At 39.4% G+C, this 144,179-nt stretch overlaps 6 protein-coding genes across 13 annotated transcripts in view; 4 read left to right on the top strand and 2 right to left on the bottom strand.

Moving 5' to 3' along the window:
* Positions 1-55,244: 55,244 nt before the first annotated feature.
* Positions 55,245-89,691, top strand: notch3 (notch receptor 3). Its single transcript, XM_083524243.1, has 33 exons — positions 55,245-55,649; positions 57,812-57,878; positions 69,244-69,386; positions 69,773-70,108; positions 71,192-71,314; positions 71,393-71,626; positions 71,712-71,867; positions 72,270-72,455; positions 73,452-73,565; positions 75,027-75,140; positions 77,799-78,032; positions 78,298-78,408; positions 78,521-78,713; positions 78,826-78,971; positions 79,286-79,513; positions 79,591-79,743; positions 79,859-80,087; positions 80,563-80,764; positions 80,874-81,030; positions 81,116-81,300; positions 81,383-81,515; positions 81,601-81,855; positions 81,933-82,045; positions 82,120-82,649; positions 83,127-83,444; positions 83,529-83,680; positions 83,780-84,002; positions 84,086-84,176; positions 84,772-84,940; positions 85,074-85,378; positions 85,575-85,722; positions 85,888-85,985; positions 86,091-89,691. The coding sequence occupies exons 1-33, from the start codon at positions 55,568-55,570 to the stop codon at positions 87,522-87,524; spliced, it is 7,362 nt and encodes a 2,453-aa protein (XP_083380369.1). The 5' UTR covers positions 55,245-55,567; the 3' UTR covers positions 87,525-89,691.
* Positions 89,692-91,731: 2,040 nt separating this feature from the next.
* Positions 91,732-98,902, bottom strand: LOC310716934 (retinol dehydrogenase 8). Its single transcript, XM_083524583.1, has 8 exons — positions 98,704-98,902; positions 96,261-96,422; positions 95,996-96,157; positions 95,678-95,857; positions 94,658-94,751; positions 93,509-93,692; positions 93,116-93,327; positions 91,732-91,849 (listed from the first exon to the last, which is right to left on the bottom strand). Exons 2-8 carry the CDS (start codon positions 96,355-96,357, stop codon positions 91,783-91,785), a joined length of 996 nt encoding a protein of 331 aa, XP_083380709.1. The 5' UTR covers positions 96,358-96,422; positions 98,704-98,902; the 3' UTR covers positions 91,732-91,782.
* Positions 98,903-100,826: 1,924 nt separating this feature from the next.
* On the top strand, positions 100,827-112,819 carry shfl (shiftless antiviral inhibitor of ribosomal frameshifting). The gene is made up of 10 exons (XM_083524593.1): positions 100,827-100,987; positions 102,514-102,649; positions 102,806-102,855; positions 102,959-102,997; positions 103,097-103,153; positions 107,109-107,150; positions 107,326-107,481; positions 109,964-110,067; positions 110,858-111,015; positions 111,592-112,819. The coding sequence occupies exons 1-10, from the start codon at positions 100,961-100,963 to the stop codon at positions 111,816-111,818; spliced, it is 996 nt and encodes a 331-aa protein (XP_083380719.1). The 5' UTR covers positions 100,827-100,960; the 3' UTR covers positions 111,819-112,819.
* A 1,871-nt stretch (positions 112,820-114,690) lies between these two features.
* On the top strand, positions 114,691-118,007 carry soul5 (heme-binding protein soul5). Its single transcript, XM_083523224.1, has 8 exons — positions 114,691-114,827; positions 115,006-115,065; positions 115,399-115,483; positions 115,884-116,004; positions 116,109-116,248; positions 116,355-116,518; positions 117,219-117,326; positions 117,409-118,007. The coding sequence occupies exons 1-7, from the start codon at positions 114,808-114,810 to the stop codon at positions 117,307-117,309; spliced, it is 681 nt and encodes a 226-aa protein (XP_083379350.1). The 5' UTR covers positions 114,691-114,807; the 3' UTR covers positions 117,310-117,326; positions 117,409-118,007.
* Positions 118,008-119,093: 1,086 nt separating this feature from the next.
* nr5a5 (nuclear receptor subfamily 5, group A, member 5) lies at positions 119,094-130,445 on the top strand. The gene is made up of 7 exons (XM_083523205.1): positions 119,094-119,278; positions 121,907-122,022; positions 122,284-122,425; positions 126,029-126,759; positions 128,178-128,297; positions 129,399-129,546; positions 129,993-130,445. The coding sequence occupies exons 1-7, from the start codon at positions 119,179-119,181 to the stop codon at positions 130,238-130,240; spliced, it is 1,605 nt and encodes a 534-aa protein (XP_083379331.1). The 5' UTR covers positions 119,094-119,178; the 3' UTR covers positions 130,241-130,445.
* Positions 130,446-135,088: 4,643 nt separating this feature from the next.
* camsap3 (calmodulin regulated spectrin-associated protein family, member 3) overlaps positions 135,089-144,179 on the bottom strand; it is a 45,374-nt gene continuing 36,283 nt past the window's right edge. For 2 of the 8 annotated variants that reach the window (XM_083524324.1, XM_083524327.1), the window contains 13 exons: positions 142,875-143,013; positions 142,507-142,646; positions 141,809-141,902; positions 141,506-141,551; positions 141,350-141,408; positions 141,102-141,174; positions 139,059-141,012; positions 138,855-138,979; positions 138,037-138,341; positions 137,859-137,952; positions 137,623-137,741; positions 137,411-137,529; positions 135,089-137,326 (listed from right to left, as the gene is read on the bottom strand). In XM_083524324.1, the coding sequence (XP_083380450.1) occupies positions 137,024-137,326; positions 137,411-137,529; positions 137,623-137,741; positions 137,859-137,952; positions 138,037-138,341; positions 138,855-138,979; positions 139,059-141,012; positions 141,102-141,174; positions 141,350-141,408; positions 141,506-141,551; positions 141,809-141,902; positions 142,507-142,646; positions 142,875-143,013 (3,570 nt within the window). In that variant the 3' untranslated portion in view covers positions 135,089-137,023. Of the gene's footprint in view, positions 137,327-137,410; positions 137,530-137,622; positions 137,742-137,858; positions 137,953-138,036; positions 138,345-138,854; positions 138,980-139,058; positions 141,013-141,101; positions 141,175-141,349; positions 141,409-141,505; positions 141,552-141,808; positions 141,903-142,506; positions 142,647-142,874; positions 143,014-144,179 lie in introns of all 8 variants that reach the window. The other 6 variants (XM_083524325.1, XM_083524328.1, XM_083524326.1 and 3 more) reach the window with 4 other exon arrangements.

Below are 144,179 nucleotides of genomic sequence, written 5' to 3'. Positions count from 1 at the left end.
TGGGCCGTACCCTCGGCCCAGGAGGGTCAGCATCGCCTCGGGCAGCGTGCATGACCCCTCTCATGTGAACACCCACTTTTCTGGGCCTGAGCCAGGAAAGAATAGAGTTGTGTGTTTGGGATTCGGTGGGAAAAGTGTGTCACGGAATGTAACTTTTTGCAAAAAAGCTTGGGGAGGGGTGTCCTGGCATGACTGTTCTTGTCTCTGTCTAAGCAGAAACATTCAGCTCCTCAGGCTTCAGGACAAGAGCAGTGGGATCATGGGGTCAAGACCCACCATAGCCGTGCTCTCTGGTTCACAACACAAAATGAATGATTTGAATTACACTGTACAACACCTTCATCTCCCAGATACACAACCTTCTCAAAATGCCACCACACTGACATTTCAGCAGCATTTTTCTGCTGAGAAACTGACCCTTCACCCCGTTTACAAGATCCTGATGTACGGCCCTCTCAAAATTTCTCATATTCAACCACAAGTTGTAAATGGCACTCATGAAAGTTGCATAACTTCGATCAAGCTAAGCATAATTACATTGTATGTCAGCCATACTGCTTAGCAATATAAAGGAAATTGGTTCCATGTATTCACTTTCCTGTGCCATTCTGTCAAAAGACAATGTGGCCATGACATAGTTTGTAGTAAAAGTCATCATAGCTGGCTAAATAGCTAGTCTACGTTAATAGCTAGGTTTCTGGAATACCTGCTTGTAGATACATTTTCAGCTGCTACAGGCAAGCAACTTATTGAACTTTATGAATATAGTGGCTTTAGGTGTTTTTCCACTAGAGGAACCAGATTTGATTTGGTTCCTGTAATAAAATTACTGAAATATCATTGGCTGGGGTTTCTACCACTATATTTTCAACATCAAAAACTTTTTAGGAATTCAGGGTATTGATATTCCTAAAGATTTATTCCCTCTTCTGTGCCATTCTGTCAAAAACAATGTTGACATTGTTTGTAGTAAAAGTGAAAATAGCTGGCTAAATAATTAGTCTGTAGTAAATAGTTACTAGCTAGGTTTCTGGCAGACCTGCTTAGTGAGAGGTTTTCATTGTTTGAACAAAAATAAATTTTTATAAAACATTTTTATAAGTTTCATTAATGATCCAATAAGTCAGGAATAAAACACAAAAGGGCATGAGGTTAAAGGAAAATAATTAACAATTAGCTAGTGAGATACTCAATGTTTTATAGCAGTTTTATTCCCCTTATAATACTGTACGTTTTAGCCATTAATGGACCATCCACAATTGTGATTACATTAGATTAATGGTTTCATTAAGAGCTTCTGTTTTCAACACCTCTGTAGGTCTTGGAGACGCCTGTGGAAAAAGTAAAAAAAATTTCAATTGGGATTGTGGTGTGTTGGGTATTTACACAGTTATAGCATGTGGTTTTTTCTTTCTTTTATGACTATTGCATAATGAAAGTAAAAATAACACAACCTGCACAATGGATAACATTTTTTCCAAGAGCTGCAAAATGATTTGTTGGTTATATTTTGCTTCCTGATACTTGATGGTAACACTAATGTAGATTATAACTGCTGTATATAAATGCAGGAACTTCCTGCTTTTCCAGCAGAGTTACGCTCAACAATAGCAAGCTTTTGTAATCAAATACTTGTTTTACTCATTACTCATTATTCACAGCGGGCATCCGTCAACAATATATATATATATATTTATTTATGGCCTGGCACATTATTATATGTCAGGAATCAGATACTAATTTGCATTACATCCAGGGTGTGTGCCATTGTTATTGTGTTTTGGCAAGGTTGGAGGAGGATTGCTCATTTGGTGATGGATGAAGCATCTGCAGTCAAGCAACTTGTGACTTTATACATTCAGTACCTTTAGGTGTTTTTCCATTGGAGGAACCAGATCTGATTTAGTTCCTGAAATCAAATTCCAGAAATATAATTGGCTGAGTTTTCTATTTTTTTCTATTTTAATATTAACATCAAAAAAACTTTTTAAGAAGGAAGAATTTAACAAACTGAAGAACTTGAAGTTTGTTTCTTAGCCAGTTCGGATTTAGTTTCTGGTCCCATTGGTTGATGTTTACTATTCTGCCATTTTTCTAGAGAGGGGTGTTCACAACAAGAAGGACTTTTGAAACCTTTTGTGTTTCCACTAGAGGATCTAGATCTGATTTGGGTTTATCAATCTCATTTGTTGACAGAAGAGAACTAAACTAAAAGCTAAATAGGTTCTCAGAGGTAAAGTTACATTGGTTCCAAGCATAGTTCTTAAAAACATAGCTTTTAAACATAGACATTTAATAAATTGGGTGAGTTATATGCTGAACCTTTGCTTTGAACAGACTCTGCCAAAGACTAAGGCAAACCTTCCTGGTCCACCAGAAATCCAAAAACTAACCTCCTCCCCGGCATCCTTCTTGCCAAAAAAAATTAAGTTGTAGTCAAAAGAGTGATAAGAAAATGAAATCACTGTGTAGTAATCTTAAGATGTAAAAGATAAAACAGAGCGACACCAACAATGACACCAACACACACCCAGGATGTGACGTAAAATAGTCTCTGATTTCTGGCATATAATCATATATCATGGCACCTCGGGCAATTTTTCTGTTGTTATTCAAGCAGAACTGTCCTCCGAGAGAGCATGGCTTCTTCAAATATGATGCTTTGCCTAAAGGACAGTGACAGGTGTCCATTGTGAGTAACATTAGTATTAAATTTCCTCTCCAGGCCACAGGAATGCTCTCAAGTGAGCTGTTTGCCAAAGATAACACCAAAAGGGCATGTAAAGTGGGCTAGAAAATCTGGAAAAAAACAATATGGCTTTGCTGAAGGAAAAACCATCACCCTTAATTTTTTTTTCCCTCAGGATTACGTTAGGAAATGTTCAGGATCGAATCTCGAATTCTCGTTCCACCCTTCTGTCTTGATCATTTCTTTTTACCTCATAAAGTTTCAAGTCCTCACAGGAAAATAATAAACAGATGAGTGGAACGGGAACAGATCTCCATGCGTCAGCAGCGTAGCAGAGACACGCTGATTCCCATGCTTTCAGAAGACAAGCCGACGCATGATGGCTCGGAGAACCAGAAAAACTGGTCAGGGCTTTACCGTTAGCTGTCACTCTCACGTAAACACACGCCGTACCCCACAGGCAAGCGCATGACACCTACAAGTCCCTGCAGACTCTTCAGCGCCTGGCACAATCATCACTCATCAGGATTTAAGGTTTAAAAAAAGCCTTGAAACATGGGAGTCTGGATGTTCACACACAGAATACAGGCCCCACATACACACACACACACACACACAAATACACACACACATGCACACAATGTGAGCCATGGTTGTGAAATACCATAGTCTTGTTGCACAAACGTAATTGAGGACTCCACTCTGGTCCATGGGCCTCTTACTGTGTTGCTTTGACATGCTCCAGTACTCTTATGCAATATTTATAGCCAAGAAAGACTGCAAACAGAGCAAAACATTTCAATTCAGATCAGATCTGATCCATATATATTTTAGACCGGGTTCACACTTTTATAGTGCTTTGCGATTGTTGCTTGTCAGACTGTACAAACATGATCTTCATGTCACACTGTAAAATCTCAGTTGTCATAACATCAGACAGTCAAAAAACGATGCACACAAGAAAAAGACTTCTCAGAAGTTTTACGTCATCAATCTGTGACACGTTCAGACCCGCGATCTTTTGCTAACGTTACCAAGCAGCAAACAAAAACAATGTGTTAATTTTGTCCAAGACATCCCTTAATAATGAAAACGTCATACAAACACCCCTTTCCTTCTATAACTCAATAAGTTTCTCTTCCTTCTGTACTGTCCACCTGACTCATTCCAACATTTTCCCCCGAGGTGGTTTAAAGTTTTCACGCTAATTGCGTCATCAGGTTTGGCGCTAGTATTGGTTCTTGGTTTGGCAGTCATTGTAGGAGAAATCACACTGCAGGATAGAGTCTTAAATCTTCTGACACTGGCAGAATTTAATTGGAGTTCAAAAATGATTAGCCATTAATCAGCTGTCAGTGAAAATTATCATATCAGCGATCAAAGGGTACACATTTTAGACTAAAAATTTTATAGGAAGATAATAAGATTTTCTAAAATCCTCACAGACGACCAAATCGTGGTCAAAATCGCACAGATTGCACTTGGCTACAGGGTCAGCAAAGCAGACAGGAACCAAGAAACAAAAATTACATCAAACAAAAAACAAAAATTCGTTCAGCAGTTTGACTTTTCTAAACATATTTCCACCCAGCTTTGTTGTGCTTAAGAACATGTATTTATGAAAATGATTTAGCTCTTCGGATCAGAGACTAGCTACAATGCTACAGACCTTATGCTTGTAAATTTTGTTTCGTGTAGCTTTCCTTTCAGCAAAACAGCAATTAAGTATGTTTACACATCAGTCTGAAAGAATTCAACTGCAGATTCGGAATGTACTGTTTGTATCAAAACATCTTCATCTTTGTGCTTTACAATTATTCTGTACGTGGAGAGACGTACAGATGTGAGTAAAGTACTTTTGAACCTGGTTGAGAAGAATGTCCAATGTGATCGTTTATATATTCTATTTTACAGATTGTTTTCAGAATGCACCTTTCAGTCAAAATGTATTGGTCGGTTTTCCAATCTGATTTTAATCCAATCGAGCCACAAATCAGATTATATGGTTCCATTTTCACATTTTTTGAGTTTATTCTCTCTGTGACCAAACTGGATTCTAGATAGTTAAATATGTTATGAAGTGTCACTATGAAGCAAAACCACTTAGTTTTCTCATTAATAGCTCCAATTTAATGCATAATGGCAAAAATAAAATGTTGTAAGTGTTCCTGCTGTTCATTCAAGTTAGCTGCTTTGTAAATAAAGAATTTATGTAACTGGACCTTCCCAAATTTTCCTTGAATCCCGCCTGATCTATCTCTCTATGCTCTCGCCTCAGGCACAATCCCTTCAAACCCAAAACCTACACAAAGAGTGACCTGACACTTTAATACAAAAGCCCATACCACCCCGTAGTCCTGCCCGTTCCTCTTTCACAAATTAAACCCAGATCTTCTATAGTTCTGCAGACTGACAGCTCTTTCCATGTGCCAGCTCCCTGTTTTCCAAACTGTCTCTCAGGCCAGGAACATGGGATTAGTTCAACTGGCGAGTAAGCTCAACAGTCAAACAAGCTCCTCGCTTGGCAGTGTCCTGCAGCAGTTCTGACACCACAAGGCTCTGACTTGGCAGTGGCGAGCAAACAGGGCAATTAAGTCGACTCTTTAACGGTCTTTTGAGTCCATGACGCAAGGCCCTGGCCTGAATGAATCACAGAGAACGATTCAGAGATCTCACACCGAGGTGGAAAAATGAGCCAACAGAAAAACAGAGGACGCGCTTTTTACTCCCGAGTGCTGATGTCTTATGGCTTTCATTCACAGTAAGAACTCGGAGCCTTTATTTGAAAAGGAGTAACTTTGGACTGTTGAAATAAAAGACTAATAAGCATAAATCCTTCAAATCTTTCTGAAAGCAATGCAGAAGGATTTATCTACTGCTTACTCTGAAACTGTGAGCATGAGCATGAGACTCAAAGACCTACCGAAATTTTATTTGTTTTACGTTTTTTTTCACCTCTTTGTACAAATCATGTCACAGGGAAGGTGAAGGATTTATGTAAGGCTCATGTTTTAAACTTTGGAGGTGATGTCATAGTGTATTGTAATGTCATGATCCTTTTCCTTTATATTTAAACCTGCTTTTATTCACATTGTACACGGTGTACATTACTGCTTCCTTGTACCACAGTGCTGATTATTACTTCATTTCAACTGGTTGGTACATACTATGGTGTAATTCCAGGCAGGTTTTTCTCCATTACCATTATCGCATTACCAATACTGTACCATATCACCTCACGGAGCTAATCTACTATCCACAACAAAACAAAATATTTGACAAATATCTCAGAATTTTTTTTTTATATTTATCAAGGATAAAAAAAAATGTTATACAGATAGCTTTCTTTTTTTCTGTTTCATGCTGATAATATAAAAATAAATAAATAAATAAATAAATAAATAAATAAATAAATAAATAAATAAATAAATATAAAGCTCAATAATAAAATAAATATCATTTGGCGTAACATATATATATTTTATATATGCATTTATATAAAATAGAAAGGTTGAATTGTGACTCGTCGGAAAGAATTTTAAGAACAAAATAATGTAGACAAAAGTCTTTAATTGTCCTGAAAATCTCTGAACAATATCTTGAGGTGTGCTGACTGTAGTTTATGTGGGATAATTATAATAATAATTGAGATACGAATATCAGTTCTCAAATCATTAGACTTTAGTCAATATAATTGTTTTGTATTGCAGATAGAAATAATTAAAGAACTATTCTGATCACTTGACAAGTTACTGATGAGGCAATACGTATTTAAGTGTCAAACTGGCTCTCCTGCACATTTATTTTAATATATGGCATTATTTACATTAACATTTATGGCACCTGGCAGATGCTCTTATCCAGAGTGACTTACAACTGAGCAGTTGAGTTTAAAGGGCTTTGTTTATGGGTCAATCAGTGGAACCCTGGCAGTGCTGGGATTTGAACTTGTGACCTTTCAATAGCCACTGCGTTATTTATTTGCCCCTGATCCACCTCGACTTTATAAAAGGTTGATGTGCTGCTTATAAAGTTTGTATGAAAAACTAGTATTTACATAAAGCAATGAGAAACAGGATTATCAAACCTATTGTAACACAGCATGAAAGCTCAAGGAGGATTTGGTTCCTTTATAGGTACATTGGTGTGATCAGGTCAGGGAGAAAAGGCTGAAGCGGGCTGCATCAGGTTTGGTGAGTTTCTTTATCGAGTGTAATGTACAAGGTCAAGCTTGATTACAAAAGTAAACAGCTCAAACGGGTTTGAAATTACTCTGATTTATGAGCCGCAGGTCTAGACCTGTAAGGGGACACTCTACACTGCTATCATTACTGTCTGTGATAAGAATAAACTAAAAAAAACACCAAAAAAACAGTAAAAATGATTGGGTAATGTGTACAAATGTGGTTCTTTTAATTCATTCTCTTATATATATATATATATATATATATATATATATATATATATATATATATATATATATATATATATATATATATATATATATAAGAGAATGAATTAAAAGAATCACATTAAAAGAATAAAAAATATATATATATATATATATATATATATATATATATATATATATATATATATATATATATATATATATATATATATATATAAACATTAATATATGAGGTTATATAACTGCTACCAAATTAGCAGTTCAAACAGATCCACATTTCTGGCAACAACATCCATGGCACTAATTTACATCTGTGATTCAGAGACAGAAAAACCAAAAGACAAATACAGGGGAAACTACTTGTTGATTAAATGTCTTTCAGGTCACGTGCTATGTCTGTTTTTGTATGGTGGGTTCCATTCTTGGTTTTGCTTTGCTATCTTTCAATCTCTGTAAAACTATTTGTAGAATTATTTCTGGTTTATGCCTTATTTCAGCAGTGTTTGTCCAATTCTAAGTAACCTTTAACTTGTTAATGGTGCTCACTTTGACACCATACTATGTATTAATGTATATTACATTTACATTTACAGCTCTTAGCGGATGTGCTTATCCAGAGCAGCATACAAACGTGCTTTAAATCTATATCAATGAATTAATCAACACTGGTTCAATAGGTTGCAGACTTATGATACCATCAGCCTAAAACTCTGTTAAGAGGAAAAACATAAAGCAAACAGAAAAACCAATAATATGTTGAATGTATTGTGATACGACTGAATAGAATGGAAACAATTGTTAATATGTCTACATCAATAACAAACCTTTATTTAAACTGTGCAAATAAAGTCATTATAACACAAAAGTTTATTTCATTCTTTCTCTTTACTTGTGAATACAGCGTTGTATAAAGTTTTGTCATTTTAAAGAAGAGTTCAATCCAATGTACCACATCATATATTTATTTAAATCATTTATTTAATTTAGTAATTTGAAATCACACCACTTCACACCAATTTCTTTTCTGCACGACTTGCATTTATAAAATTCCACACATTGAGGAAATTCTGATACAATAATTATTGATTGTTGTTTGATTATTTTAACCGGTTTAAAATGGATTATACAATAATAAATGAATTTACCTTTGTCTTTGTAAAAATGTAATTCGAACAGCATTACAAGACTAGATTTTTTTTTGCTTTTTTTAAATATATGGAGTTATTCATGTTTAGTTGTATTTCATTTCATTATATGCAGACATTAATATTTCAAAGATGAATTTGCACAAATAACTGTTTTATCTACTGTTTAAAAAAGACCTTAATGATCAACCATCTCCCTAAAAAGTGCATCAGTGGACACAAATCACTGAAACGATCATTTTCTTAGTAATGAGTAATGTAGCCATTTTTCTTCGAATTTCTCAGGAATCATGGGGGTATAAACTCTTTTACAAGCGTCTGTGGATGTCTATATGTAGTGTTGAGTATTGCTGTTGCAGAAGAGCCAACTGGGACTAGCTCTTGATCGTGTGCAGGGCGTGGTGTGGGTGTGGGCGGGGCCAGGAATTGGGGGCGGGTGGTTTATTGTGATGGATGGGAGTGATCACGTTGTAGCGCCATTTATGGTGAAATAATGCAGATCTACTCTGAAACCCAAGCTTCTCAAGCTTTTATGAAAAAGCTATTCTAGGCACCCTGCACTCTCCCACGCACAGACTAACAATTTTTGAGGTTAGTTCATTTGTTTATCCACAGCATTTTTTTGTCTAATGAAACCCCTGAGAGGGACCCGTGGAGTTGTTCTTGGCCAGACAGCCAATGGCAAGGACGTGACTGTGGCGAGGGAAATCACGGCATCCATCACTTGGAAAACAGAAAAAGATACAAAGAAGGAAATTAAGATTAAAAAAAAAAAATCTATATGCATTCTTTATAAGGTTTTTAAAGATTGTGGAGCAACTGCAATCAGCAGGTATGGCATGTCCCTGCTTGCTGGACATAGAGCAATTTATATTTCCAGTCATGTGAGAGGAGGCTGAAGAGATTGAGTTAGATTACACAAAAGACCAATCTGAGAGCGAGTGCGACCGAGACCGAGAAGGATAAAAAGGGTTTATTATGCCATACAACAATTACATCTAATCAAAATCTCTATCTTCATCTTCAACTGATTCTGTGGTCCATTAGTAATTTCAAATGAATGTACACTAGAATACTCTTGGAAACAGTCAGACCAGTTTTAAGAGCCACCAGTCCTCACATGTGCAAGGAAACATGTCAGACAGCAAGTCTCTAAAGACTGTTATCTTTTTACAGACAAACATCATTTCAACGAAAATTGTGTCTTCCAGTTAACCAGCATGGCATGTTAGATTTTTGTGAATCAGAAAAAAAGCAAGTCATTTCAGAAACCACAACCAGAGAGAAAACAGGAAGAGTATTAACTGTAGAAATACTATATATATATATATATATATATATATATATATATATATATATATATATATATATATATATATATATATATATATATATAATACAGTCATTTTTATGGAGTTTTATTTTGAAATAATGATATTTATTAATAAAAGTATCATTTTTATCACGTAAACATGATGGTAAATGGGGAATACTGTACATTTAATAATATATAATATACCTTTTGTTTGGGGAGATTTATCTCATTTTGACATATGTGTAGATGAGGGTTGAAGTGTGATCTCTGTGACTACAACTGTGGCAAGGATGTTGGTACCAGATGGACTGGTTTGTATATTTCAGAAACTAGCTGGTATTCTCACACACAGCAGTCTCTAGGATTTCGAGTGGGTTTCAATGAAACAATAAAAGAGATCAGAGGTAAATAGCCAGACTGCTTTAAGATAACAAGAAGGCTACAGTAAGTCAAATAAACACTATTTTCAACCATGGTGATCAGAAACACTTTTCAGAACACACAGTGCAGCAAACCTTGATGTTGATGGCTTACAACAGCAGAAGACTGCATCTGGTTTCATTCCCTGTCAGACAGGAACAGGAATCTAATGCTATAGGGTGCACAGTTTCACCCAAACAGGACAATAAAAAAATTTGAAGAAAATTCCAGGCGATATTTTCAGGATATTTTTAGGACAAGGGAAGGCTTTCTTTATTACAGACAATGTAATGAGTAGCAAAATAAGCAATGGTTTCTTGCTTGGATGGTGGGCATCATAGGCTTCTCTAAGATATTTTATTGTTTAGAGAATGAAATAATTAATAATAATAATAACGTTAATGTAATAAAAAGAAAATCCCCGACTGTCTCTTTAATGGCAGGGACCATAACAGTTATGTGAAACAGTCAGTATACAAAATTCTAGTAGTATATATATATATTCTTCTTCTTACTGTATATATTTACTACCTTCCATGAAGTTAATTTCTGTCCACTTTAAATGAAAGCAAAGATATCTAAGATCTTCCTGATGGTCGGCATGTAGTACATTTTCCCCTCTACTGGATGTCAGTCATTTGGTGCCATGGCCAAAGTTATGGCACATTTCATATGTGCAAAACAATCTTCTCTTTTCAGGCTAGAACAGTGACATGGACACAGAGATTTAAAGCTAAATAGCTGCTTTAAATAAGCAAAAAAAGAAACATTGTTCATGCTCTACCACTTTTACAGCAATAAATAAAAGACATTTTTTTAGTTGCACATCAAAACACTCTTGATTACAATCCACAGAGCTAATATCCCACATCCCGTCTTGTTTTGTTTATATTAAACATGACTGGCTTTTGCAAGTGGAGCCATATAACAGCATGATGTAGTGTGTGTTATTGTAAAAATTGTGCTAGTCAGGCTGAATATAATGTATAGGTCACCATGGGCCTATATATATATATATATATATATATATATATATATATATATATATATATATATATATATATATATATATATATATATATATATGTGTGTGTGTGTGTGTGTGTGTGTGTGTGTGTGTGTGTGTGTGTGTGTGTGTGTGTGTGTGTGTGTGTAATTGATACTGGAATTCTTATTTAACTGGCATGGATAATATTTAGTTTTTTTTTATTTGTAATTCCTCTCACTTGCGGTTGATTATTATCCCAGAAATCTGCTGGTCTTTGGCCTTGGATGAACAACAACAACACATTGCACTAAAAAAGTATCCAAGACGAGCTGCCTGCATCCCGACGCACACTCTGATGTGGGTTCTGTAGCATAGTTCTCAAAGAGATAACAGTTGTTACTTCAGTCTCTCCTCTATCTATCTTAAGAGCCTCCATAAAGAAAGATAGCAGATGGTAGGTGACTGCACTTTCCCCTGAGCTGGCTGGATTTGAGGGTGAGGGACAGGCTGCTCGGAGTGTCTCACAGAGCTCAGGTTCCACAGCAAGAGGAGATGCCGCTGTGATATGAAGGAGGTGTTTAAAAAAAAAAGACATGATAGGACACATTTTGTCTGTCATTGGTTAACTTCTGGATCACAGCATGACTCGCGTTGTACGTGATGTCTTTCAGCGATTACGCGTCAGTCAGTCTCACTCGAGTGCTCCTGTATACACAGTGAAGGAAGAAAAACACGTTTCTGGCTGTGCTTTAATTCTCTTATGAATTGCAACAGTATGGGGATGAAAACCAGTAGCATCTCCTGCACTTGAGAGTACAAATCTCCTGCTTGAATATGACTCCAGCAACAGTATATTTTACATTTCTACTATACAAAGGTTACAGTACACTAAATATGAAAAGTACAAGTAGTGATGTATGAGAACTCAATGTGAATAATAGATGCAGTTCAGCGTTCCATCATCCTGCATATGAAATCTGTATAAATGTTTTATAGTTGCACACACTCAGCAAGAGAACTCTTACTCCTCACACACTCTTATCACAACTTCTTATTAAATTTTATTGACTTCAAAGTAGTGAGTAAAAAGCAAGATATTACACATTCAAGTGTAGTGAATTAGAAGTTTCTCGAAATGTAAACACCCTAATTAGGTACATGGTTATGGTTAAAGAACTGTACTTAATTACAGAAACAAAAAATAAAATACTCAATTTTTTTTGCATGTAGTACATTTTATACCTTTGAAGTAACATTTTAATGATGTGGAACGTTCATGAAACCCAACAGCAGTTCCCTCACTAGTCTCTTTTTTACTCTTTTTCATTTAATTAAACTTAAAACAAATTACTTTTCATGCTACATAGAAACCAAAAGGCCGGCTTTAGTCCTGAAGACTCATGGTGGAAAAACCATATGAACTGGCCTCTGCTGACCATTACTACAAAAAAGATTATATATTAAGGGCAGTGTATTTAATAAAATATGTAACCCTGATGTGCTGAAAATGAACCAACATCATCTGACCAATCAATATAAAGAATTCCACAGCACTGTGTTCTATATAAATGCAAATACGGATCATATCAAATCGCATCCATATGTCACATGAGGAAGAATAATACATCCAAAGATCTATTTCAAACTGTCTTTAGATGCAATAAGTACATTTAATCATACCCCTGGTGGTCTAGTGGTTAGGATGCGGCGCTCTCACCGCTGCGGTCAGGGTTCGATCCCCGGTCAGAGAACCAACCCCAGCCACTCTTAGTGCCGGTCCCAAGCCCGGATAAATAGGGAGGGTTGCGTTAGGAAGGGCATCCAGCGTAAAAACATGTGCCAAATCAAACATGCGCTGTGATCCGCTGTGGCGACCCCTGATGAGAGAAGCCGAAAGAATTTATAAGTAAATTTAATCATAATTCTGCGCTTTAGTTTGAGCTTAAAGAATGAAAACGCATGCACTCTGGTATAGTGATCACACTTATGCTTTAAAATGAAGGTTAGAACAAGAATAGCATGAAAGGCTTACTTTACATATACTTGACCCCTCACAGCTCCATACAGGATCTTTGGTTAGCTTCTAAGTTTAATTTCCTGTTTTTGTGAAGTCTGATTGCCTCACATCTTACAAAAACACACCAGTAGATGTAATGACTATACTCAATTACTCCTAGCGGTGAATCATTGTGTGTGTTGTGTCTTGTGATAGACTGGTTTCAAATTTCAGGGTGTATTCCTGCCTTGTAGTTCTGATGAGAACAAAGTGATTACTGCATAGAAAATTCAACTGGACTCCACTCTGTGCAGCTCGGGATGCTTCCACATCACCAGCCTAAAGAGCCATGAATTTACTAAACAACACAAGAATTTCGAGGCAGAATTTGGACAGTAATTGTTTCAACAGTCTGCTACAACGGCTCAGGACCACAGGATGCATGAACAATTCTGCATTTAAGCACGAACTCCTCAACAATGATGGAACACCCAGATGAGTACGGGTTCCCTTTTTTAGTCTCTCAAGGTTTCTTCTTCCTCATACCATCTCAGGGAGTCCACTGGCTCACTTTTTAGGGATAAACTTATGATTATAAGAAACAAACATAGGAAATAAACATATACATTCTCTTATACAACTTTATAAGCGCCTTGTCTCTGTAAAGCTGCTAGATAATGTTCATACAAATAAACCGAATTGAATAAAAAGTACAAGACAGCAATAGAATCTGTAATAGAGTATTCTTGCAGTAATACATTGTGTTATATTTCATTTAACATCATTCACTCCAATCGAGATGGCAATGATTAGCTGAGTGAATTCATCGACTGCTTGGTGAAGTCAATTTTCTCAAGCCCCTTAAAGGGTTATGCTATTTTTATAGATCGATAAAAATGTTTCTGCAAGGAGAACATGTGGTTTTAATAAGTACCCAGTCTTCTCATGGATATGTCATAGACCACCAGCAGACATCAGAGTTTGGGAACTTTGACATTAGTTTGTTTCTCGCTTTGCTGTTGCGCATGGCCCATGGCGTTCTCACCAATAGGAGCTTCCACAGGAAGTGATTTCACTAATCCCTCAGTGCAATCCTGTGGGAGAACAAGTCTGACCCCTCAGACAGACCCCTATAACTCGATCATGGTGGGGGTGGGGGGCTCTGATTTAAATTTTTCATTATTTGTTTTTTTGTTTATATTGTCTTAACTCTTAAAACCAAGTACTCCGATTTCTCATTGATGCTCGCCTGTTATTAGAGGTAACAATAGGTGAAATCTGAAGTGAGTGGGAATTGTTTAGGCATAGAAGGGGAGCTCAAGGAGGGCGGGGAGGTCCTGAATCTGCACTGGTTCCCACTGTTTAGGGTCCCATTAGGTTCATAAGTGAGAAAAATGGGGGTTGAGGAACTTCTGGTTGCAATTTGCAGATGCTTTTTTTAGTTATTCTTTAATGTGGGAAGTCAAAGTAAATGAGCTGGGGGGTGAGGGGATGTCTGTGGGAAGGAGCAAAGGAAGAGTTTGGTGCAGGAAAAGTGTTCCAGCTGTATATTTCCCACTTTAGTGGGGGGGGGGGGTTACTGAGGAGAGTGGATTAGTAGAAAAGTCATGAGAGCTTATTTATGTTACAGTAGATTGATTCAGTCCATCGGTGTAGAGAAGCAAGCAAAGATGTTGTGATAATATCTGAGAAATTGGAAGAGGCAGCCCAGGCCAGTGCATCTGTAATGTGGGAAATCAGGAACCGCACATTGGAACAGGATCACAGCCTCATAGATAATTCCATAAGCTAAAAATACTGAGAATTATAAAAAAGTAAAAGATCAAACAGAGTACTGTAAATGAACTGTGCTAACATTGCTGATCTGTTTTGTTAGCGCCTACTTTAGGTGATTGGAATGTTATCTAAATGATATCATTCTAGAAAATTCTGACAAGTTTTCTTAGTGTTTTGAATGTTTTATTTTTCCTACCACGAACAGGCAGATGGCAAGATCAATATCTAGCAACATCTCAACAATAAAACCATCTAGCTATATCACACAATTTCACTAAAGGTGTAGATTAAAGAAAGTTTGGGCATGTTCCTGTTAAAGCATTTCCAAATACTTGCTTTGAGCTGCTCTGTGACAATGAATATTCTTAAAAGTTGTATAGTCAGGATTATGGCACTGGACTATGGTTCATATCAGCCACTGCACCCTCATTTGCATTACATATCACGTGACCTCTACAGTTGAATCACGGTGTATATACGTTTCACCTTTCACAGCACTCTGTTCTCCTGTGATTGTTGTCAGTTCATGCTGTTATGCTTAACGGTCAGTTTAAGTTTTTTCATAAATGTTTTGTGTTATTTAGTGTTTTGTTTTATTGTCTTGTTGATTTATTTTGTATTTTATTAAACTTATGAGAACTTGCATTCACTCTCCTTATTATTATTATAACATGTACAAACTTGATATAAAAATTAAATAAACAAAATATTGAGTAAAAAATGCTAAAAAAAAAAAAAAAAAAAAGGAATAAATAAAATCATTTAAATAATATTAAAAACTCAATTGGATAAATAGTTGTGAAAGGCATAAGCATATCATTCAAACCCGATTAATTTAATAGTGTTTCAAAATAGAAAGTGTTTTAACTGTTCTGTCACTCATCTCATTGTGCAATGTGTCCTTTTGTTGGAAATTGTGTGTTTAGTCTGTCTTTCTCTAGTTTCCCCTCCAAAAGCCATATTCAAGAAAAATGTTTTGACAGAATGAATAATACACCTTCTTGACATTCATTACCCCTGTGACTGCGTTCCACATGCACTATTAGTTTTCGTTTTTGGCTTCCACATTCACTTTGTAATAAAAAGAATTCAGCCCCAGCCTTGTTTCTTGCTACTTTTTTTATCCACAGTGTATTACTGATTCACTGTTGGTGTTGTGGTGTTTGGGTTCATAAAAAAATGAAAAGAACAGAAGGTCAAGGTTTAAGGCCCTAGTATTTCAAAGCTGTCACTCTTGTGGACCGTGTGCGAGGCCCTTAACACACTGCACTCCAGGGGTGCTGTATCATGGCTGACACTGTGTTCTGATCCCAGCTTCCGAGCATCTCTAGAATATGCAAATAAAGAATTTCGCTCTGCTGTAATGCAGTGGTCCCCAACCCCCCGGGCCGCAGAGCGACACCGGTCTGTTGATCAATTGGTACCGGGCCGTACAAAAAGAGTATATAACTTACATTATTTCTGTTTTATTTATTATCTGATTTTGAACGATGTTTTATGTTGGAAAATTAGCAGATTCTCTCCGCCACATCTGTCTATGACTCACTCTTGATGCATGTCATGATGCCTCGGTCACATGTCTTACCTCCATCCACTACCTTCTTAAAGGGGCTCTAGCTGCTAACACATAATAAATTACCGCTAAATTAAAACCCCCAAGTGAGCAAAATGAACAAAAAAACAACACAGTGGGTTCACGTTTATTATTATATTTAGAAAATACCAGTTTTTATGGTCGTATCATTTTATTTTGTTGTATTTATCCACCACACATTAAAGGCCGGCCCGTGAAAATATTGTCTGACATTAAACCGGTCCGTGGCGCAAAAAAGTTTGGGGACCACTGCTGTAAAGTACATGTGACAAGTAAAAATCACTTTCCAATTATTATGTTTTATGGGTATTTTGTTTCTATTTTAGGGTAAACATATTTTCTTCTAAGACATATTTACATTTATGGCATTTGACAGACTCTCTTTATATAACATTTATCTCATTCATACAACTGAGCAGCTTAAGGGTTAAGGGCCTTGCTCAGGGGCCCAGGAGTAGCAGCTTGGTGTGTGGCTGGGATTTGATCTTCACGACCTTTGGATCCAAAGTCCAATGCCTTAACCACTAAGCTACCACCACCACAAACCCACAGGGATTGAAAGCACTATCTACTCTCTTCTGCATACATGAGCTCAGAGACGTCCACTATTTGTTCATGTGGTTGTGATTGACAGGGGAGAGAGCAACAACAGCCCTTCTAGAAAGAGAGGATGGTCAAGTTGGACTGAACATGGAAGCGTGTGAAATCATTAGCATTCAAACGCCTGATCTTCTGAGGAAAGGAACAATGCACTGTTTTACATGGCACTTGGGAGCATAGAAACCTTAACACTAACATTTTTCATTTTATTGTGTTCTCAATTATGAAGCAAACAAAGTTTTTAAAAGATTTCAGAAATGTTTAAATAAAATACATTTTGGATTATTATTTTTTTTCTAATGATGATCCAACATTTATTGAACCGGTTAAATACGCCCTACTAAAATAAACTTTGGCTGCTTTACCTCAGTGTTTTCTTGTTCAGTAGGGTTTGTTCTAGTACATCAGTGTGTTATGACTCACTCTGTCTGAACTTCCCAGAGCCCTGGCTGACTGAATGTAGGCACTTCATGGCTTTGAGGCGGCACAGCAGCTGCTGCCCAAATCTAATTAGATAAGGCATACCAGACCATTGTTTTACATTATTTTACCAAACACGGATAGCAGAGAGTGCACAGCTTTGCGCCCTGGAATGCTTATAATTGGTCTTCACCAGGACCAGGACTTTGTGTGTCCTCAGTGAGAAAAAATGAGCGGGAAAGTGAAGAGATTAAGAGCTACAACAGGTGTAGAAAAAGTTGGCAGAGGAGGAATTTCCATTTGCACAAATCTGCAAAATTAAGAAAGTTGTGCATAAAATGTCCAGATGTCCAGATGTTGTAACAGATCCTCCATGAGACATGAAGTATGAAATAGAAGCTTCCATCCACACATGGCACCGTTTTCCTCCTCCAACTCTCTCTTCCGTAGCATCTTGCCTGATCATTCCGCTATCAGATCTGCGTGTTAATTCGCAGTAAATCCTCTTCAAAGAAGCCAGCCGCTCGACTCCGCAGCACAGAGGGGGGGGTCAGGACCTCTGCGGTTGCAGCGGCAGCCACTTAAAAGGGTCGAACGCATGGCAAAGACAAACTCACAATCTCTAGTGGACACGTGATAGGCGTGAAATTTAGACGGAAAGACAGAGGACGTTCGAGAGGACAGTCCGTGGAAAATAAAGTGAAGGAGGGATTTCAGGGAGATTTTCGGATGGCAGTGAGGACATTAGCTCAGAGCCAAAGTCCCTGATCATGCATACTGGTCTGTAACAGGTGGTTGTGATGGGTTGAAATTTTGCTATAAACCTAATGCCCTGTATTTTCATGTAATATTCGGATCAGAACCTCCAGGAAAATTCTAATTGCATTTACAGTATGTTTATGTTCAGTCATTTGACTGAAGCTTGTTTTTGCTGTAATATAAAAACTTTCTTAAAAAAAATTCTCAATAACTGGAAATACTTTCTTATTATACTCTACATTATTATATCTACATATTCCTCTAGATTTTGTTTTACATATTTTACATGTCTACATGTTACATTTGTACATTTACACATTATACAGCAACTTACAATTATCTCATTATACAACTGACCAGTTCGGGGTTAAGGGCCTTGCAGGGGGTCCAGCAGTGGCAGCTTGGTGGGCATGGGATTTGAACTTACGACCTTCTGATCTTCCGATCCCACGATAAACAATGAGTACCCTTTAAAATAGTACAGTTCTATTGTAAGGAAGCATTCATTTTTACATTTTCCAGGGTCAGAGCTTTTGTATCAGTCAGACGTAAATCTAAGGTAAAATGTGCAAGTTTTCTATCTTGTAGGAATTTTTCCGTTTCTCTGTAATGAGTATGATTTTGTTTGTCTTCATTTCAAGAGAATGTGAAGGAATGAATGTTTATACCTTTATTACGACATTTGATAACAGGATTTGTGGATGTTTATCAACATTAAAGTGACAAATCATTTCATTATTTAGTATAATTGTTATTGGCATTTAGTTCTTTACAAATAATCCTTTAGTGATTTGATTTGATTTGATTTTTTTCAATTTAGTTTAATGTAAAATTTAGTTTTAAGTATAACAAATTAAAAACTGAATCTACTTGTGTTTCAGTGTTTACTTATTTATTTAATATTATATTATATTATATTATAATATATTATATTATATTATTTTGAAATCTTTGTCTATTACTATATAGAAATACTGTATAGTATATTAACTTTTTAACTGACTGGTTAGTGGATTAAATGTGTTACAATTCACACTGATGTCTTTTATGTAGCAGGGGTTTATAGCAGGGGTTGATTCCTAATTTACAAATAATCTAAAAAAGTGTAAATGGAATCTATTCTAAGTTCAGCGGGGTTTTTTATTAGTATATTGGGTTTGTCAAATTTACCCAGAGAGATCCTTACTACTATAGTTATTTTCTAAATAAGTGTAATTATAGAGGCATGCACACACACACACAGACACACACACACACACACACACACACACACACACACACACACACACCAAATGCAAACAGAATAAAAAAAATGGACACATAAACTTTGTGTGGGACAATATGGGACATAAAAGTCCTTCCATTTTGAAGTCTAAATAAATAAATAAATAAATAAATAAATAAATAAATAAATAAATAAATAAATAAATAAATAGCAATTCCTGCTTGGCCCATACACTATATGGACATAAGTTTGAGGACACCTGATCATAAACTTTTTTAACATCCCATTCCACATTATTCTCTATTTGCTATAATAACCTCCACTCTTCTGGGAAGATGTTCCAGTCAATTTTATTTTCTTTAAATTCCTAGTTTTCTTGTGACTAGTGGGCCCAGTTTGTGTGTACGCTTTCTAAGGACATGCTTCAATTCATCCATAAATATAAAATGGAAATGGAAATGGAAAGTCAGATTTAACCATGGACCCCCAGGTCTATTTATTGGTGATGTGATTGTGGTTTTCTCATTATTACAATTTATAACTTAGTAAAACATTACCATAAAACCTTATATATTATCATAAAACCTCATATCATCATAAAAGTTTTACTGAAAAAGTTAATTTCTAATTAAATTGTGGGGCATCATCTCAGGTTGCAGGATAGTGTGCATTACTGCAAAAAGTGAGACATCTGTTCACCTTAATTTACACACACAAACACACAAAGAGTATAGAGAATATCGTTCAGCCCCAGGCTCCAGCGCTGGGTATGGTGATCATGCTGTATGCTAGCACGAGGAACAGACGCACCAGCCTCCACTACCACTGTGGGAAAGTGTTGCTCCAGCTCCCTCTGCTTATTTAGACCACTCGTTTTTTTTCCCTTAAGTGGTCTTTCAGCCACCCGTAGCTCAGCAGACCAATCAGTCGCTTTTTGCGTCCCTATCTCAAGAGACCAGAGCGCAGAGGGGAGAGGTGCTGAGGGCCACACATTTTTTCCATTCATAACATGAGAAAAAAATGCTGGCTCGCCTCGACTTGGCTTTTAACCCCACATGTTTACAGGAGCAGCTATGCTTCGAAGCTTTCTAAAAATCCACCCGGGAGCATGATTGTATAGACACAAAAAAGTGTGTGTTTTCTTTTTTTTTTTTTTTTATCATCCAGAGAGCTGTTTATGCTGTCAGATTGTTGTTGATAGTCACAATAGACCCCTTTTTTTTCCTCTGCATTTATTTTAATGATGTTGTCTAAAAGGAAATGCCTCCAGCCATGTGAAGGTCAGAACATGATACGTCACTGTAGCTATAACTCAGTCAAAGTGCTCTTCGAATTGTTAACCATTAGGTCATGGATATGTTCTGGATTCTACAATGACTGACGGATTGCTCTCTGGGAAACTCCGAGGCTTGGTTCCGTGTTATCTCCGATGTTTGGCTGGTCCTGATCATCCAGGCCACTTTCCACAGCTGCATGCGCTCCACTTTACAGCTCAGTGTGAGATACAAGTCTCAACAGGTGCTGGATAAAAAAACTTGTCGTCCCAAGTTTGGTTCCGCTGCCAAAGCCAAAGTCCACACATAAGTGCTTGTGTAAGGCCTTGTGTAAAATCCGATGCCAGGACCCTAAACTCCCACCTTCAGCTCACAAGACTTCAGATCAAACCAGCATTAAGTGGAAACAGATGGAAATTCTGAACAATAGGGTGAAGCAAAGCCAGAAGATTAATTCATGATTTCAGTTTTTATTCATGTGCAGTTGGTGCCAGTTCATCTCGATAATCGTGTCTCACTGGATTTGCTCGTTTTATATCAATTTGATTTTCTTTAACTTGGCCTGTTTAATCAACTGGAATCATTTTACGCTTGATAATAATAATACCCTTAATAATTGTGTTCTTACTTAATCTGTATTGTCTTGTATTGTCTGTATTGTCTTGTATTATCTAAGATAAATGTGTTATTTATGTCTGCACACCAACAGCTGGAACCAAATTCCTTGTGTGTGTCAACACACTTGGCCAATAAACCTGATTCGGGTTTCGATTCTGATTCTGATTCTGATTTTAATAGCCAGTAAACCTCTAGGAAATATATTTCCATCCTGAATAGGCTGCCTGCTTGACATTTTGTTAATTAAGACTAGTTTACAATTAATCTGTATTATTTATCACAGAATTTAGTCTTTTTGAACAGAAGAATGCTAGCTGTTTTTGAAAAATAACCAGCATTCAGATGGTGTGATGGTGGTCCATTGCTAAGGGGAGTTACTGTTATTACACTAACATTGATAAATACTGTTATTACATCAACAATGAAAACGCCACATGCTAATAGTCTTAATGCGTTCGTTACTCAAGGTTCACACACGTATAACATGTCATACTTTTTATGCATTTAGAGCTACATTTAATGTTGTAAAACACCTGCGAAATAAGTAAGTTCCTGTTAACGCTTACATTATAGCGGCTATGAACAGGCACCGATTCACAAATTAACGGATTTGTCTTATCGACATGACGTCGAAATGTTAAAAATTGGTTTCTGGGGACCTTATTGACACCATGTGATGTTATATACCTTCACATGTTCGGTACTCACTTATATTTGCTAAATAATACAGTGACATCACAGGACATCCTGTGACTGACTATTAACCCTTTAGAAAATAACAGGTAAAATAGACATGTGACATGTCAAACCACTTGTCTGTCCGAAAAGAACTGCATCAAACACTTTTCATTGAAAAATAAATGCCTGGTGATGAACAATGCTCACATTTTCAGGAAATGTACATTCTAGTCTATACAGTGCGTGTCAAAATTTTCAAAACACCTAATTTTTTATCATTTATGAGATATGTACATGTGCACACTATGTAATGTAATATTATTGCCATTAGGACAGGTTCTCTAAATATTCAGCTCAAATACTTTGCCATGTCTCTTGTAAAAAATTTTTTAAAAAGTTGTTCTTCACTATTTGGATATTTCTTTCTGATCTTGTGATCCAGTTCATCCCAGAGCAGTTCAATAGGATTTAGGTGCAGTGACTGGGAGGTGATTCCTGATAGAATACACTTCAGACGACTCTCTAAATAACGCTTTACACAGCTCAGACGTACGCTTCGTGTCATTGTCTTGTTGTATGGTGAAGTGGGTTCTGCAATCCAGATGAAATTGCATGGTGTCAAAGTACGGAATGGTAGCCATGTTAGTTCAGCTTTCCTTTAACCAGGAAAAAAATATGTTTCCACTTCCATGTTTGACTGTAGACGTGAGAAAGTCTTCTAAAAGCTTCTCTCCTATTAAGTTCTTCTTTTCTTTGACAAAAATATAAAATTTGGACCTATCACTGTTATTTTTGTGTTTCATTCACTGTCCAGTTCTTTTGTGTTTTTGCCTTTTATTTATTTATTTTTTACTTTTTTACAATACATTCAATGTTGTAGAACACGTGATACAATTTGAAGCACTTGCAGCACTTATAAAAAGGCTTTTCTTGAATAGATTTAATGGCTCTATACATAAAAAAAATATAATTATATCGCCAACTATATTTTTAATCAATAAACTTGGGATTATTTAAAATTGATTGAAGAAGCTGCTTTGATAAGAATATTTAATTGAAATCTAAGCAATTAGATTGAAAAAGCACTGTGCTGGTTGTACCGTTTGAGTAAACTGATAACCGTGTACATGTGATGTCAAACATCCCACTGTGTATTAAAAAAGAAACCTCTGGTAATGTGTATATAACCGTTCATGTTTTGTCACGGACTTGCAATACCTTTAGACTAGGACTAACGTTCACCTTTGTGTTTTTTTTCTTCTAACTGGCAAGTCGAGTTTCTCTCCCCCCTCGTATTAAACCTATAGTGAGCCGTTCCAATTTGTGGAAACAAAGGGATTCATAATATGAATGGAAGCCACAATAGACTCTGTTCTTTGTTTTTGGATCGTGTCCCTCAGACATACCAGCAGCTGTCATGAACTTCGTGTCTTTTGGCTCTGACAGGAGAAGCCTTGCTCTATTAATGACTGATTAGTGTCAAATATCTGGCCTTAGCCAGCCGCTCCCAACTGTGGGAAACAGACGTCCAGGGTGCACCTGATCTCCAGCTCAGTTTCGAGTTTCATCAAAGAAATTTGGGACAGAACAGAGCAAAACCAAAAGAATTGAGAAAAACAGCAAATGCAATTTGACTGTAATCATCACAACACCTCTGAGGATGGGATGCTGGCAGGCCTTTTTCTAACAAAAAAGCATTGCAGAGCAAAGGCCTTCGTGTTTAAATACTATTCTCAGCTTGGATACAATGAGATGTTATAGTAAAAAAAAGTACAATCCATAGGTGGGAGTGTCTACAGTGTTTGAGAGGAAATTAATGACAAAGTAAATTCGTTTTTGTTATAAAACAGAACACTAGATGCATCTTTGGGAAACTCGTTTCTTGCTGAAAGAAAAGGATCCAGAGGTATTTCCACCAGAGCCAGTTGGCCTGAAACAATCGAAGGTTGGGCCAAACCCCATAGCTCATATGTGGCAATGCAGCAAGTAAAGAACTGGACAGGAGGGGAAAAAATCCTTACAATATTCCTTGCTCTCAGGAGCAGACTTGGATCTCGATTTATTAGACAAAACATCCTGTAATGCTAAAAATGAATTATATTCTCACAAGGAAAGCTGAAGTTTTTAAATGTTTGGTTTGGCACTTTGATTTTCCCTTATCACCTTATATTTACTGCCATTTGATATTTACTACCATTTCCAATCGCTTTCGAACATTACTTGGCTGCTTCTGGTTGCCTCTATGGTCTTCAACTGAGACAACAAAGCCAACAATTGATGAGTACCATGTGCTTCTTTTGGACGCATCTGAAATCAAGATCGATTACCTGCCAACTGATACCTGCCAAATAAACGGAATTATTTTAGATTTATGTTGTTTCTGGAAAAGAGGATAAAACCAAGGCAGACTTTTGGAGGATGTGTTTCAGTATCATCACATGTTTCATGCAAAATCTTTTACTCTCTTAGCCTTTTCTTTTTTCTCCCCCCAATCACCCCCTCCGCCCTTCGTTTTTTTCTTCCTGGTCTGTTTTACAGGCTGTGACCTGAAGGGCTCATGAAAGCAGCCACACAGCAGAGGAAAGAGTGACAAGGCCCAAAAAGAGACTCAAGGCAGCCTGTGCTGTCTGCTCTGAGACAAAAGGAGGATTTGGCAGAGCCACCCTGCCGCATCAAAGACGCCAATTTACTGGAGCGGTCTTCCTCTCCATCTCCTTTGCCAGAGAGTTAGAGCGAGCACAAAATCTCACAGAAGGTGTGTGTGTGTGTGTGTGTGTGTGTGTGTGTGTGTGTGTGTGTGTGTGTGTGTGTGTGTGTGTGTGTGTGTGTGTGTGTGTGAGAGAGTGTGTGTAAGGCTTGGGAGTTCCACCTCCTACCGCACCGGGGAGAAAAAAATGCACAGAGACCACACAAGCTGCCACAAACCAATAGGACACTCCAGCTTAATGCTGTACCCACACCGCTGTTTACACTTCCAAACCACGTACGTTCCTTTCTCCTCTGTAATCAAGCTTTGACTCTCTGCCTCCACTTTCCCAGTTTTTGGCGTTCTAAGTGAAGGGCATTGCCGCACAAGCTATGCAGAGTAAACACACCGATTCCGAATCAGCCTTCTCATCGCTAGGCTTGACTGTAACCTACGACGAATGTGACATCTAACATCTTACATCCAAACTGCACCATTTCCGATGTATGCTGCTCTCCTCAACATGGTCATTAATGTGAAAAAGTAAAATGTGTCACTGGGTTGAGCTAGACATGCTGAAAAGCACTGGTAGCGCTGTTTAACTTAATTTTATTTCTAAGTGAATGCTTTCATATATATTTGGGATTGGGGAGGTGGGAGCTTAGTGGTTAAGGCATTGGCCTTTAGTTCCAAAAGTCATCAGTTCAAACCCAGCCACCTCAAGCTGCTACTCCTGGGCCCCTGAGCAAGGCTCTTACCCTTATAGCTCCTCAGCTGTTTGAATGAGTAATGTAAATGTAAGTCAGTCTGGATAAGGGTGTCTGCCAATTACCATAAATGTTTCTTAGTCCCACTTGTTTTTAGCTTGTGACCCTGTAGCTACAGTTAATGCTACTGTACCTAGATATTGTTAATTTCTTGAAAAGCTAAGAGAACACCTAGGTTCAGACCTTTTAATTAACAGGGTAATTAATAGGCTTAATTAATACATTTTTCAGTAAACACAAGGACTTTATAGGAGGGTTGCTGCATATCCGATCTAGTTTTATTATACCCAGTATAAAACTATGAGTTTTTTTTTTAAATGACTACTACAGTAAATGTATTATTAATTATTGCACATGTGCTAACATATGTGATAGTTATTTTTATAATCTCATAAAAGCAAGTAGAAATTACTAAGATAATAGTTTTTGTTTCATTATAGCAAAGACTACAATATAATTTGATATAAACTCAATAATTAGTAATAACTAGATGAATAAATAAATTACAAAAAAAACTTTACATTTTTTAAATTAAAAAATGATTGTAGATTTTAAAAACCATTGTTAAGTGTAAGAGCCTATTATCGGGGTATCTGACATTTAGAAAACAATATGTCCAAATCATTTTTATATTTTGGGCAAAGGAAATAGGTACTGAAGACATTCACCAACAGATCATTAACAACTTCACAAGCTATCACACAATTATTATTTTTATTCTGATAAATGAATATGTGGTACTAAATACACACCATTCACCTTAACTCTTAAAATTCTGTTAAGCTGCTTTGAGACAATGTCTGTTGTGAAAAGCGCTAAAGAAATAAACTTGACTTGACTTCCAGTGTCAAATTTAAAATACTACACCACTACTAAAAATTTGGTCAGCACCCACAAACCTCAAAGCATTTATCACACTGCATTGCACCATGTTGTTTTCATCCTCAACCACTGCTCAACTCGTCCCACCAATTTCCACTTGATGCTGGAATAGGTAGTGATTACTAGCAGGCTTCAATCCAGGTCTGAAGACCTACCTTTGCCAGCAGTACTTATTTTAGCCTTTCTATAAATAAATATAATAAAAATAAAAATGATAATAAATTGCTTTTTTTTTAAATGTATATTCCCTTTAAACAAAATGCATTTAAAAAATAGAAACTTTAAAGCTCTGGGTGAGATACGCCAAAAGCTATAAATGTACAGTGCATGTCAAAAATTAAAAAATCCCTAGGGTTTTTTGTATTTTCAAACAAATGCATAAGCAAAAACACACAAGAATTAGACAGTGAATGACTGGAAGAAAAGTCTGTGGACAGATGAAACCTAACAAAAATGCCTAACAGAAGAACTTATGTAATACAGAGAACAGGAGAGGATTTATTCTGGGTGAAATGAACCAACATTCTATCTATCATGGAATGACCTGCCCAGTCACTGCACCGAAATCCTATTGAACTGTTCTGGGATAAACTGGATCACAGTAATGGATCTCCACTAATGAAGAACACTTTGGGCAAATTTTAGAATAGGCACAGCAAAGTATTTCATCTGAATGTTTGGAGAAATAAACTGTTTTTCTGTGAAGCATAGTTGGCTAAGGGCCTTACTCAAGGGCCCCAAGAGCTTGGATAATGGGACTTGAACTTACAACTTTCCAATCAGTAACCCAGAGCCTTAATCACTGTGCTACCACTTCCCCAGACATGTGGCAAAGAGAAATATATTTCTGGTAAAATCTATAGAATTATTTATTTTGGATTATTGTTGATTATTATCATTTACAAACCATCACACAAACCTAATGGTGTTAAACAAGTGCCTGGTGTGTAAAGTGCAGCTTCACCAGAGTGTAATGTACACTGCAGGGGTAAATTTGGCACGAGTGATTTTGTCATGCACTTCTCTTTGAACAAGAGCTCTGAATTTGTCTTCTTTTGTGTGTGTGTGTGTGTGTGTGTGTGTGTGTGTGTGTGTGTGTGTGTGTGTGTGTGTGTGTGTGTGTGTGTGTGTGTGGTAAGCAGGATGACAATGAGCTGCTTTTACACAATCCACCCCCCCTGCTCTTTTCTTATTCTTTTCCACCTCATTGCTGGGAAAGGAATGTAATCTTGTTAAGGTGATATATGCACAGTCAGGGCTGTGGGAATCCTTCCTCCCTCCGTACATCACAGCAAAACGAGACTATAGAGCGCAAGGCTGGTGAATAGACGAACAACGAACCATATTTCATTTGTACAGATTTCCTGGCATGCAGCTTGTTTATAATCGCCATTCGAGACATTCTGGTAAATCTTACATGAACATGACAGCTGCCAGAGGAAAGAGTATACGTGTGTGTATGTGAGTGTGTATGTGTGTGTGTATGTGTGTGAAAAAGTGAAATCAGAATGAGATGAGCAAGATAAGCTAAAAGACAGGATGTTGACAGGATCAGGTAGAGGCAGGTCTTATCCTGAGAACTCCATTTCTGTTCCCATTAGGTTGTTTGAAAAGATTGCATAAACACTCACGATCAGGATCAGGAGCACAAAGGGGTCTTGATTGGGGGCAGGTTGGGGGAGGGGTAATTAGATTCCAGCGTTTTCATGTACAGATGTATGTAGTAGATGAATATTCTCACCGAATGTGCTTCTCGCACTCCTACTCACTTCCTCGTCGTTCGTATGCTTTGTGTACATCAGTGGCAGAGGACACTCTCATGTCTCCCACATCCTCTCGTTCCCTGCCTTCGGTTCCCACGCTGAAGCGGCAGGCCTGCTGGGAAATTTCCAGATCGGGACCCCAGTTTGGTTTCGGAATACTCGTGGCCTCCGAGTGCAGGGGGGAAAACATAGCGGGAAAACCAAAACAGACGAGTTCTCATGGCAACCTTGGGGAATGTTGAAAACGACGACACGAGCAGGAAGTTCTCACAACAAAACACTTTTTCGTTTATGCCTGACCAAGGCCAGTGTATTTCTCTTATCTCTCCTTAATCGATCCCTTACGCTGGAGAACAGCGTTCCCACACTGAACTCCTAGCACATATAGCACCAATGCAAACAAACCTGAACATGCAGCAAACAAAGCTCCACTTTCTCTCGAAGCCTGCGGCTAATTCATCAAGCACAAGAAAAACACTGGAGACTGATAACGGAAAATACGTTTCATCTAAATCAACTTTTCTGAATAAAAGATTTGATTTTGGTTTTGATTCTGAGCCTAATTGTTTTATTTACCAAGTCAGAATGTACAAGAAATTATCAATTAACCGATTCCATTTTTGGTTTCTCTTTTTTGATAAAATAAGAGAGTCTTTGTATGTTTTTCACCTCTTTTCCACTTTTTTTATTTTTTAGACACATACACTGGAGATACTCCATCTTACAAGACAAGACACTGGAGATTTCCAAGGATGCGTGATTGCCTTCGCATTTCTGACTCACAACAACGTGGAATTTTTGATGATGTCTGGACGGAAGAAGCCGAGTTGAGTTAGTCAGGGCTGTTCACGTACACTCCATGTGTTTCTGTCATCATGGGGATCCGGTTTGTGAGCTTCCCTCCTCCTTCTCCTCCTCCTTCAGTGTGGTTTGTTGAGTGTACCACTTAAAACTCTGAAAACACCAACAGATTCATCAGAGCAGCGAAGAAAGAAAGAACGATTTCAGAATTCAAAACCAGAACAAAGAGTTCAGAGCCGAGTCAAGGGTTTTAAAACGGAAACCAAATTAAATATTTCACGTTTGGTCTTTCCGCATGCTCAATCCGACCTTCAAGAGACCCCATATATGAAGGCAAAGTTTCCTTGCTTTCCTTCACCTGTTGCTAAGGCTTACTCAACACCAAACCACATTACTAGCTTAATAATGATGCACTGAGGCCTTTCGTCCACAGAAAACCAATAAAAAAAACACTCCTTGGCCACTTTTGTGCAAGGCTCCAACATTAATTGACCTGCACTTTTCTTGACAAGCCTCTCCCATAAAAATCATCCAGTGGAAAATACCTCATATGCAGAAATGGCACAGAAACAAGGCTTTCCGCATTGTAATAGCTAAAACCGCAAAACAAAAAAAATTCAAGCATTGCCTTGTTTTTTATTCCCCAGTATAGGACCAATCATATTCATACTGCTCCTTTCTTCTCATTTCATCTGTGTCAAATTCGATAATTAAATCCATCCATTTCTTCATTTATTTATTTCCATAAATGACTTCCATAGTGACTGTACATGCTTGTGGTGAGAGCGGCGGGTCATGTCTTCAAAGTGAACCGCAACCAGCCATGGAGTCACTGATCAGCTTTTCCACATTGCCATGATCCCGCAAACCCCCAGCCACCCTCCACCCACACTCTGTCCCAATCCACCCCTCCTCCCCTCTGCTGTGTTTGAACTGAAAGCAGACATAGAGAAGATGTAGAGCATCTGAGATGGAGATGTGGAGCAGTGATAGTACTTTCACCATTAACATTGGAATGACAGGCTTTACCATGTAGGAGGCGACTCAGGTTTTAGCAAGCCATCGGGTTTCATGCTGGCAACCACAAAGAGATAAAAAAACTATAAAAAAAAAAAACTATATAAATAAATAAACAAATAAATAAATAAACAAACAATAATCATGTCATGTATGTATAAGCCCCAAAATCGCTTTTGAATCCTGCCTCTTCCACTGAGTTTTTTTCTTTCTATTTGATATTCAGGATGTTAGTGTTCAGTGTCTCTTCTGCTGTCTGTTCAAAGATGATACAAAAATAAATTAAGCTTTCAAAACAGCAGTTTGAGAATAAGTGCAAAAAAAAAGACGTTGCATTTGTGTACCTTTAAACATGCATTTATTTATGATGTCAGGACGTTTACAAAAGAAAGAAAACAGTGTGCCGAACCTTTCACGGATATCATATCATCATCATTTTTAAAACAAACACAAAAGAAAAAAATATATAATAATAATAATAATAATAGACAAAAAATTACTTTAGGAAGTTCATAACATTGGTTCCCATCATTTATTTTGTTAGTTAATTAAAGTTAACCCAGCCATTAGGGTTGCAGAAGCCAGTGCACTCTTAGTGCCAGTCCAAAGCCCAGATAAATGGGGAGGGTTGCGTTAGGAAGGGCATCAAGCGTTAAATAAGTGTCAAATTAAATATGCGGAACCCAAAAGAGAATTTCATACCGGATCTGTCGAAGTCCGGGTTACCAACGACCACCATAAGTATTATTAGACGACAGGGTACTGGTGGAAACTGGGCTACTGTTGGCCAAAAGAGGAGAAGAAGAGAAGGAAAACATCTACATAGGCAGCAGGAAAAGGAGAAGGGTAGGAGAGTGGAGGTTTGGGTGGGCACTTTAAATGTTGGTACTATGACTGGTAATAGAAGTGAGGTAGCTGATATGATGGAGAGGAGGATATGTTGTGTGTTCAGGAGACCAAGTGGAAAGGGAGTAAGGCCAGGAACATTGGAGGTGGATTTAAATTCTTCTTTAATGGTGTGGATGGAAAGAGAAATGGTGTAGGGGTGATTCTGAAGGAAGAGTTTAGTAAGAGTGTAGTGGAGGTGAAGAGAGTTTCTGATAGGGTAATGAACGTGAAGCTGGAATTTGAAGGGGTCATGATTAATGTCATCAGTGCTTATGCTCCACAAGTGGATGTAATATGGAGGAAAAGGAAAAATTCTGGAGTGAGTTGGATGAAGTGCTAGAAAGTGTACCTAGGAATGAAAGATTGGTGAGTGGGGCAGGCTTTATTGGCCATGTAGGTGAATGGAACAGAGGTGATGGGAAGGTGATGAGTAAGTATGTCCTTAAGGAGAGGAATGTGGAAGTGCAGATTTTGGTAGATTCTGCTAAAAGTATGGAAATGGCAGTGGTAAAAACTTATTTTAGGTGTTTAGGTACCTGGGGTCAACAGTGCAAAGCAATTAAGAGTGTGTTAGAGAAGTGAAGAAAAGCGTGCAGGCAGGGTGGAGTGGATGGAGAAGAGTGACAGGACTGATTTGTGATAAAAGGGTGTCTGCAAGAGTCAAAGGAAAAGTTTACAAAACTTTGGTGAGACCTGCTATGTTGTATGGTTTAGAGACAGTGGCATTGACTAAAAGACAGGAGGTGGAGCTGGAGGTAGCAGAGCTGAAGATGCTGAGATTTTCATTGGAAGTAATAATCCATAGTAGACAAACAGCTGCTCCCACTTCCTCCACAGTTCTGTTCTGTGGATGTATATGTCCAGTGCGAGCACTGGACACAGTTGGTTAGGCGTCTCCTGATCTGGGGCGTGAAAGGGAGGAGGAGAAAATGCCTTGAGCATAACAGATTGTGGGACGACTGAGTGAACCTAAGGAACATACCCTGATCTAAGTTAAAGGAAGGGGCCACGGAGAGGGCCTGAAGATCCCCTACTCTCTTAAGAGTAACACATTCTTAACTGTGAGGAACCTCAAAGACACCTCACTCATTGGCTCAAAGGAAAGCTCCGACTGGGCCATCAAGACAATGGCCAAGTCCCATGTGGGCACTCTCGTGGTGGAGAGGCCGGTGGCTAGGAGCTGCAATCCCTCAGGGGCCACAGCCACAGCCTCCACAGTTCTAGGCGGGGGTGTATTATTGTACCCCTGCCTGAGAGGAATCTCCCAGGAAAGGTGTTTAAGAAGGGCTACCAGGTCATAAACCATGGCTTGCCTGGCCACCGAATGGCCACCAGGAGGAGATTGACTCCACAACTCCCGGAAGCAGCGTACAGGCGCAGCCTCGGCCGCTCCTGTATCCTGTACCATGGCATCCAGCCCTAGAGGGGCTAGGGGTGTTAGGGAAAACCAGAGGGGGGCAGTGCGGTGTCTCTTGAGTCGCAAACAGGTTCACCTGTGAAATTGTTCCAAGATTTGCTCCACCAAGTAGCCACTCCCCGGGCCTCGGCCCTTTCTTCGAGAGGGTGTGTGCTCCCTCATTTAAGTGGCCTGGGATATACATTGCCTTCAAGGAGAGCAGCTTCCCTTAAGCCCACAGGAGGATCTGACATGCCAGTTCGTACTGGAGTGCTCTCTGGGAGGGGGGTGTTCGCAGTGCCATGTAGCGTGGACAATGCGAAGTGTTTCCAAAGCATTTTTTGATGCAGCTTGAGTTCCTGAAGGGGAACCATAACAATGAACATATCCTAACTAGCTTTGGCTAGCTAATCAGTAAAACTTGACATTTCAATTTGATTCCTTATCCTCAGTAGTTTTATTATAGATTTAGAGTTTTAGAACTCATCTCAAAATGTGACATATATTTTGTTTGGGGGGGTATAGTGGAATATTGGCAATAAAATATTTGAAGATTTTCTATCAGCACTTTGCCCTTCAAAATGTTTTCTTGCTTCCAAAATGCACCCACACTTTTTTTTCGTTAATTGCTCTAAAACACAAGTGCTTTGCAGAAATGCTTATGCCCTTTCTCCAGTACAGAACACACTGATATAAATGTATCTTCTTCTAATGGCAGGTTATGAGACTCAGCCATTCTGTTAAATATTGTCCAGTAGGTCCTGGACTTTTTTTTTGCATGAACTGGAAACGTTTCTGGAACTAATGCTGCTCTGATTCCTCGAGTGAAAACATACAGTCAGACAATCAGTTTAGAACAAAACACAGATAAATCCTTGGGCCACATGCGATCTGTGCTCATTAGCAGAATTATGTTACCCGAATTTATTTTGTTTGTTAAAGGAACTTGGTCCTGCAACTTATTTAATGTAAAACAGACGATTATGTCACGGCTTCCAGGAGAGCTTTGATTACTGCACTGAAACCTGATCAGGGAAAGAAAGCTAAGAAGGTATTCATGTTTAAATGATTGCTTGGTTCCAAAGGACCCAAAATGAAGACTTGGAGGACAATATACTGTGTAATTGAGCAGTACAAAGCCAGATAGCAAACTAATTTATAACAAGCATCTGCAAAGAGAGCATAAAAGGCAACCTCAATTCTGATTGGTCAGACAGTGATAAATAATTTTGTATAATAGCATGTCAGATATTAGTTCCAGTTTCAAATCACAGGTTTAAATTAATGCAATCATTCTAATATAATAACAATTTACACCCATTTTATGTAGGTTATTCATGGAAGGAGTTTCCAGGTCATAAGCTTTGACACTATCGTCATTGTGTCCTCGACTTGCTAACTAACTCCAGCTCATATCATGTAATTTTTGTAAGAATTTTTTTTTTTTACTGGAGCAATAAAAATGGTAAGTAGCTCAGGAAGTTTAGCTTTTCTTTCGTGTGTTTGGATATTGTCTAGAGATTATATGTTTTGAAACATAAATTACCACTATGTGCTAAAAATTTTGACAGTTCACTCTCTGGGAATCAATCAGTTGTCACGCAGTTGCTTGAAACTCTGTGTGATTTTCACTAATTACGACTCCATAACTGAGTCAATAGTGTAATTAAGGCTTTACTTGCAACAGAAAACAGACCACATCTGGAATCCCCCGGGGTACCCACGCCTCGACATGCACAGTCGACTGTGAGAACCTGCACTTTACCCGTGTACACGCGACATGTAACGACTTCACCAGGCTTCTCTTGGGGAGTTTTACTGCACACTGATTTTTAAAGACCTGAACTCTGGTGATGTGAGAACAGAAATTGTAAACCAAGTTTTGAATGGCCATCACTTGTTGTTTTGAATATTTAGCTATGACTGTCACCGGTGCAAGGTCACATGCTGAGCAATTGGAACAACGTTGATGGAAAGTACGTTGTGTTTCCGTTGGCCTGTTCACTTGTTCAGAGATATAGCAGCTGCAGGTGCCATTGCTCAGGGCAAACTAAATCTATGAGCAGACACAGATTTATGCTCACCTTGGGAGCTCTACCACAGGCTTGCCTGCACTACATTTAAGATCTCAGGGGAACAAATGCTTATCTCAAAGCGCTTGGCTCAGAAAGCGTCAGTGTCCTCACTGACCATCTATAAAAAGCAGTCTGGGTTTTTTGTGTTTTTTACGATTCTTTACAGTAGCACCTGAATGCTGCACTTATCCTATAATCTGTTCTACTTCCTGACCTAACACAGGTGCTGCACAGCAATGATGACCTGATGAAGGAGGAAAGTGTGTCAAAGAATGACGAGTTCCCTGTAGGGATCCGAACGCAGCCTATCCCATCCCCCTCTCAGCCTTTCGTCCCCTCTTCTCTGACCCTGCTTTGATGGTTGAGGCATTGCAGAACCCAACAGCTGCTCCCAAATTAGAGACCAGGAGACGACACGGCAGGGCCCTGGAATGCCAGGAACGGCCTCTTAGCCTCCTGCCTTGAAGCCTTGGGAAATCAGACACACTTTTCAGCGGATACTTGCGGCGCTGCCTATTGAATGGCAGGTCTTTTCACATGGATCGAAAAGATCAATCACAAAATGTGAAGACAAGCTGTGAGGTGAAGGCTTTTAATGATCACTCATCAAGCTGACCAGGCAAAGCAGTCAAGAGCAGTTGACCTAGAGAGAGGAAAGCTCTGAGGTTTGCTTTAAATGTTGCTAAAAATCATAGAAAAAAATATGCATGAAATCCTACCAACACAGGTCTGGTCAAATATCTTTTTTAAAAGAAGCTTTACAGAAAGAGAAGCATTACAGTATTGGAAAAATTCAGTTTCCCAAACATATGATACTAGATTTGATAATGTAACTCTGGTACATATAAAACTGTCCTTCTCTTCATGATCATTTTAGATAACCAGATTCTGACCTAAATTGGTCGGATGTTGATCAGATGCTAATTATCAACCTGCATTGTAGCAGATTCAGCATTATTTTTTAATGTTGAATTTGCCTTATCGTCAGTATTGTATGCACCCTTAGAATTTGTGTATATATGCATGTGCACATGTATCCTGAAGACATATATGCGAGCCAATGTTTGTCTGATTCCAAATCTGCATTCATATAATTAAGCCTTTCAATAATGGTCGCAATGTCTGTCCTGCAAGTGTGCCTCTGCCCTCTTCTTTAGCTTTGTTCTTCAGCCTTAAGAGTAATAAGAGGAATAATTTTCTTCTTCTATTTTTAAAGCTCGGAGATTGAACCTGCTTACTCTGGCATGATCGGCCCACTCATTATACAGTCGCCACGGAAACACACTAATCAGGTCATAAGGGTCAAGAAAGCCAGAGGCTCGCTTGCTTAATCACCCTAACAAAGGAAAAGAAGCAGACCAGGATATCAATGAGTAAGCATTATGGTGGGTCGGTGGAATGTGACTAAGTCTTATAGAGCGAGCCACACCCAGAGCAATAACCTTTACCTGAGGGGAAAAAGACTGTTGTATTGAACAGGGGAGCTTAATGGGTTAGGAAATGAAGGGCTGGAAGATTAGGAGGGGGAATTGCAAAGGATGGCCTGTATCACGTGGCTGGAGTGGTCTTGAGTAAGGACTGATAAAGCGCTGAGCCTTCACAAAGACGGGGAGGGGCAGATAAGATGAGCACTAAGGGCAAAGCAAGGTGAGTGTCTGGATATGGAAGAGAGAGTAAACAGATGAAATGGTTTGGTCGAAATGAGCACATTAGGACGAGAATGAGTGAAATGGATGGGGTATGCACAAGACAAAGAGAGGGAGTGAACCACAGAGGCTATAAGGCTATAACTTTCCTCCAGCAAGTGGGATCTGTCAAGCAGATTTCCTCGTCCTCAGCAACTGCGCGCCTCCTTGGTTATCTGCGATAGATTTTAATAAAAATGGCATTACAGTGCCCTCACCCCCACACTAGCACCACCACCACCCTGGCCTAAGGTCAGTGTAGAAGTGGAATGTCTGCCTCCATCTCCCCCGTTTTCCTCGCTGGACTCTAATCATGCCTTACGCCCCCAGCAATCAACAATAGAAAGAAACATAACTTTTTCATTTATCATTATGAACTCTACAAATCTCTCAATCTTATTTTGTGGGGGTCAAAATTTGAAATGCTCAACAGGCCCTGAAGAAACAGCGATCATTTTGCAATCAGGCAGTTCAAGACTGATAGGAAACCCTAAGACCAGTTCTCTCAGGAATTGTGTATTCGCATTACCCGCTCACAGGGCCTCAACAATATTGCTTTGTTGAAACGAGGCAGCTTCAAGACGTGAAGTATTCAAACTATCCCACCCCTGCTATTTCTCTCCTCCTGTTACACCCTATTTCATTGCTTTTAGCCCTCACACTGGCAGCACAGCATGTTGCCCCTCTCAGCAAGCTCAATATGATTTAAAGCAATACACCCCATGGAATCTGTGAATAGTTCACCCCTTCCCCCACTTGCATTTCCTGCTCAATTTTATGTGATTTATTTACTTATCTGGTCAATTTGGACAAGACAGTCATAGACCTCTATTGTGATGAAGCTAAGCAGCTGCCACAGTGGAAAGCACACAGCACTGAGTCAATTGCCCGGAAAATTTATTCAACTTATTATTGCAATTGACGTGGTTAAAAATGTGTAATCTGCAATGAGATCTGTGCTACATTTTTGGTATTTTATATAGTAATTGTATATACTCATACTAACATGCTACATATTACAGATTAAGCTTTGTAATAAAAGCACATAAAGATTAACTTTAACTTTAATAACAACAAATATTAACGTTCATTTTGCAGCAGATTTTCAGCAGAGAAAGTTTTCTAACCGTGTTTAGATGGATGCTAGGTTGCTTTCATGCTAGATTAGATTTTTTATTTAGCCTGCAGCTTAACTTGCCAAGCTGAAGGTCGTTGCATACTGGTGTATATTGACTTTTTTTTATGCTGCATTTTGAAAAATTTAAAATGCATCATTTTGGTCTCATGTCATAAAAAAGACATTTCCAACAGTGCTCTGTCCTTTATGTTTATTTCTCTTGCTTGCTTACTTGGTTGTGAAACAAAGCAACTCATATAACTCATATCACTATTCTGATTGTTTTTCAAAGTGGCCATGCTCCACCTGCCTTGTAAACATTCCTCATAAGATTACATGTAAAACGTGTGATGGTGCTTGAAACACACCAACTGTGACAGCAGCTTTATCCTGTGCTCAAATCCCATGACCAAAAAAAACCCCAACAATCACTGTTTAGCAAGTCCTCTAAGCTTTTATCACTTTCATTTGAAGCTAAAATCCTCAAGATTAATGACACCCATTAACACACTCATTATTTACATACAGTACATATAAAATATCTCTCTTCAGAGAACTAGCGAGCTATACACTATGCTAAAGTGCCCTTTAAATTTTTTAATCATTAACCATTAGCAGTGGTCTGTGAATCATACATTGGACTCTGTAAGGTCCAAAAGAGTTTAATTAACCCTGCTTTTTGTGTAGATATTATCTATTCCTCATTGATCAGAGTGATGCTAGCATAAAAAAAGTATCTAGCACTGCAAGACAAGAGCAGTTAGCAGCTGGTTAGCACTGTGGTGTAAAGGAGAAAAAACTCCCTAGAAAACCGGCAACAGCACAACTTAATGAAATATATTATTATATAAAAAAATGTTGCTTAAACAAGCTCCACTAAAATAACCCACGTTATTCATTCTAACAGCCATTTTGTATTAGGCCTCTTTTCATGACCACACAGTGCATTCTAATTTAATATACTCTGATTCCTCGCCTTCAAACACGCCTGAAAGTAACGGTATTCGGATTGAGCGTTTCCAAATGGGTCTGATTACTTTTTTCTTTTTTTTATCGTAAACACATTACATAATGCAAATCAGATTACATCTAGTCTGCTACTCCAATGTTGTGAAACGCATCTTATGAAGCCTGGCTGCTGATCAGAATGGAAGATGGAAGAGTGTGGTAATAACAGGGGGGTAATGTGACACTGATGCCGTGGTGCCGGACAACAGCGTGGGGGTTCTGGTGAGGTATTTAGCGATCGCAGAGACGTTTTGGCCAACAGAACAAACAGCTCTGGTTGATTTTGGCTGGGTTTGGGAGACAGTCTGGGTGGTGCCAGGCCTGGCAGGAGTAAGTGACCAGCAGCAGGCCAAAGCTTGCTGCAAGGAAAATATGTTAACGGCTTGAGCCTTAAATGTAAAAACCAATTAAAGTGTGCAGTTGTTAATATGTTGTATGTATGTTGTTGTAGTATGTTAATAATATTACAATATAACACTCTTTAATCCCTGTAGAAACTTCTATCCTATTCAGGAATTCTTAGATAACAGTTTTTTACTTTTTTTACCAGGTTTATTTGCTGACAGGCTATAATTTGGTTTTGAATGAGTAACATTTAAGAATCTTTTTTTTTAAATTAAATTATCAAAGACACAAAATGCTAGTAACTAACATTAGTGATGGACAGAATTGGATTTTTACTTGTACATGTTCATTTCCAATTTAGGACATTTTCACTTACATTTTACAGGTGTAATATTTTACTTTTTAATTACTACACCTTATGGTTCCAGCTATGAGAAGCTGTGTCCTGAACTCATAAATCCACGGTTTGGTGAGAGTCTGTGTGGAGTAAAGATTCTCTGATTGTCTGTCTCTCATTATAAAGGTGCAGGAGAATGGAACCATGAACTGCATCCATTAAATAAAGTTCTCATACACCACTACATTTACTTTCAAAGTCTGTTGAAAAACGAGAGCTTTTGTACTTTTACTCAAGTTCAAATGCAAAAGAAGAACTTTTACTTTTACCAGAGTCAAATGTAAGCATAATAATACTCTTACTCAAGGACATTATCAATTGACTTGTGCCAATGTACTACTACCATTCATGTAAATGACACAAAGGCTTTAAATGTATAAATTTTTTTGACTATAATAATAATATAATTAGAAATATAGTTATTTTTGCTTACTTTCACTATCTGTGTTCTCTCAAAGGGACTTTATCACACATTAGATTATTTAAAAGAAAGAAAAAAGAACGTGAGATCTCTTTCGAAACACTATAAATAAATTTTTTTTTTCAAACGATGCAGCTTCATTTTAAGTGCATGAACTCATTTTGTCATGATTATTATATTAATCTCACAAGTGGCAGAAAATGACATTTCATACATCATGTTTAAGTGGATACACTTAATATTTTCCAAAAATATCAATACGAACATAGAGGCATTGTATCAGTGTTTGCGTAAACCTTTGCTTTTACGTACATTTGTGTACACCGAGACAGCCAATCACATCTGTGTGAAGGAGATCTCTGTGTGAAAACTATATTTATGATCGAGACAATCATTTTCCATCCAGCTATTGTTCTAATTATACCCCTCATAACGGTGCGCATGCCGTTGTAAATCTCTGGCTGATGTTTAGACTGGACCCCTGCCAGGTTTGTGCTTTTTTTATTACTCCATGTCTCTTCATTTTCAGGCAGTAAGCAGCAGCAAATCCTGGGCTTAGCGGCCGGTGGTGGGCCGTGTCGGGACAGGCAGGTACAGGTGCGGCCAAGGGTGTAGATTCGCTCCCCTCTGTGTGAAGGTGTGGGAACCGTCACACTGCAACTGGTGCATGAGTAACAAGAGCCAGAGGGAGTTTGGTGTAATCTCGGCTAATGCTTTTCTTTTCACTTTGCCTCACACACACACACACACACACACACACTCATAACAAACAAGGCATACGTGCATGCACATACACACATGTACATGTACACACACACACACACACACACACACACGCCTGTGTACACACACCACTCAATCATCTTTAAATAGGAGGCAATTAAACTGTTTGTGCTCTCTCCAGCACTTTGTCTGCACTTTTCTTTCCTGGTTTTCATTCTGTTTCTTTTTTTTCTGTAAGGCTCATTCACACTTGTTAGAGATACAACATACATGCCTTGTTTTCTGAATGGAGGTTAACACCTAAACTTGGGCACATTGTTTTTTTTTTGTGCTAGATGGCCACAAGGGAAACGTATGTCTTGATGCATGGATAAAACTTTTTGAGCTACATGGTTTGACAAGTCTGTTTGGGTTAAAAAGTAGGAATGAGATTTTTTGTCTATGTAACTGAACTCAATGGCAAATAAGGAGCCTATAAATCATGTTAACTTGGAACTAATACATTCTGTGGAAAGTCACAATCCATAAATCAAATGAATAATAGAAATACATTTCAATAACGAGTCTCACATTTGGACAGTTAGATGATGTTCATAAAATAAATCTAAGCTGTGGAGTTCATTTCTTGGCTACAGGGTTCAATGGGTTTGAGAACGGTTTTGCTAAAAGACGTAGAATGCCTAAATCTTAAACTCTAAATCTTTATATTTCATTGTAAATGATCTTATATCGTAATTTGAGATTCGGACTTACAATGCATTACATCTGAGAAACAAATAAAAATCACTCATTTGAACCCATAATCCAAAACCCAAATGAACAGTATATTTATCCAAATTAATTGCAAATTAATACTTAAAAAATATATATTTATACCATAAGAAAGACATGAGTAGTTGAGATTAGTAGGTGTTCAGAGCCACTCCTGTTTCTGTTGGATGATATTGCCAGTCATGCTAAAATTAAACTGTGTTCTTTCATTTTCCAATTAAAGACACAGTCAAGTGCACTGAATCATAAAAGATCAATTATTCATCTACCCCCAAAAGCTAATCTAAATAGTTGTTATATGTATTCCTGTGTTATTATACATGCATAGCAGTTTACAATACCTTGGTTTGCTAGTTATCATCCAGCTCACTAGTAAGCATACAGGTTGCCAGCTGTAACTCAGTGGTGGCCCGTGCATTTGGTACCTGGGCCTTCAGTGAGGACTTACCCGACTTAATCCACCTCTTATTACCACCACAATCACATTGCAATTGTAGAAACCATCAAATCTATAAAAAAAAAACGCAATATGACAATACATGGAATTACAGAGAGAGAGAGGCATTTCACATATGGAGAGTGAATACTATTTAACTAGAAGCAAGGAACCCAGTTATGATTCCAAACATCTACACTATCACCCAACTGTGCCAAATACATCATCTGGAGCAGTTCAGAATCAATATTTGTCCAGTAACATGACAGAAACATGAAGATTTTAATAAAATACAACCTACTCACCAGAGATGCAGAATCATAATTTGCATCGATCCTCAGAGGCTGTAAGCCAGTGGTACTGTTCGTATTCCCTAGTGGAAGTGGAGAACAAACCCTTTTCCGGGCTGAGACAAGCTAGCTAGCTTCCTTCGTAGGCATAAAAAAGTCTAACAGATGTATTATTGTGTACAGAGCGCTACAGACGTGTTTTGCCAGTCGAACTTGTCTGTAACAGTTTCCCTCTGACCAACCAATCAGAGGATGGAAAAATGCTATTCTGTGAGGCGAATTTGAAATCTTATTGGTTGAAGAAATAGATTTATTTCTTATAGAGACTAAGGTAAAGAGGCCCACAGTACTGATTGTGAAGGCCCTGGGCAGATTAGATTGGCATGGCACCACATAGAGGCTAAAATCTGATTGGACAAAAAATCTAACCTCTACATACACATACTGGAAGCAGTGCAGCCAAGAGAAACGCTACGAAATGAAGATAATAAATTGTTGGGAATAAATTAATAGAATTTTATGGAACAAATATTAGAATTTAGGTTGTTAATGTAGTTCAGTGCTTCTGATAGTGTTGGGCCAGCAGAAAAGGCTTTGCTGGCCCCGACCACCCGTCACTGCTGTAACTGTTAAAAAATGCACAATTTGTAATGGTTTTGAGGGTTATAATGGGAATTGTATTAAATTGTAACTTCTAATATTAAGGACCACTAGAACACCTTTGGCAACTTTTAGATCAGCAAACTAGCTTGCTAACAATCATCAAACACACATCATGTGTCAAAATGTTTTATTTTTTTCAAAGATTTTTTGAAAATTTGCATGATAAGCTTCCTGTTGACTGTGTTTAATGTTTCAGTTATTTCAAAGAGCTAAATGGGTCAGGTATTAGAGAATGGGTCTGAGTGAGCAAATGGCTATAATATACAAATGGCTATAATATACATCAAATATATCATGAAAGAAAGAAAAAATGGAAAGGATTCACATCATAATGCAAAAATGAAAATTTGAATGATTATATTTTTAAGAAAAGTGTATGTTTCGTGGTCTGAGTGCAAAGTGCTTTAGAGGACTACTAACAAAGAATGAGTGTTGCTTTTTATGGTTTCTTTACATTTTCCTGTTGTCCTTTGTCTTTATGTGTTTTTCAGTTAAACACATCTGTTCATTACATTTCACTTCACTGAGTCCTATTCATGCTTAATTACTACAAAGTGCGTAGTCAGGTGACATCAGCAGGGTCAGCCTACTAGATGACGAAATTGTAGGATCATTCTTGTTTGTAACATATGATGTCTTTTAGAGCAATACTCTGTAAGAGTATAAACATTACGTTTGATGATTCATCAAAGAAATGTGGATTATCTGAGACAAAATCCCAGGACACACAGACATCCGAGCGAAGCTTAAGTCGGTACATACATCAGATTTTTTTTAAGTACATCCGCTTTGACTTTGCAAAAGATAAAAAAGTCACAACAATAGATGAAAGATGGAATACATATCCTGGGATAAGGGTGGAGGGGGGTTGTGGGAGGGGGGTTGTGGGAGGTTGTGGGGTGGCAGCTGTCTCTGCTGTACAGAGGCCCTCGGGTCTCGGCTGAGCTTGGAGCAGCTGTCGGAGTTGCGTGTGTAGGGTTGTAAGACCCAGGAGAAGGTGGGGGAGGGCATGAGAACCACCACCCTGCTATCGTTGGGGGCGTGTCCCCAGCCTGTCTCCCCTCCTCTGAAAGGCAGTGATTGATGGCGCAGGGTTGACACCAAGCTTGGGTAACAATCGTCTTGTGAGGGACAGAGAACTAGCAGAGGCCTCGGGTCCCCTCGTCCCCTTTTTCTGGTCCTTTTTTTCAGAGGCAAATGCGAGATCAATTGAAGTTGTAATTTAGTCGTTTTTCTCAATACGTCTCATTCTGATGTGTTCGCTTCAACATATGCCTCTACTAACACCCTTCAAAGACCTTTTAACCACCGCTGATGGGGGAACTTGACATTCCACATCTTATTTGTTTTGTGATTATTTATCAGATTAGTCGAAGCTGTTGACCAACCCGATACATTCCATCAGTTAGAGTTCACATGTTTGTGGATTCCGGTGCTGTGTTCACATTTACTCTAGTTTATTTACTATGCTCCAGAATTTGGGCTGCCTCAGGTTATTAGTCCAGTATTAGTGTCACATGTTTTGCTCGTCCTCTGACCCTGTGGAGCCTCTCGGAAATCTTTTCAGCAAGTCGGCAGTGGCTGCCATGCTCCAAGGTTGATTTACAGCCTGGAGAAGGCGGCGGAAAGCAGAGGGGGCACCTTGCTGTCCGGCAGCTGTTCACAGTGGTCTTAAGTAGTCATTTCACACGGAAATGCAGCCATGGCACTCTGAGTTTCTCCAGCTGGCTCGTGTCCAGGCTGGGTGCTGATGGAACCCTGAGCTCTCCATGGATAAGAACTTTTCGATTTTATTTTTTTTTTTATAAGCTCTAAACGCTCTGAGGCTAGTGATTTTTCCCAAAGGCTGTGGATTAAAGCCCACCAACTGGGCACGACCACTTGCATACAGAGCCAGCATGGGCAAGAGACACCACCGAAGGAGGCCAAAAGACTCTGAGAGAGTGGGAAGTGATCCAGAAAAATAAATGGCCCCTTGATCCCTATGCATAAACATTCCCTCGCTCCCACACATTAGCTGTCCCAGTTTTACACAGAACCATTTAAAACAGAGTTTAATAAGTGCTTAGGGCGCTGGTGTGAAAATCAAACACCTTGTCCAACAGTGCAACTAAAGGTCCATCACTCACCTTTATTTGCTTAGCGTAACAACCACGAGAGACGACACAGAGAAAGAGGGACAGGCGATATACCAAGGTCATATTGTAATACAGTTAACTATATTTCACTTTCTTTATCTTGATTAATGCAATAACCAACAGGTTACATAATTAGATATTTCCAAAAAATGATGCATGCGCTGGTGGACGAGTTCACGGAAAACACAGTACGCATGTAACTCCTTACAAAGACTGTGGCGAGAGGGGTGAAGCTGAGGGAAAGGAAAGAAAAGGTCATATTTTTTGTATTATTTTATTGGAAAAGGCAGAGGTGTAGCCACACTGGAAAACAACCCCAACTTTCCTTGCCTAACTGAATCATGACAGCAGAGATCTCAGTGATATAGGGTTATATTTTAGAAAGGAAGATAGAGGTGTGAGAGAAAAACCGAGCACACAATTTCATTTTTAAGCTATTTATACATATAAGAAATGAAAGCATATGTTCTCATGCATGTATATTCTCATATTGTTTCAAATGTGAAAACAATAAGGTGAAAGTGAACCATCTTTTTCACCAAAACGTGGATGCACGAGTTTGAGAAAACTTCCAGACAATCATTTTATTTGCTCTTGCAACTTAAAGTTCTTTGATAATCGCATAAGATGTACAAATTGTATAATGTATAATTCATAGATTTTTTTATGTATTCTAATTACTTTGGCATGTCCAAATATTTCGTGCATCTCTTTATCTGCCAAAGATAACATCTATGTATGCACACACACACACACAAACACACACACACACACACATGACTGTCTGAAACCAGCTCCACACACATTTTCTTAGGATCTTTACTGATAAACATCAAAAACAACATCTCCTGCATCTGTGGTTTCTCTGGTTTGTGAACGGTGTTGCAAAACAGCACCAGTGATACAGATCCACAAAACCTTTCACCAGAAAGAGACCATTTAATGTTCATGTTAAGGAAGTGGACGTAGACGGCAATGGCTTCTGATTGGCTACTTGTTAGCGGCGCGTCCTGCACCGCTGATTGGCCGTGAAACAGTTTGTGGTGGGGGATGCAATCCTCTCCACACTCTCCACAGGCGCTCAACGCTTGTTTTCCCACATAAATCATAGCACGCCAGGGTGGTAAAGTCATCACTGGACATTCAGTCTACACACACACACACACACACACACACACACACACTTACAATGTAGGTTCATTCAGTCCACACATACTTACACACTGACTCATAATTACAGCACTGTGTTATGATAATGTATTTAGACATATTATAGAAAAACGTTTATATTTTAGTAAATGTTACAAATTAACATTTTAATTGCTTTTTATAAATACGTTTTCCTCATTTAATTATTTATATTAGTTTGTTTGCTTGTTTGTTTAATTAAATGCATGGATATTTGTTTGTAGATTATTAACAAGTTATTTACATAGAGTAATTAAAAAAATATATATTTTTTATATTTTATTTGTTTGTTTGTTAATTGTTTTATTAAGAAAAATGTTTTTTTTTTTATTTATAACTAAACCGAGCAGATTTTGTGTTGCACAGCAAATTTCCAGAGTACAATATTTGTATGTATATATGCTGTATGCATGTGTGTGTGTGTGTGTGTGTGTGTGTGTGTGTGTGTGTGTGTGTGTGTGTGTGTGTGTGTGTGTGTGTGTTTAATTTATTTTTACCTGCTTATCATTTAGTATGCAATTGATCAGTCAGTATGTAAAACCACCAACACATTGCCTGCTGTGGTTTCTGCTTTCCTGTCTTACTTTGGGCAGGAGCAAGTTCAGGATGATTATCTCGACGTGTTTAAGCTTAAGATATGCCGTAGCTGGGTGAGAGATAACTACAAAAAGAAATGAATCGATGCCTTTCATCCCTCCTGAAAATATCTTATCTGGTTCCTCAGTGCGAGACCTAGCTCTTACAATTCTCCAATCTTGTTAGCTTAATTATCTGTACAGTCCTGAGTGTCCCCTGTGGGGTATTAGCCGTGTCCCCGGGGTCTGGCAGTAGCGTCCGGGGGTGGGGCAAGGTTAAGAGGCCGCTGGGGGAGATAGTGAGGATGTAAGTGCTTGGTTCTCTGCAGGGTGGTCCTCATTCACAAAGTCTCTCTACCCTCTTGCTTTCACTGTCAACAAACATACAGTACCATTCAGCTGCCACAGTGAGCGCAAGAACCCAAACAGAATGGGCTATAAATCAGTAGTGCAATAACAATAGCATCAATACATATGTTGACAATCTTTGATGCACGTCAGTAGTAGAAGTGCGTCCAGCTGAGTAAATGCTTCATATTATTCTTCAAAGAGACCTCGGCACTGTATGAAGTGGTTTATACTGTATGTATGTATTTACACACTCTCTCTCTCTCTCTCTCTCTCTCTCTCTCTCTATAATATACACACACACACACACACACACACACACACACACACACACACAGTATATGCATGTATATATATATATTATACTGTATAGAAAAATAGATAGATAGATAGATAGATAGATAGATAGATAGATAGATAGATAGATAGATAGATAGATAGATAGATAGATAGATAGATAGATAGATAGATAGATAGATAGATAGATAGATAGATAGGTTATACACATAAAGCTATGTGTCAACCTGACATGGATGTCCGTTTCAGGTTTTTTTTAATGTGAGCTCCAGGTTCTAACAGCACACAGGTGCAGAGGTTAAACATGACATCCCTGCAGAAGTGTGTGTAAATCAGACCCGCCGACACCTCCTGGTCTCTCTGATGTTCTTGGAGCCCCTCTGAGTTTGGTGAGAAACCTGTCACTGGTCTTTCCCTTACATACACTCTCACTACAAACACATTTAGAGGTTTTTATTTTACTCTACATTGAACTTGGATCTACAGGCAAAAGTAAATCTCTTTTTTTTTTTTTAGCAAAATGTGTTATTGGATTTTTCATGTTTTTGTGTTTACAATGAAATTAATCTGTTTAGTGAAATTATAATTACAATTTGAAGGAAAGAAAGAATTCAGAGTGGAGCAAAGCAAATAGGGAAAAAGAGAAAATAAAAGATGTGAGTGAGGAACAAAAAGGCAAAGGAGGGAAGGAAGGAAGGAAGGAAGGAAGGAAAGAAAGAAAGAAAGAAAGAAAGAAAGAAAGAAAGAAAGAAAGAAAGAAAGAAAGAAAGAAAGAAAGAAAGAAAGAAAGAAAGAAAGAAAGAAATGAAAAACTTTAAATATAACGATAGGAAGGAAGGAAGGAAGGAAGGAAGGAAGGAAGGAAGGAAGGAAGGAAGGAAGGAAGGAAGGAAGGAAGAACTTTTTAATTACAATTAAATGATACAATTAAATGAGTCTCTGTGCTGTAATAAGGAAATAATCGGCGGTGGTGTTGATGGTAAATAAAAAAAATGGTGTGTGTGTGTGTGTGTGTGTGTGTGTGTGTGTGTGTGTGTGTGTGTGTGTGTGTGTGTGTGTGTGTGTGTGTATTATTTGCATATTGCATCTTTTTAAGCCCATTATATTGTCTTGCTGTACCCCAATACTTATATCATTTTAGATCACATTTTCTCAACGACTAAAATTTTTCATTTATTAATAAACAACCTTTTTTTGTATAATGTGCCTGCAAAACACATTTCCTGTGACCACAGCTGTGAACAGTCTTTCCCACGAAAACCTTTCCCTTTCTAGTTAATAAGACAAGCGAGAAGCAGCTTGTCACATTACAGAGAAACTTGTCTGAGTAAACGTCCCTTTCCTGAAGACTTTCCCGTGTTGTAAAAACTCAAAACTCTCTCCCTGTCACCCCTCTGATCTCTCTCTCTTTCTCTCCCTCCCTCTGTCAAGTTAATCATGCTCATAAGGTACCAATGATCAGTGTTCCTGTCCTTTTCTCCTCTTTGGAGCTGCCTGATTTATCTCAATGCCCTACCTTTGGATGGAGTTCTCTTCAATTGGAGTCCACTCTGTGCAGCTGTGGATGGTTCCTCCTCAACAGCCTAAAGATCCATGAAGTTACTGAGCAGCTCAAGAACTTTAGGGAAGGATTTGGACTGTAATTATTATAATCAGTCTGCTACAGTGGCTCAGGACCACAGACTGCATGAACAGTTCTGCATTTAAGCATCACTGACCACCTCAACAATGATAAACTATAAGGAATGGATATTTGGAGTTGAGGATGAGGATGGGTTCCCTTTTGAGTCTGGTTTCTCTCAAGGTTTCTTCCTCATGCCATCTCAGGGAGTTTACCACTGACTGGTAAAAGTGCTGACACTCTATACTCCATATTAACAAGTATACATATTAAAAATGGCAAGTTCCTGTCTACTCTTACTATAGAACGATAGCGTACACAATGAATGTTTCCGAAGAAACCTGTGATTTGCTGCTAAATGATTGTCAAAAAATTTATCCTGCATCATTTTCTGACCAAACAAATGCACAAATGTAAAGAAAAAAATTTGAAAGAAAAGAGAGCTTTCATGTTTGAGGACTAAACAAACGCCACTTGCATTATTTTTGTGTTCTCTTTGTGTCCTGAAAGACCATGACAGCAAAGACAAGTCTCTGAACCTGACCCAGACGATCTGCTGAGCGTAACAGCAACGAGGTTAAACAAACATCACGCTCTAAACTTTATAACAGTGAGAGTGGGCGTTCAGCAGAAAATAACCTCCGTAAGCACACACAATAGCACCAACAACAACGACCGAACAAGAGGCTTCTAAACCTGGAGCATGGGCTAAAATTAAACCTGTTACATCAGGCTGAAACGTATGTGTGAAATAATCCAAGACTCAGGAATGTAGGAACCAAGGAAGGAAAAAAGAGATAGGATGAAAAGTAAAAAAGGTAAAGAGAAAAGAGGGAGAGAGAGAGAGAGAGAGAGAGAGAGAGAGAGAGAGAGAGAGAGAGAGAGAGAGAGAGAGAGAGAGAGAGAGAGAGATCTGCTGAGTCACTGATGTAGACTCGGCTGATTTATTCAAACGGTTCGTTATTTAATTTAACACTTTTTATACAGAGAGAAAGAGAGAGAGAGAGAGAGAGAGAGAGAGAGAGAGAGAGAGAGAGAGAGAGGGGGAGAGAGAGAGAGAGAGAGAGAGAGAGAGAGAGAGAGAGAGAGAGAGAGAGAGAGATGCAGTGGGAAGATTGATAAAGAAAATATGGGAGGAGAAAGGAAAGGAAAAAAGTAATAACAGTGGGATGAAGGAAAAGCAAGAAAAGAAAGAAAGAAAGAAAGAAAGAAAGAAAGAAAGAAAGAAAGAAAGAAAGAAAGAAAGAAAGAAAGAAAGAAAGAAAGAAAGAAAGAAAGAAAGAAAGAAATCATTACAAGGAATGGTTGAAGCCAAAAAGGAAAGGACGGAATGAACAAGGAAGACAGGTCAAAAAGGGGTAAAGAAGTGATGGATGGATGGATGGATGGATGGATGGATGGATGGATGGATGGATGGATGGATGGATGGATGGATGGATGGAAAAAGACAGGACAAATCTGAATGAAAGACAGTATTAACACTGGAGAAAAGAAGGAAGGAAGAAAGGAAGGACGGAGGAAAGGAACAGAATAGAAAAGATTGAAGAAATTAAAATAAAACAAAGAAAGTGAAGGAAGGAGAAGAACAGAATTGTTTAATGGAGGAAAGTAAAAATGTGATGGACAGAATAAAAGAATAAAGGATATACGTTGATTCAGTGGATTGTTAAGTTTAGTTTCCTGTGTTTAGAGCAGTTAGTAAATTGCAGTGTTTGTGTGCTACTGGGGTTTGAGCTGAAACACTAAGTTCATGTTTAAACAGACAACATTATTATTGTCAACGTCAGATTATATTCTACATGAAAACCACAAAACCATAATGAGCTCGATCACTGCTTTACAATTCAACAAAATGTCAAAACAACCGGAGCTTTCTGGCATCCAAAATCACAACAATTTAGATATCTGTTGTATTTTACATGATCGCTCATAACCCATACATCACTTCTTCTTTTCTATTGCACTTCCTGTGTAAATATTTTAGTGTAATACAACAGTGTTGTGTAACTGTGGTCTTTCCTAGAAATGTAGGAACAAAAAGCTAGAGAGAGAGAGAGAGAGAGAGAGAGAGAGAGAGAGAGAGAGAGAGAGAGAGAGAGAGAGAGAGAGAGAGAGAGAGATGAAACAAGAAAAGAAAGGAATGAAACAAGGAAAGATGTCGGATCTATAGGGAGAAAGAAGTTACTTGAAGGAAGGAATAAAGGAAGGAAGGAAGGAAGGAAGGAAGGAAGGAAGGAAGGAAGGAAGGAAAGAAAGAAAGAAAGAAAGAAAGAAAGAAAGAAAGAAAGAAAGAAAGAAAGAAAGAAAGAAAGAAAGAAAGAAAGAAAGAAAGAAAGAAAGAAAGAAAGAAGGAGGAGGAGATATGGTGAGATGAAGAAAATGATCATACAGAAAGAACAGGAAGAAAGTGTGAGAGAGAAATAAAGGGAAGGAAGGAAGGAAGGAAGGAAGGAAGGAAGGAAGGAAGGAAGGAAGGAAGGAAGGAAGGAAGGAAGGAAGGAAGGAAGGAAGGAAGAAGAAAAGAGGAGAAAATAGAAGTAAAATGAGGAAGGGAAGGAAGAAAATGAAAGTGGAAAATAAAAGGGCAAAGAAAATGGAAGTAAAATGGAAGAAAGGAAGAAAGGAAAAGACAGAAAGAAAAGAAGGAAAGCAGGTTTGTTTGTTTAAACAGGAAAATCACTAGAATGGTTTTATTGTGTACCAGAATACAACTGAATCTTTTTTACTGGAATGCATTCAGACGAATCTCAAATTGTAACTGTGCAATTTTACAATCACAAGTGTGAGAATTTCTCTGCATGAATGCGTTAAATTACGGCATTTCTATCTGACGCACTTGACGATTCAATGCCACAAAGCCATAAAGAAACAAACCCGGTCTAATGAGGATTTCCATTTCTCCACTAAATGCAAAAGATAAGAATAAAAGCGAGTATGTTATAAAAAAAATAATAAAAAAAACAAGCCTGCCATGAAGGATGCTAGCTGTCATAAATACGGCAGTGGCTTTATAAAGTGTGTGAAAACTAAAGACGCGTAGAAACCTTGTGTAGCAACAATACCACACTCAAGAGCCAAAATGTTCCAGGTGCCTGGTGAGTGAGTGCAAGCTTTCTTTTCAGCCGAGCCCCAAAACACTCTCCATAACGAAGTTCACTTCACTTAAACCACACTTGCTCGCCATTAATTTATTCAAGGACGGCTCGGGACGGCGGTGAGTAGGGGGTCAGGGCAAAGCTCTGAATGTTTCTGCGCTCCCCCTTTTCTCCTCCTGCACCTCCTGCAGAGAGAAACTGTGTCATAATGCAGCAGGCCTTTTCTTATTCAAATGCTTGGCATTGTCTCTGGAAGCAAGCGGCTCTGCTCGGTGCCACGGAACAACCGAGGCTCTATACGTGGCGGTGAAAGAGTACAGCGGGGCAGGATGTACAGAGGCCCTGCTGCTTGCCGAACCGCCGTCTGCGCTCACTTCCGACCCACGGGCATTGCCGTTCATTTGCTGATACACAACATGGACCACAACACGAGCACAATAGAATATTACACAATAACAGAGTAATTTGATTTGTTTGTATGTTTCATGTTGACTTTTGCTACCTGGCAAACATGTACATGATGGTGGCTCATTAGTTAAGGTTCTGGGTTACAGATCAGAAGGTTGGGGACTCAAGCTTGGGGCCCTAGAGCAAGATCCTTAAGCCTCTGTGCTCCTGGGGTGCTGTATCATGTCTGACCCCAGCATCCAACATTGCTGGGATATATGAAGAAAGAATTTGTGGTGTAATGTATAAGTGACAAGTATAAAGCACCTTACATGACCTGTGGTTTGTATCTTACCCAGTCTACAGTACATCAGGTACAGCAGGTTTTTTCCTGTAGTTATAAAAAAAAAGCATAATTTTTAATAGCGCCACCTGCAGCCCTGGAGCAATTATATGCAGTATATGTAGTTTATGTCTGAGAAATGTGCTGAGTTTTAAAACCCACAATGTTTTGTCTTTGTGTTAACAGTGTTTATCGCTTCATATTTGTTTTAAGGGTTGTGTTAGGGTTTGTGAAGCACAACACAGGGGTCTGTAGGTTGGGTAATGTCCCTAATTCCAAAATGTTTCACTAGTAAGTAAGTATCACGCATCCTTGACGATGAAATGTCAAAGGATTTGTATTATTATTGGTAATTTCAGTAGTCTATTAATGGCATGTTTCCAAAGAAATGAAAAAAAAAAGGTGATTAATGTGTCAAAGTGAACAATGAAAAAGGCAGTGAAAATTAATAAAAAAAAGTATCCAAATGAAGCTTAAGATGGAAAGAAAATGGTAAAGGAGGGAAGGAAGGAAAGGAAGGAAAGAGTCTGAAAAGGAAACACCAGAAGAAAAAAGGTGCAAAGAGCATATAAGGTTTTTGTTCTAAAGATCAATTTAAAGTTAATATAATTATTATTGATTTCTTATCATTATTCATCTATTTGTCTGGTCACTTGAATTAAATGGATTTAATCCAAACCTTGATTATCAAAAGCAGCTCAGTTCATAAATATGTGAAGTTTAGAAATATGTCGAACATGCTAATATGTATGCAAATAATGTTCTCCATGTGTTATAGAGAGTTTGGGGGCTTCCTTCAGGCTTCCTGCAATGGGCTGGCACCCTGTCCACTGTAGGCCTCCTGTGTTGTGGTACGCTCCAGGCTCTGCAATGACCTGTGACTGTGTAGGACAACACTTAAATTAGCACTTTCGAAGTTTGCTTTGTAGAATTCAAGAGTTATATTTATATTACGTTTGTAATCTGGCGTACCAGTGTAGATTTATTCATTACTAGAGACTCAAAGCACTTTTGTACATCGCTCTGGATAAGGGCGTCTGCTAAATGCAGCAAATGTAAATGTAAATGTAAATGACAAGCATTATAAATAATAGTGGATGGATGGATGGATGGATGGATGGATGGATGGATGGATGGATGGATGGATGGATGGATGGATGGATGGATGGATGGCTCGATGGATTGATGGATGTATGTGTGAATATGTGGATATTTACTATATAATAAAAAAAAATAATCTAGAACAGCCACTGGTCCCTGACTCACGTCAGTTGAGTAAAATAAATTATACGTTTGATGATAGGCATTTTTTATTTTTTTTTGTATCGCTTAGCAATCTAGTAATGGCCTGTTTCCAAAAGAAATGAAAAGATAATGAACTTGTCTTGAAAGTACAAATACAGGGTGTACTTCTTGGCACAGCTGGTCTTCTTGGAGCTCAGAGGTCAAATCAAAACAACGCAGGCTCTCAGTTTAAGAGTTACTAAGCGGTGTTTGCTGAATTACTATGCATTAACAACTTTTACAACCAGAAAAGTTTTGGACTTGCACTTAAATGAAGGGACATCTGGTTTGGTTTGTCAGGATGTTGTCTTTTGCCCTGAACTTACAGAAAACAAGTTATTTAAATAATAATACTGTCAGAAAGGCTCAGAAAGGTTTTATATTTCCTGGATTGAGGAACCTGAACACATAACTTCTCTCATAAAACTGGGATGTTTCATGTGGTAATGCTTTGCTCAATCCCTTTGCCATGAAGCATTTCCAAATAAAAAAATGTGTGGAAAAAGAACTAAAAATGTTAAATGAAAAGTCAAAGTGATAGTAGCGTGTCCAAATCTCAGCTGTGAGAGCTTTCAACTGAGGGAAAGTTTAAACTAATTAAAATACACACAAGAACATACAAGCAAAAAAAATAATAATAATTTATAACAACTTTTTCTTTTTTTCAGTTGCATAATTGTTTATTTATATAACAGATTTAAAGAAGGATAAAAAATAATGAGAACAATTTAAACAAAATGATGGGATGAAGGAAATTAACAGAAAAAAAGGATAAAAATGAATGACATTTTTAAAGAAAATAAAAAAAACATAGGAAAGAGGAACTGAAAACGGAAGTGTGAAATTTTAACGAGATAATTTGAAAAATAAAAAAGTCAAAAAAGGAAGGAAGGAAGGAAGGAAGGAAGGAAGGAGGGAGACAAAAGGGGAAAGAAAAATTAAGTAGAAAAAAAAGAAAAGATGGAAGGAAGTGGGGAAAAGAAAAGGAAAGGAAGGAAGGAAGGAAGGAAGGAAGGAAGGAAGGAAGGAAGGAAGGAAGGAAGGAAGGAAGGAAGGAAGGAAGGAGACAAATGGGAAAGGAAGGAAGGAAGGAAGGAAGGAAGGAAGGAAGGAAGGAAGGAAGGAAGGAAGGAGACAAATGGGAAAGGAAGGAAGGAAGGAAGGAAGGAAGGAAGGAAGGAAGGAAGGAAGGAAGGAAGGAAGGAGAAAAGAAAAAGGAAAAGAAAAATATGATGGAAGAAATTGGGGAAAGGAAAAAAACGGATAAACAAAAGGGTGGAATGAAGGAAGGCAGGCAGAAAAGGAGGAAGAAAGGAAGGAGAAAAATATAGGAACAATGGAAGGCAAAAAGGAAAGTAAAAGGAAGGAAGGAAGGAAGGAAGGAAGGAAGGAAGGAAGGAAGGAAGGAAGGAAGGAAGGAAGGGAAAGGAAGGAAAAATCAGTAAATAAAAAGCAAAAATAATTGCAGAACAGAACATTGCTTTTAGAATGTAATATGTTCAAGGGGCGGCGCTTATATTTGTGGGCGTGGTTCATATTTAAAATTTTTTAGATGTAATTGATTAAAAGCTAACAAACTTTTTTATTATTAGTTTGTTGCAGGGTTAAAGAAATGAACCGGAAGCTGAATACAAGTTAAATGTGTGATGATTTTTAATGGTTTCTAGGAAATAAGAATTCAAATTTGGCCTATAGAGGGAAAACAAAGCTTATGCTTTAATAATGTTTACATAATAAACAAAAACGAAATTGTATATTTGATTAATTTAATTTATACAAGTTATACTTAGTAGTAAGTAACTTTAAAGGTTGTAAAAAAAAAGAAAAAAGAAGAAGAAGAAGAAATGAAGCGCTGTTCACTTCTGTGCAGTGGGCGGAGGGATCTGCTTTCTCTCACTGCGGTCTTCATTTCACTGATTCTGGAGAAGGGGCGGAGTGATCTCTCAGTGCGGGAGGGAAGGACTTGGAGAAACTTTCCCCAAAAGTGAGTGGAGGTGATCAGAGCCACAGAGGCGCCGCGGTGTTGCTGAGCTGCTCTGAGGAAATACACCAGTGGACTAACGCCGAGAGACGCTTTTTTTTTCACCATTATTTATTCTTTTTTTTTTTTTTTAAAAGAAAGAAATTATATTGAAAAGAAAAAACCAACCCACTCTATGAGGCTGCTTTTTCTCAAAGTGAACCCTGGGAACTTCAGTCTTTTTCTCGTTTTTTTAAAGGATGTATTATTGCTGACGTTTTGAACGCAGGAGATGGATAAGATGTCCACAGATATGAGGGATTACAGATTTTGGTTAGTGCTGTCAGTTTTGGGACTTGTGCAGATCGGTGAAGGTGAGTTTCCTCTGCTGTTCTGTTCATTTTCTCTATTTATTATCATACTATTGAAAGAAAGAAAGAAAGAAAGAAAGAAAGAAAGAAAGAAAGAAAGAAAGAAAGAAAGGAAGGTGCTGCATTAAAAAAAGATGCGAGTGAAGAAGAGGCAAGGGAAAGAAAGAAAGAAAGAAAGAAAGAAAGAAAGAAAGAAAGAAAGAAAGAAAGAAAGAAAGAAAGAAAGAAAGAAATGTCGGCACGAAGAAAAGAAATATGCATAGGATCAGATGATGAGAACGTGGGGGAAAGAACTGGAAAGCAGAGAGAAACATAGTAACAATGTTATAAATAAAATGTACAGAATTGTACAAAAAGGAAAGAAAGAGATACTAAAAGAAAGAAAGTTGCGGACAACCTGCGCGTGCTGTGCAAATGATGGAAGACGAGACGCGCTCGCGCTTCCTTTTTGTTCAAACAAACTTTTAGTACTGTATGGTTTTTGTTTGTTTGTTTGTTTTGTTTTGTTTTAAGATTTTTTTTAACGAGGACTATATTCTGAATGCATTTTTAAGTCAGTTTTACGAACCCTGTCCGTGTGCTTCAGGTCCATCAGTTTGCATGCGTGCTATTCAGTATCAAGAGATGCATGTCGTAAACGTGATCTCGACTTTTGCAATTGAGTAATAACTATATTTAGTGGTCTGTGCGTGGTTTAGTGGTCTATTCTAGTGGTTTTTTGTTTGGTAAGAGCATCCTAGGGCACGCGCACGCGTTCGATTGGAGGAGATTTGAGCGACTGGAGGTGCGATAAGTCAAAAGCGCTCGCGCTTGCATTTTGCTAATTATTCCAATAACATCCTACAAAATGCAACACGTACTTTGCATTCGTATTATGATGTTGCACGCGTTTATATATTGTAAAACGGTGCATACTGTATATAGAATAATTATGTATGTTGTATAAAGGGCATATAATAGGAATTTGTTTGTTTGCAAGTTTTAATGCTGATGTGCACGAACATCTGCTTAAATTGCCCGGTTTTAAATGAGTGAGTGATTGCCAGGAAGACCGTGAGAAACCATTGCACCATCCTGAATTAAAGCGCCTGGAGGTGAAATCGGCATGTCCTACACTTGGGTTGCCAGATTGCACGCGTTTTTAGAGCTTTTTAAATATCACCAGTTGACAAATAAATAAAGAAAAAGTGTTACACGTGTAATCGGTTTGCTGTGAGGATTTATGATGTAGGTCTGAACGTTTCTTGCATGCAAAAAACGCACGATTGGGTTTGTAAGCCTGGTGATCTGGCAACACACCGGTCACGGCCCGTGACTCACCTCCGCGATAAGTTTCCACACGTGGGATTTTCAATGTGGCTTTGAAGCAAGCGTGTGACCTGAATTGGATAGTTTGCGCTAAAATATAAGTGTGTATAGATGGCTGTGCGGTTCGGATTATAATCTTGGTGGCAGATCTGTAATTTTGCCCCCCTGTGTGTTTTATGAACAAAGAGCCATTAAGAACTGAACTTTGTATTGCGGTGCAATGGGGGATGGGGAGGGGAAATTTAGTGCAATTTAATGAAAATGCTTTAAAAAGCCACAAGCTTTAAATATCCAACCAGGAAACAGTAGCACAAGGTCATGATAACTGCTACACAATGATATTTTGTGTATTTGGGGCAGAATGAAAGCTGATCTCACTGCTCTATGAAAGTGTCCAATCCCATAAAAGTGTCCAATCCCATAACTAGGAACTATGACTAATATTTGTCTTAAAGTGACATTGTTAAATTCAATTTTAAACCAGATCTTAAAAAAAAAAAAAAAAAAAAAAAAAAAAAAAGGCAAATCTACATTTACAACTTCAGAGACTTGAGTCAATTATGCATCATTTCATGTGATGACAAACAGCTCGAAAACCCTTGTGTCAAATCCTGAACTCTGTCTGTCTTGAAGCATTAAAGTTTTTAATCACATTTTAAGTCTTTGAAAAAGAATCCAAATGGTTATCTTGTTTGGCTGTGCCCATTTACACACAAGAAACAACTGTGGGAGAGAGAGCATAGGTGCCAAATCAAAGAAGAAAAGAGTGAACAAGAACAACACAAAGTAGTACTATTGTCATGAGCGTGTATTGTAGGTGTGTAAATACGGCTTGTGTGTTTTCTTTCTTTTCACAGGACTGCGCTGCGTGGACACACACAGACCATGTGAAAATGGAGGAATGTGCATTGACTCGAGATGCATGTAAGTTATTTGTGTTCCATTGAGATATATATATATATATATATATATATATATATATACACACACACACACATACATACATACATACATACATACATACATACATTAGTGATGTAGAGGAGGAAGCAGAAAATACACAACTTAGTCATCGCACCTGTTAATGAGCTATCTCTTGATAACTCCAGAGAAATGGCTGACTACTGCATGTTTATTTGCATATACACCAAACTTTATGCTTCATACAGATAAAATTTTTCTAGTCAAAAGCATTAACAGACCAAAGACCCCGAACTGTGTTGATTTTCTAAGTCGGCCATATTATTTACTTAAATTAGTCTCAGCCTCCTAAAATGTAATCCTACACTTGTTCACTGTCCACTTTTCACTTTTGGCAAAAAAAATTAATAAATAAATAATAAATACATTTGTACTGGAAGTTTTACTGCCTGAAATCTCTTCTCATAAACACTAAATGTAAATAATCTGTGTAGCAAATCTGTTTTCTTTGGTTTATTATTTTGTTTTTTAATGGTTTTTACAGTACATTTAACCATTTATGACAACATGGTTAAAGAAACTTTAAAAAGATATTTAGGCAAAATGTGGCAAATACTTTTTTATTTTTTTATAATAGCAGTATGAAATTCCAGCTTTAGAGTTAATTTATCACTTAGCTTGCCAAATAGGTTCAGGTTAGAACATTGTGAGGGTTATTTGGTTGTTGATAAATCCTTATAATTGGTTGTTTTTTCATAACAGGGTATAAGAAGAAGTGTTTTAGGCTGCTAGCATTGCACCAGACAAAAAACCATTTGGCTTGGTGCTTCAAATAACTGAATGATCATTCCAGACCATAAAGGTTTAAGTGTACTTTTCTGCACCAACCAAAAGTATTGAGTATCCACTAAATGGTTCTTTAGGGAAACAAAAGTTTTTTTTTGTATGGCAGCGATGTGAAGAATATTTTGGAATAAATTTTTACATTAAGGTTATGGCAAGTCAGCATTTCTTTGGAACATCAGTTGGCAAAATGTAATTCTTATATCACCAGCAGCACGTAGATTCAGCTTGGCACTTTTCTCTATATTTTTTTAGTTTGTCTGGTGGTAATGTAAAAATCTTAACCACCTCTGAGAAAAATGTTCAAGGTTGAAAGTAAACTTTCAAAACTCACAGAAGTATGAAACCAAGAAGTGTTTCTTGGCTAAAGCAAATGGATGACATTTTATGAAGCTGCAAGGTTTCAAGGTTTTCAAACATAAAACCTTTCTTCAGTTGTTCAGTTACAGGAGAATGAGCACAAAGCCTATATCACAGTTAACAGTTAGCTTCACAGGCGCTAACCCCTTCACCTTGACTAACTGGGTGTTTTGAAAAGAAAAGGAGTAGGTGCTAACGACATCAGCCGTTTCATGGGTACAGGTTAACTGTGGAGAATGAATGTTGCTGTTGTGATTTAGCTTTGGTCGTAAATGTCAGATAGTGTATGAGGCTGTTGGATACACTCGCAGCTGGGTTGGATAGAGGGTTGGAATGTTGCCAATCTCAAGTCAACGGTTATCATCTTTCTTTTTTGTCGCGTTTCGGATTTTTTTGTTTTGTTTTTGGCACAGGCCTTCGTTCTCTGTTGTTTTTTAGCGAACATGCTGTGTGGCTTTGAGGTGTTAGGTCTGAGAAGCTGAATGGGTTGCCAGGCACAAAGAACAACAATGTTGTTTGAGTTTTCTCATGTCTGCTTAATGACACATGGGCCACTTGCACCTGTCCACAAGATTTCGGTTCTTTCAAGTGGCTGGATTTAGCAAAAGAAAGCTAAAACCCAGTGCGCTGCTGCGTTGCAATGTTTCAGACTTTTCGGGGTCATCCATTTCCACTGCTTCCCACAGCTTTTGTCTTCACTCTGTATGCTAATGCAAAGTGATTGTTATCACATGAATGCCTGGGGCAGTTGTTTTAGCTTTCGTGCCTGATTTGAAGCGATGTGTGCAAACCCTAGTTTTCATTCATGATTCCAGTTTTTCCCTCCAACACTCATGAAAATGTTATGTGTGGTTGGGTATAACACCAGGCAATAGCAGCTAAATAGCTGTTCAAACCAAAGCCTCTAAATTGACTTTCAGCGCACTGTATGAAGAATCCGCAAGCTGTGGAAACAAATGAAATGGGATAATGTGGATATTTGGCATAATAGCATTCGTCCTCACAGCTTTCTTTAATATCTGCTTTCAAAACTTTTTTGCCTACTACTCGATTTGAAACAAAATATGTGGTGCTAGAACAATTTCCTTTACTCTTTAAAAAACATGCATGCTTTGGTTCAATAAGCATTTTGTAATCGCAAATCATCCGTCATCATATAATAATAGTCGGTTTACTTAAAAACGCCATTATTCAAGAGCCCTACATTTTTAAAGCATTCTAGTCTAATGTTTAAACTGACAGACTTTTAGAGTATACTTTATCCGTAACCCATTCGCTTTTGTCTTTGTTTTCTGTCCCTCAAGGCGTTTTTTTTTTTTCTTTTTCCTTTTCCTTCTAAGTTCAGTCTTTTGTTCCTGGTGAATGTTGTATCCTCAGGCGCACTATTATTACCTGGTTACTGACCAGCTCATGAAGAATGAGCTCTCAGTTCAGGTCAAACCCTGTAATGTTATGCAGACACACTCAAGGGTCAGGTGAATGAGCATTTCTATCATTACATTTAATCATCTTGACCAGGTGTTTTTTTTTATCCAGGTGATTTGGAATTTAAAAACAAGCACAAAGCTGGTTTTTTTTTGTTCTTTGTCCTGTTACTGCGGTTTCTATTTCACTAGTGCAGAACCTTATCTGAAGAGGAAACCACATGGTGTATTGCTATTATGTCGTATTATTTGAATTCTTACCAATGGGGCATCTAAGAGGAAGTCAGGTAGATAAAAGGGTGAGCGGCATTCTTTCGTGTTTTCGGCTCTCCAGTAAAGTAAAACATTTAGCCGTGAATGGTGTGGCCCCTTTAAGACACTCTTGTCTTTAAATCATTACGTATCCCACATCAGGTTGAGTGTTATTAAAACGTGTAGGTGAATATTTAACAGGGTTTATGAACCTCCTTTGACCCGTTTCATGCATACTTGAACACAGAGACACACTTGGTGTGTCATAACCGGGTATGTAGGTAATCAAACTCCAAATTGAAAGCGCTTGTTCTGTGATGTATTTTTGTACCCTTAGAAAGGTGCATGTAAAAGCTTCCAATAGAAAAGGGAGCAGTAAATGTCATACTACACAGATTTGTAACACAACTACACAGAGAGGCTTGAATCAGGAGAGTGGTCTGACTGGCTCAGAGACCATCAAACTCATTCCACCACACCTCCTGCTCCTTTCTCCAGGGAACACAGAGTAACCAGAGATCCAAAACAGCAGAAAAGGACCATTTATTCATTTAGATACCTACCTGTAACCCGGCACCGCAGGTGGGGGAATGCAGGAAAACAAAAGGGCGAATGAGAATGCTGGAAAAAAACAGGGAAAAATGATTTAAGTTCAGGGATCTAGTAGAGCAAATCGAATCGTAATTAACCCAAATTCTTATTGCTAAGGCAAATTGCTAAGTGTGATCTTTATCAAGTTGTTTAGTTGTAGTTTATGTTTACCTTCTTTTATTCTATACCGTCTCAGATGACTAATATTTATGTAAGTCCTGTCCATGTACAGCTATTGTGGCTGCCCTAGTTATCGTGGTACTTGGCGGCTTTATTGGTATATCACCGGAGACTAAACTGTCCTGACTGCAGTCTCAAGGTTATGAAATTCCACTCTTCTTTCAATTATTGGTCCCCTTTTTCACTTCATGGTGCTCTGCCCCTCAAGTTTTAGAGTCCAGTGTAGCCCTTGACAGATTACAGAAGTAATCCCTGGGTAACTCGCTCCCACAAGTGCCTGCTCACAATGGTCCACAGTCATATGGGTGGAGGGTTACTCTTGGAGTTAACATTCTTCGTGGGCAAACACCACATCAAACGATTCCTCCTTGTTTAGTCCAATCTGACGCCACAATTAAATGATGGACTCGGCTGGCGTTTCGGCCTAAGAGTTTAAACTCGGTCTATGCTCCTTCTTTTGCCAGGATCGGAATTATAAAGAGTGACCTAGCACTTGTTGGGGCTGAGTCTAGGAATGTGAGTCTAGGTGAAGAGTCAGGAAGTTCCATTGGAGTGGTTGTTGCAGTAGCCCCCTGATCTCATCCCACCCCTGTGTGGAGTGCTTGCAAGCAAGCGGTGCTCAACTGTGGGATAAAGTCCCAGCTGAAGCAGCGAGATAATTAGGCAGATTGTGAGGGTGTCATTCAGAGAGGCTCCAGCTGGAGGAATAGGGGGTGTCTAGGGGGCTGAGCCGGGATGCAGGGGACAGCTGGTGGATGTTGTGATGGTAATCCACTGAAGTCAGTCCTTTACAAAAGAAGAGTGGAGGGCCAGGTGCTGCCTTTGAGTGGCCTGCTGCCCCATGCCGAGACAGACAGGCTCATGAAGGACCGGAGGTGGAGGGCCTCTACGCACACACACAAACAGACACAGTGAAGAGATGTGGAAGCTCGTCTTACCAGACGGATGACGGCTTGGACACTCGCTTGCTAAGTCTCTAAGAACCGTGGGTTGTAGATAAAAGAATGTCGGCAGCAAACACACAAGGCGGAGACAAGCGGTTTCTCGTGTCTCTATGTTCCTCAGTTTGAGAGTGAATACTATGTGTTGTTCATGGCGGTACCCTGACCTTCGTAGTAAAGTGAGTCTATAAATTGGGGATTGGTTTGATGATCCGTGGAATTTCTGTGTCTTAAGAACAGATGGATGTGGCCAGAGGCATTCAATAGACACTGCTTGTTGCCTCAAAACATCTTCTGTGTTTGCTTTGAACCCATAATAGCTTCTAATGTGTTCTTTTCTTTTATTGAATTTCGAGATTAAACTACATGTAAATTGGAACATCAATACAGTATTCATTGTCCATCGCTCATTAAGATACTGTTCGTGATGCAGCTTTTTCCTGCTTTGTTTTTGAGGGATTAGAGAGGAATTTTTAATAAGATTCCTTCTTTCCTACTGTCCAGTAAAATGCTTTGAGCAATCTTTTCTAGTATGATTTGACATAGCCATGTAGGCTTGTACAAATATTAGATTTCATGCATCTAATGAAAAGATTGAATCAACTGATCCGATGTAAGTTGAAGAAACTAGTAAATTGGAAGTACTTCAAGATCATATGGGTGAACAAGTCATAGATAAGCTGTAAGAAGGCTGTCTTAGTTTTTTAGTCTCAAGAACAGGAAGTAGCCCATCTATTTCACTTACTCCCTGTCTTGTTTAATTAAGGTTTTATACAGTCCCGATATGATATCGTACTGGCACAAATGAAAAGCATGTGCTTTTCTCAGTAACCAAGTGCTACTTATTCAGTGATAAAACCAGTATAATAATGACTTCTAGACAAATCAGTTGCTTTTAGTGTGAGAGTTGGCAAAACAGGTGGATTGTGGTCAGGTTTTACAATGTGGCTGTTTGTTTTGGTGTTTATTTGATTGTGAATAAGATGAAAGAAGGACTGCCTCTGCTTTTTTTAAATGAGACTTGATAATTCTATGTTTTAACATCACCGTATTTGTAATAAGTGCCTGTTCTGAATCGGTGAAACTGGTACTTGTGGGTTATTTGAAATTTTTCTGATTTGGAAAAAATACTCTGTAGGATGTGAGGAAAGAAATACCAGCAGTGTGAGACTGAAAGGTTTTAGTTTTATTGAACATGTCTGCTCAAAAAGGGGTATTTGCCCAAAACCCAGACTATATATACAGTATATATATATATATATATATATATATATATATATATATATATATATATATATATATATATATATATATATATATATAATGTATAGTATAAGTACTTTTGCGCTCTCTCTCTCTCTCTCTCTCTCTCTCTCTCTCTCTCTCTCTCTCTCTCTCTCTCTCTCTCTCTCTCTCTCATTATTTTGTGTTTCACATGAATAATGGATTTTAAAATGCAAAGATGATGCAAGTTGTTTGCAAGGCATCAATTTGTAGGATTTTCCTGTCATTATTAAAATTACTTGGGGTACTGATATAAAGGAGTTTTTTACTTTCTTGCGCAAAGTTCCCTCCATCATTTTCATTGCAAAACATTTCATTTGACTTTTTCCAGCGTTGTTTGTGTAATCGTGTGAATGCTGGGAAACAGGAAAGAATAGGTAATGCTGAATAAATCTTCTAAATAATCTTGTTGAGTAACACAAAAATGAAATTTTGTGGCTGAGAAATAAATGATTCATCGAATGGTTTTACAGAGTTCCCATTTTAAAAGAGATCTTTCCCCTGGTTTGTGGGATTATTTGTCAGGCCAGACCATCTCAGAAAGTTCCCAAGGATCTAGTCCATTTTGAGTGGTGGGGTGGGGTTTTGTGGCAAAACACATCGAAGACTGTTTTGGAAGACCTCGACTCCATGGTGCATGCAATGTGGTTACCGTTGCCTTGTTAGCATTGGGAGAAATTCCAAGCTACTTTTAGCCTCGCAAACAAAATGTGATTACAAACACAATAGCATATGATTGAACCGAGGTCTGCACACTATTCTGTTTTCTGTTTATACTCTCAGTGCTTGTATTTTTGTCACTTCTGCTATCACGAATCATTATCACGTGAAATAACAAAACCACTCCCTTCCAGTCTAAACCTAATCTTGGAAGCAGAGATAATTGAGTGGGAGTATAGCTTAAAGCAACAAGAAGAGAAGCACAGATTTGAGACCGGACTAGATTTGAGTGCAAGCAGAATGCGTAGCTGGTTCTGGGGAAGAGGTAATGTTATTTTAACAGTTTGTTGTTGGAAATATCAGCCAATAGACATTAATCCCACTGTTAGACCCAAACATTTCTTTGAGGAAACTCATATTCAGCTTCAGTTCAGTGATTTTGACTGTGCCATTTATTTCAACTCTGCATACCGAGGGAGAAAATTTGGTCCTGAAACTGTCCTTATGGAACCCTGTCTCCCAAACCCCCCCACCCCCTCTCTCCTCTCCTCTGTCTCTCCCCAGCCATGGGTTACTGTTGCCAGGCTACAGCTGAGGTCTGTTGGTCCGTATAAGAACGGGCCTGAAAGCCTGGCTGTTTGGGTCACTGCCCCCCTCCCTCCTTCCTCACACAATGGGATTCTGACTACTTTAGCTCTTTTATTTGGGCCACAAAATGCTCCCCTACCCCCACTTTGGTTTCTCTATGAGAAAAGGGGGAGTTGGATGGGTGGGTGGGTATGTGTGGGTGTGAGTGGAGGGGGTTCTTGTTGGCAGTGTGGTGTCAGTATGGGCTCTTTACAAAGGAATTGTACTGCTTCCCACTTGTAGAGTTTGGGATGGGGGTTGTGTTATGTGCCAGACATTGTAACAGACCAAGTTTTGTAAAGATTTTCTCATTAGTTTGGGTTTTCATTAGGGTGAATCATTCCAACTCATAATTTAATAGTTATTACCCTCATAATACATACACCTACATATAAAACATGTTACACAATGAGAACCTCCCCTTTTGCATGTATTCTTAATATCTTTACCTCAGTGTGGGATGCTTGGGAGTGCTGGAATCTTTCCAACAGGCATTCCCCCATGCTCAGTGACTGGCAGACCATGACCAAATTGAGCTCCATTTTTGGGATGAGCCGTCGTGTTTGCAAGTCTCATCTACCGGTGGCATGACCTTAAGATTGTATGGACGAATGCTGGGGAGAGTGGTGTTCAATTACCTGCCCTGGTGACCTTCAGAGCAGGAAAAAACGCATAGAGTTCCCATAAGGAGTTGAGTCGATTAGATTCACACACATAAATCATTTGGTCAGCATCCTTATAAAAACTTCTGAAGACGTTAACAAATGAACTCTCATTCAAGTACAGTATATTATTATTTTGTGGAATGGGAAGATTTATTCTTGCACTATATGTCGTAAGAAATATTGTTTACATTTCACTGCACAATAAGTATTATGTTCAAGGCAGCTTTTTTTTTTTTTAGTCTTCCCACCAGCAAACCCAGAGGAGCACACCAGGTTTGTAAGTCCCACATTTGGCACGCGTTTATCAAATTTCTCTGATTAAGAGTGCTTATCTAGTATCAACTCCTTCAGTAAATTTGATCGAAAAGAAAAAAAACATTGTGAGAAAGCAAAAAAAAAGATCCTACACTCTGCACTCTTGCTCTCAGAAGCTTGATAAACATTAGCCGGCATTCATTTCAGTGTGTGTATTGAGCAATAGTCTGCGCATGGGAGTTACTGTGGTTGTGTTTGCTTTTTTTTTTCTTTCTTTTTTTTCCTTTGAATCAGTGTCTGAAGTGGTTTGTGTTCTACTCACTCTGAGATAGCCGCTAACTATCAGATGTCAACCTACTTTTATTGACAGACCAAATATTATCACAGGTAGCGTGCTGGGTGTGTACCCGCGCATTCGTATGCATGGGACAATCAGACGAGCGCATGAAAGTGTGTGTAAAGTTTATTACAAAGGCATAAGAGTGTTATTGTTTAGCTCGTAAGCCATAGTTTACTCCAGCTGGAGCTGTGCTGACAGATGTGAACAGATGCTGAGAGCTGGAAAGCACTCTGCTGCAGCTGGCGCGAGCCTTCAGGAGTGTTGTGACATGCCGGAACTATCGTATCTGCCCAGTCTGTAGTCAAGTTCCACACACGTTTCTTCAGGGCTCAGAGGTCAAGATTTTGAATCTGCCATGCTGCCCAATGGTGCAGAACACCCCACACCTGCTGGAAAACTGCAGATACATATGTGCTTTTAGAAGTAAATAAACAAAGCTTCCAGGGCTTGCTGCGGATAGAAATGCTTAGAACAGCATCAGTTTCTAGATTAAGCTAGAGTATGCTAACAAGATTTTTAACTCCTGGCCCCATGTTGTAGGAATAAAATGATAGGCATGGCCAAGGTCGAGACAGAAGAATGTGTGTTTTGGCTGCCATAATACGTGTGAGGACAAATAACCTATCCTTTCCTGTCGTCTTTTTTTTTTCTGGTTGCCTGACCAATATCTGCACATGCAGCTCATATCCACAGGCATTCTTCAAGGACCGCAATCCAGACACTAATAATAATATGCCCATATGGATTTATTGATGCATCCTGACACCTAGACTCTGGAGAATTTTCAACAAATACAGGACATGCTTTTCAATACCCAATCTAATCCTGCCAAAGTGCATTTCCCGCTGGGTTCATTTAATTTCACAATGTTGTAGGAAAAAGCGCTTAAAATTTGCTCATAAACATTCCCCATCTGGAAAAATTTGAAAACGAAATTCCTTCACATACTGCACACTAAATAGATTTCCAAATGATTTGTGGAAAAAATTGTTAATTAAATAAGGACGGCACAGCTTTTCCAGTCTTTTCTATATGGCCATTGGTCAGATTAAAAAGATTTGGATTGTCAGACTGCATGCTTGTGAAGAAACCCTGGTGTGAGTACCCTTCCCCATCCCTCCAACCCTTTCCTTTGTGCCGAGGCCTCTGGTTTCATTTTCCAGTGACACCAGAAATTCCAGACATAGTTAATTTGCCTCTAAATAAACCCCGCCAAGCCATGACAAATATCTGAGGGGACCGAGGGTAGGGGCTGATTAGTGGTAGGTCAGACTTGCTCGTGCGTCTGTGAGGTTGCTGGGGTAACAGGGATCTGCGATTCGGCGATAGGGTGACTGTTTTCAGAGCAGGAGACGGCGGATTACAGGAAGTATGACACGACATTCCTTATGTAGCAGACACTAGTCCAATGCCCAACCATCTCCTTAACCCTATTTTGAAGACATTCTTGCCTAAAACAGACACCTCACCCCCTAGCTCCTCGGCCTTGCGAATATTATCATCACAATCAGACTGCTGACCTCTGACATTTGACCTCCCAGCATGTAAAAGGTTTCATAAGGAAGGCAGTGCAATGCTGAAGGGGTTTCTAGAGAAGGTGAAGGAAGAGGAGGATTAGTCCTGTTATTGGAATAAAAACTCCTCAGTTTTGCTGCGTTCCTGGTCTAAAATTAAAATAACTAGTCTTGCTGTTTTTTTTCTTTAAATTTATTGCCTTGCTAAAGGAAAAAAGATTTTGCCACCTTTTAGGGCACTTTTTTATTAGCTAGTTGAGAGCCCCCTGGAGGCCAGATACTGCATTGCTACTGTCCACCCTTTCTGAGTGTCACAGCTACCAATCAGACAAGCACAACGGAGGAGCGGCAAGGCACAAAGGAGGCAATAAAGGATAGAGATAGCTGGGAGTAAAAAAAAGTCGCCTTCCTAAAACAGAGAGCAGAGGAAAAGGGCATTGTTGTCACTACCCAGGAGTTTGCTTTACAGTGAAGAGAGAGAGCCAGGAGACAAACAGCCATAACAGGCCTTGTCATCGGCTTCAAATGACCCATTTGATGTGGGTGCCCATCCTGTAGAGGGGGCTCCCTGGGTGAGTGTAGGGTTACCCTGCGCACACTAGGCGACCTGGCTGAGCCTCCAGAGACGACCTTTAAAACCCAAAAGCCGTTTGTGTGTTATCTTGCCTGCACAGTTTCAGGTCGCGCTATGCCGTCTATCAAGATACCATACAACCACCATGAAAAGCCATGGGACAGAGAAAGGAACGAAACATTGAAAGTTCTTTACAAAGCAGTTTGATCAACATCTAATTTCTATAGCATGATCTCTTTGGTCTTTTGACTGGCTTGTATGTATCGAACAAATAAAGCCTTGTGCTGTATATTGGGCCTTTGTTACATGCTTGTCTTCCGAGTAAATTCGGTAAATCCTGCTGTTAACTGACTGACTTGTCTTTGTCTGAGTACGGAAATCATGTTTGGCTGCAACGTGCAGTAAGAGGAATGATGGAGGAATTGGAGCTGGCATGAATGGAGCAAAATGACACAGCTTGGGAATATTGGGGGAATTTGGAGAGTGGGTTTGTCCATTTCAGAGAAGAACAAATGATATGTTACATCTGTCTCAGTGCATGCAGTTTTGTGTGTTTGTGTGCTGTGTGTGTGTGAGTGTGTGTGTGTGTGTGTGTGTGTGTGTGTGTGTGTGTGTGTGTGTGTGTGTGTGTGTGTGTGTGTGTGAGTGTTTGTCTTGACATGAACCAGTTCAAGCAGTATTAATCTACATCCTGAGTTGTGGTAATGAAAAAAGCAGACAGTTACTGTCAAAACTTGGCAGGACTTTCATTGAGGGTTGGAGCTCCTGTCTGCGTTAAGAAATGCTGCTGGCTCCCATGCCAGTTCTCTCAGTTCCTTATTGATTTTTATTCCATATTCTTCACAATTAATCCTTTAGGTGCCGACCCGGGTACATTGGACCACTGTGCCAACACCTGGACCCATGCCATCTCTCACCATGTCTAAATGGAGCTGCATGCAAAAGTCAAGTGGCGAACAGTATCCCACAATATACCTGTGTTTGCCAGAGAGGCTTTAGAGGTAAACCTAAATTAAAGTGTATGCTTAAGTTCAAGTCATTTATGCTGTCCTGAATTCCACTCTTGATTTACATGCAATATTTAAGCACCTAAGCTCTATCCATTGCATCCGTACTGCAGTCCCTTAGGCTTCCATTTTCTGTTTTGGGTAAAATATCTTCCGAAATCTCTATCTTCAATTTGGATTCGGATTTGCCAAAGTAACTTGTAAAACATGATTTTAATACCCTCTAAGAGTTGCTAAAATATTTCCCCATTACCTCCTTTCTTTTTATATCCACCTCTGTATCTAGCTCTTTAGTTTTTTTGTCTTCTTACTCCAGAATTTGTGAACATCATTCCTTTATCCCTGTGATTAAAGCTCACTGTCTCATTTTGCATGCATAGGACAAGATTGCTCTATGATCGATGCCTGTGCCACAAGCCCGTGTGCTAACGGTGCCCGCTGCACCAATTGGAATAACCACTACAACTGTTCCTGCCCACCCGGCTATCAGGGCAAGAACTGCCGCAATGACATTGATGAGTGCCGCAAGTCAGGAAAGTGCCTGAATGGAGGCAACTGTGTAAACACACATGGCTCGTTTCACTGCGAGTGCCTTCCTGGTTACAGCGGGCGCACGTGTGAGGTGCTCACTCAGCCCTGTGCGCCATCCCAGTGCCTCAATGGGGGAACCTGCCATCAAACTGGTGACCACACTTACGAATGCGCTTGCCTGCCAGGTACATACAAATGAACACATTCACACACACACACACACACACATATATACACACTCCCACGACCACATTCCCACACTTATGGACATCCTTAGCCTCCAGGTTCCTGTGACGACTTTTCCCAAACTTTGCCATCACTATAGAACTCATAGGTTAAAAGTCTCCCTCCTATAAATAGCTTTGAGAAAGGAGAGAGAGAGGAGCGAGTAGGGGGGGTGAGGAGAACCAGGGCTGTTTGACATCAGGGAGGAATTCAGTTTATGACCCTCTTGCAATCCCTCGAGGGAGCAGGCAGGAAATGGCCCTTGCCAGAGAGGAAGTCATTGAAACTGTGAGCGAATCTAAAACAAGCAAACGCAGCAGGGAGGGTGGCCCTCACTCCGGCCAGCATGATGCTACTGTGGGAACTGCCAGGAGAGAGTGTAAACACTCCAACACCCACTAGACCTTTTAACGTCATCGCTAGTCATCGTTCTAGACTCTAGAGTGAATTAGAGTTATAAGGTATGACCTAGCGGAAGGCAAAATGTCACATATATTATACCATGGTACTCGAAGACTGCTTACATTTGTAAGGAGTGATGAGTTACACATGACTGCAAAAGGCAATTTAAGGATTTGGCATATTGTACTATATTAAAGTGACGTGTTTTTAATTTAGTTTTGGAGCAGTTTTATATTGTACAGCCCTTGGTCACAAAGCAACATTACAGAAATCCGGATTTAGAAATAAATCCCTAAAGAGCAAGGCAGAGGCAATGGTAGGAAAGAGACACGAGGAAGAAATCTTGACAGGAACCAGACAAAAAAAAACTTGTTCTCTTCTGAGTGACACCTAATAATAGGATTCAAAATTATTAGCCTTCTACTTTTGTATAATATAAAGTCAAACAGTGCTAAGTGTGTTGAAAGGATCATTTCCCTGGATTGATGTCATTATGTTCGGTGAAGCTATGAAATTTGCGGAAAGGCCAAAATATAAGTCTGGAATGAAAGAAAAATTAAGTACGAAACTGTGTATTAACATTCAGACAGCTACCAGTACCACTGAAGCCTATATTGTAATGTATTAACGTCTTTTTCTAGGATTTGGTGGCCTTAACTGTGAGGTGAATGTGGATGACTGTCCTGGCCACAAGTGCATGAACGGTGGGATTTGTGTAGATGGAGTCAACACCTACAACTGCCAGTGCCCACCTGAGTGGACAGGTATTTGATGCCCTATACACCTCAAAGAACTGGGATTTTTTTTTCTCTTGTCATAACCCTGTGTGTTTGTGTTGTTAGGTCAGTACTGTGCTGAGGATGTAAATGAGTGCTTAATGCAGCCGAACGCCTGCCACAACGGTGGCACATGTTTTAACACCAATGGTGGCCATACATGTGTGTGTGTAAACGGCTGGACTGGCAACGACTGCAGTGAGAACATCGACGACTGCGCCACTGCTGTATGCTTTAACGGAGCCACATGTCACGACCGTGTAGCATCTTTCTTCTGCGAGTGTCCAGTGGGCAAAACTGGTATGGATATCTACATGTGCATATAAACGCTTCATCCATATATACATACACACACATTCTGAACTTTTCTGTTTTCTGACTGCAGGTCTGCTATGCCACCTGGATGATGCCTGTGTCAGTAACCCCTGCAATGAAGGTGCAGTGTGTGACACCAACCCTCTGAATGGCCGTGCCATCTGTACATGCCCAGCTGGCTTCGTTGGTGGAGCTTGTAACCAAGACATGGATGAATGTTCCATCGGTACATTTACTCTTCTACTATTTAATTTGGTTCTTCATTTGCATAAAGATTAATGACATTTTTGTAAATGACAATGGTGCAGTAAGTGACACACACTTCACATTTCAAAATGCTTATGCATGATTTAAAATTTCATGCAGGACCTAAAAGCATTAAATTTAGAACCTGCAGAACTACATAGAACTACTTAAAACATGCAGAACCACCTAGTTAATGATTAGCAATTTAGTGTTACTGTTATTCTAGTTTGGCTACTATGGTTTACTTAGCTAGCTACAATGACAGAATAACGGATGTTTTTACATCCCCTATTACTATATACTGTGCTTTGGATTTGTTAATAAAAAATTTTGCTTAACTTTACACCATATATATATTTATGTACCAATACTATGTTTCCAGGTGCCAACCCATGCGAGCATTTTGGAAAGTGTGTGAATACAGAGGGATCATTCCAGTGCCAGTGTGGCCGTGGCTATACCGGCCCTCGCTGCGAGATCGACATCAACGAGTGCTTGTCTATGCCCTGTCAGAATGATGCCACCTGCCTTGACCGCATCGGCCAGTTCTCCTGTATCTGCATGCCTGGTACAAATAACGACTTCACATCACATGCTTCAGAGCAGGCGTAATGTTGCACTGTCACAACACTGTACAGCCAGCAGCCACTGGAGTCATAAGGGCATAATGAGTAATGCTTAGCATGTATTACATAACCTCTTTCGGGAAACAAGTTGTTGGGGGCTTTTGACCGTATGTTCTAGCCACTAATGTAAAAAGTCATACCAAAAAAGACTAATACTTTTGCGTTCAACACAAACGCACACACAACTGTAGACACAGACATGCTGAAAGTCCCTTGCCCAGTCAATACCTTCATCTAGTGGTCTTTATAGAAATATACAAATGAGGGCTGGGAGTGTGAGGTCTATAGGGCTAGCAGAGAGCAAGCGGGGGAGGAGAGTGTGCTGCATGATAATGAGCAGTGGAGTGGTGGGAATGAACGGCAACAATAGAGCCTCTCTGTGCTTCTCTCTGTGCCCCTCGTGCACACTGAGAGAGAGCAAACTTTTTCCCATCGCTTTTTCCCCCAACCCCCATCACTTACCCCCTCTCCCAAAAAAAAACCCACCTTTCATTTCCACAGACACCTCTTACGCTCTTGCCTCCTCATTGTCAGCTGGTTCTGATTCTGTGTGCTTGCTACTGGGTTCTCCTACGTCCATGTTTGTAAAACCCAGCACGTCTAAGCATCATGTGGATAATTATGTAACATGCTTTCCAAACCTCCTAGGTTTATGATCTGCTTCAGCTTCCAGAGTACATAACTTTTATGGAGGCCGAAGCAGGTCAAAGACGTTGTAAAGTGGTTTGGTTCAATAAAGAAGCCACTAGGTGTACAGCCAATTGCTCATAACTCTTAAAACCACATTTCAAGTGAGTGTAGGAGAAGGCTAACACAGGCATGAAATGAGGTGTTCAAACGGCTCCTGTAGGTCTGGATGTGGATGTAATGTAATTTTAAAATCCTGCAATTATGGCTGTGTGGGTAATGTGGCTTTTCTGGTCTCTGTTTATGGACAGGCTATGCTGGCACACACTGCGAGGTGGACATAGATGAGTGCGAGAGTAATCCGTGTGTAAATGATGGCATTTGCAGAGATCTGGTCAACGGTTTCACCTGCACCTGTCAGCCAGGTAAGAGAACAAGCTTTACGTGTCGAATGTCTTCCAAAGTGCCACTTGTAGAACGTATATTAATCGTTCAATTAATATTAGACTGATGGAGCGTCTTCTGCCGGCCTGATGGTGCTCTGTGTAATTACTCATAAGAGCGAGTCTTTCAGGGGCAACAGGACTGCATGCCGGAACAAAGGCACCATTGTGCCCCCCTCCTCCCTTCTCTGCCCCCACTCATCTATAGGACAGAAGAAGGGGATGACAGTCTCTCCACCTCTCTCGCTCTATGGTTTTTAGGGGGTAAGGGGGGAACAGCAGTCCTGCTAATGAGATTCTTTTCCAGGTCCCCAATTTACATCTGGGGCAGACAACCCCCCGTTGCACCCCCCATCTAGCTATTGAGTTGGTGGAGTTTGTGTGAGTGCTGGGTTAGGGCATGGAGGGGGGGTTCTGGCACATGAAGAAAACAATTCTAGTGTGCCCCCCTTTCTTTTTCTATCCTCTTGCCCTAAGCATCACCACAGATCCTATTACAACACTGTTAATCAACATGGGTGCATTCTGCAGATGCAAAAATGGACATTTCCATGGGGCCCCAGCTTATAGGTTGCACTTACTCACCCCACGCCTGTTTTCCCAGCCTACGAATGCCAGCAAATGATTAAAGCTCAGTGCATATCCACAGCCACACCATTCTTAGGAAAAGCCCAGTGATTGCCGCAGATATGTGAGCACACTGCAAACAGTGTTCGAGCTGCGCTGCCGATTAGTATATGGCGGTGCTTTCAATTTGGTTACTTTTGATGCCTATGTGAGAGCAGGAAGGGAACAAAAGTAGGTGGATTTGGTGTCCTGCCTTGTGCTAACATAGAAAAAAACGGCACTATGTGTCGTCTCCAGGCAATCAAGGTTTGCCTAGGCATTTGGATCAGTACCAAAATCTGTGTAAAGGTTATAGCGCATTCTCAGACCCAAGAAATGTTTTAGTTAATTTTGGGTAAAATTTAATTAAACTTTTGTAACAGGTATGAAGTATAATACTTTTAAAATGTTTGGCAATGTGAAACCAGATGTAGAGATTTTTGTTATGGTTTAGAGAGTTAGGAATGTCTTACATTTAAAACATATTTCCTGTAAATCTGTAAAAAACTGTTTCTGGATATTGAAAAATAAATTAACCTGAGAAAGTTTCCATGTTGTTAGGGAGAGATTTTAAGAATCTGGGGTTATTGTAACGTAAAACTGACCCCCTCCAGATGGGAAAATGCACATTTCAGACAACTACTTGTCCAGACTCTTAACCAAACACAGACTTTGTTAAATTTAAAACATTGCAGTGCAACACCATGTGATTCCTGCATTGTCCAGGCGTTCGAGACCTAGGCCAGGAACCTCTGCCCTCTGTAGCCCAGCGTAGCATGTACACTTGTCCTTCTCTGCCTCACTGTGACCTCTGACCTCTGTGTTTGCCTGTCCCAGGCTTCACTGGCACCATGTGCCAGATCGACATTGATGAGTGTGCCAGTACGCCCTGCCAGAACGGAGCCAAGTGCATCGACAGGCCCAATGGCTACGAGTGCCGCTGTGCTGAAGGTAAGCCGCTGTGTGTGCATATAATTCTGTGTACTGAGTGCGGGCATATTCTCAAGTGTAGCTGGGTTGATATTGGTTCTGTGTCCCTGTGTCACCGGTATCAGAGATATTGAGTCTGAGTCTGATCTCAAGGTCAGACATTATTCGCCCATGATCAGACCGACAGCAGGCTCTTAATCCTGCACATCCCCCAATGCACCCTGGGATCACGGGGTCACTCAGGGCCAGCAGCTGCTAAGGATGGGGGTTACACTCGGCCTTCACCTCGACATCTGTTCATCTGCACCCCACAATAACGTAGCGTCACAGTGCCGTATGGCATTGTACAAAAACTCAGGTCCGTCTGAAGGAATGTGGAGTTTTGTAAAATATTTTCTTAGGTTGTATCCTCTCCTCAATGTGGTCGAATTTGTACAGTAATGCAAACAAAAATCAGTGCTTCTATCATCTATCTATTCAAATTCAATCTATTCAAATATTTTACCATAAGTCCCCAACTGGAAATCTTACCAAACATAGGATTCTTAGAACACAAGTCTTAGTATAAAAAAGGAAAGGTCAGTATATCATAATGTAATGTTTTTATATTTTTATTAACTTTGTTAATTACATTAAAAAATGTGTGGTGGGACAATATATTACATTATCCAATAAGTATACAATATCCACTATTTTGTACCTTATGTAGTGAGCATACTGAAAAGAAAGTCAGAAATAATTAGAATTATGCATTTACAATAATGTCTACAAACTTATACAAGCTTTTTGTTACACAGTTTTAATGAACAAAATAAATGCAGTGTGAAAACAGAATTATTAATTAAGATTCAAAAGACAATGAAGTACTTGTTTCCCATTAACTCCTTTTATTAGTAGCCGACATTGTTTTAGATATTTAACACAGTTTCTATATAAATTTCATTTATAATATAAAATAGACCACATGTATATTGTCTAAGCATAGCAGCTGCTTGGTATTCTGCTGGCTCGTGTTCCTGTTCTGGATCGTCCCGTTAGCAGGGGTGCAAGGTATTGTCGCTGTGCTCTCTGGGACAAAAGCAGTTCTGTGAAGTCTGTGAAAGACTCCCTCTCTCTCTCTCTCAGTCGGTCTCTCGGTCTCTCGCCCTTGGCTCCTTGCTCTTGCTGCTGCCTGACAACCTGTTGGCATGGAAACCACAGGAACCCGGGCGCCGCACTGTAGGACCTTTTACCGGACAGAGTGAGAGAGAAAGAAAAAAGGAAACGGGGGGAAAGTAGAAAAGAACTTTTTTGAGAAAAAAAGGGGGGTAAAAACATACAGAGAATGAGGAAAAGGATTGAGTTCTTGGAGTAAAAAAAAAAAACCGGAGAAGAAGAATCTGGGAAAGAAGTAAAGAGACGGCTGAAAGAAAGGAAGTCTTCACACTGTAGACCAAACTGTGAATAGCAACGGCTGAATTGCTGAGGCAGCGCGTGAAAACACAGTAGTATTGCAAGAAAAGGGAATCTAAGACAGCTCGTCCCATAGAAATGCTTGAGATGAGGTCACGTCTGAGTTGCCTCATCCAATCACAACAAAACTCAGAGGAAACCTACCCTGACGTACAGCCACAAAGCCCAGAAACAGCCAGAAATGGCTGAAATGCAAAAACTTGATATCTTCGCCGTGGATAAAGCATACATTTCATAATTTTTTTTAGGAATCAAGTGAATGCTCTGCAGTGTTAGCATAGTCATATGTTACTTTTTGCAATCTTGACCAAATGTCTTTTAGCTTCCTACGCTAACAAAATAAATCTGTTTAAATTCTCAAGCCATGTCTTGAAATCTAGCATGGTCTATAAAATGACTTTATGTAAGCTAAGATAGGAAAACATATAAACCGTGCAGGATTTAGCTGAATAAATGCTAGTTAGATTGACAAAATGTGTCGCCTGTAACAATAGTATCTAATATAACTTTAACCAAACTAGCAAATGATTACGATAGCTAGTTAAATGCGGAAATGGAAACTAATTATTATAAATATAAATTATGTCTGATGGTTTATATCTCAGCTAGCTAGAAACAATTAACCCAAAATGATTGGAACTAGAACTAAGCCTAATATCAATACAGTGGAACCTCGGAGCTCGCGAGGGTTAGGGACCAAGACTGGTTCGCGAGTTCCGAATTTTCGCGACCTTTTGATACACCCCTTCCAACCCAGTAAAAACCCAAAGAACACTATACGAAATCGATTTAAATGAGTAAATAACACTATTTCACTCCATAACACTTAATTATTAGACAATTTCAATGAGATAAACCTTGATTAGAAATGTTAAAACTAGCGTTTTGAGCAGCTCGTGGTTGCTCACGAGCCGATCTGAATGAGAGTCGCGAGCATGCGAGGCCACGAGCACTGAGGCCACGAGCTCCGTGGTTCCACTGTATAATTGATAGTCAGCTGTGTTTTGGTAAAAAAATAATTTATATATATATATATATATATATATATATATATATATATATATATATATATATATATATATATATATATATATATATAAACATTAATAAGGTTAATAATAAGGTTGCCTTACTGGTATAGTAGCTAAACTTTTGTAACTGCTTTCAGTTTACTAGCATGTTTACTGTCTAGACTGACAGCTGGAAATGTCTATCTTACATTCCCAGGGTTTGAGGGCAGACTCTGCGAAAGCAACATTGATAACTGCCAGCCCGACCCTTGCCATCATGGCACCTGCATCGATGGCATCGCCAGCTATACCTGTAACTGCGTGCCAGGCTACACAGGCTACCGGTGTGAGAACCAGCTTAACGAGTGCCACAGTAACCCCTGTCAGAACAGTGGCAAGTGCGTGGACCTGGTCAACAAATACATTTGCCAGTGCCAGCATGGAACCTCAGGTTGGTGCAAAGTATCTCATATCTGAAGTCACTCATATCTGAAGTTGAAACATTCAGATTTTTTAGACTGGCTTAGAGACAGCGTTGATAATGTACTGGAATTTGCATACCTGTAGACACCCTAAATAAAAAGTTGTTTTAATTTTATTCGGGTTTGAAGGAGCAAAAACACTTCATGTAATTCTTATTAATGAGCATTAATCAGCCGTTTTTACTCAAGCTATCTGTGTTGTAAACAATATTACATAACCATATTTGCATGCAGGCACCAATTGTGAAATCAACTTTGATGACTGCGCCAGCAACCCATGTGACTACGGCATCTGCAAAGACGGCATAAATCGTTACGATTGTACGTGCAAACCTGGTTTCACCGGTATGTTTCCCATGATTTCTAATCTCTTAAACTTCTTCTAATTTCATCTAAATTCTAATATCCTAATATTGCAATATAACAACCGGAACTCTTTCTGTTTCTCACCCGTTAGGTCCAAAGTGTAACATGGAGGTGGACGAGTGCTCGTCAAACCCTTGCCGCAATGGAGGCACCTGCGTGGATGAGGAGAACGGGTTCCGTTGTCTATGTCCTGCTGGTTTCCATGAGCCATTCTGCTACTCTCATGTAGACGTGTGCAGCAACAGTCCGTGTGTGCATGGAACATGTAGAGAAGATCCCAACGGGTACAGACCATCTTATTTATCTTTGTATCCAGCTTATAACATTGTGTATTACAGCTTGTTATGCTAAGGGTTAATGCGACACTGAATGTTACTTTTGCGGTGTATCCTGCAGGTATCGCTGTGATTGTGAGCCCGGGTGGACGGGTAAGAATTGCGATCTGGACCGTAACGATTGCCTGCCCAGCCCGTGTCAGAACGCTGGCACCTGCATTGACCAGCTCAACGGTTTTACCTGTAAATGTCGTCAGGGCTTCAGAGGTGAGTGTGCAGATCTAAAAAAAAATCAAGAAGAAACAGAAGCTTATTTTCCTACTTTTTTCAAATAAGCTTTTTTTCTTGACGTAATAACTTATTAAATAGTTGTCTTCCAAGAAACTCCTGAATCAGACAGCCTGCTTTGTAAATACAAAAGGCCCATAGGAGCCTGTGTGAATCCCATTACTTCTAGGGGATTAAAATGTCTCGTTGTGACAGTCCTGAAAATCTGAGCCATATCGCCTCCTGCTGGACAAATGCATAACATGAACATGGATGTATCCACTAACTCCCTCATCACACTTATTCCTCAACAGGTAATCTGTGTCAGGAAAACATAAATGAGTGTGCATCCAGTCCCTGCCTGAATCACGGCACTTGTGTAGATGGAGTAGCAAGTTTCACCTGTCGGTGCGAACCGCCCTACAGAGGACCCACCTGTGCTGAGGAGCCATGCTCGCCCAACCCGTGTGCAAATAATGCTGCATGCATTCACTCCCGAGACTACCTTGGCTTTAAGTGCACCTGCCCACCTGGATGGCAAGGTAAGCCTGATGAGCAATTATTATGTCACAGTTATTTTTCTGCACGAGCTTTGCTTATTCATGTCTTCTCTCCACAGGCCAGCTGTGCAACATTGACACAAACGAGTGCATCGCTAACCCGTGCAAGAACCGAGGCACCTGTACCAACACGCCTGGCGGATATGTATGCTCATGCCGTAACGGTTACACAGGATCTAACTGTGAAACTGACATCAATGACTGCCTTCCTAGTGAGTAATCGATAACCACAAGATCTCAGAGGAACATTCTTTATGCAGATTAGTAGTTTTTTTGGTTGCAGCAGTAGTTTCAGCAGTAGTAATTTCTTTTTCTGTCCATCCACAGATCCATGTCTAAGCGGAGGTTCCTGTATGGACCGAATTAGCACCTTCTACTGCACCTGCCTGCCTGGCTTCACAGGGCCTCGGTGCGCCATCGAGGTAAATGAGTGCCAGAGCTCCCCCTGCAAGAACGGAGGCACGTGCACTGACTATGTCAACAGTTACACTTGCAGCTGCAAGCCAGGTTTCACCGGCCTCCACTGTGAAACCAACATACCTGAGTGCACAGAGAGGTAGGATGAGCATCTCTAATATTATATTATATTAGTTTAGTCAGGCATAACTTTATGGCCACCAATCCGGCATAAAATTATGACCACCTGCCTAATATTGTGTTGGTCCCCATTTTGCCAAAACAGTTCTGACCTCTGGATCATTAACAGCATCAACTTCTTCAGCAATTTAAGCTACAGGAGCTTGTCTGTTAGATTGGACCCATGACCCTGTTGCCGGTTCACCACTGTCTTTTTCTTGGACCACTTTTGAGAGATAGTTTGCTGCGTAATATATGCCACCCACTAACAGGTGCCATGATGAAGAGAATCAGTGTTATTCACTTCACCAGTCATAATGTTATAAGGCCATAATGTTATGCCCATTCGGTGTATATGAAAGCATGTACCCACTGCAGATTTTAAATCTCATGAACAAGAGTAAACAAGAAGGAAGGCAAGAGTTCTGACTCTCAACTTTATGTATGTCCTGTAGCTCTTGCTTTAATGGTGGAACGTGTGTGGACAAGATCAATGGCTTTTCCTGCACCTGCCGCTCGGGATTCACGGGCGACCACTGCCAGTACGAGGTGAATGAATGCGACTCACAACCTTGCCTTAACGGAGGAGTGTGTCACGATGGTGTGAAGACATTTCACTGCTCTTGCCCCAAAGGATACACTGGCAACCGCTGTCAGGTATACACATGCTACAAACCGACCGCAGAAGAGAAAACTAACTACAACCTAAAACATTCTTGCAAATAACTTCTACTTCTAAAAAGGTGTTTTAATGCTTAATGTACAGATGCCCGTAGACTGGTGTCGGCGCTCAAACCCATGCCAGAACGGTGGCCGGTGCAGACCCAAAGATGGCTCGTTCACCTGCGACTGTGTGGGAAGCTGGTCCGGACGCTACTGTGACATCCCAGGAGTTTCCTGTGAGGTGGCAGCTCGCCAAAGAGGTACATGTTAACGCACATCAAATGTACACATGCCTTCATTACTTCAATGCATAAACTGCAAATTTACCATTTGTTAATTTTTCAGGTCTTCAGACAGATGATCTCTGCGACCACGGAGGTCACTGTGTCAACATAGGGAACACACACTACTGCAAGTGCCCCCTTGATTACACAGGCAGCTACTGTGAGAGTCAGGTAGACCACTGTGAGGACAAACCCTGCCTCAATGGTGCCACCTGCAGGGGCTATGTGGGAGGATACACTTGTGACGTGAGTAGCTTGAATAAATGGCTTCAAATGCCACTCCTGACTAATTTGTATTTTACGCACTCACTCTATTTCCTTATATTAGTGTTTGCCAGGGTATGACGGACAGAACTGCGAGAGGGAGATGAACGAGTGCCATTCTTTCCCGTGTCAGAATGGAGGAACCTGCATTGACCTGGTGGGCCACTACATCTGCTCCTGCCCTCCTGGCACAAGGGGTATGTCTAAAATCATGTGCCAGTTTTGCATCCCACTCAGTTACTACTCTAGTGCCCATACTAAAGTTATATCCTTTGTACCCAGGTGTCTTGTGTGAGATAAACGAGGACGACTGTGCTATGCCAACATGGCCCCGTGGCACATCGAAGTGCCAGAACAATGGCACCTGTGTTGACCGGGTGGGTGGATACCGCTGTAACTGTCCTCCTGGGTTCACCGGAGAGCGATGTGAGGGAGACATTAACGAGTGCCGCTCGAACCCCTGCAACCAGGCTAACAGCCTCGATTGCATACAGCTGCCAAATGATTACCAGTGCATCTGCAAGCCTGGTTTCACAGGTAAGACAGGATATGATCAATGTCATAAATGGGTGTAGTAAAGGTGTGGCCAGATTTCAACAAGTATGCTTTTTTAGGTCAAGGGTGTCAAAACAGGTTCGGCGTGTGCGATTCCCAGCCTTGTAAAAATGGCGGCGTATGCTCAGCGTCCAGCAGCTCTCCTGTAGGATACAGTTGCACCTGTCAGCTTGTAAGTATCAATCCTTTTCCTATTCCACCACATAGTCACAAGAATTGGTCTTTGAACCCTTTTCATCTTTTCAGGGCTACACTGGGTTAAACTGTGAACGCAGCATGTCCTGCCATGAGCTCTCCTGCTATAATGGCGGGAGCTGCACCCAAACACAGCGTGGTGCCCGCTGCTTGTGTCTGCAAGGCTATGCAGGCACACAATGCCAGGAGCGTGCATCTGAGAGTTGCTTGTCCAAGCCATGTCGCAATGGCGGCACATGCAGAGAAGAGGCTTCCTTCCCCTACTTCAGCTGCCAGTGCCTTCCAGGCTGGCGAGGAAAACGCTGTGAACAGGAATCTATAATGCCAGAGCTGCTGAAGCCCATCTGCCCACTGCCTGACTGCTATGGCAAGGCCAAAGACGGTGTATGTGACAAGGAATGCAACTCGTTCGCTTGCCACTGGGACGGTGAAGACTGCTCTTTGGCCGTAGACCCATGGGCACACTGCACTGACCCACAATGTTGGCGTGTCTTCAACAACAGCCAGTGCGATAACACATGCAACACGCCTGAATGCCTTTATGACAATTTCGACTGCAGGGGCAAAGAGAAAGTCTGCAAGTAAGAATCTGTCCTTTGTATTATTTCCTAAAGTAGAGTCCTTGAGCTCACAGTCGGCCATGAAGCATAGACAAAAGGGCTGGGATTTTTAGTTACAGCAGAAGAAATCACAATGTACCATTATCAAAGTTATATTATATCTAGTCATTATTGTTATAGTTATTATTTAAATTATTTAAATGTTAAACTGAATGGAGGTAATCCAAACCTCAAATTTAAAACCATTCGGCCTATGAATGACGCCATGGACCTATTTTGTGTTCCATCATTCAAAATTTGAAAAGAAAAAGTTATAGTTCTATGAAAAAAATAGTGTTGCATGCATTCAAATAAAGTCCTAAATAAGTACTAAATGAGATACTTTCCTTTATACTGTTACAGTGAATGGAAATGAGATTTTATTTCTTTCCAGTCTCAGATGTAGGTTTGAAGCCAAAAAACTCCAGGTTTTTAATCTTTGTTGTGTCTTTACCCCAGTCCCATCTATGAGACGTACTGTATGGACCACTACGCCGACGGCCGTTGTGATCAGGGCTGTAATAACGAAGAGTGTGGCTGGGATGGTTTGGACTGCGCTAAAACAGTGCCAGAACATTTGGCAGAAGGTGTGCTGGTGATCGTGGTCCTCTTGCCACCTGACGAGCTGCTCCGCACGGGCAGAGCTTTCCTGCAGAAGCTCAGCAGCATCCTGCATACATCCCTCCGCTTCCGACTTGACCACAACGGAGAAGCCATGATCAAGCCTTACACCCGGCGAGTCAAGCGTGAGCTGCAGCCCCATAACGAGGTTATTGGGTGAGTGCTTTAACACAAAACTCACATGGTTTCACTGTTTTTTATTTGCCTTGTTTCATTAATGGGGCGTGCTTTTTTGTGCAGATCAATCGTGTACCTGGAAATCGATAATCGGTTGTGCTCCCAGGACTCGGATAACTGTTTCCCCACAGCCGAAAGTGCAGCAGATTACCTGGGAGCTCTTTCTGCTCAGCAAATGCTTGAAAGATTCCCTTATACACTGAAAGAAGTCCGCAGTGAGTACAACCTGTTCATGTTCATTTCAGAAAAAAAATATTATAAAAAAAATATGCTTCTTGTTAGCAAGTTCCTAATTATTTTCGTTTGTCTCTCAGGTGAACGTATACCTGACGAAGTTGTGCCTGAATGGGGCCAGCTGCTTCTAATAGGCGTTGCGGCACTCTTCCTGATGGTAATTGTGGTGGTGGGAATGCTGATTGCCAGACGCAAACGTGAACACAGCACACTCTGGTTCCCCGAAGGCTTCTTCCTTAAGAAGGACACGAGCAGTAACAAGAACCGCAGAGAACCTGTGGGACAGGATGCTCTGGGCATGAAGTGAGTGCTTTATCCACTCTAAACAGTACTGCTTTTTTCAAAGTTACCAGATAGAAGTTAATGAGGTCCGCTTTGTCCATCAGGCACATGCCAAAGACTGTCGAAGAGTCCTTATTAGGAGACCACAGTGACCAATGGATAGACACAGACTGTCCTGAGGCCAAGAGACTGAAGGTGATTTCTTGTTTTCTACCACAGTGAGAGAAAAGACAAACAGCTTTTCCAATACTTACAAATACCTGAAAGTTTAGATTACTTTATAGTGAATACAGTTTGAAATATAATAATATATTTTGATCTTTAGAGCTTATATTTAAAAATGTAATTATTAAAGCCAAGCAACACATTTTTAGTATTCCATGTTCTACTTGTCTTCCTGTTTACGTAACATAAATCATGCAAATCCTGTTTTTGAACTTTTTTGCATTTTGATGTGAGTTTTGAATAAAGGCATGCAATTAATAACATTCTAACCTAATCAAATATTTATTATATACAAATATAAACCATTCAACAGTAAAATAGAAAATATACAAAAAAACATATGCTAGACCAGATGTAGTAAGTGTGTAGTGAATAAGAGGCTCAGTTGAGCAATGCAATTTTCCAACAAGGAACTAGGTGTAGTAACACTGCTTTGAAATATCATTACTAAAATGATAAAACATTTCAAGAAAAGCAAGAGGTACAGATGATTTCTATATGATACTTAGACAGGTCTAACATGAGACTCCATGTGTGTGTGTGTGTGTGCGCGCGCGCACTACAGGTGGAGGAACCGAGTATTCTCTCAGACAGTGAGGACGCTGTGGACAGCAGGCAGTGGACGCAGCATCACCTAGCGGCGGCAGACATCCGCATGCCACCGTCCATGGCCCTCACACCTCCCCAGGGTGAATTTGATGGTGACTGCATGGATGTCAATGTGCGAGGGCCAGGTACAGAAACAGTCTCTGGTTTATAAATAGAAGCTACACACATGGTTTATTGTATAATTTTATTTATTTTTTTCATTTCAATATTTAATAACTATCCTGAAATAGAATATCTAACCCATGCGCGTTTCCGTAGATGGATTTACTCCACTGATGCTGGCTTCATTCTGCGGTGGAGGACTTGAGCAGGAAGTGGCAGAGGAAGATGACTCAGAGGAGTCTTCAGCTAACATCATATCAGACCTTATCTACCAGGGGGCATCACTGGGTGCTCAGACCGACCGGACTGGAGAAACAGCTCTTCACTTGGCTGCCCGCTATGCTCGCGCCGATGCTGCCAAACGCCTGCTGGATGCCGGAGCCGATGCCAACGCACAGGACAACACGGGTCGCACACCACTACATGCTGCTGTGGCTGCTGATGCTCAGGGGGTCTTCCAGGTAGAGCAGTTTGCTAATGATATGTTGCCTTTTTGGATTGGGTTTAGATGTGGTTTAGGGGTGGTTTAGGGGAGCTGACCCTTTGATTTTCAGTATATATTTGCACGAAAAAAGATTTTTTTTTAAGATTACAGAGTTTTCGTCAATGATTACAGAAAAATGCGGTGAATATAATGCAGTCATTTTTCTTTAACAGATTTTGATCAGGACACGGGCGACAGATTTGGATGCGCGCATGTACGACGGCTCCACAGCTCTAATCCTGGCCGCTCGGTTAGCGGTGGAGGGCATGGTGGAGGAGCTGATCACCTGCCACGCTGATGTTAACGCTGTTGACGAGATTGGTAAGTTTTTTTGCAAACACCCACATACACCTATTTTGGAATAATTATTTTTGTAATTATTTTAATATAGTGTAAAAAAAAAAAAAACACTTTTTAGATATTTTTATGAGCATTTGACAGCATCAGGTGTGGAATGTTAATTGTCCTGTTCATATCCTCATCTAGGTAAATCTGCATTGCACTGGGCCGCAGCTGTGAACAATGTTGAAGCAACGATCGCTTTGCTGAAGAATGGTGCCAACAAAGACATGCAAGACCTTAAGGTAAAAAGTTCTGTGATCACTTCAGCCGAAATTACGTGTTTTATTATTCCCATATTTTACATATTTAACAAAACTCCTCAACTATGATCTGCAATTGCTTTTCAGGAGGAGACGCCACTCTTCTTGGCTGCCAGGGAGGGCAGCTGTGAGGCTGTAAAGGTGTTGTTGGCCCACTTCGCCAACCGTGAGATTACAGACCACATGGACCGGTTGCCTCGCGACATCGCTCAGGAGCGTATGCACCATGACATTGTGCAGCTACTGGATGAGTACAACACAGTGCGCAGCCCGCAGAGCCACGGCGGAGCAGGACATCACCTAGGAGGCAGCCATGCTCTCTCACCACTCATGTGTCCACCCGGCAGCTTCCTACCCAGTCTGAAGAACACGCCGCAGGGCAAGAAGAACCGCCGGCCAGGCGCCAAAGGGATAGGCGGACAACACGGTATCAGTCTAAAGGATGCGGCGAAGGCACGGAACAAGAAGTTGACGCTTGATATGCAGAGTGCACTGTTAGACAGTTCAGTGACCCTGTCACCTGTGGATTCGCTGGACTCACCACGTGGTGGTGCCAGTAATGCAGGCTATATCACTAACCCAGCTTCGCCAGCTGCTATGCCCTCTCCAGGGATCTTCCACTCGGTACCCAGTACTCCAATGGTGCACAGTGGTATGATGGATGCTGGTGGTCCTTTTACAGTTTCCTTAGCCGGTTTGAACGAGCTGAGTCAAGCCACCCACACCTATACTCTCAACCCTGGCCAGATGAACTTGGGCATGGGCTTGGTGAGCCCTGTGAGCGTGCCATTTGACTGGCACAGCCGTGCCCCACAAACACCACAGTGCACCCAGCCTATGGTGAGCATGGTGCACCCGGGGACACCCGGTGCTATGCAGCCTGCCGCTGTACTCATGCACCAGCAGCAGGTTTTCCGTAACTCCCAGCAGCCCATGTTACAGCCTACGCCAGTCTCCAGTACACCCACCATCAGCCCTGTCAAGTTGCCTTCAATTGCAGAACAGCAACAACAGCAGCTCCGTGCTCACAGCCTATCCAACCAGCAGGCCCTGACAAGCTTGGGTGCCTCGACGCCTCCAACTCCACAGGCTCCTCAGCCTTTCTACCAGCAAACCCAGCAGAGTCAGGCACAATCCCAGCAGCCTCAGCAGCAGCCACCTCAAACACCTGCAGTCCCACAGAGCCAGGCTGCACCTCCGCAGGTCTCCCAGGCTCCCCCAGTGCAGGTCGGTAGCAGCACTGCCAGTGCAGGATTGGAGGATTACCCCACTCCTCCTTCCCAACGCAGCTACACCTCCACCATTGACGCCACACCCAAGCATTACCTGCACGTGCCCAACGAGCACCCCTACCTGACCCCATCCCCCGAGTCTCCAGAGCCATGGTCCAGCCCCTCCCCTCACTGCGTTTCCGATTGGTCTGACTCCACCCCAAGTCCGACAGTCTCCGCCCCTGCCTCTTCCCACACCCAAATTCCTCACACTTCCGAAGCCAGTGGAAAGATGCAGGTTTTCGCGTGAGCAGAACTTCCAGGAGTGTCTCTTTTTTTTAAATGTCAGCCCGTTTCCAAAATTTTAATTGGATGAGGATTGACTTGGCGTTTGATGATTGGACAGTCTGCCAGGTGTCGTCTGCAGAGAAAACGAGTAAAGGGAAAATTGTGTTGTCTTAAAAAGAAAAGACAATTTAATGAAGTAAGACGTTCTGTCACAGATGGACTTGTGTGCGTTTTTTTATTATTAAAAAAAAAAGTATATGAAGAAGAAAAACCATGTCTTTCATTTCAAAGACTTGGGGATGCTTTTCCTGCCACTAACAAACTTTTTAAAAAGTAGATTAAGAGAAAATTTGAAGGAAAAAATCCTTTTTTTTATTTATTGTCTCAATGCATTCCTCTAAAACTGCCTTGTGGGTGTCCTCTCGCTCTGTCTGTCTCCACTTCTGATAGCAGTTACACTCCTTGTACAGAGGCTTGTGATGCAGTTCTTTCATCCTTTTCACCATTGAAGTCACAGACAGAAAGAGCTGGACACAGCACCTCTTTTATGTGGTATTATTTATTTAGGCCAGTGTTACTCCACTAAATTGGCATCACAGATTACCTAGCCATGTTGAAATTGTTTTAAGTTAGTGAAATATTTTAATCTGATGAACTGACCTACAGTGAACCGATACATTCCGTAGGATCTATCTATCTTATCTTTCTATCTATCTATGTGGGGCAATAATGTCGAAAGGCATTTCTGAAGCACTTCTAAGGCCGAGCGTGTAAGATTTAAATTGATGGCTGCTGTTGGGGAATTTTATTGCATATAGTAAATTACACCAGCATTCAAGTGTTAATTTTGATAGCCAAGCCCACCAAGGGCCCAATTTTTCATTCCTTCCTTAAGCCTTTGTATGAAGGTCAGGTATCAACTCACTGGCTGCCCTTTTAGGCTGTGTGGGTCTCTTTTCTATGGGGTTGTATACATTTATTTGATGTTTTTCATGTTTTCTTTTATTCTGTATGTTATAACCTTGGTTACCTATGGAACATCACCATGATGTGATAAGCTGTGTTTTTATAGGCTGCTGCTTCCTGTCGCTTTACAGTGACACCTCTATATCACTGCCAGCAAGAGCCCTTCATTTTACACAATTCCAGCTTCTTAACTCGACCAGAAGAAAGAACTTTCTCAGTTATCTTCTGACCCCTGGTCCTTTTTACATTTATTTTTTTTTTGGTCCTGTTGGTTAATTATTTTACAGTCCGACCATATTTGTGGTTATCGTGTCATGTTAGTAATCTGAACTTGTGCATGTGTGAATCAGGGGTGTGTGAAGGTCTGAAGTGGTGGCAATTGGGCTGCTAGTGCTCTGTCACTCCTCAGGGAGGTGTTATATAGCATGCAGTGTAGTCTGCATCTCTAGCAGCCTCCACCCAAGCGGCCTGGAGGATGGCGCCTGACTTGCGTGGCCTGAATGCGCCAGTGGAGTGAACGCTGCTATGTAGTGCTGCCCCCTGCTGTCTGATGCAGGTAATGGCGCTTATTTCTCTGTAACATCCCACCCCTTTCTCTTCCCACAGCATATGGCTATAGCAGTCCGGGTAAGATGTTCTTCAAAGTTTTTATAACCAAATCTAAATGTTTGTTTTATTAAAAAAAAAATAAACTGTGGGATTATATTTGCATTCGCATTGGATTCACTGAACACTGAATGAATAGTGTGTTTGTGGGTTTGGGAATATATGTATTACATCTATTGGGACCTGTTTTTTTTTTTTTGTTCGTTTTGTTTTTACAAAAGTGGTAAACATTGAAATGTTTTTTTTTTTTATCCAATAGGTCTTCCTCAACGCTCTGGAAATTTTGAAATTCCAGCTTTTCTTTTGTACATATGGTTATCGCGTTTAGGTTTAAGAGAAGTCTAATGTTTCTAAAAAAAAAAAAAATGATTATGTACTAAAAAAAGACAAAAAGTAAATGTACCTTCTATTAGCATTTTTTTTAAACCGAGGATTGTGACTGATTATATATTTGTCTTTGCATTACTAGAACAGCCATAGATATTTTTCTGTGTTTATTATTAATTTCTGTACTTGTTTAAAAGTAGTTTAAAAATCATTGTATATAAACACTGTCTCTTTCTACAGGCATAAAGTTGTAAAATAAGTTACTTCTAATAAAACAGTAGGGAACTACATTTCCTTTGCGTGTCCTTATTGTGCTTTCACATGAATACACTTTTCCACTGCTTGCTTTCATTCATTTTACTGTTTGCTGCATTTATACTTAATGTGACCAACAAAAATAAATCAACAATTAAAGTTGTTTTTAACATAATTAGGGGGCCAAGCACTAAAACAGTTTGCCTCAAAGACACAGAACTTGCAAAGCCTTTTAAGGACCTTGACCTGAGGCTATGCAAAATAGATTTTGTGCCACCTGCTGGTCAAAGGTTACAACAACAGTTTAAAAATGCTTATATCAAACTGCCATTTTTGCTCCTCTTTCTGTCTGTGGTCTTTTTAAATCCATTGGCTTAAAATATTTGCTTTTTGAATCCATTTGCTCTGCATTCCTGTGATTTCTCAAGCAACAGCTGTAGCACATCTGTATATGTGGGAGTTTGGACACTTGAAAATGCTTAATCTGTTTAGGATAGGTAAGTGTGTGTGGGGTGTGTGGTAATAACAGTTTGAGCCTTGTCTTCGGGCCTTCAGTCAGTATAATGTATGTTTTCTGTCTCTGTGATGCAAAATTAAAAATAAATCACCTAAAAAGCCAATAAAATATGAGGCCAGGTAGCTCATTTCAGGCAACACCTGTGTATCTTCAGGTGTGTGAACTCAGGTGTGAAGTCCACACTCAGGAATTTTCTTCTTTAAGTGATCTCTGGCTCTAATCAAAGGTTCCCAGGTAGCATGAAACCCCTAAAAAAGTCGGTGTGAGTGTTTTCTGTTGTCTTGGTTTCACTGTACACAGTATAGAGTGTATCTGGAAAGTATTCACAGAACTTCCCTTTTTACATTTAGTTATGTTACAGTCTTATTCCAAAATAGATTAAAATAATTATTTTCTGCAAAACTATACAAACAATACCCCATAATGACAACGTGAAAGAAGTGTGTTTGAAATCTTTGCAAATTATATATATATATATATATATATATATATATATATATATATATATATATATATATATATATATAATAATAATCACATGTACATACATGTGATTTTTTGCCTTTGACATGACACAAAAAATTGAGCTCAGGTGCATCCTGTTTCCACTGATCTTTTTTGAGATGTTTCTACAACTTGATTGGAGTCTACCTGTTGTAAATTCAGTTGATTGCAGATGATTTGAAAAGACACACACCTGTCCATAGAAGGTCCCACAGTTACCAGTGCATGTCAGAGCACAAACTAAGCCCTGAAGTCCAATGAATTGTCCGTAGACCTCCAAAACAGGACTGTATTAAGCCACAGGAAAATTTCTGCAGCATTGAAGGTGCCAATGAGCACAGTGACCTTCATCATCCGTAAATGGAAGACGTTTGAAACCACCAGGACTCTTCCTAGAGCGGAGCCACCCGGCGAAACTGAGCGATCGGGGGAGAAGGGCCTTAGTCAGGGAGGTGACCAAGAACCAGATGGTCACTCTGAAAGTCACTCTGAACTTTCCAGAAGAACAACCATCTCTGCAGTCAGAGAGATGTCTAAAGATTGAACAGAAACATCCTTGCTGAAAACCTGCTCCAGAATGTTCCCGAACTCAGACTGGGGCAACGCTTCATCTTCCAACAGAACAACGTCCCTAAGTACACAGCCAAGATAACAAAGGAGTGGCTACGGGACGACTCTGTGAATGTCCTTGAGTGGCCCAGCCAGAGTCCAGACTTAAACCTGAATGAACTTCTCTGGAGAGATCTGAAAATGGCTGTGCGCTCCTCATTCAACCTGATAGAGCTTGAGAGGTTCTGCAAAGAGGAATGGGAGACACTGCCCAAAAATATTTGTTCCAAGCTTGTAGCATCAAACTCGAAAATACTTGCGGCTGTAATTGGTGCCAAAAGAGCTTCAACAAAGTATTGAGCAGAGGCTGTGAAAGCACGCTATAAAAAAAATATGTTTATTTAATTGATTGTTTGAGTCCTGGGTCAAGTGAGTGGAGTGCTTTTGCTTCTTTCTTTATTAATAAGTTCCCTCTCTGCTGCTAGAGGTGTAAAAGGACGGTTCAAGTATCAACAGTATTGCCAAGTATTACTCTTGGGCCCTTGAGCAAGGCCCTTTACCCTCTGTGCTCCAGGTGTGCTGAATGTCTGACCCTATGCTCTGACCCCAGCTTCATAACACTGCTGGGAAATACAAAGAAAGAATTTCATTGTGCTGTAATGTAACAAGGGAACAAGTAAAAAAAAAAAAAATTATTGGAAGGTGGTTCCTTAGCAGTTAAGGGGATTGTACTTCGAGTCAGAAGGTCATGATTTCAAATCACAGCCAGATCAAGCTGCCACCCCTGAGCCCCTGAGAAAGGCCATTAGGCCCCATAGGTGCTGAGTTGTATGAAAGAGATAAAAGTCTCTCTAAATAAGGTCATCTGCCAAATGCCGTAAATGTAAAGGTAAATGTTATTCAGCCCCCAAAACCCTGAAAGTCTTGTACTTTTCCCCTATATATATGTGTATCATTAACACTGATGGCCAAAATGGAGAAAATGAACATCTGAGATTTAAGCCAGTGAGCTCAGGGATGTGAGGTAAGAGCTTTACCACTAAGTCACAGCACTTTACTTTTACCTAGTTTTATTTAAGCATTATTTAAGGTTTAGCAATCTAAAATACTGAATACTAAAATATATGTGCAGAACTATAATACATTTCACACTGGTTGGATTTCATCATGTCATTGAAAATGAAAAATTTGTAATTGTGAGATTTGAATATTTCACCTTCCCTGAGGTTGGAGAAGTGCACAGGAGTTTTCCACCCATCCCTGGACTAGCCCCGCCCACTTCTGCAGTAAAACATTTTTGTTTGTTTATGCCCATATTTTTTTCCAATTACTTAATCACTGGTAAACTGATCTCCGCTGCACTTAGAGCAAACTCACACAGGCAATTTAGCCGATTTAATTTGATTTGCTGACGTGAAATTTTCAGCATGTCTGCAGTGTGGCTTTTATTTTTTAGGTTAATTGATCCATCAATTTTTCATACATTTTCTTCTATATCTTTGTGTGATGTTCTGTACATTATGGCTTTGAAATGTTAGGCGGAATCGTTTTTACGACTTCCTGGTTTTATCAGTTTACTATTCGCAAGACTTGACAATTCTGATTTGACTGTGAAAATCCTTAGTCAGGGACACCCTCACATGAAGCATGCTTTTATAGAAATATAATACATTTCCACCCCATCACTGATTATTTTCCTATACCATGCATGCCTCCAAAGGGTTTTATTACCTCTTAAAAAACTGTGATTTGAAGTTATTATTAAATCTGTATAATTCCACATATATACGTTATGTTAGAGCAGTCTAGTTAGACCTGATTCTCTATTCATTATTTTATTCGTCTCATATTTAAATGTCATGCCTGCGACGATGTTTGGCTCCTTTCACACTTTAGGTTTCCTCATCCTCCTCTGTAGGAAGCGCATGATGCCGAGGCTGACGTTAAACACGCGGTCGTGCTGGAAGATTATCTTGTAAAACGCGTCTAGAGGCAGGTGCCCTGTAGGGTCTGCGTGCTTCATGGAGGTCATGGGCGTGTACAGATGATTGGTCTGGTGACGAAAAGGAGGATCTTTTGATACAATCAGCTGGAGCGTTTGCTGCAACAGAACAGAGGTTCTTGACCACATATTAAACACTTCAAATGTCTGACCTGATGAATATTTTGAATGTAATGATTGGCGTTATAACAAGACTTAGTCAGGGGCAAGAAAAAAAATTATATTAGCAAGTTGATCAGAAATCAAACCAACTCAAACATCTTATGGAGGATTTCCTCACCTCCGCTACCTCCTCAGGACTCGGACCAAGTGAAGAAAACACCTTTTCTGAGTAGGGAAGGTAAAGTTCACGGAAAATTCTGGCTGTCTCATCGTCTGTCTCAGACAGGTCCATGTTCTTTGCCTCCTCGTAGACCTTCCGCTCAAACTCTGTCAGCACCGGCCCCAGCTCTACCAGACTCATCCTGCAAATGATGTAAAGTAATTAGTGACTAATATACTAACACTATAAAACTCTGTGAATTATGGCAATGATCAATTAATTGGGTGTGAAATCTAATTTCTAATGTGGTGCTAAATGCAAATGGCACTAAATATATGTATACATACTGCACATATAAATTTTTTTTGTTCCTATTGCAACCTTTTTGTTTTTCTCTTTTATTTATTTTATTTTTATTCGTTCCTATTAAATTAGACTGTAAATTCTACTTTATTCTGTTAGTGTATTATAAATTATACGTTTCTATTAGAAGTCAATCGATAGTGGATTTTACTGATAGCTAGGTTGGATCGTACTTGCCGATATCCAATTAATCAAGCGAAAGTTTTTAAGATACTGGCTAAAAAAAAAACAATAAAAAAAAACATACCACTTAATGTAAAACAGTACTGAACTTCATTACAAAATAACAAATAAAAAAAAACAGTATTAAATCATAAAAACATGCTATATGAAATAAATAGGAAAATATTAATTATATTAGTAAATATTGAGGAAAGTAAAAGACATGCGTTCAAACTTAAACAAAAAGTAACACTCCAGATAAATGAAAACAATTACATCGAAAATGTATTAAATAAAACACTTAAAATAAACAGCACATGGTCAGTGATTCGCCTCTAGAGGCCGCTCTCGTACTTTTTAACGCAACCCGGAAAAACTGGCGGTATGTATTTTTGCTGATAGTTCCCGCAATCAACTTTCAGTGCCAATTAATTGGCAAAAACATTGAATCGGTCCACCTCTACTTTCTACATTCTATTTGAATTCTGCAAGTTGTTTTTTTATCTTATTTATGTTATCACCTGGCTAATAAAAAAAAAAAAGCATTTTAAACTGCACGTTGTACAGTGTATAGTTATGTTTGTGACACAAAAAGTAGAGTTAGAAATTCGTTTGGGGGTTAAATAACATAGTTTAACTTACTTAATGTTAAAGTTCATAGCCTGTACAGCAAGACTTTCACACAAGCCTTCAACGGCGAATTTCGAAGCAGCGTAGACGTCATTAAAGAGCAGCCCTGCAAGCAAACACAACTCAACTGGCCTGAATTCTGGGAAACAAGCAACTATAATAAAATACAATTTCAAAAGACATCACAGCACAACATGAACTGGTTTTCTGATTTGATAATGCAATATTAGCTAATCCCCGACTTAAAAATGAGATGCGTTCTGATGACCCCATCGTAACGTGAAAATATCGCAAGCCTTGTACGTGGCCTAGCCTACCAGGAATCTAAAGGATAGTGATCAGTATGGGGTAGTATACCCTAATTACAGTAAATAATTAAGCGAAACGGAACAATTTACACTACCGTAATGTATAAACTTTACAGTATATATGTATTTGGTGCAGGCACGTGGACGAACGCCGGTACGCAAGTGAAGGTTGGCGCAATACGAGCAGTAAGAAGCACACCTGGTGGGAGATGCGTACATCCTGACTAACGAAATGACCTAACGAAAAGATAAACATGAAGCATGGTTAATGTCAGAAAAGACACTGTACAATTCTTGGGTTTTACAGATGGTTCCTGAGTTATGATGGTTCGACTTATGATTTTTCATAATTTTTCATCATCCGGGGGTCCCGGATCCACCCAAGCATTCCCTTAATTTGAGCACTGCTGTAGAGTTTATACAATACTATACATTTTTTGTTTTGGTACATTATTTACTATAATTTGTTATATTATTAACATATTACAGTATCACCATGCTGATCACCATGCTTTCAGACTCCTGGGAAGGCTAGGCCATGTCTCTACTTACGATGTTTTCAATTTACGATGGTAGTCGTCAATACGCATCTATATCATAACTCGTGGACTTACTGTATACATTGAATTATGCTTCTTTATTACAATCCAGATGCACATAATGTTGCCTTGGTCAGGTTTATTTTATAATCAGCTGAGGAAGAGAAGCAACCATTTCTTTGTACCCTGAACACCCATGACGCTGCTCATCACCACAATGTGTCCACTCCGTCGTCTCTTCATGTCGGGCAGCACCTCCTTTACCAGTCGCACCAAGCCGAAGAAATTAGTGTTAAAGACGTTCTGAATGCTCGTTAGGCTCTGGCACTCCAACGGCCCGATCATGCCCATGCCAGCATTACTCACTGAATATACAAAAAAGCATCATCAAGTTTGATGAACACAAGATGTACACAGACACAGTGATGTGTCTGTGAGATAAAGGTGTGTGATAGCAAACAGCATTATTAATTTGAGCAGGAAAAAAAAAACAGCATATTCACCCAGAATATCGAGGCGTCTGTCAGGCAGACTGTTCACACACTCTCGGATGGAGTCCTCACAGCAGACATCGAGTTTATGGATCTCCAGTGACCTACCCAGCGTCTCTCCGGCTGCTGCCTCCAGTGCTGCTCGCTTCTCCACATCCCGCATAGTGGCCACAACTGGCATAAGAAGAAAGAAAAGTCACTCAGTCAGCGAGCAGTCTATTCAAGACATACGTATTAAACAAAAACCACAATTTATAACGGATTAAAACCGACATGCCTTTAAACCTTTTGAGTTCATCCTTGGCGAGACGCACAGCCACAGCCAGTCCAATCCCAGAGGAACATCCTGTCACCAAAACTTGTCTCATTCCCATGATGCACTGGGACAACTTCCTGTCTCAGTCACAGTGCAGTCATACAGCTTCTTGGACTTTCACCTCTAAGAAACACAAAGCACAGTGAGGACCAGGGGCTCGGGATTAATCCAGATTACTGTGGAATCTCTTTTAATCGGCTTTTAAATGCAAGAACTGCAGTGTACAACTGGAAATTTCTACAGAATACACAATCATCTCCTTTTGTCCAATTCATTAGATGTACAATTTGACTTTTTTTTATATTATTTATATATACCGTAATTTCCGGACTATTAAACGCACCCAAATATAAGCCGCACCCACTGAATTTGACATAGATTTTTATTTTGAACATAAATAAGCCGCACCTGTCTATAAGCCGTGTCTACACTGAATCTAATTAACTTTACACAGGCTTTAATGAAAGACAGTGTCTGTTACACGGCTTGTATCTAAACAGTAGCCGACCAAGAAAGTCATTGTTCACCGTCTTCCTCCTTCCTTTCACAACTATTTCTCTCAGGAGTTTATCTTTTGGAATCGTCGTGCGTTTAAAAATCACCATCAGTGAAGCTTTTCTCTTGATGCCGTGCAGCTCAGAACACAGGTGAAGTGTGTTTTTTCATGCCCGGTTGTTTTCAAGGTGACGAATGAAAAAAAAAAAACACAAAAATCACATTGTCTGATTTTTAAAGAATTTATTTGCAAATTATGGTGGAAAATAAGTATTTGGTCAATAACAAAAGTTAATCTCTATACTTATATACCCTTTGTTGGCAATGACAGAGATCAAATGTTTTCTGTAAGTCTCCACAAGGTTTTTACACACTGTTGCTAGTAGTTTGGTCCATTCCTCCATGCAGATCTCCTCTAGAGCAGTGATGTTTTGGGGCTGTTGCTGGGCAAAACAGATTTTCAACACTCCCACCAAAGATTTTCTATGGGGTTGAGATCTGGGGACTGGCTAGGCCACTCCAGGACCTTGAAATGCTTCTTATGAAGCCACTCCTTCGTTGCCCGGGTGGTAGTTTTGGGACCAATGTCATGCTGAAAGACCCAGCCACATTTCATCTTCAATGCCATTGCTGATGGAAGGAGGTTTATACTCAAAATCTCACGATACATTGCCCCATTCAATCTTTCCTTTACACGGATCCGTCGTCCTGGTCCCTTTGCAGAAAAACAGCCCCAAAGCATGATGTTTCGACCCCCATGCCTCACAGTAGGTATGGTGTTCTTTGGATGCAACTCAGCATTCTTTCTCCTCCAAACACGAAAAGTTGAGTTTTTACCAAAAAGTTCTATTTTTGTTTCATCTGACCATATGACATTCTCCCAATCCTCTTCTGGATCATCCAGATTCTATCTAGCAAACTTCAGATGGGCCCGGACATGTACTGCTTAAGCAGGGGGACACGTCTGGCACTGCAGGATTTGAGTCCCTGGCGGCATAGTGTGTTACTGAAGGTAGCCTTTGTTACTTTGGTCCCAGCTCTCTGCAGGTCATTTACTAGGTCCCCTCCGTGTGGTTCTGGGATTTTTGCTTACGATTCTTGTGATCATTTTGACCCCAGGGGGGAGATCTTACATGGAACCCCAGATCGAGGGAGATTATCAGTGGTCTTGTATTGTCTTCCATTTTCTAATAATTGCTCCCACAGTTGATTTCTTCACATCAAGCTGCTTACCTATTGCACATTCAGTCTTCCCAGCCTGGTGCAGGTCTACAATTTTGGTGTCCTTTGACAGCTCTTTGGTCTTGGCCATAGTGGAGTTTGGAGTCTGACTGTTTGAGGTTGTGGACAGGTGTCTTAAATACTGATAACAAGTTCAAACAGGTGCCAATAATACTGGTAATTAGTGGAGGACAGAGGAGCTTCTTAAAGAGGTTACAGGTCTGTGAAAGCCAGAAATGTTGCTTTTTTTTGTAGGTGACCAAATACTTATTTTCCACCATAATTTGCAAATAAATTTAGACAATGTGATTTTCGGGATTTTTCTTTTCTCATTTTGTCTCTCATAGTTGAAGTGTACCTATAATGAAAATTACAGGCCTCTCTCATCTTTTTAAGTGGGAGAACTTGCACAGATGGTGGCTGACTAAATACTTTTTTGGCCCACTGTATATGTATATTTTATATATATATATATATATATATATATATATATATATATATATATATATATATATATATATATATATATATAAAATGTATAATATAATCATTAAAACATGAATATGCTATTATTTATTATTATTATTATTATTATTATTATTATTATTATTATTATTTCTATATTAGGTCCATCTTAAATTAAAATATTTACATGAAACTATATTTTTACAGGATATTACAGATTTACCTGTTAGCCAGAACTACTACAGGTGAAGTGGCAGTTCCTGACAGGTTTTTTTTTCTGCCTGTGTCAGTGTTTTCAATGCCTTTGAAAGGGAATTTCGACAAATTGATATAAAATCCTAAACATATTTTAGTGCATTATTTATATTTCCATTAATTTTCCTAATATTGATTCCGTTACTGTACTTTAGTTCAACAGGTGAGCTGCACTGGTCAGATATCTCGGGTTGCCAGATTCGGTAGTTAAATCTTTAATCGAAGGTTAGATTGTTTTCTTTAGTTAATTATATAAAAAAACTTATACAAGTTATACATATTTATACAACACACACATCATTTATTAAAACGCAATTACATAGTATATGAACTAAAATAAAATATGTTTAGCTTAAACTAAAAGACGGCAAATCACCCCAAACTGGCAACCGCGTCTAAACATGGCGGCCATGTCGGACTTTGTGCTGCGCTTTAAAGCATTCTGGGAAATAAAGTTTTTAATCTGAGCCATGACCTTATAAGAACTGAAAATTGCAATGAATTTTCTCCGTATTGTGTTAAAACGGTTGTTAAGGCTCATATAATAGCCAGTAGTTATTTTTAAAACATAAGTTTACTTTTTTAATTTGTGCTAATTTGTCGGTTTTTAAACAAAATACTACATTACCCCAAGTGCTATAGAGAACGCTTTGCTTAAGCTATGGGAACCGGATTTACTGAAATCGGGGTTGCCAGATCTGCGATTTGTGTGCATGGTATATCTGTTAAAAGTTGTCCGGCAAACAGTAAATGAATTAAAATATAAGAAGATTTTATATTGAATTATAAAAAGTAAAAACTTTATACAGTTTAATCGTTATTTTAATATTACAATAAATCCCGTTAACAAGTTTAATTATGCAGAAATCGACAGAAATACTTAATATTTACACCTGTAAAAATCTGTAATATTGTGCATCATTGATTTTTATTGATGCACAACGTTTTTTTTTTTTTTACTTATTTATACTTCAAAAATTGTTTTTTTTTATTCAATTATATATCGTGTATGTGTATTTATTAATATAATAAACTGTGTAAATACACAGTACCATTCAAAATCTTTGGCCAAAAAATTTCTCCTTCAGTGGTTTTTCTTTATTTTTATCATTTTCAACATTGTACATTAAAACAATAAAAGAACACACAGAATTGTGTAGTCAGCAAAAAAAAAAACCTTCAATAACCCAGAATATGTTTTATATATATTTTTTTTTAAAGTACTTTGCATTCCAGTGGAATGATTTTTAAACAATTTTAAGAAGAGATGTTGAGATCTTGTTGGCTGCTTTTTCTTCACTTTACGGTCCAACACAAAGCGAAGCATCTCGGTTAAATTCGTATTGGGTGATTGTGTAGGCCAGTTTATCTGATGCAGCATTTCATCACTCTCACTTTTGAACAGCTAGTTCTTACATAAACTAGAGATATGTTTTTAGTAATTGTTCTGTTGGAAAACACATGATGGTCCAACAAAAGTGCAAACCTGTTGGGATGGTATGTCAAAATGCTGTGCTAGTCATACTGGTTAATTGTGGCCTCGATATATCCTAAATGACCAACAGTGTCACCAGCAAAACACCTCAACACCATCACACCTCCTCAATGCTTCACAACGTGAACTGTGGAGAGATACAGATACTTTCGAGTTCACACTGGAAATTCATCAACACTGTTTACAGGAAAAGGACACCAAAGATTTACATTTTTGAGAAAGTTTAGGGCATTTAATGTCTGCAGTAAATTATTTGCTGCTTTATGCATGGGGCAGCTGCATCAGAAGCAGTGACATGAGGAAAATCAACAAATCTATCTATCTATCTATCTATCTGTCTGTCTGTCTGTCTGTCCGTCCGTCCGTCCGTCCGTCCGTCCGTCTATCTATCTATTTATCTATCTATCTATCTATCTATCTATCTATCTATCTATCTATCTATCTATCTATCTATCTACATACACATCTGTAAATTACTCCTATAATAACATTTTATTTAATTTATGTAACTGTATCATCATCTGTAATGTACGGGGGTTTTTGTATGGTGTTTGTCGCCGCCTTCTGGCTGTTTCCTGAAGCTGCAGCTGTGCGAATGGAAACCGAAAGTTAAGTGAAAGAGCGGAGAAGGAAAACAGGGCCGTCAGAACAGGAAAACAGAGCGCTTCTCAGTCTGGTATCTTTCTGATGTTCCTCACTGCAAAATCTGCTTAAACTGCGCTAAAAAGCAATGAGTCGACTTCAGGAGGAAGTGGAGGTAAGACAAACTGAGATGTTTTGATGTTAATGTATCTGTAGTACACGAGTTTGCGCGTGCAGGCGCAGCAGTCACGCCCGATTTAAAACACATCATCAATAAACACATGTAGGAAAGTCCTTCTTCCTGACCCATGCGTGTATTAATCTAAACCTGTCCTACAGAAGAATGCAGAAAACTTAAAGATGTTGACATTTGAATCTACACACCTCATGCATGAAGCTTAATCTGCACTTTTGAAAGTTGTTTTCATGCATTTGGACTCAGAGAGATGGACAGAAGAGTTACAATGGATTGTTGTGTGTGTTTTGTTTATTTTCTTATAGATTTTTTTTGCATTATATTTCATTAAATTACATTTTTTCCCCTTACTCACTTTGTGTCTAATGCAAATATTAGTAGTGTTTATGGAGCAAACATCATATTTTACTTTTGAGCAATAATAAAAAGGGGGGATTTTAAACAATCTGAAAAGATCAGGAACATTTCCTTACATTGGTATTTATTAGATTTTCACCCTTGTACACATCTGGGACACCGAGGGCACGGATCATACGACATAAAAAAAAAAAGCTGTAAAGTCTTTGCACTATGACCTGTAATTATTAAAACAAACAAATAAAAACCTCCGCCCTAAAACCTACTCAATAACACTCAATAGACCGAAACACCTTTGTGACGAGTCGAGTGATTCCGGGGACCATTCCAGAATGCAAAGCAGTTATCCAATCCATAGCTTCCAAGACATTTACGAGTCATATGACCATGAAAAAAAAAACGATTGGTGGGATGACTAAAGAGAATTAAAGCTAGGATTAAAGTGCCGCTGCATGACTTTGTGTAGAAGTCTGGAGATGAACAAGTGCTAAATCCCACTACATATGCTGGAAACTCAACCAACACGGAGCAACATTTCCATGGAAGAAAAAAAATCTCACTACAAACTCAATCCCAAATTAGTCAAAGGTACTTTATATAAAGTATTGGGACACCTGACTTCCAGCCATATGTGGTTCTTCCCCCAAGTTTTGGAGGCACACAATTGTTCTTTGGATGTCCCTGATATCGTCAATCTGCAACTCTTAGGGCCCTTAAGCAAGGCCCTTAACTCTCTGTCCTCTTCAGGGGCACTGTATCATGGCTGACCCTGCACTCTGACCCCAGCTTCCTAACATCTCTGGGATATGCAAATAAATAATTTTCCTGTGGGATCAATAAAATATTCTTAAATCGATTTACGGGTTGGAGTGGAAGATCTCCTGCTATAGAGCTCAAGCCTTTTAAACTGCACCTCAGGCCTGGTCACCTCACCACATCAGAACCTGACTTTGCTAACACTCAATGAATCTCACAGAAATCTCCACAAAATCTAGTGGAACATCTTCCCAGAAGATTGAACCTTATTCTAAAAGCAAATGGGGATTAAATGTGGAATGAGATGTTCCAAAATACACACAATCTTCAAAATTGTTATACATTCAGTTTATATAAAGATCTAAACTCAGCTTTGTTCCGTTCTCACTCAGTTGGAAAAATGTGTCCGGCGACTGAGAGAGATGTTTCACGGGAAGCTTCCGATCGACAAGTCGGTGTTGCTCATGCGCCGATACAGGAACAACTACCAGCTGGTAGCGAAGGTGATCGTCCTGATGAAAGACCAAGGTAAAAACAGGAAGTGTTTTTTTCCCCCTTACTGAACCTGTTCTGCTCTCCTGATTCACGTGCATGATTTACTAAACGGACGCTGCACTTCCCTTTTTTCCCCCCACCATCCTCATTTCCATGCCTTTTCCATTTCACCCTCTGTCCCATGCGCAGACCTGGACGACGAAGACAAATGGTCTCTGGAAAACGATCAGGTCGTAAAGGTAAGGTTTTCGCCCCATCCGCCTTCAGAGATGTCGAAATGTCATTACGCTAAAAAAAAGAGCGTGTTCTGCATGACCTAACCCCTTTCCTGCTCACGGACAGAATGTGGTCGAGAAACTGCAGAATGAGGAAAAAGAAAAGGTAATGCCGCATGTTCATTATTCAAATTTTGCACTCCGTGTTTTATCGTAAGGCCTGTAAACGCATTATGCTGCATCATAATCGCCCTTTATGTTGCAGGAGACAAGAAACGACGGACCATCAGGAGCCAGTAATGATGCTAGGAGCTCTAAGCAAGTAGGTTAAAATTCACTACACTCCATGGCTATAAAGAAATGTTTTTTAATGCTCCTCATTCCAAATCACTGGTAAGGAAATAAGCAATTAAACAAATACTGTAGACTTGTCCCTGCTCTCTGCATCCTGGGTCTTATTATGAGCTTGTTGGGCTTTTTGGGCCATTTGGGTTTGGCCCATGTTTCAGAACCACAGTTCTAGAATCAGAAATGAAATTCTTGCTCAACCAACACATCATGTAGGTACCTCATAAAAGCAATTTCTCGTTGCATTTGAACAAATCGCGAATGTTTTGGTATATTAATTTACAGATTTTCTCAATTGCTTTGGAGCATTTCTTGAATCATCCTTGATATTTGCAAACCAGAACCGCAAACCGAACGTTTCTCAAAATCCTTAGTTCGTCTCTCAAAAGTAAGTATTCGTGTCAATGAAAAATTACAGCCATAATTTTACTCCTAGTCATTTTCAATAGATTCTTTAGTTGTTCTGAGTTCTAGATCTGCTCAAATCTTTGCCAGTTGCTCATGCTTATGTCTAGTCTCAGGATTTGTATTTGTGAGCAAAGTGAGCACAAGAAATGGAGAGTCAAGTCAAGTCAAGTTTATTTCTATAGCGCATTTCACAACAGACATTGTCTCAAAGCAGCTTTACAGAAATCAACAGTTAAGGTGAATGGTGTGCATTTATCCCTGATGAGCAGCCGTGGCGACTGTTACAAGGAAAAACTCCCTTAGATGTTATTAGGAAGAACCTTGAGAGGAACCAGACTCAAAAGTGGAACCCATCCTCATTTGGGTGACATCAAGAGTGTGATTATAAATCTTTCAACAATACAGAACACTGGAGAGAGAGAGAAATAACATGAGCACTGGAGTGTAAGATTATAAGTAATGTTCTTTCTACAGTCTTCTACAGTCATTATGGTTATAAAACTAGGAGCTACTGAGCAACTCATAAAACAGCTCAACATTTGTGATCATCACAGATCCAGCACCAGCTTCTACAGAAAACTAAAGAATTAATTTTTCTATTAGGATTAATGCTAAAAGAACTATAACGTGTTCGATAGGGTTGAAATCAGAGCTTTATTTCAGACCACTCAAAATCCTCCACTCCAACTCATTTAAACCATATCTTAATGGAGCTCTCTCACAGATTTGGGTCTCCTAGTTCAAGAGAAGGTAAAATTCAATTTTAGTGCATCCAAAGAAGTCTTGTACGGTTTGTGCCTCCAACGTTGTGCTAACAGTTTGGGGAAGAAGCACATTTGGCCGGAAAAGTCAGGTGTCACAACACTTTTGTGCATATAGTGTATGTGTTGGAGAAGGTATTTGACTTTGGCATTATGCAAGCATTAATGATAATAAACCTTGTGTAATATTTTCTTACTTAATATGATGGTGCTGTTGTTTTTAAATGTAATTCTGACTTATTATTTGCCGTAATTACCGCCAAAGTAGGACCTGTAACAGTTTTTTCATTTTAAGATGCAGCATACTTCTTCAACTGGGACTGACAAGGAGCTAATTATAACACAATGTGATCAGAAACCCAGAATGTGCTTTCAAACTTGGTGTGTATTTCATTAGAAAATAAGAAGTTCAGTCTGTTTTCTCCCTTGGTGCATCTCAGTAGTCAGGTATGGAGCAGCAGTCAAACATGGGTGCGGTTTAAAACATCCGGTCTGAGAATGTCCCAAGACGGTGGCCTCAGTCAGCTTTTAAGTGAACTTGTAATGAAAAAGTGATTTCAATGTAATTTAATCCGAAACCAGGAAGTTGACAAAGCATCCTGTGTGTCAAGGTTTGCAAGATTTTTCTCCAAGCGTGAGCTGCGAAAGTGAGAAACAGGACTGAGATTTAATGCTGCAGACATGCTGAGTGTTGTGGGGAATTAGGAAATAAATGCAATGCATTTCATTCTCAAACTCTGTATAATATTATGTAGTTTTTTATTGAGCACCGTGCTGGGGTGGCGTAATTTTTATTGGAAATGCGCACTGTATCTCAGGCCTGTGTGTATATATATATATACAGTGAGGAAAATAAGTATTTGAACACCCTGCTATTTTGCAAGTTCTCCCACTTAGAAATCATGGAGGGGTCTGAAATTGTCATGGTAGATGCATGTCCACTGTGAGAGACATAATCTAAAAAAAAAAATACAGAAATCACAATGTATGATTTTAAAACTATTTATTTGTATGATACAGCTGCAAATAAGTATTTGAACACCTGTCTATCAGCTAGAATTCTGACCCTCAAAGACCTGTTAGTCTGTCTTTAAAATGTCCACCTCCACTACATTTAATATCCTAAATTAGATGCACCTGTTTGAGGTTGTTAGCTGCATAAAGACACCTGTCCACCCCATACAATCAGTAAGAATCCAACTACTAACATGGCCAAGACCAAAGAGCTGTCCAAAGACACTAGAGACAAAATTGTACACCTCCACAAGGCTGGAAAGGGCTACGGGGAAATTGCCAAGCAGCTTGGTGAAAAAAGGTCCACTGTTGGAGCAATCATTAGAAAATGGAAGAAGCTAAACATGACTGTCAATCTCCCTCGGACTGGGGCTCCATGCAAGATCTCACCTCGTGGGGTCTCAATGATCCTAAGGAAGGTGAAAAATCAGCCCAGAACTACACGGGAGGAGCTGGTCAATGACCTGAAAAGAGCTGGGACCACCGTTTCCAAGGTTACTGTTGGTAATACACTAAGACGTCATGGTTTGAAATCATGCATGGCACAGAAGGTTCCCCTGCTTAAACCAGCACATGTCCAGGCTCGTCTTAAGTTTGCCAATGACCATTTGGATGATCCAGAGGAGTCATGGGAGAAAGTCATGTGGTCAGTTGAGACCAAAATATAACTTTTGGGTCATAGTTCCACTAAATGTGTTTGGAGGAAGAAGAATGATGAGTACCATCCCAAGAACACCATCCCTACTGTGAAGCATGGGGGTGGTAGCATCATGCTTTGGGGGTGTTTTTCTGCACATGGGGCAGGGCGACTGCACTGTATTAAGGAGAGGATGACCGGGGCCATGTATTGTGAGATTTTGGGGAACAACCTCCTTCCCTCAGTTAGAGCATTGAAGATGGGTCGAGGCTGGGTCTTCCAACATGACAATGACCCGAAGCACACAGCCAGGATAACCAAGGAGTGGCTCTGTAAGAAGCATATCAAGGTTCAGGCGTGGCCTAGCCAGTCTCCAGACCTAAACCCAGTAGAGAATCTTTGGAGGGAGCTCAAACTCCGTGTTTCTCAGCGACAGGCCAGAAACCTGACTGATCTAGAGAAGATCTGTGTGGAGGAGTGGGCCAAAATCCCTCCTGCAGTGTGTGCAAACCTGGTGAAAAACTACAGAAAACGTTTGACCTCTGTAACTGCAAACAAAGGCTACTGTACCAAATATTAACATTGACTTTCTCAGGTGTTCAAATACTTATTTGCAGCTGTAGCATACAAATAAATAGTTAAAAAATCATACATTGTGATTTCTGGATTTTTTTTTTAGATTATGTCTCTCACAGTGGACATGCACCTACGATGACAATTTCAGACCCCTTCATGATTTCTAAGTGGAAGCACTTGCAAAATAGCAGGGTGTTCAAATACTTATTTTCCTCACTGTATGTATATATATATATATATATATATATATATATATATATATATATATATATATATATATATATATATATATATATATTTATTTATTTATTTAACTTTACTTTACTTTTTGCTTCCTTTCATCATGTGTAGTGTGAAACCTGAAACCAAACACAACACCGAATCATATAATTACGCTAATTCAAACTCGGCAAACCTGAGTTTTTTATTTTTTTTCTGGAAACATTTCCAATTGCCCCATTTAATAAATATATGCACACAGGTAATGGATCCACTATTCTAATGCGTACTCTCTTTACTCCGTTTCTTTCCAGCCCAAAGCAAACAAAGTGCCCCGGGATGACAAAGACATACAGGTCAGTAACCTAAAGTCCTCATTCAGTCTCTACTCTGTCTCTGACTGCAAACATCCACCTATGCAGCCTAATGAAAACACACAACCATATAAATGGAGAAACAGAAGCCGACTGCATGATTACGTCACAAATATTAGCAGATGATCTATTTAACTTTGTCTGTGTCTGTGTGTAGGAACTTGGGAAAAAACTCCGGGTCCTGCCTCTGACCGAGAAGAATAAGCGCATGTTTGATCGGGCTCAGCAAAACCAAATGCCCTCAGTCGAGCACCAGTTTGCCTGTGAGATGTGTGACAAGAGCTGGTGGAGGAAAGTCCCAGAGAGAAAGAGGGTAAAAGCCACATACTCTACACCACCTCATATCCAGAGGTGGTGAACGAATCCAAGTTCTTTACTCAAATAAACATGTTATCCCATGTTTAAAAAAATCCTCTGGAGTAAAATGCTCTCAATGCTCTCACTCAGGTCAAAGCAGAACATTTACAATCTCATACTACTTTACTTTATAGCCAATTTGGAAAGTTACTTATGTTTCATAAATCATGTTCTCTCACCTTACCAGGGAAGTTTGTGTAAGTCTGTGCAGATGTATCACAAATAATCAACTTGTAAGTCATCACGATATATTAAATAGAGCCTAATTGCACAACATCTGCAGCAATAACAACGTACTGGATCATGTGCATTAACAAGCAATAACAAAAACTTGCCTGGGAAAACCAAATCCAGTGTAACATGGAAAGAATACAGAACATTATATGAAAAACAGACCGCCCCAATTCCAAAAAAGGACATTGGGCAAAATGTAAATAACTTTATTTGCAAACCTCATAAATCCATATACTATTCACAATAAAACAAAAACCTATCAAATGTTTAATCTGAGAATATATACAGTTTTAAAGACAAAATAAGGTTATTTTGAATTTGATGGCTACAACACGTCTCCAAAAAGTTGAGGCAGGGCCGTGTTTACCACTGTGTAGCATCACGTCTTCTGTCCGTATACATCTGGGAACTGAGGAGACCAGTTGCTGATGTTTTGGGAAAGGAATGTTGCCCTATATGTGTTTGATACAGGATTCTATCTGCCCAACAGTTCTGGGTCTCCTTTGTTGTTGTTTTGCTTTGTGATGCACCAAATGTTTTCAAATGGTGAAAGGTTTAGGCTGCAGGAAGGCCAGTTCAGCACCTGGACTCTTCAACTACGAAGTCCTGCTAGTGTCATAAATGCGGTATGCAGGTAGAATTGTCTTGCTTGAATATGCAAGGCTTCCATTGAAAAAGACATACGTCTTTGAAAATACATTTTGATAACAAGCCAGATGGTCCCTCTCTTCTTTAGTCCACAGGATGCCATGTCCATGGTTTTCAAAAAGAAAAATGCTAATTTGATGAAAAGCTTTTATGATTGTTCTCTGACCATCTTTACTTCTGAGAGACTCTGCCTCTCGAAGATACGCTGTTTTTACCCAAACATTTTACTGATCTTTTATCAAGAAACATAATTAGTTGCAAAATGTTTCTCCAACTCTTTAATAAGAAAAAATTTAAACTTTTTCCAGACGTTTGATGTAGCCATCAAATTCAAAATTACCTTATTTTTTATTTTAAAAAAAATGCTTTCTATGTTTTTTTTGTAAACAAATGATGGGTTTATGAGGTTTGCAAATCATTACATTGTTTTATGTACATTTTACACAGTGTCACAACTTTATTGGAATTGGGGTTGTATACTAAATATATTTATATGCAGCTGTAATTGTTAATCTGGTTTATTTCTGGGGCGTTTTCCCTGCAAAACTAGTAGAAGTGCTAAACGGCCATTAACTTAAAAACTAATAATATTAATTTGGCTGCAAAATGCAAAAGTTATTTTCAAACCCTGTTATGCAAGTAAAAGTACGAATATTAGTTAGCAGGAATAATTATTAATTGAAGATATTACCGTATTTTTCGGACTATAAGCCGCTACTTTTTTCCCACGTTTTGAACCCTGCGACTTAAACAACGAAGCGGCTAATTTGAGAATTTTTCCTGGGTTTTTCCCGGTTTCACAAACTTCAAGCCAAAAAACTGAACCCCATAAAATTAGACCAATGAAATTTCTGAACGGAAACGAAAAAACGCACCTCACCTGTGTTCTGAGCTGCACGGCATCGGGAGAAAAAACTTGATTTTTAAACGCACGACGATGCCAAAAGATAAACTCCTGAGAGAAATAGTTGTGAAAGGAAGGAGGAAGACAGTGAACAATGACTTTCTTGGTCGGCTACTGTTTAGATATGCTCCTCCGCTATGCTCCTAAAGGAAGCGCAACATATTTCACCCATTACACTGTGTGTAACGTGTCTTTCGTCAAAGCCTGTGTAAAGTACATTAGTGTAGAGACTTGCGGCTTATAGACAAGTGCGGCTTATTTATGTTAAAAATAAAAATATTTGTAAAATTCAGTTTGGCTTATATATGGGTGCGCTTAATAGTCCGGAAATTACGGTAGTTGAATTTTATGGCTGAAGTGGATTTTACTAGTCAACTTATAATGATTATTATAAAAATTACTAATGCTTGAGAAAGAAGGCAGAAGTAAAGAAAAGTACAATATTCATGTATAAATAGCAGACAATTTAGATATAATAATTCTAATCCAGTGAATGAAGAACACGAATGAGAACAGTATGTTTTGTGAGCTTCTTTGCTTGAACTTTCTCTCTCTCTTTCGGTTTCCAAACCTGCTGTTAAAGATAAGACATGTCATGATGCTCAAAGCTTGTGTCATTAAGTCAGTAAATGTGATCTTTGATCCTTTTCAGGTGTCGCGTTGTCGGCTGTGCAGACAGAAATACGAACCCGTGCCGGCAGACAAAATGTGGGGCATTGCAGAGTTCATGTGCCCTTACTGTGCCCGATCTTTCAAGTACGTAGATTCATCACACATCTTCCCGGAAACCATTCTACCCTTTGCCATGCTTTATTTAGTTTTCCGTTGTTTCCCATTTTAACACAAGTTCCTGTTCTGTATTAAGCCTTTGGTAGGTGGAAAAGTTATACTCTATATGGACAAAAAGTATTGGGACACCACAATTTTTCCAGCCAGAGACTACGTATTTTCATTTCAAACTGTTAGCACAAAGTCAGAGGCACACATTTGTATCGGATGTGTTTGGATGCTGTAGCATTAAATTCTCCTTTTATTGAACTAGGAGACCAAAACTGTTCCACAGGTTAGTTAGTTCTACAAAGCTTTACACGGGTTGGAATAGAAGATCTCCTGCTATAGAGCTCTGACCTCAACCCTATTAAACACCTTTGGGATGAATGTGAGTGCGGACTGCACCCTCACCCTACATCAGTTCCCGAATTTACCAACAACCTTGTGACTGGATATCACACAAATCTCCAGAAGCACACTCCAACATCTAGTGGAACATCTTCCCAGAAGAGTGGAGGATATTATAACAGTAAACGGGGACTAAGTGTGGAATGGGATGTTCAAAAGGCATATACCATTCTTATGCCCAGGTGTCCACAAAACCTTTGTCCATAAAGGTTTACATGTACATATCAGAAAGAACATCAGAAGTATCCAACACATGTGTAGATCTAATAAATAGAAAAAGTTAGTATAATGATTTTAATCCAGCAGGTGAAAAATCTAGATAAAATCACTGTGATGCCTTTTTATCTTGATTATGTTTTTCTGACAGAGGGTTTGGTCGAATGGACCTGGGCTCTCCGTGTTATATCTGTCGCGCCGTCGTTATGCCAACGCGCATCCTGCCTCCACGCAAGAACCTGATAAACCCAGGGATAAGGAGAAGACACCAGCACAGCTGCCTGGCAGAGGACTGCTATAACAGACAGGGTAACACTTCACTGCTCTACACTAGGTGTCAGTAACTGCTTTATTGTGGTTTCTGCTCGACACACGGGTTAGAAGAGTGCAGACGAAAATATTATATATAATATAAATATATATTTAATATATTTATGTCCATGAATACATATAAAATTATTCCCAATAGCCTACTCCCTTGATTTCATAGCGTTCCTCTCAGGTGCGCTGTGTCTAGGAGCAGCGTATCCAAGTGGGCACTCAGGTTGGAGTCTCTATCCAATCAGATTTCAGATATCGCGTCACGCATCGCCATAAGGCCAGCAAAAATTAACAGCACGGATTCTTGGTAGAATTTTTGGTTTAGTTCAAAGCAATTGTTGAGCTTTATCATTTATACTTTTGCATTTATTTTCCTTTAGCAAAAACACACACAATTTGCCCCAATTTCATTCCCCAGGAAAACACGCCTTTTTAAATGAAGCTCTCTAATCATAGTTCACGATGGGATCCAATAAACTTTTATGTGATTCTAAAAAGTTATGGTTTCACCATCAATAAATCGGTTTGTTGTTATATCTAACGTGTTGTTTCTGTCGATCTCAGAGCCTCACGTTCCTGATACAGAGTGTGTGCACCCGGTCAGCAGGATGAGGAACGGTAAGCCGCAGGTGTTGAACCCAAGCCACCTCCACATCAGCAGTGGCTCCACAGTGAACACGTGCCTGAGTCAGGGCAGCCTGTTAGAGGATTTGTACGACATCATCCTGGATGACATTCATGAGGAGAGCGAGAACGACAATAACGACTCGGACAGCAGCACCAGCAGCTGAAGTGTGTATCCACAGCTCAGATCCATGGCCTTCAAACACTGGGACAAAGACAATTGATTATTATAAAACGTATGAATGTAAAATGTGGCCCTGTGCAGTGATCTTTATTCCAAACAACCAGTGACTTATTTGGCATTTTCAGGAGTTTTAATAGTGTATTTTGGAACTCAATATTGAATAATTAATATATCAATTCAGTAATTAATATGCTTTTCCATCCAGGGCAATTCTGTTAAAGAAGCAAGTGTATTTTTCAACCAAAAAAAAAATGCACTCAATAATTGCTTAGATAAAAAAAAAATAAATAAAAAAAAAAGTAAAAAAAAAAAAAAAAAGGGAACAGAGATGTCAATTCTTTCCCACAAAGGGAAAGAATTTTTTTTTCTTTCTTTTTTTTTCAGCAGGTTTTTATTTTAACCAAGCAGGAGCCACACCCGATTGGCCATTTAAAATGAAGATCTAAATAGGGGGAATCTGGTGTGGCTTGGCTGGAATGAAAACCTGCACCCACACCAGCCCTTAATGAAAAAGAAAGGACACCGCTGTCCAAGTCATAAATAAAGGCTAACTCATGATTTTGGTAAATACAGCTTACAAAACTAAATATGCAGTTTACTTCTTTACTGTTGTTCATGTATCAATTACCACCTTCAATCACTTCCTGCTTTTGTACGTTATTGAGTTTTTAGTGTGTGAGGATGAGTTTTCACCGTGTACTTACGTAACGCTGTTCGGAAATGCTTTGCTGCAAATGTTTATATATGGAACAGAGGTTTTAAATGTTTCGTACGATGAAGCGTCATTTCTACCTTTTATGAAGTTCACACAAGTCTTATACTGTTTTCTTAAGAAAGTATTAAGCAGTGAATATGTTGCTACAATTTACCTGCTGGAAATTGTACTATAGTATATCAAAGCAATTCTTGTTTTCTACATTTGCTGTTAATTTAAAATACAATGTACCAGCTGAAGCAAAAAATAATAATAATCTGTGAAATCTGTTTTGGATTCCGCTCATTTTTGGTTCAGTTCATGGCCATAAACCAGGCATCTTCCGCTCTTATTCCAGTGTAAAATACGCCACTATAACGTTGCAGTTAAATCTGTATTATCTGACAAATGCACTTATACTGTGCAGAACGGCCCATGAACCCTATACCAGCCTAACAACCACTTTCACTGTACTCTTTGCTGAGCTAATCATTCCTTGTGTCATCATTCTGGAGATCTTCACTTCTATAGGATCTGCAAAAGGAAATGCAGCATGATGACAAAAAAACAAACACATTCATAGAACTGTTTCACAAAACTGTAAACCTAATTATATGTTATAAAATGGTTAACATTTTTTATGTTATTTGAAAGCACCTGGTCTATTTTGGTATGTTTTAGAGATTGTCCAGTTGTTTGGAAATCATTTTTCAGAGGAAGTCTGCTGGGGTGTTGATTTGGATGCACTTGGATTTGACGAGTTTGTTTGTTTTGTTTCATTATTTCCCACATTTTTTGGCTTTGATAATTTAGGATTTATTGGAATTGGGATATTATTTTTAGAATTGACATTTTAACCTGGTTGGGATTGGAGCCTTGGCTTTTTAGGATTGTTGTATCGCTTTTGTTGTTTGGGATTAGAGTATTTTTGTTTAGTTGGCATTCGATTGGAATTTTATCTTTCATTGGAATGGGGATGGGATTTTGATGTTTCTGGTTGAAACTGAAGTGTTGTGTATGTTGGATGGGATAGGTATATATATTTAATGGATTAGGTGTTTGTAATTGGGATTAGTATATATTGTCTATGTTGAAATTGAGCCCAATACCTAAGGGAGCGTGTTTGAGATTACTGTATATTGAATTTGTTGGGATTGGGATTGGGAGTGTGGGATTTGTGCATTGTCTTGGTCTTTTGTTGTTTGTTTAATGAGGATTGGAATGTCATCTTTTGTAATTAGGGTTTTATCCCAGTTTGTTTTAGCATGTCACCTTATGGGGACTGGAGATGTGATTGTACTGTTATTATTTATGGATTATTTAAAATTTAACACAACTATTTAAATGAAAAGAAACACGGAGCAAAAACACGCAACGTTTATTGTCATGTTCTCAACCCTATGCTGGAGTGTAACGTGAGTGTGAATATCCTGTTACATTGTCCTAAAATTCCTCTGGTGAATTGTATTCAGAAAGACACACCCTGTACTTCTACATTCAGGTTCAGAATAATAAAACACAAAAGCTGTTGAAAAAGTGGGGAACAAGCTCTCCTAACAGGAAGAACTTTCCATTCACCCTGATATGTAATCGAATACATTTATCTGACTTTATTCACACGATATAGAGTTGTTTATGAAGATCAATATTACTCCTAGAATAGATCTCTATTAAAATATAGTTTTCATATGTACAGACTGATCTCTAACATTGGTTCTGTTAAAATTCTCTCTACGGAGGTGGATCTGTTTCCATGTCTGGTCTATAAGTGCATTGTGAGTAAAAGTTATTCCTTTTTATCTTCAGTCTCATCTCTGGAAATAAAACCACAACAGCTGCATTCGTGGCCACATGTGGCAAAAGACCAAGCTTGCTTATGTAAGAGTTTAAATAACTTCTGGAAGAGGAAAATGTTGAATAATAATGTTTTTGTAGCCAGTTTCTTGTTCCCTCCAAAAAAAAAAAAAAATAAAATAAAATAAAAAAAACCCATTAACCAAAACATGAAATCATATCTATTATTTAAATTATAGTTATGATATTTATGAGACTAGTCAGTGGAGTATTTTAACACTCTATCTGTGTGTGCTAGATGCTTCTCTAACTCATTACACAATCATTATTCAGCAAGTAGCCACCAGGATTAAGCACATTTTGAGGGGGGGCAAAGGCTGGGTGGGACGGACTACTCGGCTTTCATAAGCAGTTTTGCAACTTGTTTCATAACGCTTTTATAACCAGCAGCTTAAAATAAAGAGACGGCACATCATACCCCAGGATGCTCTTCTTCTCCAAAATGTAAGCATGCTTTTCCTCTATATTTCTGCATGTGTAGCTTTTTTTTAACTTTCATTTTGTCTATAAACCTGCACTGCTTTGTTTCTTGGTGTTAATAATTATGTCCCACAGCTACTTTGATGTTTTTGAATGGGATAATATCTCAAACAGTCTTGAATTTGTGATTCTTTTTGTACAGGATTTGCATAGTAGGAGTGGTCGTGTTGCTGTTTTCCATTACAGCAGAAGCCAGAATTGGGTAAGAATTCAGATTTTTCAATTTCAACTTAATCTGTTAATGTCTTTTTTATGAATGCTGTCACTAACCAGAAGAGTCAGGTTTATTTTTAAGATGACAAAATATAGTGGTGTTTTTATCATAGTGGCCAAATGAACACTATCCAATAATGTATTTGAATATTAATTTCTCATCATTACACAAACGTATACTGTATGTGCATAATTTTTAAGATTCTAATCTCATCATATTCTCTCATTAGACTTTTTATTCAGATCAGAATCACTTGTACATGATAGTTTTAAGGTCAGCAGCTAAGTAAACATCTTCTTGCACCTTATTTTGACCCTTCAGCAACTCAACTGAGCCCACGTCCTACTGCACAGAGACCGAGGAGTGTCTGCTGTTTGATTTGATCTGCAATGGAACAGAATATGAAGTGAGTCCTTTTGAAGTAAAAATGGGTATTACTTCAAGACGATCAGACTTTTCATTTCAGTAAATTTTTATTTGTATAGAGTTTTAACAATGGGCATGGTCTTAAAGCAGCTTTATACAGATAATGTGGTGATAAAGAATGAATAAGATTGTTCTTAATAAGTGTAAGTTTGGCGACTGTGGGAAGGAATAACTCCCAGAGATGCATCAAGATGTGTGTTCTGACACTTTTCTATCAAACCTTCTAACTATTCAGATCCTTAAATTTGCTCGGGTATACTCTGTTCTCTGAACTGCTGCCTATTCCACGCAGGGGCCACCATAAGAAGATATAAGATCTTCCCTTCAAGTGGTAAGCAGTAAGTTTAACAACAAAACTGTCTCTTTCTCCGTCTTTTCAGGTGCGTCATTATGAGGCTGCCAAATGGGTCACCACAGAGGAGAAGTCAATGTTTAAGGACGTGGCCATAATGAAAGCGTTCAAAAGACTTTTCAATTACATTACAGGTGAAAATGAAGCAGGTGAGACAAAGCCTGTGGGTAAGAGCGTTCGTAAGCAGGATAAGAGGATATGACTTTTGAGATCAGATTTGCTTAAGTAGATCTGCTACTTATTGTACTTGCAGGGGTTAAAATTCCCATGACAGCCCCAGTTCTTATTAAAGTGAAAGAGGAAATGCCTTTTTTGGAACCAGCAGTCTACGGTGTGAGCTTCTTGTTGCCTTCTGCCTACCAGGACAATGCTTCCAAGCCAACCGACAGCACTGTAAGTGTTAAGGGGGGAAAAATCATTCAATCCTGACCTCTGATCATTTTACAATCTGTGTCGTCAATAAGCACATTGTTTGCATTATTTGACCATGAAACTGCAGGTGCACCTCGAGGAAATGACGGATATGGATGTGTACGTTATGAGCTATGGAGGCTGGATGGTAGGACCAGTATCTACTATTTATGCTGACCTGCTTAAAAAAGCACTGGACGACGTTAAAGCCACTTATAACACGGACTACCACTATGATGCTGGTTATAACAGGTAACACTGAGGGGTTAAAGAGTGACCCATAGACCCATTTTTCCAGAGAAGCTAGCTTGTTCCACAACATCATAATGAGTGTGAATGTATTTTAACATGACACACGACAAAAAAGCATGGACAGATACAAACACAGGAAACTAAGTCTGCTGATTGAGAGATATCAAATTCAAGGTCAAAAAATAGGTTCAGGTGATCTACAAGCAGGAAACACTAAGCTTGGCTTGAGTGAATGTAAAACAAAACAGGTCAAAGTCAAAAGGGAACTGAGTTTGTTTTGTAAATGAACTAGAATCTTTATTTAAAGTGTATGTATGATTAAAAAAAGGTCTAAATGCTCAAGTAACATGGCAAATGAGAGCGTTGTGGAAAGTGGAATCCGACATGTTTGGAGGTTGTGGAGTTGGAACTGGAGTCCAAAGATTGTTGTGACCTGACGCATCTACATGAAATAAAAATGCTTTTTTTTTTCAAGTTGCCTGTTATAATTGGAATAAATCACTTGGAAGGTTATAATACATGAGAAAAATACAAGAAAATATCTGTGAGGCTTTTTTTTTTAATGATGCTTTTAGTCAGGAACATAAGAATGACAGATCTATGACATTTTGTAAGCAAGGTTGAGTGAAGATTCAAGATTTTATTTAACTTGTATGTGAATGATTTAGATATTAATTCACTCATTCCTCTGTGTCTTCAGTCCAATGAAGCTGCTGAACAGACATAATGAGGTGTGGTATGTGGTCAGTGGAGCACCAGTGTGTCCACCTGATGAACACCCATCTCCCTAATCTCCAGCACATCTGAGGTAAAAAAAATAAATAAATAAAAGATATTACATCACTGTTTATGAATAACCTCACAGGAATAACTGTGCAAATCTTTTTCAGCTTACAAAAGCCAGAAGACTGAACTGTTTCATGCTGAACCTGAAAAGCATACCTGTCTTTGGTATTAATGTTGAAGTAAACCTTCATTATTTCAAATCTTCTTCATCATTTTGTTTGTTAAAACATTTTTTTTATATTATTTTTCCAAGCTTTGCTTCTTACTCATTAAGGAAAATATTTAACTGTAGCTGAATGTTCATTCAATGTATAAGAACGAGAACTCAGCACCAGTGCCATATTTGAACCTTTCCCCTCTCAACAGCAGAGGTCGCTATTACAAAAGGTTTTATTAACTCAATTACTGCAAGAATTTTGAAATTTACTGGGATACAGTTTTTTCTCATATACATTGATGTTTTTAAAGTTTTATACACAGCGTGAATGTTTTAAGACTGTAATAAAGGACTTCATTGACTCTTACAAATCACTAGCTTTAGTGTTTATTAATGTGTTCTGTAAAAAATAAAATAAAAAAATTTGGAATAAAGTTGTATTTGGGCTGTTAAACCTTTCTGAATGAATGGTTTTGTAGAGAAAAACTGATCTAAAGATTTGTTTGTGAATTCTTTGCAATTAAACAAAGTTCAATAGAAGCACAATCAACGCTCCTGCTTCTCGAGTCATTGGTGCACAAGGGTATCAGTATTGATATCAGCAATACAGTCTATTCACTATTGTTTACAGTGACCCCTGCTGGTCATCAGTTACATTGCAGCTAGCTATTTGCAGAGTGGCTTTGTGAAATACACTTGTTAGGCAAATGTGTTTGGATTCCTGACTTTGACATTGTGAACTACGGACAGCTGTTGTACAGAAATCCTGTCGCTGTGATGTACCACTGCTACCTGCTGCATCATCATGCCTGCTTGTATATTGCTGTGATTAGTTACTTTATAACAATAAAAAATACATACATATACATAAACATACATATTTATATAATGAATGAATGAATTAATTAATTAATTATGTAAACAAATGCTATTTTTTATCTGTGTAAAGGAGATAAAGTCGACAATGATATATATCATTTTCCTTTTTATTTCTTAAAGCTTTCTAAAATAAAATTCAATGAACGCATTCTGAGTGTAGTGTTGCACTGATTTTTGTTGTTGTGTGATTATCTGGTGTTACATATTTTCCATGCGATTACATCCCTGGTGTAAAATATCAACATATGTCTATTGTTTCCGATGAAGCCATAAGGTATCCAATAAGTCATATCTTGGCTTTCATGTCAGACGTCTGACTCAGGATTATGTGTCACCCTTGAACTTCTTTATCTCCTTTTCAACACAGATTTTTCGAATCCAGGTTTCCTAAACTGGTTTATACGAGTGCAGTACATTATTTTTTGAGAAAAGAGTAAAACAAAATATATTGGAATATTATGAAAATCTATTTTAACATTTTTTCAGTGGTTTTGTAGTATTACAATAATTGATACACCAGGCACATTGCTTTAAGCTGCAGTACCATAATAGAGAAAGCATAATTCATGCAAACACTATGCAGATTTATGGAATGACGTGATCCTAATTGCAGTAGAAATAGGAATGTGCAGAAATACCAGTGCTTTTTGTTGCACATAACAATTCGGAGGCTTTTCTCCACTGGCTGTGAAGGTGTGCCAGAGGCAGGTTTATTACCCCTCAGCATGGAGCAAAGTCCTCCACACTGCACCAGCTGTTCTGCACTGACTTCAGCCTGTCCCTCTCTTCGTCCCCGGGGCATCCACACCTGGCATTACCCCCCTCTCGGCTCTGGACCATGAACATTTCAGGTTTTTACCCGGAGATCCCCCAGGCCTCAACCACACACCCTGTTGGAAACACTCAGGACCTGAGAATGCAGGAGGAACCTTCAAACTGTAAGTGTTTATATGCCAGAGACTGTCTGATGTGATTGACTGACCCGTGTAACGTGGCTTTTCAGTGTGGAATATGAAGTAGCCTGTACGGTTTTTTTCACTCTAATTGAATATGAATGGTTTTAATACTTTTTCAAGTCAAATTTACTAATTTACTAACTCAAAAAGCTAAAATTGTATTTATAATATACTTAATTAAAACCAAATCAAGTGATTACATTATAATATTTTATCTGTATTACTTAACATTGTAATGTCCCGTTTCCCCATAATAACATTCTAAACTCATTAATTAATGCTAAATTATACAAGATTAATAAATAATTAAGATTAATAAATAATTAAAAATCTAATTGACTACACTTTATAGGGGAAAATTCTAAACATAATATATATATATATATATATATTTATTTATTTATTATGCATTGTACATGTTTATTAACTGAGCTAATAATGCTGTAATAAAAATCTATTTTAATTTTGCACATGTATCTATTTGATCAGAATATGATAAAGTTTAATCGACACATTAAAGTAGACATTTTTTAAACTAAAACAGTTTACATAAGAACTCTGATTTGTATATAATGCATATTCTTTTTATGTAATTTTAGGTTTTATATGATTGTGATACTGATATTTGAACCAGGGTCTATAACTTTTTGTTGTATGGCATGTTTCAACTTTAAGGATTTAATTTAAAACCGCATTCAATATTTAAATGTCAGTAGTTTAATATTAGATCATTTAGTGACGCTTTTATCAGTGGTGCAACTGCACTTTTTTAGGGGGGCCTTCATAGTAGAAGCTCATGGTTGGTGCCCCCTCCAATGCAAAAAAAATAAAATAAAATAATTGGATAAATACAATAATAATTAAATTACATGCAATGGTGTCCCATATTTTGCCCAATGTTTACCCTTTTTTGAAACTCTGGCTTTTATGCTGCAATAACTGAAAAAACAAAGTGTTTCGTCACGCCTATTTCAACTAAAATTGCAGACACAGACGACTGGCAGGGATTGAGACCACTCCTCATTCACTAAGACTAACAAACAGGCCACATATTCACTAGGGTTTACAGAAACTAGAGTTCATCACTGGATCTAAAAGAAACAAAAGTCATGCGATTTTTTATCAGGACTGACAGGCACAGAAACCATACCTGAATTATTGGCATTTACAAATTACAAAATTAAGTACATTATTTTATCTGTATATCATATTTAACACTACAAATATGATATACAGATAAAATAATGTACTTAATATTTTTTTAATATTTTATCTGTATATCATATTTAACACTACAAATGAGAATTTCATACCGGATCGGTCGAGGCCCGGGTTAACAACGACCGCCACAGGTATCGTTAGCCGACAGGGTACCGGTGTAAATTGGGCTACTGTTGGCCGAAGGAGGGTGGTATGGAGACGGATGATCCGCTGTGGCGACCCCTAATGGGAGCAGCCGAAAGAAGAAGAAGAAGAAGAAGATCATATTTAACACTGCTGAATGATTGGGCAACTACTGCAGAAGTGATAAGGGAGACTTGTAGAAAGGTACTTGGCATGACATCTGGAAAAAGAAAGGAAGACAAGGAAGGTGGTGGAATGAGGAAGTGCAGGAGAGTATAAGTAGAAAGAGGTTGTACTGCATCAATGATCGGCTCTGAGCCCTTTCCTGTTTGCAGTGGTGATGGACAGGTTGACAGATGAGGTCAAACAGGAGTCTCCATGGACTATGATTTTTGCAGACAATATTGTGATTTGTGGTGAGAATAGGGAGCAGGTTGAGGAAACCCTGGAGAGGTGGAGGTACATGCTGGAGAGAAGGGGAATGAAAGTTGGTAGGAGTACGTGTGTGAATGAGAGGAAGGGCAGTGGAGGGGTGCAGTTGCAGGAAGAAGAGGTGGAGAAGGTGGAGGAGTTCAGGTACCTGGGGGTCAACAGTGCAAAGTAATGGAGAGTGTGTAAGAAAAGTGAAGAAAAGAGTGCAGGCAGGGTGGAGTGGGTGGAGAAGTGTGACAGGAGTGATTTGTGATAGAAGAGTATCTGTGAGAGTGAAAGGAAAAGTTTATAGGACTGTGGTGAGACCTGAGATGTTGTATGGTTTAGAGACAGTGGCAGTGAGTAAAAGACAGGAGGTGGAGCTGGAGGTAGCAGAGCTGAAGATGTTGAGGTGTTTGTTGGGAGTGACGACGATGGACAGGATTAGGATGTAGGACGTTTTGGAGATGAGATGAGGGAGGCAAGATTGAGATGGTTTGGGCATGTGCAGAAGAGGGACATGGGGTATATCAGTAGGAGAATGCTGAGGATGGAGCCACCAGGAAGGAGAGAAATAGGAAGGCCAAGGAGGAGGTTTATGGATGTGGTGAGGGAAGACTTGCAGGTATTTGGTTTGAAAAAGGCAGATGTAAAGGACAGGGGGGTATGGAGACGGATGATCCGCTCTGATGACCCCTAACAGGAGCAGCTGAAAGAAGAAGAAGAAGATCATGTATTTCTTACAGCTTTAATGAACACATCTTGGCATGTATAATGTATTATCTTAGCGCATTAATCTGAACATGATTAAAGCTATTTAAGTTTATTTTTTACCCTTCCTGTGTTGAATCATAGCTGGGGAGTTGAAGTCAGACCCTGATATTCAAGCAAAGCCAGAGGAAGCCTGTCCTGTGTGTGGAGACCGAGTGTCTGGATATCACTATGGACTCCTGACCTGCGAGAGCTGCAAGGCAAGGCAATATATATTTGCATATAGAAGCATGAGTTTTGGCCTACAGTCAAAATACCTCATTTGTTAAACCAGTTATCACTGAACAGAGTTAAACAGAGACAAACTGTTCCTGCCTGTTTTTGTTCTAAAGGTTATTTTCTTTTGACTTTCTGATATGCAAGTCCTCTTTAATTTGACAGTACTCTCTCCCTCCCTCCCTCCCTCCCTCCCTCTCTCTCTCTCTCTCTCTCTCTCTCTCTCTCTCTCTCTCTGTTTTCAGGGCTTTTTCAAGCGCTCTGTGCAGAACAACAAGCATTATACCTGCGCAGAGAGGCAGAGTTGTCCCATGGACCCAGCTCAGAGAAAGAGATGCCCTTACTGCCGATTTCAAAAATGCCTGGCTGTGGGCATGAAGAGAGAGGGTAGGTTTCCTGTTTGTGTGCCTACACTCACATATACACACACACTCACACACACAAATACAAACAGAAACAGTTGAGTTTGCTTAAAAGCCTTCAAGTAAATAGGTGCTCTCTTTTAGGACCTTGAAACAGTCTTTTGAATGTTTTTATTTTTATTTTATTTTATTTTATTTATTTTTTTTGAGAACGCTGATTTTGCTGAAGGTGCTGTTGAGAGTTTTTTAATATGGAGTATTTTAAAACATGCTGAAAGTGACACAAATAATTTTCATTCAATGGCATACTGAAACTTGTGGGTAGAATAATACAATCCCAATTCCAAAAAAGTTAGGACACTGTGTACAATGTAAATAAAAACAGTTCACAATAAAACAACAAAAAAGCATCAAATGTTTAAACTGAAAATATATACAATTTTAAGTAAAAAACAATTAGGTAATTTTTTATTTGATGGACCATGTCTCAAAAAAGTTGAAATAGGACAATGTTTACCACTGTGTAGCATCACGTCTTCTGTCTTTATACATCTGGGAACTGAGAAAACCAGTTACTGAAGTTTTGTGAGAGAAATGTTGTCCCATATGTGTCTAATACAGGATTTTAGCTGCTCAACAGTTCTGCGTCTCCTTTGTTGTGTTTTACGTTTCATGATGTGCACAATGTTTTCAACTAATAGTTTAGCACCCAGACTCTTCTACTACAAAGTCATGCTGTTGTAATAGATGCAGTAAGCATTGTTTTGTTTAAATGTGCAAGGCCTTCCCTAAAAAAGATATTGTCTAGATTCATTTGTTGAACTAAAACCGGTATATACCCTTCAGCATTGATGGAGTCTTTCCAAATATGCAAGCTGCTCATTCCACAGGCACTAATGCAGTCCAATACCATCAGAGATGTGACTTTTGGAACTGAGCACTGATAACAAGCCAGGAAGGTCCATCTTCTCTTTAGTTCAGAGGACGTGGTGTTCATTGTTTCCAAATAGAAATTGAAATTAGAATTTGTATGACCACCGAAAAGTTTTCCAGATCACGATTAATTGTCATGCTGACCTGTTAACCTAATTAGTTGAAAAATGTTTCTCCAACTGTTTGATCATTTTAATTGCAGCCATCAAATTCCAAATTACCTAATTTTTAAATTTTTTTACCAAAGTTTAAACATTTGATATGTTTTGTTTGTGCAATTGTAAATAAAATATGGGTTTGTTAGATTTACAAATCATTGCATTCTGTTTTAATTTACATTTTACATTTACGTGTTCGTGTTTGAAATTGGGGTTGTATATTGCTCATATCTAATACTGCAGTATTCAATGTGGCCAAAATGCATTATGGGTATTCGTGCATGCAGTAGATTATTTGGACACTGTTGCAGTGCATTGTGAGATTTCCTGAGTGCCCTGGATACTGGTCCCTTGCTAAAGCCATTGGGCCTCATCCACCTTCACACACTTTGATAGCATCTTTAAAGTAAGACCTCTTCGGTATGATGGTTTTTACATTTATTGTCTACAAATACAATTTATTGCCCCTTCTTGGTCTGGGGAGTTATTTATTTTGTGCGTGCCACTGCAATCTGTAAAGAGGTAAAGCAAGAGGTGGGCCTTGTTCCCTGCCGGCTTGTTGTGTCACAGCCGTGAGTTTGGAGCTTGCCTTTGCCCTTAACATCAGACACGAAGATAAGGGTGCTAGTGAGAGTTGAATAATTCAGTGCTCCATTTATCTTTGAAGCTATAAAACAAGGGCCCATTTTGATGGCAGAGATAAAGAAGCCGGGAAATGCACTGAACAAAAAAAGCTTTTAACATCTAGAGGATCGTTTGAAGATATGGTGAAGGATGTACAGTATCTCACAAAAGTGAGTACACCCCTCACATTTTACCAACTATTTTAATATATCTTCTAAAGGGACAATAGTATAGAAATAAAAATCTGTACTGCCATACAAACTGCACATTGACTACTCTAAAATATAGAGTAGTCAATGTGCAGTGTGTATGGCAGTACAGATTGTGCAAAGTGTCAACATTTTGTGTGAGCACCATTGCTATGTGCCCTAATCCTCCTGAGCATGGAATTCACCAGAGCTGCACAGGTTGTTGCTGGGATCCTCTTCCACTCCTCCATACATACATTAAGGAGCTGCTAGATTTTGGACACATGGTACTTCTTCACCTTCCGCTTGAGGCCCAGAGGTGCACGATAGAGTTCAAGTCTGGAGACATACTTGGCCACTCCATCACCTTCACCCTTACTTTCAGCAAGGCAGTTGTCATCTTGGCAATGTGTTTGGAGTCCTTATTATGTTGGAAAACTGCTGTTTGACCCAGTTTCTGATGGTAGGGCATCATGTTCTGTTTCAGAATGTCATAGTACATGCTGAAATCAATGTTTCCCTCAATGAACTGCAGCTCAACAGTACCAGCAGCATTCATGCGGCCCCAGACCATGATGCCACTTCTAACCTCATTTTTCTTCCAAAAAAAGCTAGAATAAATATCAAACATGCCTGTCGAAGACTTCCCTCCTCCAGACCTCCTCTCCACTAACGGAGTGCCCTGGCCCACCTGGCGAAGGTGGGATTGGGGCATCAGGAGGGGGTAATGTCAGAGAACCACCAGCAGCCAGCCTCCCTCTACGGCTCACACTCTCACTCAGCCTTTTCCTCCTACAAATCACCTACACCTGTCCTCCATTTACCCGTCCCCTTTATAAGGTCCCTATCTCCCTTCACTCACGTTCCGATCTACCAGTTACGACCATAGATCACCCAGACTTCCTACCTCTTGTGTTCCTTGTGCTTCCATGCTTCCATGCTCCTTGTGATACCATGCACCTAACTACGCTTCTATGGAAGCACTTAGTTAAGTGTACCATTTGCTCCAGTCTCTTCTCAAACTCTCATGTGTTTTGAGACAATAAAAGACATTCTGTTTTACTCCCGGTTTTTGACGCCTGGTCTATCTGTGACACTGAGACTGAGCAGTCCATCAAATCACAGTCAGCTCTGAATATTTGGTTTCATTTTTAATCTAAAACTATTTACATAAATGTTATTTGTCTGAGAATACCAATGGTACTGTGTCATGATTCTGTCATTTTATTTGTTAACTGAAGATCCCTTTTGAAAGACTGCTTTACTACTTGGTCTTTTTTTTTAACGACTTGTTTGATTTTTGTTTAATTCTGGAATGTTAAAAAGGCTGTTTTTTTTTATTTATCTTGATTAATACAGTGTACAGTGCAGCGTTAAGGTATACAATACAATATGATTTTAGGATATAAAACCTAAAGTTTGATTTTCAGGTATTCTACACCTCTGCTGCTTACTAATGATGGATGATTGAGTAAATGAATCAACCAAGCAGTAGATCTGGCAGGTTTCTTTAGGTTAAACTTTAGTGTCCATTTTTGGACCTTAAGATAACACCAGTTAGAATAAATCAATCAATAGCTCCTTTTTCAAAAAATAAAAAGTCATGACACAGATTTAACAGAGGACATGGAGATAGCTGGTGAATAACGACTTGTCATTGTGATTCAGCTTTTAGTCAGCAGATGTCTCTGAGAATGACAAATTATTGTTTTAAAACATCCACAGCTGTGCGAGCAGACCGAATGAGGGGTGGCCGAAACAAATTCGGACCTCTTTATCGAAGGGACAGGCAACTGAAACAGCAAAGAGGAGTATTTCACCACACAAATACTAGTCCCTATAGGATCAAAATGGAAGGACCACAAGCACCTCTACAGCCACACGAGTTCCACCTCGTGCCTGGATCTTTCACAGCTTCACTTGGCTCTGACCCCTTTCACCAATCGCACTCACTTCCCCTCAGCATCAGCCACACAGATCTCATGGTCCTGGATTGCACATTAAGCAGAGACAGGGCATTGACCAATCCATCACTCCCCTGCGCTGGACTCTACCACACCAGTTTCCACGGTTTCCCTCAGGAGAAAAGAGATACAGCTTTTAGCTATTGCCCTTCTACACTGCGCACCATTTCTACACCTGTGCTCACCCCCAGCTCCACCCACACCCCGGTGTCAACTCCAGCTTCAGCTCCAGCACTGTCTTCATCCCTGACCACAACCCTGACCCCTGACCCCACCTCAACCAACACAGGTTTCCTTAGTGAGCTGCTGCAGGGAGAGCCAGAGGAGTCAGAGGTGTGTTCACGAGTTGTGGCCAACCTAAAGAAAGAGCAGGCCTGCCGAGGAAAACACGATCGCCTCAACACCTTCAGCATCATGTGCAAAATGGCTGACCAGACCCTGTTCGGACTGGTGGAGTGGGCACGCAACTGTGCTCTGTTTAAAGAACTCAAGGTATTACTCTTACTCTACTTCTATCTCATCTTGTAAATATGTTTAAATGAGAAATTTGATATTAAGTAAAAGAAACATCGTTTTAGATCATAAAATGTAGAAATTCTCATCAATATTTTATGGTATAATTTTATTTCATAAAAAATTTTTTTCTTCAGCCTAAACACCTTTACAAACAGAAAGCTTAGAGCAAAACCTCTTCAGTACAATTCAAATCAAATGAAAAATGATTGCATATATTCCAAAATATGTTAAACTATTGTGCAGCTATGACAGTTTATATGATGCCGTTTTAGTGACATGTTAAACAAATTAAATGATCTTAGATAATGACAAATATTTCAAGAATAAAGTCAAAACTACAAGAAGAAATTCAAAGTATTTTGAGAATAAAGTTGTAGCAATATGAGATTAATGCGGTAGTATTTTCAGAAAAATAAAATTGCGAGAAACATTTTCGTTGTTTTGCATAAAATGTATGTTGCGGGTTTAAAATCCTTCTTTATTTAACAATAAGAAAATCTTCTTTGTTTTTTTTTACTTTTGGGGCATCAGCACAGAGTTATAATTAGTAAACAGAAACTGCAGAGGTTACGTAAGTAACGTCATTTATTTTAGAAAAATGTCTGACAGACATTGAGGAAACTGCCTGAACCTCTACACTACGAGTGTGTATAAAATGCTTATTTCCAAAGTGCTGTTAAAATCTTGATTCTGATTGGTCAGGGTGTGTTCACAGTCATTTTTGTTTCACAGAGTTATATTTATGTTCATGTTCGAAGCCGATCTTCTACAGCTGTGAATGTGAAAGTGTCAGTGATTTCTAAAAGTCTGGGAGAAAGTCATGTGATGTAGCTTTAATACATTAAAAAAAAACATATATGGCATATTATTGTGTGTACATGCACACCATTTTATTTCTAATGAAAATTGGCAGCATCTCATTTATTATTTGGCTTCATGTTATTACTTGATGTCCAAGTAGTAATTGTTGACTCTTATTTGATTTTGACTTAAATTAAGTTTCTCTTAGGCTTCATGGTTTTTTCCCTTGTATGTTTTTTAATGTAATTTTCTTCCATTTTCTGGTTATATCTTATTTTTTCCCCACATTTTTCAAATCTCTTTGCAGAAGTCTTTACTTGGTTATTGCCAGTGACTGCTCACAGAAAACTTTCATACAGAAAAGTTTCATACAAAGTCCACATACTGGTTATGGACTAGAGACATTAATGAGGATCATTCATTTAAATGACCTACATCATGTCAGCAACTTTTCAGCTTGCTATAAAGATAACTGCTGTTCTATTTCAGTGGTGTGTTTCAATGTTAAACTGTATTGGGGTCATTTATATTCTTCATTAGGGAAGGTCACTGATGTTGACACACACACATACCTGGTGTGTGATGTTTTGCAGGTGGAGGATCAGATGGTGCTGCTGCAGAGCTGCTGGAGTGAGCTGCTGGTTCTGGATCATTTGTGCCGCCAGGTGGCTTACGGAAGAGACGGTAGTATCTACCTGGTCACAGGGCAACAGGTCATTATACAATAACAATGTAAAATAAATCAAATGCATTTTTTTAGCCAAATATTAAAAAATACCATTCAGGGTCAGAAAGGTTTTAGACTTATGGAATGAATATTCGTATTTTAAATATCTTTGAAGCCTCTCAATGTGAATTCTGTGGTGTGTTGTGATCGTCCAAGTTTGATCAAAATCAGGTTTGTGAGCTCAGATGTTTTCCCTTGAATTTCCAGACTTGAATTTTTGAGTTTTTTTAAAACAGATATTTTTTATCCACATTTTTTCATTTCTCAAATTTTCTTACCCTGGATTCATTCATTCATTCTTTCTTTCAGAATATTTACTATATGACATTTTTTCAACCTGATTTTCAGTTTATTAACCCTAATCTTTCTTTGACTTATTTTTTTTAGAAAACAGAAAAAAATATATAGTTTTTTTTTATTTTTTATTTTATTAAGTGCAGAATTCCACAGAAATAAATCCAGAAATAATGTTTTAATATCTTTATGTAATAAATATATTTTTCCTCTAAACATTACGAAGCATTTTATGTTCTGCTGGTAAAAAAAAAATTAAGAAAAGGAGAATTTCAGACATACTAATTTTAGAGAATTTGGACACCAGGGGTCTGTGTAAAACTGGACCTTTTCAGAAAATTGGACGTTTTGAACAGAAGGTTTATTACACAAACTTGTTTATATTTAAATTGTGACCTAAAATCAGTGAATCTCAATTTAAATATATAAGATATTAAAAAATTTATAGAATATCTGAATATGAAATTTCAAAATAAGTAATAATAATTATTACTTATAATAATAATTATTTATATTGTAAATTTCTACTCAGCATCTTCTGAAAAGTTTTAACATCACCTGATATCCACATATTCAACAAGCTTCACTATAATAATAATATAAATGGTTATTAATATTGACATTTATTGAAAAACCATTTATAACTATTTATTTATTTATTAATTTATCATTTTAAAAACATCTCTCTCATCTTCAACAATCAGAAGATTCCCATTGTAGTAAGTTGAGACACAAGGTGTTGAAATTTGCACACTAACCCACCTTATGTGTGTGGATTTTTTCCCCTGTGCAGATTGAGGTGTCCACTGTGCTCTCGCAGGCAGGGGTGATGCTGAGCAGTCTGGTGTCTAGAGCCCAGGATTTAGTGTCAAAGCTCAGGGCTCTTTATCTGGACAGACAGGAGTTTGTGTGTCTCAAGTATCTGGTGCTCTTCAACGCAGGTATGTTAAAACCTAAAATCTCAAACACCTGAATCTTTTTGTGGAACTTAAAGAGCTTTAGATTCGAATAGAAAAGTAGATATTTCAACTAATCAGAGCTTTAGTTATAGACGAATAATCAATATTTGCTCACCTGAACAATTCAAGAAGTCAATATTGCAATTACAGAGAAGATGAATATAGCAGTAGAGTTATTTTTTTGCGATTTTATGTTGCTTTATGAAAGCAACCTAAAGGAATGGGTGATGTATTTGGTTCACCACATACTGAAATGATTCACCCTGCTGGGCCATGCTATGATGATATAGTTGTGTTATAGCTAAGCACAATTCATTCTGCTGGTCATTCAGTGAAAGCTTGTGTTTAACCAACTATGAGTTAAGAAATAAAAGTCTTTATGTGGTTCCTTCATGTAAAAATCCTGGATAGTTACATTTGTGTTACAGATGTGAAGTCAGTGCAGGACCGCAGGCAGGTGGAGCGCACTCAGGAGCGGGTGAACCGGGCTCTGATGGATCACACTCTCCACACACACCCAGGCCAGTCGGATAAATTCGGCCAACTCCTGCTCCGGCTGCCTGAAGTGCGCAGCATCAGTCTACAGGTGGAGGAGTACCTTTACCAGCGCCACCTGCTGGGGGACCTGCCCTGTAACTCCCTCCTGACTGAGATGCTGCACGCCAAACACACCTGACACAAGCAGGGCTATTTTGCACTTTAATCCCTAGCTGTGGTTGTGTGTGTGTGTGTGTGACTATTTGCACAGTCATCAGTGTTCGAGAGCTTTACTGTCTTTAATATCAAAAACTGTGTCTGGAACGAATTAAAACACACCCACACTAACTTTGACATTATTGTTAAACACTCCTGCAGTCAAAATAAAGCCCTAAAACTATCGTCATTTTTTTGTATTTTATGTTTACAAATGCATGCAAAATGAAAATATGTGTATAAAACTGATAAGACAAGATTCTATGAAGTGAAAAGATGTAAATGTGTGTGTGTGTGTGTGTGTGTGTGTGTACACTGTGATGTTACAGGATAATAATCCACAATGGGTTGGTATGTATCTGGTGTTAAGCTATTGTTCGAACCACAATGTTGATTTTCACCTCTTACAGCAGCAAAACTGGAAGTGTTTCATCCTTAATACGTCATAGCGCTTTTATTTTAATTATAGAACACATTTTTATCCGATGCTACCAGAGAAAAAAAACAGAAACTCCTCTGTTTTGAAGACTTTCCTGAAAACTTACCGAGTTACAAATCCATGAAACTGGAGAATTATGCACAATATCTGTGCATAAGACTTCACCATATCAATATGAATCAATATACAGTGGCCAGTTAGTATCAATATTTCAATAGCACTATAGAAAACTATTGAATCATAGAGTATATTATAGTATGGTATTGTACAGAATAGTATGGTAAATTACAGTAGGGTATAGTGTGGTATAATATATTACAGTGGGGTTTAGTGTGGTATAGTATAGTACAGTAGAGTATAGTGTGGTATAGTACATTAGGGTTTAGTGCGGTATAGTATAGTACAGTACTGTTTAGTGTGGTATGGTATAGTACAGTAGGGTAGTGTGGTATAGTATATTACAGTATAGTGTGGTATAGTAAAGTACAGTAGGGTAGTGTGGTATAGTATAGTATAGTACAGTAGGGTTTAGTCTGGTATAGTATAGTACAGTAGGGTTTAGTGTGGTATGGTATAGTACAGTAGGGTTTAGTGTGGTATAGTACAGTAGGGTTTAGTGTGGTATAGTACAGTAGAGTTTAGTGCGGTATAGTATAGTACAGTACTGTTTAGTGTGGTATGGTATAGTACAGTAGGGTAGTGTGGTATAGTATATTACAGTATAGTGTGGTATAGTATAGTACAGTAGGGTAGTGTGGTATAGTATAGTATAGTACAGTAGGGTTCAGTCTGGTATAGTATAGTACAGTAGGGTTTAGTGTGGTATGGTATAGTACAGTAGGGTTTAGTGTGGTATGGTATAGTATAGTACAGTATAGTGTGGTATAGTATAGTACAGTAGGGTAGTGTGGTATAGTATAATATAGTACAGTAGGGTTCAGTCTGGTATAGTATAGTACAGTAGGGTTTAGTGTGGTATGGTATAGTACAGTAGGGTTTAGTGTGTTATAGTACAGTAGGGTTTAGTGTGGTATGGTATAGTACAGTAGGGTAGTGTGGTATAGTATAGTACAGTATAGTGTGGTATGGTATAGTACAGTAGGGTTTAGTGTGGTATGGTATAGTACAGTAGGGTAGTGTGGTATAGTATAGTACAGTATAGTGTGGTATAGTATAGTACAGTATAGTGTGGTATAGTATAGTACAGTAGGGTTTAGTGTGGTATGGTATAGTACAGTAGGGTAGTGTGGTATAGTATAGTACAGTATAGTGTGGTATGGTATAGTACAGTAGGGTTTAGTGTGGTATAGTATAGTACAGTAGGGTAGTGTGGTGTAGTATAGTACAGTAGGGTAGTGTGGTATAGTATAGTACAGTAGGGTTCAGTGTGGTATGGTATAGTACAGTAGGGTTCAGTGTGGTATAGTATAGTACAGTAGGGTTTAGTGCGGTATAGTATAGTACAGTAGGGTTTAGTGCGGTATAGTATAGTACAGTACTGTTTAGTGTGGTTTGGTATAGTACAGTAGGGTTTAGTGCGGTATAGTATAGTACAGTAGGGTTTAGTGCGGTATAGTATAGTACAGTACTGTTTAGTGCGGTATGGTATAGTACAGTAGGGTTTAGTGTGGTATGGTATAGTACAGTAGGGTTTAGTGTGGTATGGTATAGTACAGTAGGGTTTAGTGTGGTATAGTATAGTACAGTAGGGTTTAGTGTGGTATGGTATGGTATAGTACAGTAGGGTAGTGTGGTATAGTATAGTACAGTAGGGTTTAGTGCGGTATGGTATAGTACAGTAGGGTTTAGTGCGGTATGGTATAGTACAGTAAGGTTTAGTGCGGTATGGTATAGTACAGTAGGGTTTAGTGTGGTATGGTATAGTACAGTAGGGTTTAGTGTGGTATAGTATAGTACAGTAGGGTTTAGTGAGGTATGGTATAGTACAGTAGGGTTTAGTGTGGTATGGTATAGTACAGTAGGGTTTAGTGAGGTATGGTATAGTACAGTAAGGTTTAGTGCGGTATGGTATAGTACAGTAGGGTTTAGTGCGGTATGGTATAGTACAGTAGGGTAGTGTGGTATGGTATAGTACAGTAGGGTTTAGTGCGGTATGGTATAGTACAGTAGGGTTTAGTGCGGTATGGTATAGTACAGTACTGTTTAGTGCGGTATGGTATAGTACAGTAGGGTTTAGTGCGGTATGGTATAGTACAGTAGGGTTTAGTGCGGTATGGTATAGTACAGTAGGGTTTAGTGCGGTATAGTATAGTACAGTAGGGTTTAGTGCGGTATGGTATAGTACAGTAGGGTTTAGTGCGGTATAGTATAGTACAGTAGGGTTTAGTGTGGTATGGTATAGTACAGTAGGGTTTAGTGTGGTATGGTATAGTACAGTAGGGTTTAGTGTGGTATAGTATAGTACAGTAGGGTTTAGTGTGGTATGGTATGGTATAGTACAGTAGGGTAGTGTGGTATAGTATAGTACAGTAGGGTTTAGTGCGGTATGGTATAGTACAGTAGGGTTTAGTGTGGTATGGTATAGTACAGTAAGGTTTAGTGCGGTATGGTATAGTACAGTAGGGTTTAGTGTGGTATAGTATAGTACAGTAGAGTTTAGTGTGGTATAGTATAGTACAGTAGGGTTTAGTGTGGTATGGTATAGTACAGTAGGGTTTAGTGAGGTATGGTATAGTACAGTAAGGTTTAGTGTGGTATGGTATAGTACAGTAAGGTTTAGTGTGGTATGGTATAGTACAGTAGGGTAGTGTGGTATAGTATAGTACAGTAGGGTTTAGTGTGGTATGGTATAGTACAGTAGGGTTTAGTGCGGTATGGTATAGTACAGTACTGTTTAGTGCGGTATGGTATAGTACAGTAGGGTTTAGTGCGGTATGGTATAGTACAGTAGGGTTTAGTGCGGTATGGTATAGTACAGTAGGGTTTAGTGCGGTATAGTATAGTACAGTAGGGTTTAGTGCGGTATGGTATAGTACAGTAGGGTTTAGTGCGGTATAGTATAGTACAGTACTGTTTAGTGTGGTATGGTATAGTACAGTAGGGTTTAGTGCGGTATGGTATAGTACAGTAGGGTTTAGTGCGGTATAGTATAGTACAGTACTGTTTAGTGCGGTATGGTATAGTACAGTAGGGTTTAGTGCGGTATGGTATAGTACAGTAGGGTTTAGTGCGGTATAGTATAGTACAGTAGGGTTTAGTGTGGTATGGTATAGTACAGTAGGGTTTAGTGCGGTATAGTATAGTACAGTACTGTTTAGTGTGGTATGGTATAGTACAGTAGGGTTTAGTGCGGTATGGTATAGTACAGTAGGGTTTAGTGCGGTATAGTATATTACAGTATAGTTTACATTTACATTTGTGGCCTTTAGCAGATGCTCGTGTCCAGAGTGATGTACAAAAGTGCTTTGAGTTTTAAACAATGAACAAATCACACTGGTACACTAGCTCACAACTAAAGATAAATCAGCCTAAAACTCAGTTTTTTATTTTTATTTCATTAATATTAAACAAAGAAAACTTTTAGTACTTTAAGTACTAGTAAGGTCTTCACCCGTTGCTTGAAGATAGCCAGGGAAGAACCTTGAAGTATACTTACCTCCTACCCTGAGAGAAGGTGGTACCAGTCGAGCAGTGCTGGAGCATCTCAGACAGCGTGGTGCAGTGTAAGAGTTGATTAGGTCTCTGAGGTAATCAGAGTGTTTTGAAAGTGTTTTGAGTGTTTGAATCTGATACGTGCAGCTACTGGAGCCAAGGGGTGGTGTGGGAGAACTTAGGCAGGTTGAACACAAGTCGTGTAGCTGCGTTTTGGATCATTTGCAGTGGATGAATAGTGTTTAAGGTCAACCTACCAGCAGAGAGTTGCAGTAGTCCAGTCTCGAAATGACAAGAGACTGAACAAGCACCTGGGCAGCCTGTGTGGACAGAAATGGTCGAATCTTTCGGATGTTGTAGAGAAGAAATTGACAAGAAGGGGCCACAATAGCAATATGTGAGGAGAAGGATAGTAATTGTCAATGGTCACCTCATGGTTGCGAGCAGTGGCTGAAGAGTAGAGCAGAGAGTTATGAAGAGTTATTCAGAGAATACCTATAGTATAGTATACTAGAGAATAGTATAGTATAGTTGGATAGAGTATGTTTAGTATGGTATATTATATTTGGATAACGTATAGTACGTATATTACAGTATAGTACAGTAAAGTATAGGTTTCCCTATATTTATGACTATTCAGCACTTTAAATCCTTGTTATAAAGTGCTCTTTTTCAATGCATGAAAAAAATGAAAGTGCAATAAAAGAATGATGCTTGCTCAACATTTTTTGAATGACCAGAAGACCCACAGACACTGAATGAAGCGAGTGATGATAAACATGATGATTTTAAAAATGATTTTATTTATCAGATCCGGTTGCTTTAGCTGACGGATCCATAACGATGAACAATCAGGGCAAGACAGAATGATCATGATGACGAAGACAGTGACATAAACAAAAGAAAATGGCCAACAAGCCCTTAAAGTATGAAATAATCGTGATTCACTGCTTAACCGCAACATAAATAATAAAATCTCAAACGAAAAAAATAGTAAAGAAAATATTTCCAGCTAGTCCCTTCCTAATAAATAAACCTTTTCCAAAATGACATTTTACAAGACAATTGCACTGGATCCAGTTTTATCACTGTAATATCTCACGCTCTCTCTCTCTCTCTCTCTCTCTCTCTCTCTCTCTCTCTCTCTCTCTCTCTCACACACACACACACACACACACACACACACCATTCACTTCACTTCACTTCACTTCACTTATTCAACACCTTCACAATGTTGCTCTGTACAAAAATATTCACATCTTAACTCCGGATCTGCGAATGGCCGGCAAGGCAGTGGACTTGTTCTAGTGCTTAGATCAGATTTCCAAGTGAAAACAGACACATCCTCTGGCTTGAAGGAAAGTGGGCCATGCGCACCACGCCCGAAATGAAGAAGACTAGCATACACTGATTTGACACTGTTCTCCAAATTCTAATTTTGAGACACCAGCATCAATCTGACAACTATAATCATTTTTTTCTGCCCTAAGTTCGCTCACGGAGACGCCGTTTTCGACCTTTAAGTAGGAGAAATTATATTTCAGCACTATTCAATCTTTATTTTTTTGCATCCACCCCGTTAGAGCTCATCACTTGTTCTCTCACGCACGCACGCACACACACACACACACACACACACACACACACACACACACACACACACCACATGGCAGCTTATTCATATCCTACAAATGTTCTTATATCCATATACAAATCATTGTCGAAAATGAGAACAAAAAAAATCATTAACAGCATTCTTAATATACACGATCACTGATCATCCTGCGTTTTTTTTATTATTATTATTATTACAGCCACGTAGAGTAGAAATACCTTATCATAAATGTAAAAGCACATCTCGTGTTGTTTTCTTTGTCCATTTCTTCAAGAAATCGAAGTGGAAATGAAGCTCACCTGAGGCCCGAGTGGTCTACTCAGATATACAGACATCTAGCAAACGAAGTGAAGAAAAAAAAAGAAGAAAAGAATAACATATCCAGACTTCTATTTTAAGTAAGAGTAAAGGTTAGGTGGAGGAAAGAGTGTGAGAGCAAGAGGCACGTACTTCACATTTCAGACATTTAGCAAGAGGCACAGGAGCATAACCAAGTACCCTAAATCGTGGAAGATTCCTAATTCCCAGTCCCGTATGAGAAAAGATAAAATGAGAAGCCCTTGGCTGGCTTGTGCCCTACATTCATAGTCTAGTGTTAGGTCTGTTTTGCAGTTGGAGCAAAAAAAATAAATCATAATAAATGAGCGAAAGAAAAAGGAATATAAAAGAGGAGACAGAGACTATGCTCTGGTTTTAATTCTGGATTATGGTCGGTGCTTCATCAATCAGTGGTGATCTGAGATGATGGAATAAGGTCAGGGAATGAAATAGAAGATGGTCACTTTATCTACAAAATGAAAAGTACACATATACAAGGGATTCATACAAATGATTCCAGCTGGCCAGCTGTTGAAGTTGTGACAACTTGGAAAGGGGAAAGAAAAAAATGGCAATCTTCCTTCTTTGATTTTGAAATCTGGAGCCAAGTGCAGTCACAGACGTTCTGCATGGGTCACCAACAGGTCTCTGAGGATTGGGTGCTCTTTTCTGCCACACCGTTTTGTCTCTTCCACCCTCTTGGAGCTCAGGCGATGATACTTTTTGCTGCTAGAGGAAAGGGGAAAAAAAAGTTTCGGGAAACCTTAGAAACTCCGTCAGCTTCACTTTGGTGTTCCAAGCTTTTTGGGAGTCCCGGGCCGCTTGGTCTGCCACAGTTGGTTGGGGATGGTGAACGCGTCTACGCTCATAGACATGGTTTTGGACGGGATGACCGAGAACTGCTTGCGGTCCGAGCTGTATTTGTAGATCGACTCGACCACGGAGAGGGTGATGACCCGTGGGCCGATGCCAGTCAAACGTACCATTTCCTCGGTCTCAGGGTTCATGGTGTAAACCGCCCGGAACTGGCAGCTAGAATCCCGAAAGAGTATGAGGAAGTGGTTGGCGGTGCTCTTCTCCATTTCCTAAGGGAAAGACGTGAAAATGTAAGTACGCAGTGGGAGGAAAATGACTCGGCATGATAGGGAAATGACTGTGAGGTCTCTCACCTCGATGATTTTGTTTTTCTGCGGTTCATTGACCTTGCCTGCCAAACAGCAGCGTGAGATGGCATTGTGGATGATGAACTTGTTGGATTTGAAACTTGGCTCTTTATACAGTTTGGGTCCTAAAGGACAAAAAAAAAAAGACGGTATCAGTGGTTTGGAACATTGATTACAACCCAAACTCTGGAAAAACATATTATCCTGTCATACTGTACCAGTGTACTCAGGAATGGAAGCTGGGGAGGAAAGAGTGGATGCATTTTCCCAGTCCTTATCACCATTCTGTGTGGCTACACGGCCTGGAGACATCATTCTTGACGGAGAGTGAGATCGGCTGCAAAACAGGAAGTGACATTCAGATTGAGTAACTATACTGGGTATTGTATAATCTGTTATCTAAAGTCAGGTCCAAGGCCAAGATATAGACAATTTAAATCCTGATAAGATATACCTTGGGGATTTCCTGATTGTAAGTGTCCCACTATCGTTGGCCATGGAGGACAGGTTCATAGTGGAGTGAGAATACACTTTATTCAGTCTAGAACCTACAGGAAAGCATTCACAAAAAGATCAGGAACTTCACAGGTTTAAATGAACGAGAATAAAGCTGATTAGACAATAAGACTCACCCAGCACCCCTTTAGCTGGGCTGCGGGAGAGGTCTGAATCATCTCGGAACACCGTTTTGGGCCGTTGTTTCTTAACCCCTCGGACAGTGGTGGGCTTCTGGCGCAGCACCTTGTCCAGGTCCTCCATGATCTTGAGCTGATGGCGTCGTTCGTACTCTTTCCGAGTAAAGTCTCCTCGTCTGTGGAGAGATCCTTCAGGAGGAGGCGTTTGAGCAGCAGGAGGTGTGTGAGCAGCAGGAGGAGTGCGAGCTGGGGGAGGCGTGCAGGGAGTCCGGGGGCGATCCAGCTCATCCACTGAGTTGCGTCTGCTGTGGAATAGTCACATGGTGACTAACAGCTACTATAGCATGGCTACAACTCTGTGGTTTTACACCTGCTAAACTATAAAGGTATTATTTCCTTGCTGTAGCTGATCGCCATCATTTTTTTATTATCTTTAATCATCACCAAATCTACAAAATTGTTGCAGTGTAATTATTTACAAGTTGTTTTCTGGCTCCTTTAATATTTACTGGCCCGAAATGAACCCAGAAAAAAACTGAGGTCCCCAAGTCAACATACAAACTAGAGCAGGCTGGAATTTCACAGCAATTGCAATTCACCCATGAACAGCAGAGGGCTCTAAAATTACAACCTGCTACATTAAACAGGCCTCCACAAAATGGGAAATTATCCTTTTTCTTATCTTTTTTTTATTTTCTTTTTTAATAAAGCCATTTGTCCATCCAGGACTTGCTAGTATCTAAACACATTTTTCTATTTTAAATATATCCAGCATTACACCGGCATTATATAAATATAGTATCATAAATTCTCACCTAGCCTCTCTTTCTCGTTCCTGCTCCTGCTTCTTCCTCCTCATTTCCTCTGCTCTCTTTTGCTGCTTTTCCAGCAGTGCAGCTCTCCTCTGAGCCATCTCGTCTTCTGCTCGAGCTTCATCTTCCTGCCAAGGTTTCAGAAATGTTACAAACACGCTGTGTTTACATCAACAAGCAAAAACGCACCTGCACCACCGCACTGACCTTGAAGAAAAAACCGACACCATGCTTTAACTCCGGCTCTGTGTGGTCGCTCGTGGAGTCGGAGATGGCACCCTGTTCAGCATCCTCTCCGTCCAGGCCTCTTAGAGATGACAGAGGGATCTCTATCAGACTGCTAGGTTTTCGGGTGAAGGCTGAAGCAGGGATGTCGCTTTCAAAGGAACACTCTGACGGAGCACCTGAGCTGCTGCCTCCTTGCTGGTCTTTTCTGCTCGGAAAATGGTTGGTGCCTCCATCTAATTCCAGGCTGAAGACGGATTGGTCGTCACTTGGGTCCTCACTAAGGGGCCGAGAAGGAGGACGTGAGTCGCTTTGGGGGACTGGGGAGCCAATGCTGAATGAAGACGACGCCTGGTCTCTGCATTGCCAAGGAGATACTTTCCGTCGATGAGGCATATTGTCTACGTTGTGTGGGGCAGTGATGACCCGGGTGATTGCGGGCGTCTTTGGCTCGGCGGACCTTGAGTGGTGCTGATTTTTGGGGCTTTTTGGAGGTGCGGATTGTGCCCTGCGGTGGGAGCCAGGTGATTTCGGGGGGATTGTTTGAGCGCTGATTCTGCGAGATAGAGACGGTGAGGAGAAGGCGGAGTTGTATGTCAAATCACGGGTCGACTCCCTGGACAGGCGTGGAGGTACTGCTCCGGTGGAGTTCTTTGTGCTGGGCGGGATGACCCATGATTGATTGGTAGAAGGGATTTTTTTCTTGAGCAGCTGATTCTGCTGATCAGATAAACGCTGCATATCACTCTGCAGGGAGCTCAGAGCTGCATTCAGTTTTGATACTGCGTTGTTATAATCACCCAGTGGAACACCGGTCTTCTCACCCAACGATCCTGCCACTGTTTTGTCTTTAGAGGACTGCTGTACCTTCCTGTCATCTTGAGGGATTTCCTTGTCCTGCTTCACCTCGCCTCCATCTTCATTCTCTATACGTGCTAGTCTCTCGTCCAAAGACATGCGTCGTAGGTCTTCTGCTGTTGAGGATGCACCGACAACCTCTTTACCTTCTTCCTTGTCATCACTGTCTTGTTCTTTCTTTAGCTGGAGGAAGGCGCTCTTGCCCAGCCTTTGTCTGTGTTTGGAAAAAATGGCTTCGATACGCCTCTTCTGAGCTTCAATGGCCTTGCGCTTTTCTTCCAGCCTTGCCCCAAGCTCTGACATTTCATTGGTGAGCGCTGGGCTTTTGCTGGGGCTCTCCTGTGTCTTTTTTGCTGCCCAAGTGGTCGTCTGTGGTTCCTTGTTGGGAATCGGCTGCTCCTGTGCCAATTTCTTTTTACGCTCAGCAAAGCTGGTCATCTTAACACCACTGTCAGGGGTCTCTTGCCCGGAGAGATTAGCCACCCGAGCACCTCCCGCAGGAGTGGCAGGTGTGGATTGAGTTTTTGGAAAATCCTCAGAGGCATCAGAGTCCACACTACCATCTCTTAATACAGAGTCATCATCCCTTGAGCCATCAGAAGTACGTCTGGTGCGGCTGGCATTTCCCGTCGACCTGTACTGCATTCCAGCGCTGGAAGGGGCGGAGCCGCCAAGGACAGCAGGGCTACCATTATGTCTACGACTAGCCGGGTCATCTGGTGAGTGCAAATAAAAGCCGTCAGGTGCTCCATCAGGATGTAAACGTGGCTCCATTTTGCCCTCACTGTGAATGATCTGCAAGGCTTCCTCAATGGTGGGTAATTCAGCTGCGTCGCCCTCGTTGAGGCCGTTCTCTTCGGCTAAAAGGGGCACCGCAGGACTCCGGGAGGCCCATGAGGCACGTCCTGGAGATCTGCTGATGTCCTCTGGTGGGGTGTAACGTTTGTTAGGCTGTCCTGCAGGATTCAGGTTATCCGAGCTGACTGAGCGCATGATGACAGGGTTCCCCATCACAATGTCCACATCACTGTCCAGACCAAAGGGGATACTGAAGGACACAGCAGATGATAGAGGACGACTAGGAAAACATATGGACATTTTTTATCAATCAGAGTAGTAAAATAATACGAGAATAGAAAACCGCTGAGGTAAAACACGGAGTCTTACCTGAGAGGGTTTTTAGTCCATGATCGTCCAGCTGCCTCTACATGAGACATTGAGGTAGACTGAGTCAGTGAGCCTGATGACACCAAGATGCACAAAAAAAAACACACAGACTAATGTTAATGGATGGATAAACACACTTCGGGCTGAAACGCATGCGTTTCACAAGTACATTCCAGTGACGCACAATACAGCGATGGTGAAACAACAACATGTAATAAGAGCCGAGACTGGATTATGTTTCAGCTTACCTGGAATTGGTGTGGCAGGGGTTATTGGCAAGAATGGCTTTTTAAATAAAGAAGGAGAGCTGAAAAACAAGACAAACACACATTAATTGTTAGCTTCATTACAACAGAAAAACGCACATACAGAAGTAAAAATTGCATGTATGGGTGCCCATATACCTGCTGCCTGAACCACAGTTTACACTTTCTGTCCTTCCAGAGGACTCTGAGGGGAAAAAAGCATCATATGAGTTATATTCTGCTGAGCCTTTTCCTTCCACAACTTCAAAAGATTTCTATAAAAGACCATTAGAAAAATACTCCAAAGTTTAATACTTCAATGTACATGTGATTATCTGATTATCACCAAAAAGGCGTTTACTCACTTATAACCGAAACCAATAATGATTTATGGTGCAAAGGACTTTTATTCAAATGCTTTTCACACTACACTACACACACTGTTGTAGACCCGTCTCTAACCTGTGAGCTCGGTGGTGTTCAGAGGCTGAACAAACTCTGGCTTCGACACTTCGAACCAATGCAAGAGCTCTGCCAGAAAGCTCAGCATATTCACCTGTACATCAAATAATCCACAGTTAGACATAAAAACACATGCAAATCTACGACGCAGTTTAAAATGTTAAGAAAATCGAAGAATATGAGACTAAATTGACAGCAATACGAGAATAAAGTCGACATTTTTTTTAGAATAAAGTCGTAGCTGTACGAGATTAAAGTGGAAATGCTCTTGAGGGAAACAGAATTGCGAGAAAAGTTTTACTGCTTTGAATAAAATGGATGTGTAGGATCTGTATAAAGAGGCGTTCATAGGGTTCGCCCAGTTCTGACGTTTTCTTTGCCAGGAATTCATAGTGCAGCAGAAGACAAACTCAAATCTGTTCTCCCTGAGGAAGTGGCTGAGTGCACTCTAAAAGGACGGTACCACTTTGAGAAGACTATATTTAAGCTCTGTGTACTTCTTTTCTAATCTTCTTTCTGAACTTCTTACGTCTTTTCGTAAATTTTTGTTTATTTTCAGAAAATCGCAAATTTTATCTCGTATTACTACGACTTCATTCTCGCAATCTATTATTAAAAAAAAAAGATTTAGGATGCCGCTAAAACGCCGTCGTACAAAACACTACATGAGCCTACTATAAAGGCATATAATGGTGTACCTGTAATTCAGGTGGACTGTAGAGCATATCCTCCAGCACCAGGGGGCAGCAGCTTTTCAAACAACTTTCACAGAACTCACGAATAAGTTGCAGATTATAAAGACTGTCAGCCAATGACATGGATTCCTTCATACAAACATCTGAGAGAGGGGGAGTGAGAACGAGTGAGACCATGGTTAAAAAAACAAAACAGAGGAACATGCTAAAGGATAAATATAAGAAAAGGTTAGCATGAATATCAGCACAAAGCTGAATGCTTTAGATTAAGTCTGTTTAAGTCTGAACTTTGACCTGAGTTTGACTGGGCTGAGCGAAAGCCATAAATAATGACAAAATGTGTACACAGAGATCCAACTGTGTGTTTTTACCTTCTAAACGCAGCAGGCCAGGACAGTAGTAGTGTATGACGGCAGCTATGGCACAGCCGTTCGAGAGATCCTTCACTTCATTCACGACAGGAAAACAGGGCTTGATCTTGGACAGCAGCTTATCCTTCCTGTACCGGAGCTGCACACGACACGACAGGAATGGGGGGGAGAGGAGGGTGTTTGTGGGAGTCCATGCATGCTTCCTCGAATAAGTTCTCGTTATCTCGAGTTGTGTTTGAAATGGCGTACTTTGGATATTTTTAATACAATAAACGTCGATATTCTTAGACACGCCAATTGAAAGTCATCGAACAAGCGAAGTTTCTTAGACTACCTCTAGGGGGTGGTGGTGGAAAGATCCGACGTAGATCAGGACTTTTCCAGAAATCAATAGCAAGTAGTCAACAAAACGTCTGTTTAACGTTTATTAAAACCAAGGAGATGACCACTGATTTGAAGTTTAGGAGGAAATCTATCCAGTATAAGCAATCACGTGTTCAGAGTGGGGAGTGTTAAACAGCACAAGTGTTTGGGATGAACTCATTTTGTGATGAAGGTAATTTAATGTGGATAAAATATTGATGTGTCTGTTCAACAGATCCTACATTGAGTCGTCATTATCTCTTTCACTGCTGTGTTTGTTGAAGTCTCGAACTGTGAAAAACAAAAATAGTCTTGCGAGGATTGTTAATCAAGGAAGTAGCAGGTGACTATGACCCAGTTATATCATAGACAGGTTTGGGATGAAGCCCAGAGCATGTTAGATGATTCCCACCCTATGTTTCATGAGTTTCACATCCTCCCTTCTGGCATTCGGTATAAAACTACTATTAGTGAAACAAATTGTTTCCGACATTCATTTAATCCCCTCAGCTGTAAAGCTTTTCAATTTAATGTGAATACCTCTTGGGATTCGCTCATTTTCTCCTCCTCCTTCGTTCATGGTCACGTGTGTGACTATTATTATCATCATCCAGACACCTCTAAAAATGACACAGATGTGTAAGGGGGAGGAGTAAACACATCATCGTCGTGTGTAATTTATTTGTTCGTGAATAATACACGAATTCGAAACCAATCCAACACTACTATATACATCATATGATCAAAAGTTCCAGACGTATTTGGTTCTTCCCCTGAACTGGGAGACACAAAACTGTTCCAGCATGAAAGGATACCTGTTCACTAAGCCAGCTGCATGAAGATATGCTTTATATGGGTTGGACTGGAAGATCTAAAGTGGTCTGCTACAGATCTCTGACCTCAACCCTATTGAACACCTCAAATGCTGACTGCACCTCAGGC

Source organism: Silurus aristotelis (assembly GCF_946808225.1).
Source record: "Silurus aristotelis genome assembly, chromosome: 21".
NCBI classification, from domain to species: domain Eukaryota; kingdom Metazoa; phylum Chordata; class Actinopteri; order Siluriformes; family Siluridae; genus Silurus; species Silurus aristotelis.
This window is presented reverse-complemented; position numbering and strand designations above follow the sequence as displayed.

Excerpts from the sequence above, each read along its gene's own strand:
- shfl (XM_083524593.1), top strand. The coding sequence starts at position 100,961 with ATGAGTCGACTTCAGGAGGAAGTGGAG. Across the intron at positions 107,482-109,963 it reads AAGTCCCAGAGAGAAAGAGG|GTGTCGCGTTGTCGGCTGTG; the intron begins GTAAAAGCCACA and ends GATCCTTTTCAG. Across the intron at positions 111,016-111,591 it reads GGACTGCTATAACAGACAGG|AGCCTCACGTTCCTGATACA; the intron begins GTAACACTTCAC and ends TGTCGATCTCAG.
- nr5a5 (XM_083523205.1), top strand. The coding sequence starts at position 119,179 with ATGAACATTTCAGGTTTTTACCCGGAGATCCCCCAGGCCTCAACCACA. Across the intron at positions 122,023-122,283 it reads TGACCTGCGAGAGCTGCAAG|GGCTTTTTCAAGCGCTCTGT; the intron begins GCAAGGCAATAT and ends CTCTGTTTTCAG. Across the intron at positions 126,760-128,177 it reads CTCTGTTTAAAGAACTCAAG|GTGGAGGATCAGATGGTGCT; the intron begins GTATTACTCTTA and ends GATGTTTTGCAG.
- LOC310716934 (XM_083524583.1), bottom strand. The coding sequence starts at position 96,357 with ATGGGAATGAGACAAGTTTTGGTGACAGGATGTTCCTCTGGGATTGGA. Across the intron at positions 96,158-96,260 it reads TGAACTCAAAAGGTTTAAAG|TTGTGGCCACTATGCGGGAT; the intron begins GCATGTCGGTTT and ends TTCTTATGCCAG. Across the intron at positions 91,850-93,115 it reads AGGATGAGGAAACCTAAAGT|CAGTGTTATGAAGCTGGGGT; the intron begins GTGAAAGGAGCC and ends TGTATTTCCCAG.
- soul5 (XM_083523224.1), top strand. The coding sequence starts at position 114,808 with ATGCTCTTCTTCTCCAAAAT. Across the intron at positions 114,828-115,005 it reads ATGCTCTTCTTCTCCAAAAT|GATTTGCATAGTAGGAGTGG; the intron begins GTAAGCATGCTT and ends CTTTTTGTACAG. Across the intron at positions 116,249-116,354 it reads CCAAGCCAACCGACAGCACT|GTGCACCTCGAGGAAATGAC; the intron begins GTAAGTGTTAAG and ends ATGAAACTGCAG.
- notch3 (XM_083524243.1), top strand. The coding sequence starts at position 55,568 with ATGGATAAGATGTCCACAGATATGAGGGATTACAGATTTTGGTTAGTG. Across the intron at positions 69,387-69,772 it reads TTGCCAGAGAGGCTTTAGAG|GACAAGATTGCTCTATGATC; the intron begins GTAAACCTAAAT and ends TTGCATGCATAG. Across the intron at positions 80,765-80,873 it reads ACACTGGCAACCGCTGTCAG|ATGCCCGTAGACTGGTGTCG; the intron begins GTATACACATGC and ends CTTAATGTACAG.